At 40.3% G+C, this 111,830-nt stretch overlaps 2 protein-coding genes across 2 annotated transcripts; one reads left to right on the forward strand and one right to left on the reverse strand.

Moving 5' to 3' along the window:
- Positions 1 to 524: 524 nt before the first annotated feature.
- LOC307160940 (NACHT, LRR and PYD domains-containing protein 1 homolog) lies at positions 525 to 63,865 on the forward strand. Its single transcript, XM_079875304.1, has 19 exons — positions 525 to 734; positions 3,155 to 3,214; positions 12,710 to 12,777; positions 14,048 to 14,093; positions 32,861 to 34,484; positions 36,535 to 36,615; positions 38,480 to 38,554; positions 38,681 to 38,818; positions 39,081 to 39,230; positions 39,409 to 39,489; positions 39,648 to 39,736; positions 40,092 to 40,156; positions 40,604 to 40,677; positions 45,980 to 46,197; positions 47,928 to 48,184; positions 52,524 to 52,640; positions 54,659 to 54,806; positions 63,153 to 63,197; positions 63,293 to 63,865. Exons 1-19 carry the CDS (start codon positions 713 to 715, stop codon positions 63,568 to 63,570), a joined length of 3,636 nt encoding a protein of 1,211 aa, XP_079731430.1. The 5' UTR covers positions 525 to 712; the 3' UTR covers positions 63,571 to 63,865.
- Positions 63,866 to 65,726: 1,861 nt separating this feature from the next.
- On the reverse strand, positions 65,727 to 67,077 carry LOC307161002 (kin of IRRE-like protein 1). The gene is made up of 2 exons (XM_079875435.1): positions 66,945 to 67,077; positions 65,727 to 66,350 (listed from the first exon to the last, which is right to left on the reverse strand). The coding sequence occupies exons 1-2, from the start codon at positions 67,008 to 67,010 to the stop codon at positions 65,802 to 65,804; spliced, it is 615 nt and encodes a 204-aa protein (XP_079731561.1). The 5' UTR covers positions 67,011 to 67,077; the 3' UTR covers positions 65,727 to 65,801.
- Between the last annotated feature and the right edge of the window lie 44,753 nt (positions 67,078 to 111,830).

Below are 111,830 nucleotides of genomic sequence, written 5' to 3' on the forward strand. Positions count from 1 at the left end.
ATATGGGCCAGACAGACTCCAGTGATCACAAGTGCTTCTGATTTGGTTGAATTAATTTTGTATCCAGAAATCGATTCACATAGGCTAGGCCTACTTCAAGGCAATCAAGGAGAGCTGGTATTGATGCAATTGGGTTTTCAATAAATAATAGAATGTCATCTGCATATAAGGCAATCTTGTGACTGGAAAACGAATTTTGAAGTCATTTATTCGTTTTTTGCCTGTGAACTAAAAAACGCAAAATCAAGCCGAAATCTTGTTTTTTCGTTTTTTTTGAAAAAAACGAATAAGGGGCCGTTTTCTCGTTTCTGCTTATTTCATTTCAAATTGGAAAACAAACTATCAAAACGTGCACGGACCGACCCCGAACTCCAGAAGACTCGAACTTATCATTTCTGTTTCATATACAGAACCTATGGGATTGTTGCTGGTCAACACAAAATGAACGAATCACCCTCTGAGACAACTCGGTAGGTAGTCCCGAGTCATATTAAAGATTCGTTCAAAATGAACGAATCGTTCTTGAACGACACATCACTAGAATGCTTCCGCAATGTGATAACATCCAGTTCCTACATCCGTTGGCGTTTACAACAATTATTGGCGCCTTCAACCGACGAAATTATTGACAAAACTTTGCTATGTTCTCAATTGATTTTTATATGTACTTTCTGATAATTCAGCTACATTTACTTCAAACAACGACCTAGATATGGAGGTCCCGGTTGCTGACAGTGAGTAAACAAGAGTAAACATTGTTTTGTCGCTCTTTTTCATCGCAGAATCACAGCGCTTCGGCAAGAGTTGTGAGCCTGCAGTCTGAATTGAATGTGATAAATGTAAAAAAAAAATTTGGCTAAATACAAGTTCCTCGACATAATGCCATGAAATCTGTAGGCTAATGTATTTATTACTGTATAAAATAATGCGGATATCATATGATCAGTTTAAAACAAACGTGGAGTTCATGCAGCTTGAGTGCTGCTGTCATTAGCAAAAGTGGAACATAACTGCCAGATTCAAACTGTGCTTTCGCGCGTTGGCTGGCGCTGAGCCTGAGCCAGAGATGGACGCGCTCAGCACTTGTAAATATGCAGTGTTTTCAACCTCATAATGTTTATTTTAGGTTTCAGACATTTAAATACACATAAGCACTAGTAAAACAATACATTTGGAGTTTGTAAAATACACATGTCTGTGGAAGCAGCAATAACAATCTATTCCAATATAATTTGCCGACGTGTGTTATTCATATCAGACAAAAATAGTGGAAGTAACTATAAAGTTTACTCTATTCTTCTCACAGTTCACCGGCCACTTTCTTACATGTATTTCGGGAGAAACTGATGAATTCACGTGCTGTAAATCCGACTGACACAACTCTCTGAACTGCGGCGCAAAGAAACATGGCAGCGCCTATATCTCACGTTATATATGGAAGCAAATGGGTAGCAATATTGAATATGAAATGTCATATTTTTTTTAAAATGTAAAATGCAATAAATGTAATATGACGCAAAGAAACATGGCGGCGCCCACCTCACGTTATAGATCAAGATCAAGATTATTTATAAAGGTTTTTAAACGACCAAACACACTCACTTACACGTATTTGAGAATTGGAATATCAGATACTTGATGACATATTTTGAATAAAAAAGGGAAAAGGAAATACAAGCGATACATCTGTCATATAGTCCAGTCATTTAAAAGCCAATAGGCCTATGTCACACTTCCTGCTTCCGGAACGCGGAGTAGGGATTCAGAACTTCCGGTCAACAGTATTTCTCCATAAGGATTTAGATTATCAGCCATAATGTCTAAACCATCCGAGGTAGAATGACCACGAGCTATGAGGTTGTGAAACGAAGGTTTTTGCTCCTGTAGAAGCTATAAGTTCGTATGAAATCAACATTGTTTTAAGAAAAACATGTTTTATCCGCGATCTTATGAAAAAAAACTACACTACCCACAATCCTAAGCGTAGCAGCAACGTCTGCTGATTGGTCCAACTCGCTGTTACCATAGAAACGTTTACCTAACTGGCGAACGGCCCACCGCTGTTGTTGTAGTGTACCGGGTTGCTCTGCGTCAGGACGTAGACAGCCATAACTCAGCTTTCACGCTTTTCCACTTGAGAGTTTTCATTTACCATCCGAACCACATCGTCATATGTGACTTCAGGCAGGTTGCGGAGAGATTTGGTCCAGCGGAATCTATCGGACTCCGCCATTGTAAAGAGCTAACCGGAAGAGCCGTATCCCTACTAAAAGACGTACTTCCGGTCTTCAATTTTTTCGTGATATATGCCTATGGGGGTCAACCTTGAACAAATTGCAAGAGAAGCAAACTCAACTGATTTTGTATCCTCAATATGTCCTGAGTAAGGAAAAAAAAGCCCCGAAGAATCCTACTAGGGGAAAGTTTCGAAAAAGACCCAAATATAGCCTATTCATACGCCTATTCATCCTTTTTCTTACGTGAATAGGGTAAACATTTTATCCTTTAGATATCACCAGGAAAATTAATTAAAATTGATCACTTACATCAAGACAAACAAAAAATGTATTACAAGTTTTTTGAAATTGTTTGTTAACATGGACAAACGGTGCATAATCTAATTACGTATGTGCTAATTTGCATAAATACCACAACAGGTCTAAACATTGGGTATAGCCAGGTAAAAATGTCTTGTTGAATCTTGTTGACACATAACAGTAAAATACTTAATGTTAAGGTCTGAATGGAACCCATTTAGGCTACACATGAACATTAATACATAGAGGCAGGAACAAACTGTTCCTGTCAGGGCATATTGAGGATACAAAATCAGTTGAGTTTGCTTCTATTGCAATTTGTTCAACCTTTTTTCATAAAATTACTTGACTAATAGTGTTATTACTGTGTTATTGTGGCTGCGGTGTATCACGTGACAAACGTGACGAGTCGCCATGACATAAGACATAACTTATGACATAAAGGGGGAACGTACTAAAATAATGGTCGCCTTCAAAAAACTCAATCTGGGGGGTCAGTTAGAATATTTTAAACTTATGCATGTTTTTTTTTTTTACATTTTTGGATCCTTAATAAAATATAAAAAAATACTTGATGAAATCATGTTCAGATAATGATATTCTGTTGGACCTTTCAGGGGACATTCGGGAGTTTAAGAGAAAGAGAAAACATGAAAAACCTCAGGAGCCAGCAGATGGTATGTGCTTTTTGTTTTTAGTAATAAAATGACATCAGTTGAACAAACTGATTACAAACTGTCATTCTGAGGTCACCCAGCCCCGCACATTCTCTAAATAAAATAGTCTCGTTCGTTTGTGCCGGTTAAAGTTGTGTTTGTGCTGCTTCGGTTTTTAAATTATTAGATCGCATTATAGACAATGACGTCACCAGCCCCCGACCTGCTCCAAATTCACCCAAAATAGGCTCAATCGTTTGTGCCGGTAAACGTTTATTTTGTGCTGCTTTGGTTTCTTAGATATTAAAATAATATTTATTGGTCATTCTGAGGTCACTCAGCCCCCCACATGCTCCAAACTTGACACATTACACAATGCACAATAACCCGCCTATTGCATTTTCTGCCCAAGGAGAATTTGCATTGTTAGCCCAGTTGGGGGGCGCTATATCTCAGCCTCTTTGAGGGTGCGTTAATGGTTGTACTGGGGCCTTATACCCAGTATGCTTGACTGTCATCATGCACAATTTCAGACATTTTTACCGTAGCATTACGAACTTATGGACCCGTGAATTTGACAGATGACAATACAGTTATAAGAGCCATTGCATTGTTACCTTTATTTGTTATTAACCTTTCAAAATAGTTTATTATTCTTTTCTGAAAATAGACACAATAGAAACGGGGTCCTTAAAAAGTGTGAATAAGAGAAAAACCCTAAATTGAGCTGATGACGTACAATAATTAAAGAATACTGTAAATATATAGTCCATTTTCGCTGATATATCAGTATTATTTGCATTTAAACATGGTTAACAATTCTTTTATTCTGAAAATAGACACAATTGTCCACTTTAACGCACCCTCTGAAGCGACAGAGAAACAGCACCGCGAAATTGGCAGAAAATGCAATAGGTGGCTCACTGTGCATTGTGTAATATGCCCAGTTCAAAGCCTCATAAAAAAATAATTCTTGGGTAAAAAGTGCCTCAAATGTGGATTTCGTTAGAGGAGTAGCTCTACTATAATGAGCTTATGTCCACTTTAACGCACCCTCTGAGGCGACAGAGAAACATTGCCGTGAAATGGGCTAAAGGCGCAATAGGTGGCTCTGTATGCATTGTCCCATTTAAAACTTTAAAGGTCACTTAAAAAATATCGGTACAGTAAATTGTGCCAATATTTAGTTTTCCACTAGATCAATATATGCTCTATTAGTTGGATTTAACGCACCCTTACACGTGGCTGAGAAGTGCAGAATTTCTTCATTCAATTCTAACAGAGCTTAGTGCGAGCAATGCCATACACACAGGGTGCTTAAAGGGATACTTCACCGATTAGCATTAAGCTTTGTATCAGTAGAAACCCGGTAGTATTTTCGAATGACCGTGCTTCCCTCCCTCATGTCCCCTTGAGACGAGAGATTTCTGTATTTTTGTCTGAAAAAAAACCTCTGATGATGCAAAAATCGTCATTTTGCGTCATCGGAGGCTTTTTTGGCTAGAGACTACAGCCAGTAGTAGGAGATAGTTCTGCATGTTTTCAACCCGCCCATAGAGGGTGGGATCTCACTCACAGAATGTACAAATCATAGACATAATAGAGAGCTAGATGCCCTATTGGCCGCTGGGTGCAAGAAATGTTGCCGCCATCTTTAACCGGTCATACTCCTAGACCATCGCAAGCAGGGCTCGGGGGATTACTTTTCACAAGTAAGATTTAACATTACCGTACTATTGGTTGTATTTTGTGAATAGAATATTACCAGAGAGTTGAGAAGGAGCAAGGATCATTGATATTACTGTACTGAAATCGTAGCCAGCTAGCTAGGCTATGTTTACTGCACCGGCCGGTGTTCACCCGGCTATGAACTGAGACTTGATAAGTCATATTTCATAACACTTAATACATTTGTAATAAATTAAAATTAAATGACTAAATTAATAACTTAATAAATTGACTTAGATTACAACTGACACAAGAATGTTCAACTTATTAAACTTATTCTTCAACTTATTAAAATATCTGACTTTACTGCCACTATCTGTTTCTGCTTCTCTATCATATTTATAGTGTGTGATTTGCAAAATACCTATCATAGCCTACATCACATATCATAGGGTGACCAGACGTCCCTGGTTTCAGGGGACAGTCCCCGTTTTTGCCTGTCCCTGGCTAAATACAGAAAAAACTATCCCTGTCCCCGTTTTGTTTTTGAAGAGACAGCATTAGGTTTTTCAGTCAGATTGATAGTCAAACTGGACCCAGTTTTTTCCCCCTTTTCGGGGATTATGTTCCCAGTTTTGATCTCGGACGTCTGGTCACTTTATATCATATATCAGAATATTCTATTACTGTTAAGCCCACTATGAATATTAAAATATGCCGAACCATGTGTCCTGTATCATAGCTACATGTATGACCTTTGCAGCAAAAAAACCCCGCGTGAAAATCAGTTCGGTATTCAGTGAGGTAACAGCTCATTGCACCTGCCAAACATATTACACTGAGTGGAGCAGGTGACCAGTCAAAGATGGCGGCCCCACGGCTCGTCAGCGCCAGTAGGCAGTAGAGGCCAATAGCTGGGTTTCAGTCACGTGATTATTATGACGCACGAAGGCGGGGCGATTTCAAATGGAGGGCAGGAAGTAAACATGGAGAATAAAGCCGTTTCTCAATACCAACAGGGTTCACTTTTTCCAAGGTCAAATTCAAGCACTTTTCAAGCACTTTCCAGGTCCATTTTAAAGCTTTTTCCAGCACCTTACACTACCGTAAATTACATACCAATACATAGTTAAAATTATTATTTAGTGCTTTTATCACATCAAAAGAGATAAACAGCCAAATGTTTCATAATAGCAGAGGGCTGCACGATATTGGAGAAAAATGAGATATGCGATAACTCATTAAATAATGCGATATTCAAGATGCGATATGATAATGCTTAAAGTGTGTCAAATTAACTTAAATTATCTTTAAATTATCTTTAAAATGATATAACCTACACATGCGTGTTTCACATTCTTTTTGTGTTAAGAAAATATCCCTACAACTTCTGACAGTGAACATCAGTGTGTTCTGTAGCATAAGAAGTGTTATTTTAACATCACTGGGGTTCAGGTTATCCTACATTAGGGTTATTTAACAACAGAAACTGATTAATCAAATGTAAAAATAAACACTGCTTAGTTTTCACTGCATGAATTAAATATACTGATTCTTATTAAAGCTACAAAAGTTAGCCTTTTCAGCCAAAAGCAGTGAGTGATTTTCTTTGTCTTTTGTTCATGACCCCAGTTATTGCAAGCCGTTGCGATATGCAACTATGCATATTGTAATATATACATTTTCAATATTTCTATATTGTGCAGCCCTAATATTTAAGCCAATCACAAGTTTTATTCTTCAAAATGTATCACTATATTGCCTAAAGCACATGAATAATATGCTTTTCATTATATTAATGTCCAAATATTGCTTACCAGATAATGTGATTTATAGGCTGTAAAACTGAATTAATTTCAAATATGAAGACTTAGGATTTGAACAGAAATATTTGACAGGCCTTCCCGTTTTGGGACACATTCTTGATATAGACAAGGTTTGAACAATATCTGAGTGCACAGGCACCTGCCTGATAAATGTATTTCATTGTCAAGATGTCTTGGGCCAAGAATACATAACGTTAGCTAATACATTTACTGGAATAGAGCAGTGTAAATATTGCATAGGGCCATCCTAAACCTTACAGTAACAGTATACTACTTATGACATTGACTGATTTCAGTTCAGCAATCAACGACTGTTGTTATGCACTGGGCTAACGTTTGCAGGTTAATTTGCACGTTACAGTTCTGTAATTTTGGCGATGTTCACTGCATATTCCACAAATGAACGTGACATAACGGACATGCAATACTTACATTACATTATCACACCAAGTACTCAGTCACTAATGGCCCTTTCAGATAGGACGCGGACCGCGCTGCGCTATGAAATGAAACCGATATATTTCAATGGCTTGCGCCGCGCGACTCGGACCAAAGCGGAGCTCAGGGAGCTCGCGCGCGAACGCCGCGGTCAAAGTTTAAAATAGTTCAACTGTTGCCGCTGCGTGGCCAATAAAAACGATGCATCCAAACAACCGCGGAAATCAAAATGAAAACTCCGCCTACTTTTGCTCTGGCCAGCGTAACGCAAATCAATCTGTATCTGATTCTGAAGGGCTACATTTCTTTTCTCCATTTAATAAAGAACTATTTCGTCAGAAAGATATTTCTTGTGAAAGAAATTACAGTTACAAATTCAAGCATTTTATCCAAAATTCAAGCACTTTTCAAACCTTGAAAACACAACATCAAAATTCAAGCACTTTCAAGGATTTCAAGCACCCGTACGAACCCTGTACCAAGTACGCAAAGTTCGGACTTGAGTCCTTGGTAGTTCGGACTGACAAGTTCGACTCAGGAGAACGAACTCCCGAGGACGGGAGGACACAAGTCCAATAATTCTGCAAATGGAACAGCGGCGTACTTGATAGCGTCACTCATGCAGCTCGCTCTGGCTACTCCGGTTATCTCTTTAGGCTACAAATAAAACGAAATATGTTATAAACCACCACTTTGCCTCTTTTCATTTTCATTTAAAAAAAATCTTTAACATAATGGCCACACAAATGTGGTTCAGGAAACGCAATTGATTATCTTCACTGCATATTTACAACAACACAAAATATAAAGCACAACCCTGACTCTTTTTGTTTTCATTTTAAAAATATGATGAATAAAAAAACATTATAATATTGATCATTAAAACGAATATTTAGCAAAAAGAGACAGGGTTGTGTCATATATGTATATACAGTGAAGAGAATAGGCAACATGCAGACTATAATAAAATATTGTATAGGCTATGTTTTAAATATATAAAATAAAATGACATAACCTTTTTTGTTAAATGTCAGTTTTAATGATCAATAATAGCCATTCTAAAAGTATAAGTAGCCTAAAAGGTATAAGAAGCTATACAACAATAAAAAGCCAACGATTCAGTCAAACATGTCAGCTCTCGCTAAAACGTTAAATTTAAATAGACTAACGTTAAATAAAGCTATGAAACTTCACTTTGCTCTCAGCTAAAACGTTTTGCCAGGGAACAAATTATACATTAATGAGACAAATAAAATAAATAAATCGCCTGTTGGATATACACAAGACGATTTATATCTCATGTTAGTTAAACCACTAGACTAGACATCCGAGCCACCGGCAAGTCAGCAGCACTAGCCGAGAGAGGCTGTTCTCGGCGGGGTACGAGCGCCGAGCGTCCGATTGCCTGGTTCTCAAAACTCCGAAAACGTCAGATCAAATTTTCAAATAGGCGCTATCTTTATAAATAAACCAAAGATTTGAGCTTTTAACAACTACATTCTCGCCTGAAATACTCTTAAAACTACATTTTGTGACACAATTATAGCAGTATTTTTAAATTACGCGGGGTTTCTCCTCTGCTATTGACGCTTGCTGGTTGGTGTGAGATGCATTCTGGGATACCTGGCTGTCTGAAGTCCGCACAAGTCACCTCTCGATGCATCCTCGGTAAAAGGGGCGGATCAAGAACACATCCGGGGATTTGAACTGGACTTGGCTAGATGTGAACTTTGAATTGGAACAGTACTAGGGCAGCGACTGATGACGTTTCACAAGTCCACAAGAACACAAGTACAGACAAGTTCGCATATTGAGAAACGGCTTAAGTCTATGGAGGAAACCGTTGCGGAGTGTCCGTATTGTACATTTATCCGATTTTTTTGACCGTCCGTTTACACATTCTTTAAACTGTGACCTATATCCGATTCATGTGTTTACACTTGCCATACTATCTGAAATATCGCGCATGCTTAAAGGGTTAAATTCTCTTGCACAGATGGATGAACGCGAAATATACTTGATGCTCTGCGATATGCGAAGTTCGCCAAACATCACCATGATTATGAGGCGAAGGAGGACGAAAAGTGCCATCATTGCACATATGCTTCAGTTATTGTGTGTGAGAGAGATCTCAGGACTGGTGGGAGCATAACGTTAGCCTATTGTGTTTAAATATTGGCTTTAACCGCGGAGACGTTGCCTAACATAATGCCTCAGAAAATGCGATCTGCCTGTTTACATGACAGTCGCAGTGGCACATATCCAATTTATTTCCACATATGAATGAGGCCTGAAACCGATCTCGAAATATCTGAATGCATGCGTTTTTTTCCTGTTTACACGGTCATAGAACACATCCGATCTGTGTCACATATGAGTAAAAAATCGGAATTGGATCACGTTTCACTGACAGTGTAAACGAGGTAAATGAGCATTTAACGACAACCTAATGCTATATAAACACAGACACAAAAAACACGTTGTTTAGCTAACATACCTCTGATGAAGTGATCGTTGCAGACTCGGGCATTAACAGACTCTGCTCCTCCCGACCGCAGACGTAACTTACGTTAAAAATCCACTTTTTACGGCATTGTTCTGTGAGCTTTTTACATTTCTCACCTTTATGAGTGACACTCTTAGGTACTCTATAAAAACCCTTTTCCTTTTCTCGATTAGAGTGATTGGAGAAGCCGTAAACTACACAATACATTGGCATTTTTTCAGGCGGCAGATTCAGCTATTTCACTTCCTGCCCTCCATCTGAGTTTCGCGCTCTCGTCATGCAGCAGCGTGACGTCATGTGAAAACAACCTATAGACGAATCCGACGAGCGTTCTGTGTAGGCTGCCATCTTGTGGCGACGCCATTACTGAGCTGTTACTGGTATGTAAACAAACCTCCGTGATAACGCACCCTCGATGACAGCTACAGCCAGGCAGTATGACTTGTTGGGTTGATGATGTTAGACAGTGGCCTCCAGTCACAGATGAAGGTACAAACGATCTTACAGATTATTTATGAAAATAGCTTGGCAATAACTATGCTAGCTAGGCTAGCTAACGAGGAAACTATAAAAAGATCTGTTCATTTGGCAACAAAAAATAAATGAATAAATGATATCAAATAAACGAATTCATGTTTTTCATTTGTGACCATTATTTATCTCATTTTCACATTTAAAAAGGAAAGGGTACAGCTAACTGCTATATACTAGCGTTGTTGGTTCTCAGAGTGAGAGTCACAGTCAAGCAAATCAAACATTAACAACAGACATAACAGTAATGTTACTGCCCCAACGCGCCCCTTCGGTTGTTTTAAAGGTATTCAAGAGTATTTTCTCCTTCGCCTGGCATCCGATGATCAACAAAATGCCAACTACAGGTCACTGATAGAGGGTCAAAATGATCTGAGCTCCGGATGGTTTGGATAATGCACACTCTACCAGATGATAAACACATAACGTTAGTTCTAAAGGGACCTGTCCGATTTTCACAGACCATTAACAACACTCATACTGTACAAATAACTCGGCAGAGGAAGAATAGGAAAGTTGTAGATGTAACGTTAGTGACAGTCGTAAATCGCGGGCTGTTTATTCCAGTGGACGCAACCAAACCAATAGGAGGCAATGGCGCAACGCTACCCAGCAACAGCTCAGTAATGGCGCCCGCTTACTTCCGGTAGTTTCGCCGGATTCGTCTATAGGGCGTCTAGCTCTCTATTATGTCTATGGAACAAATAGTGTCAGCCATCTTTTTTTTTAAAGCTAAGCTAACAGGCTCTTGCTCTGTGGAGTTCCAAAGCAAGATGAACTGGTGTAATCCCACCTACATGTAAAAATGTAGTTTATTTTTATATTGTAATACTGGCTGCCAGTTGATACAATATAAAAATAAACTTATGAAAATTCTATATTATAACGAATGGCTGAAGAGGGCGCCAACAGCCTGGTGCTACCCACTTTACAGCAGATCAAATCCTTGTTTAATAGTAATGGCCAAACGACATATAATTCAAATGATATTTGAATTATATCAAATATATATTTTTCACTGTGTGAGAACATGATGTGGCGTGAGTGCGGCGTAGCTTGTCCGTTACAGCAACAGTAACTAAAGGGGGCGGGTCTTTACGAACGGTCGCGAAAAATGCGAACTCGTATCCCATACCAAAGTCCTTTTAGGCAAGTCGTGCCACTCGGCCGCCATCTTGGCAACGCCTCCGGGCAGCTATTTCGGACTAACAAGACCAGGCTCCTATCTAAATGAATTGGCAGAGAGTCAGAACTGCACTTTCACTGGTCACCGGGACATAAAAACTGCATGTATAGAAACAGCAGTAAAATATGATAAAAATCGCTGAAAAAGTTTGATGACTTTGCCCCAAAATAAGGTTTAAAACGCCTTTCCCCCCACAGGTTATACTTTTACTACGCATGCGCAGGGTTCACGTTCACGTCACCAACTTCATTTACGTCTCTATCCAGAATGCCGGTGTTGTGCCAAGCACTTAAACAATTATGTATTTAAATGTCTGAAACCTTAAATAAACATTATGTGGTTAAAAACACTGAACAGTTGTGATATAGCCTATGACAAGCGCTGAGCGCGTCCGTCTTTGGCTCAGCGCCAGCCGCAGCGCGAAAGCAGTTGAATATGGCAGTTATGTCACGTCACTGTACATTCGCTCCTTAGTGGTCAGCTGCTGACTGTTAAAAGCAGATGATTGGCTTTCCAGCGGGAGGGGCGGGACATGTGCATACAACCGCCATCTTTGCCGTTACGGGTTTTCCTAGTTGTATTGAGGATTGAGGAAGTGGCATGTCTCTTATATAAATTGTCTCTGCCCATACCCTGCACGCTCATGATTGTCTCTGCGAGTGGAACACAAGCAAAGCAAAACAGTAGGACACGATATCGTCATCTTTCCCCAGTTATTCTCAACATTGACTAAGATCAATTCTGGTAAGGACTAATCACCAAGTCACTCCCCCACACATCTCTCTCCATGATGGTGAGAGCCACATTTTTACATAAGGCAGTAAATGAACCAAGCCCACCCGAACTAACTTGAACATAAACACACGTAACTTTGCTAATGCAAAAACCCAACCATCTTGCTTAAATAACTGGTCAATTAACTCCAAACAAACAATTACCCATAATGCACCCGGCTGCTAGCGCTGACTACTGGGTCATTACAATATTATGTATATATTACATTATGTATAAGTGTTGCTTAATAAAACCATATCATTATTTGCTTTTGATAAATTATTTGAACCAATTATTATTGTCATTAAAGTCATTTATTTTCACTTAGGTCTATTTTTATTACCAAAATAATCATTAGTGACAGCCCTAATGATCTGTATTGACAAGAGTAGAGCATTGTGTTCTTAGATTACATTCACACAGTACTACTGTCCGACTGACAGTAAAAGTTGATAGTTGTTTTTCATTATTAGTTGTTATCCACACATACAGTTAACCAAATTAAGTAATTTAATTAAATCAGTATTAGATTGTCTTGTCTTAGATTGCTCTGAGTACATCTGACATGAACTCTAATTCTTTTCAAGTCCGGCATACCAAATCGAGGACAGCTAGCCCTACGCCCACCATGAAAATAAGAAGGGCTGAAATTGAAGTAAGTGTGTTTTTATAATGAGACACTGAGGACTTCAGATGTCTTTATTTTCAACCAATCTGGTGTGTGTGTGTGTACATGCTGTTTTATCCTGGTGGGGACTTCAACCTGAATGCACACAGACTCATGGGGACTCGTGTCATGAAGTCCCCATGAGGAAACAAGCTTATAAATCATACAGAATGAGTTTTTTTGAAAACGTAAAAATGCAGAAAGTTTCTGCGGTAGGTTAAGGGGATAGACTATACAGTTTGTACAGTATAAAAACCATTATGTCTAAGGAGAGTCCCCACAAAGATAGCGAAACAGATGTGTGTGTGTGTGTGTTATAACAATTGACAGTTGGAACATGTGAAAAACAGACAATATACTAAATAAAATTTTATTATAATACTTTATTTTATCTGAATAAGGCTCATGTTTAACAACATTGCCTCTTCCAAAAATGTTAATAGAGGGGGGAAAAATGTAAAGAAAAGAAAAATGAAATAAAACGGCAAATGGAAAGTAGATGCCTACCACATTGTTTTCTCTTCTTTGCCACAATGTTTCTTAATTACAGCGATGTGAACAAGAATTTGTTTTCATTTTAAACATATTTCAACATATAATACTGTATTGTAACTTTATATGGAGAGTGTTGAGTGTAACTTTATATGTAAGTGATTGTCTTCTGTGGAAAAAATAATTACACTGCTACCTTTAGCAGCTGGACTTTGAGCCACTCTTTGTGGATTTGCTTGCATGTTTTTGGGTCATGTTGAAAAGATCACTTACTGTTCAGTAAATTTATTTATTTTTGCATGGTCTCACATTCTCCTCAAGCACTCTATGGTATGTAGAGTTCATACTGACTTTGAGATGGCATGTTTGCTGGGCACTACTGCAGTAACACTGTGCTTCAAAGTTGTGAGGTTCCTTTTGCCAAACATGACATTTATATATGTTGCCAAAGTATCTCCCTCCAGTGTACATTGTTCTAAAAGTTCTGTTCCTCATGTAGATTAGTTTTTTGGAGAAAACATTTCTTTGATGACCTCCCATTTAGAATAGATTTGTGTACTAATTGCATATGATTCTATTAATTGGTACACCTGAATCCAATTATTGACATTTAATGTTAAATTTAGGGGTACAAATTTTTTAGTACACACAAGAAATTCTGTTTAAGCTATAATAACTGTGAATGTACATTCCAGGTGTCATCTGCTAAATCATATTGCCTTCTATCATTGACATTGATAAAAGGTGTTTTTTTTTTTTTTTAAAGCCTTCTGTTGTCTCTACTGAATTGGGAAGTTTACTCAGCCAGACAGGTAGGCGAATTTTTGCATTAATTAAAAATGAGACACTGGCTGTGATTGCCAAAATATGAAAATAAATAGCAATGTTTTAGATGCAAATCACCAGTTTAAAAAATGCAAAACACCCTGGCTTTGTTCAGACTGCATGTAAATCTAATCTTTAGGACTAATTGCTCCCATTTTGATTACGTAAATGATGATATTGGATGCATTCCACATGACAGCAAGATGCTTTATCATACAACATAAAGAACAGTGTCAGTGTCTGAAGTGTACCATGTCTGAAACTGCTGAATTGTTCAATCATTCACTGTTTACTGAATGTCACATATATTGTGTACTTTATGTTGAGTCCTGAATGATGATCGAAATTACTTAAAAACTAATCTATCAGCGATTTTTATAAAATGAGCAACTACATCATGAATCCATCTCCCAAACTGTTTTTGTCTTATCTTGAATCTTTACAGCAACTTTCAACCTGTGGGCTCACGTAGGGGGGCACGAGCATCTGTTAATTCCAAGGCCCGGTCCCAAATGGCACACTTCATATGCACTTTCGGTCTCAAGTCAAAGGCCCTGTCCCAAATGGCACACTTCATATGCACTTTCGGTCTCAAGTCAAAGGCCCTGTCCCAAATGGCGCACTTCGTGTGGACTTTCGGTCTTGTGGACTTAAATTGCGCGTGCTCACTGAATCTACGAGTCCGTAGGCCGTCCCATTCAGCATTTTAACGCTCTGAAGTGTGCTCAGCAGCGCCTTACTCCTTTGGTCTTACGTCATGAAAGTGCGGACTCGTAGAAAGACCGCAAGTGTTTAGGGTGCCATTTGGGACAGGGCCCAAATGTGTGTGACTGTGTCCCGCAATCCACGCAACTTCAAATTACACCCCCTACCTCAAGTTACTCCCACTATAATGAAACAGCCATTCGCAATGTCATCAGAGATTCTGGATTCGCTGATTACATCACTAGTACTGCTCTTCTTCTGCTTCACTTTCCTCGCTTTTAAGCTTTACTGTCGCCACCTAGTGATAAGGCATACAGATCGTATGACATAACATAACCAGACGCCGTATTTAAGGTATTTTAAGTATGAAACTCTACAGTAAATTAAAATTTTATGAAAGGGTAGGTTTAGGGTAAGGTTTGGGTTGGGGAGTAGGTTTTTAGCTTACCATGGGCGTATTAATCTGATTATATAATTTATTTTATGTTTCATGTCATAAGATTCGAAAGCAGAATAAGTTAGCCTTACAAACATTTCATACATAAAACATAAAATAATTTACTTCAAAAGGTTGTTTTTAGTCAATGACATCCATGCTTGTTTCTTCACAGGAGGTGTAACTAGTAGGTGTAACTTGGAGGGGTGTGGTTAGTACTGCGGGATGCAGACAGACCCTTCTCATTAATTCAGAAGCATGCACTCAGTGAAATAGCTGTAGATGTGAGATTTTACTAACAAATCTTTAATCATCCACTAGAGGGGGCAATTTGACTATTCTCCCAGCTAATCGTTGGCTATGGTTACATTTTGGCAACTGAGCAAAATCAAGAATAACAGAGATGATAAAACAGTTAAAGGGGATATAACACTCGCAGTTTCCGCCAATCTCATGTTAATCTTGAGTACCTATTGTTACTATTTTATTCTTAGATCGCAACAAAGTAAGGGAGACGCCACACAACCGCTGCATAAACAATAAGATTTATTTAACTAAAGTAAGAAACATGAAATGTCAAGTGATCAGTGTAAGTGTTAGTTAGCATGTGAGTGTAACTATTAAATTCAAGTGACATCAGTCCAACCAAACATAAACAACGAAAGGTCCAAATCAAAACATCATAATAGGGGAAGATGGATCAAATGAGAACTCCGATGTGGCTGTGGTCTCCCGTAACCCACACATCGTCAGTTTTCCGGTAGCCTCATGAGCAGCAACAACACCAGTGAGCACAATGTTCTCTCTCTCTGTTTGACCCAGTGTCATGATTTCATTCAGGTGTAAAGCCACGCCCTCCAGCAGTCACCTGTAGCTCGAGGACAAACACACAGCTACTCACTGAGCAATCACACCCCCCCGCCCCCTTAATGAGATCATATATCTCATAAGGATCCTCAAAACACATCAAACAATATCAAAAGTGACATTTTAAAATCATACTTTCCTTTTTTCAATTTTTTTTCTTTTTATATAAGATCCGATTCCAGTATAATAGTGTTTTCCACGATCATCTCCATTCTCCTAGACTGCTCAATTTATCCCCAGCAATCTGGATCCTGAAAGCAGAGTAAGGCAACAAAGAGAGCACAGAAACTAGAAACAACTGCCCAAACACTTACAGTACACTATTCGGGTCTGGTCAGGAACACGAGATAACGCAACTGCCACTACGTTATCCGTTCCCTTGATGTGTTTTACAGTTAAACTGTAAGGCTGTAAAAAGAGAATCCAACGCATTAACCGTTGACTCGGGGACTGTAAAGAGTGTAAAAACGTCAGAGAGTTATGATCAGAACAAACCTCCACAGGTAATCCTCCCCCCACGTACACATCAAAGTGCTGAAGAGCCCAAATTAAAGATAATGCACAGAATAGTTATTTTGATAAGTATTAAACTTACGAGAAAAGAAACTTACAGGGTGGTCGAGTCCAGTCTCACAAGTTTGTAATAGAACAGCCCCAGCACCAATCTGGCTTGCATCTACCTGTATTTTAAATAGCTTATTCAGCCTAGGGGCAGCTAGAACAGGAGCAGTAGTTAACAACAGTTTAACATTTTCAAAAGCTTTCTGACAATTTACACCCCAAACAAAATTGACAGCATTCTTAAGCAGATCAGTAAGCAGTAATGCTGGATCAGATGTGTATGGGTGGGCACATCTGCAAACAAACTAGAAAAGTCAAACACCAACTTTGTCAATTGTGACCTTTGTAACTCTGACAAATGTGAAATCAAAGCATCTAGATTCTGAAGGGTCTGTGAATTCTTTAACCGTGGAAGCAAAACACAGTCTTCAGTCTTCTTCTACAGAAAAAGGTTGAGAATTATTAAGAGAGACAGTAGCAACAGTGAGTGTCAGAATTACGAGAATGATAAGGCTTAAGTAAATTTACATGAAAACACTGTTTAGCTTTTCGCCTATCTGGAGTTGCAATTTGATCATTTTGGTCAGTCATTTTACGAAGAACAGTGTATGTACAGTAAATCGTGTGCAAAAAGGAGAGCCAGATGAAGGTAACGAAACCAACACCTGATCACCTGGGGTAAAAACCTTGCATTCTGTATGTTTGTCAAAGTGTTTCTTCATTTTACTCTGCGCTCCAATAAGATTTTTCTGAGCACTTATTCCAGCTAAAAATAAACATCTACGCAAACCATTTTCATATTCTAACAAATTTTGAGGAGGTTCCTCTTGACCCAATCCCTCCCACAAAACAGAAAGAGGACTACGTACACTGAGACCAAAAACAAGATCATTCGGGCTAAAACCCAAACTCTCTTAGCTGCAAGTACCTCTCTAGCTGCAAGTAATAACCAGGGTAAACCTTCCTCCCAGTCGCAGTTCAACTCCACACAGTAAGCACGTAATAACGCTTTCAATGTTTGGTGAAACCGTTCAAGTGCACCTTGGCTTTGAGTGTGATATGCGCTTGATTGATTGTGTTTAACCTAAAGCACTCTCAAAATATCAGCAAGCATGCGTGAAGTGAAATTAGCCCCTTTTATCGCTCTTAATAATGTAATGACTGAGACAATCAGACACATAACTATTTGTTACATTTAACAAATAAGCTTCAAAGCCCACTCTTAGGAATGAAACATCCCCCCAAAAGAGACGAGAGCAGGAAAGGTTTCAGGTGACGATCAGATAGGATGTCTTTAATGCTGTGAAAAATGTGGTCATGTGGTCAAGACCTAGGCCATAGGAAAGACCTACAGACCTTAAAACAGACTTTCCTGCATTAATTTATAGACGAACTGATCTATAATGAGCATGCATCCCAGAACATTTTGTGAATGATTTACTGTCTTCTGTAATCTCTTTTAATACTATTATTTTTTGATACTGTGTATTTTACAATAGAATCAATGGTCAATGTAACCTCACCTATACCATGTTTGGACTCTATAAATTGGTACTTTGAAGATCGAAATGATCGTGTATATGATATGTTGATAGCTGCACAACATATTAGTATTACAAGAATCTTTCATAGTTTCTTCATCAGCAAACAATCCAGCTGCCCATGCAAATGAGCACGCTTGAAACAAAAGATCCATAAATCGCCAACAGAGGAATTTTCCCCGCTTGGAAATTCCACCTCTCTCATTGGTCAAGCAAACCCGGAGAGGTGGGACTTTTCTCAGGCTTTATAAGAGATAAATTCACAGTGATCCTCTCTTCTTTTCCTGGTTTCTACTGCTGGTTCTTCTGGTTGATGTCTGTGGGGACCCCCTCCGGGGCCAATGGGCATCGACAGGCCTTGACCACAGCCTGCTATGCCTTCACTTTCCCAACAGAGTCAGACTGTAATTTCTTCATTCCAGCTCAGAAGAAAACTGCAAATTTACCATCACTGAATGGACAACTATCAACTCTTCCGACTTCCTCCCTTCTCCTGGTTTCTCTGCGTGGCTTCTCTGACCCAGGGCCGGCAGGCCACAATCTGCAATTCAGCCATATGCTCATGGAGAGAGAGAAAACCTTCAACCAGAACAAATATACATTATAATATACATTACCTGATTTAGACGTAGGTAATGGGCCCACGCAGTCAATTATTAAATGCTCAAATGGCTTGCTTGTATCAGCTATATGACACAGAGGCACTGGTTTCAAAGATTGATTCAGTTTCCCTGTTAACTGACATGTATGACATGTTTTAATGAAGGCCGAAATATCCTTTTTCAAGCATGGCCAATAGAACTGTCGCAAAACTCGGTTATTCGTTTTATTCACTCCTAAATGCCCTGAACTTCACCTTGTGCAATTCGCATTACCACCTCTCGAAATTGCTTTGGCACCACTACTTGAACTAGATGTACCGCATGGCGGTACAAAATATGACCGCCGCTCAGGCCTGCACTGGCTTTCCACAAAAATAAATGACGTGGAGCAATTTGGCTGTATTGCGTGTTTATGTATATACCTAAAAAAAGTAGTAGTATGTGCATGTCTGTCTGTATGTGTGTGTGTCTGTGCGTGTGTGTGTCTGTGCGTGTATGTATGCGTGCGTACATGTGTTTGTGTGTGTGTGTCTGTGCATGTGGATTTGTATGTGTGTGTATGGGTGTGTGTCTGTGCGTGTGGATGTCAGTGTGTGTGCATGCTTGCGTTTGTTTGTATTCCTGCATGTGTGTGTGTGACAGTTAGGGTTGCCAACTTCAGAAAAGGAAAATGCGGGACAATCGTGGTTATTTATAGGAAAATGAGGGACACTCAAAATATTTGTACTGTATCACACAGTGTACGTCATTTCAGTCTCTGCAGTTAAGTTTGTGTTTAAAAGGTTATCAGACATAAACACATTTGTATTGCTTAACCTATTTATGTATTTAATTCTAAAAATAATTTTAATGTCATACATGAAAAAAGTCACATTACAAACAAACCATAGTTCAAAATAACAGCATTTATCTAAAATAGAAAGCTTTTTTAACATTATACACTAGGCTTAGAGTTCAAAAGTTTGGGGTTAGTAAGATTATTTTTTGGGAAAAAAAATAAAGTAAGTAATTGCCTACTTTTATTCAGCAAGGATGCATTACATTAATCAAAAGTGACAGTTAAGATAATGTTACAAAAGCTTTCTATGTACTTTCTAAAAGCTTTAAAACATTAATAATAATCAGAAATGTTTTTTGAGCATATTATTCCCTCAGGTAGATTACATGTTTTCTTGCGTGGCTGGATGTTAGACTCATGAACAATAATCACGTTGTTTGCATTCGCCAAAATTGATTAGCCGAAATCAAAACGTGGACAGTGAAAGGAAATTACCGTTAGCGCGAGACGAGTCCGGCTTGAAGCGGAAGCGACCAGACGGCAGAGGATGTTCGCAAATCAAACAATGATTTGTCTCAAAACAGTGATTAAAAAAAGCTGTGATTGGATGATGACAGGTGTCGGTGATCATTCTCAAGTGTCGTGGTCAGCACTGCTGCTGTTGCTGTTGTATCAGTCAGTGGTTTATCAGCTTGTCAAAAAACGGGACACGGGAGGTCACGCACGGGACAAATAAATTAGGCCCAAAATACGGGATGTCCCGCCTAATTCGGGACAGTTGGCAACCTTAGTGACAGTATCATCCTAAACCAGCAACCCTTCGCTCAACACCACCATCTACAGGCCGATGAGTGTACAGTCACTAAATGTGCACATAAATGAATTTATTTTATACCCCCCCATGGATGAAATTCTACGAAACTTAGCATACCCCCAGAGGATGTCAAGTTAATCATACACATGAAATATGGTGCAGTTCTGAACATCTCAACTGAAGATAGGGGCGATTAAAGCAGAATAATATTGCATTTTCATTTTTTATGGGAGGGGCGCAAATCACAAATGAGTGATTATGGGCTAGGTTGATGTGGGCCCTTAAGAGCAACATACCATAAAAATTTCTTCATCCTCGGTGCCACGGTTCAGGTAGTTATTTAGGAAAAACTGCATTTTTGGGGTTTGGGGGGGCCCAGCGCGGGGGGGGAGTGGCCCCCGGGGACCAAACGAAATTTTTCCGTAAAAGTCTAGTGGGGCTACATGGCCACCAAATTTCATGTTCCCCGGTGTTTCGGTGTCCCTGGTATCGTTGACGAAAAAATTCAGTAGATGACGGGAAAAAAACAAAACAAACAACTTTGACAATCCCTATATGACCGCTTTCGCTAGCTACGCTAGCGGCGGTCATAATTATAGATTCTTCCATCAAACCTTTCTTAAAGGGAATATATTTCCTTAAGAGCATCTCATCTTGGATAAACTATCCACTGACAGCACTTCTTACCTCCTGGGATGGAATAACATCTTCAAACAATTGCTGTAACCCAGGATCATTCTGTTGTGCAGTTACCAACTCCCTTCGAGAAATGGGAAAAAGAGTAGACAAACCAGGCACAACACACTTTGACACTTCTTTTTCCTCACAAGATGTCTCACGACTCTTCGAATGAGTTACTGCAAACGCTATAAATACCTCAGGGAATTTTTTGCTTTAGTGCATCAGATTTTTCAATCAATGGAGTGGACACTACCACAGGGGGTGGGATTACATCTCGCTATACCCTACCTCCAGCTAAATTATTCCCAAGTATTACCATGATACCATCCACTGGCAATGATGGACGCACTCCCCGGGTTACTTCTCCACAGACCAACTCTGGTCTAGTCTGTGCAAAGGAACAGAAAGATATTGTAATCCAATTCCTCTGATTAAAACATTCCTCCCTTCACTTGATGCATCAGAAAAAGGCAGGACCGATTCAAGAATAAAGGATTCCGAAGCCCTGGTATCTCTCAAAATCTTTACTGGGACTTTATATTCAGAATTGATCAAAGAAACAAAACCCTGCTTAGTGAAAGGTGCAAAGTGTTTTGTGCTTTCAGTTAAATCAGACACTGTTTTCACTATACTTCCATAAAAGCACTACCCGCAAAATCATTAATTCCTGTAGTCTCCGTCATCAATACAGGACTGACATTTGAATTTGACTTATTCTTTTGACTAGACTTCAACTTTGAGGCCAGAACAGGACACTTATTTTTCCAATCTCCAATATTGAAACAGTAATTGCATACTAAATCTCTGTAATTTTTCCCACAACCAATTTTTTTTTTCTTTTTTTCAAATTTTGAAACATAAGTTTGTTCAAATTTCTTTGATGCCACCCTGTTTTCACTGAAGTTACCATACTGACGCCCTGGTCGGTCTTCTCTGTATGCACTTTTATGCGTCAATATGTAATCATCTGCCAAGACTGCAGCCTCACTCGCGTCATTTGGCTTCTTTTTGTTTATGTTGCAATAAAGTCAGGTACAATGTTCTTAAATTGTTCTAAAATAATTAAGTCACGTAACTTCTCAAAATGATCAACATCGGATGCGATACACCAACGATCAAAGTGTGAACCAAGTTATCTTACCACCTCAGAATGTGTTTGGCGGTCACCTTTTCTCCAGTTCCTAAAACGCTGGCGGTATGCCTCAGGTACTAACTCATAAGCTTTTAGGATAGTCAATTTTACCTTATCATAATCTCTTCTGTCCTCCATCATAAGCGCTGCATATGCCTCCTGTGCTTTGCCTGTAATCACAGTTTGAAGCATAATAGGCTAACTCGGACCGCATTTGGCCAATTCCCCTCTTTAGCTATGGTCTCAAATAAAGAGGAAAAAAACATCAGGGACATGTTTGTTAAATTTAGTCAAAACTGCCAGACAAATTTAACTTTTCGCCACCCTCTGGGGATAATTTACCTTCCTTCACCAGTTTCAAACGTTCTGCCTGCAGCTCAAACTCCCGTTCTGATTTTTCAGACTTTTTTCTGTGAAAATTCAATTTCGCGTTGAGTAAATTATCTGTTCTTAATTTTTCAATCTCAAACTCATACTGTTTAGTTTCCATGACCAATTCTTTATCATGAATCTGTTGCATAACTTGCATTTGCAAAATCTCTTTTCTCTGTTCAAGAGACAACCCTGAGAAAATATCCAATGAAGTTTTTATTTCAACGTCATGTTTTTTCTTTGCGGAAACGATCAAAAGATTATTTTCAATCAACCAATCTCTCACAATAGAACTAAGTTCATTCTTCTTTATTCGTTTATCCACATCATGCATAATGCCAAATGTTTTTGAAACAAAAAATCCTGTTGAATTGCACTACTTGAAACAAATAGGCATTGCATTAACCATGCTTGCATTTAAATGCATTGTATTTTTAGGGCTTGCATTTTTATGTGCTGAAATTCAACATGGTTGAATATTTAAGCTGTGAATATTTTAATTAAAAACATTTCAAACACATTTTCATTATTAAAAATTCAATAATCCATATTCACCTTTCATATTTCACTTCCAAAATATTCAAACTGTTTAAAAAGCATGTTCAACAGGCAATTTCCGGTCCATTTTATTTCGCTTTGCAAATTCGCTTCCACAAATTCAGTGGTTCAAATTCGACAGTAAATTCAACATTGACATCCAGGAACTGCAGGAAAAGCAGTAGACTGCCGAGCATACTCTCCATCTGCTGTTAGTCGATCTCACCAGCAGGTGGTGCAAAAGCGTGTGTTGTTGATGAAGACCAGCAACAGTCAGAACAAGCCATTCATTCATAAAATGAAAATGATTATCTGTGTCAGTAGCCTATATATGCGGAAAAGATGATAAAGACACAAAAGCCGTGTTTGTTTCATTCAATAACTTCATTGTCACTTTCCCTGTGTAGCCTACATGTTATCAGCTTTCTCTACCATGAATGGGATTATAATCGGTTTCCCTTAATACCTCATACTCAAGGATTCCCCTTCCGTCGGGACAAAACGCTTAACGTAGCTTAATAGACAAATACAGTGATATAAAAGACCAAACTCGCACCTTATTGGGGATGTAGGCTGTAGGCTACTATATAGGTTACAGGCAAGCAGATGGACTCAGAATATGAACTTAACGCGCAAAGTTTCATGCTGAGCGTTTCGTGATATAGGCTACTGGCATAAAATCAACACTTGATCAATTAATACTAACACTTTCTCTTTTGTTCTATTCTCTCTCTCTCTTTCTCTCTCTCTCTATATATATCTGTATATCTATCTATCTATCTATCTATCTGTCTATATATATATATATATATATATATATATATATATATATATATATATATATATATACAGTCATGGCCAAAATTGATGGCACCCCTGATAAATATGATAAAAAAATGGCTGTAAAAAATAAATCTGCATTGTTTATCCTTTTGATCTTTCCTTCAAAAAATTCACAAAAATCTAACCTTTCATTGAAGTAAAAGAACTGAAAGTGGGGGGTAAATCACATTATGAAATAAATGTTTTTCTCCAAAACACGCTGGCCATAATTGTTGGCACCCTGTTATTAAACACTTTCTGCAACCTCCTTTTGCCAAGATAACAGCTCTGAGTTTTCTCCTATAATGCCTGATGAGTTTGGAGAACACCTGACAAGAGATCAGAGACCATTCCTCCATTCAGAATCTCTCCAGATCCTTCAGAGTCACAAGTTCATGTTGGTGCTTCTTCTCACCCCACTCATTTTCTATATGGTTCAGTTTAGGGGACTGGGACGGTCATGGCAGAAGCTTCATTTTGTGCTCAGTTGCCTATTTCTGTGTTGATTTTGATGTTTGTTTTGGACCGTTGTCCTGATGGAAGATCCAACCACGGGCCATTATAAGATTTCTAGCAGAGACAGTCAGGTTTTGATTTTTTATCTGTTTGTATTTGCTAGAATCCATAATACCATGTATCTGAACAAGATGTCCAGGACCTCCAGCAAATAAATAGGCCCACAACATATAAGATCCAGCAGTATATTTAACCGTAGGCATGGGGTACTCTTCATCCCTGTTTGCACCAAACACATCTGCTGGGTTTGCTGCCAAAAATCCCTTTTTTTGTTTCATCTGACCATAGAATCCGGTCCCTTTTGAAGATCCATTAGTGTCTGACCACTGAATATGCTAGAGTTTACTTTTGGAGGAGTGAGGATGATTTTTCTTGAAACCCTCCCAAACAACATGTGGGGATGTAGGGGTTGTTTGATAATTTTTTTTTAGGCTTTCTGACCCCCAAGACTCAACTAATCTCTGCAATTCTCCATCTGTGATCCTTGAAGAGTCTTTGGCCACTCAAACTTTCCTCCTCACCGTCCATTAAGACAATATAGACACACGTCCTCTTCCTGGCAGATTCGTAACATCTTTAGTTGATTATAACTTCTTAATTATTGTCCTGATGGTCAAAATGGGGATTTTCAATTCTTTAGATATTTTCTTACAGCCACTTTCTATTTTGTGAAGCTCAACAATCTTTTGCTGCGCATCAGAACTATATTCTTTGGTTTTACTCATTGTGATGGATGATTAAGGGAATTTGGCCTTTGTGTTTCCTCATATTTAAACTCCTGTGAAACAAGAAGTCATAGCTGGACAATTTCATGTTCCTAGTCACCCTGGTGTGCTGAAAAATGTAAATATTAATGGGAATGTACTTCAGAGATATTTTTCTCATAAAAAATTCTAAGGGTGCCAACAATTATGGCCAGCGTGTTTTGGAGAAAAACATTTATTTCATAATGTGATTTACCCCCCAATTTCAATTCTTTTACTTCAATGAAAGGTTAGATTTTTGCGATTTTTTTGAAGGAAAGATCAAAAGGATAAACAATGCAGATTTATTTTTTACAGCCATTTTTTATCATATTTATCAGGGGTGCCATAAATTTTGACCATGACTGTATATATATATATATATATATATATATATATATATATATATATATATATATATACTATGCCTACGTGTACTGCATTAGCTTAAACTGGGAAGAGTCATAGCACTTGCATATTGTTGTCCTCCTATTGTTAGTTTAACTGTAAATCGCTTTGGATAAAAGCGTCTGCTAAATGTAGCCTAAATATAAAATTGGCTTGACATTGGACATTCGCACATTTAGGGACCGTCTCTAAAAGTTGCATACAACATTGGTACACGTTTCTAACTTCAATAGCAAACTTCAATTTATTTGAATAAATATTAAAAATCCAAAGGGTGCGCATTATGCCTGACACTACATGAACACTTTACAGTTGGTTTTATGACTAAGTCGTTCTATTCAAATGCTATTGAAGTTAGAAACGTGTATAACAATGTCGTATACACTTTAGAGACGGTCCCTAAATGTGTGAATGTCCAATGTCAAGCCAACTTTATGCCAGTCTATCACTGGGAAACGCTCAGCATTAAGCTTTGCGCGTTATTCTGAGTCCATCCGCTTGCCTGCGAATTTGGTCTTTTATATCACTGTAATTAGTCCATTAAGCTACGTTAAGCGTTTTATATGTCCAGCAGGGGAATCCTGAAGTATTGAGGGAAACAATAGCCTGCATGCAGCACATCGCTACAATATAAAGTTAAGGCAACTAAACAACCAAGAGAAATATATGTCAACCTCAAAAATTTAACATTGTATCTGTATATCCGCATCAGGGAATAACATTATAATCTCGTTCACGGTAGATAAATGCATGTAGGCTACACAGGAAAAGTAACCGTGAAGACACTGAATTTAACATAAAACAGCCGTCATAATAATCACAAATACACTTACATTGCTGTAAATGAGTTTTATGAATGAATGGCTTGCTCTAACTGTTGCTGGTCTTCGTCAACAACACGCGCTTTTGCACCACCTGCTGGTGAGATCGACTAACAGCAGATGGAGAGTATGCTCGGTAATTTACTGCTTTTCCTGCAGTTCCTGGATGTCAACGTAGTATTTTCTGTCGAATTTGAACCACTGAATTTGTGGAAGTGAATTTGCAAAGCGAAATAAAATGGACCGGAAATTGCCTGTTGAATATTTTAGGTTGTATTTTTAAACAGTTATTTATTCCAATATTTTGGAAGTGAAATATGAAAGGTGAATATGGATTATTGAATTTTTAATAATCAAAATGTGTTTGAAATGTTTTTAATTGAAATATTCACAGCTTAAATATTCAACCATGCTGAATTTCAGCCCATAAAAATGCAAGCCCTAAAAATACAATGCATTAAAATGCAAGCATGGTTAATGCAATGCATATTTTTACAAGTAGTGCAATTCAACAGGCTTTTTTTGTTTCAAGAACATTTGGCATTATTTTACTTCCATATACAAGTTGTGACGAGTCTCCGGTTGTTCCTGCTGTTGTCGACTGGTAGGTCTGGCTGGGAGACTCATCAGGAGAATGATGTACACCTGTATATAAGCTTAGGCTTTGAGAATGTTGGGTTTGCTTCAGAGAGGTCCAGAGCTGAGAGACGTTGTGAGACTTGTTTGCTCCCGTTTGTTTTGTGTTTGGTTTCTGTTTTGTTTGTTTATGTTCTCCTTTGTATTAACTTTGAGCTTGGTTCTGTCTGACACTTTAACATAGTTTGTCAGAGAGAAATTGTTAGTTATTTTGTAATTGATTTCTCGTTTTACATATTTTCTTACTTAAGTTAATAAATACTTGTTGCAACTTTACCAACCTTTACTAAGTCCTCCACTTATCTGTCACGGCTTTGAGCCGGTCGTGACAAAGTCCCCACAATTGTTTCTTCACAAACAAATTTAACACGTCCTCCGACAGAGCTTTAACAAATTCTTCAACGTATGTAATTTTAACCTTTTAAACGTGTTGGTTATTCTCTCGACTTAAAGTGCATTTAAAAACATAGTAAGCCACTGGCAAAACACTAATTCACCTTCTCCCCTTCTCCCCTGTCCCTGCCTATAAACCCACTAAACTGTACTATGCCTAATCTTCATACAGATTTCAAGAGTAAAGCGACATTAAACACCAGATACCGATGGTTTCGAAACTGAGGTATACAGCTCAATCCGTAGCCACGGCGAAGAAAACAAGTCAGTCAATCTCCAATAATGCCACTTGTTCCTTAACCTGTAAACAAGAATACTAACACGCATACACAGACACACAGCTTTTTCAAGGTTGGATTTTTTAATAATGAGCTCCGAATTCCAAAAACTGCACCCGAGTAAAGTCCTGTTCATACCAAGAACGATAACTATTAGCGTCCTCACCAGCGGATGTCCGTACAGTATTGTTCTGTTTATTCTACGCGCACGCTGCAGTTCTGTTGGCTGCTGCTTTAAATGCTTGAGCTCTTTAAAGCAGGATGGATTCTGATTGGCTGTGATTTTGATTTTATCAGATTTTTTTTATTTTATCGGATTTATTTATATTGGATGATTTTATCATCCATTAGCTGGAAAAAATTGTTATGAAACTGATTACAACGATATCCTTTCTCTGTTTTTAAGATTTGCGGTTTAAGAACAAGTTAATATAAAGGGGTCATGAACTGCATTGTTTTATATTGTTTCCTGGGGTGCACTTAATCTTATAATGTTAGTATACGATTTTTACATTAAAAAATAAAAGGTGTTTTTCCTACCCCGATTTTAGCCCTCTGATTTAAACGCTCTGTTTGAAGGGTCGTGTCTACTGTGAGACTTCAGTGTAAACGCCCATTGCTATGATTGTCTAACATCTTTGCATATGAAATAAGGATTACATGTGGAACTCCCTCTAAATCTTTTAGCATGTTTTTACTATTACAGCTCTCAAGATTAACTAATCGTGAAAAGTGTTGATTATAGCATTATGTTTAGATCTATAGCATTATATTTAGATTGTGGCATGAAAGGTTGCAATGATGAGCACTGTAGCCGATCACAGAAAAGTTAAGCGCATGAATGTAGTGATCTTGTCATTGCAACTCGATTTCTGCACGAATGCTTTCATCATAACTAACAATGCAAACACAATGTAAATAAGAGATTTGTTGATTATAACCAAAGACTATAGAAATGGGACTTTGTTATAACGGGAGTCCAGAACTCAGTCACTGATAAACTTGTGCTGTTTGATTGACAGCTCCAGTGATTGTAAAGAGAGCATTCTTTGATTGCTTTATATATGGTCCCACTTTATATTAAGTGGCTTCAAGTACTATGTACTTACATCGAAAAATAAGTACAATGTACTTTTTGTGTTGATGTTGTATTGTAAAACACTTGTGCTGCTATTGAGGTGTGATACAGGTAAGGTTAGGGGCAGGTGTGGTGGCATGGGTAGGTTTAAGGGTGGGTTAAGGTATAAGGGAAGGTCAACAGTGTAATTACAAATGTAATTACATACATGAATTACAGCTGTAATTGCATGCAGGTATTTTCAAAATATATGTACAATGTAAAAACATGTATGTACACAATACATCCATTGTATCAAATTATTAATTTCAATGTAAGTACATAGTACGTAAAGCCACTTAATATAAAGTGGGACCTATAATTTAATCACAGTTTAAATAACAGATTATTTTCATGCTACTAAGAGAAACAATGTGAAGTTGACTGTTTAGTCATTGATTTAATTAACTGACACATAGACAAAGAATATATCTGACTGTTCATGAATTATTACATATCAGAAATCACTGGTCACAAATAAGGCAATAGAATTAAAACAGTTACTTACATGTTGTGGTATTACTGTCGAGTCCATATTGTAAAAGTCTGTCTGCAAAGCTTGCACTGAAAACTGCTTATTTACCAAATAATCCACACTGTAATGTACCAAATAGAAATAAATAATGCTCAATTGAGACATTCACATTGTTGAAAATAAATAACCACATTCCTAGTATGCTGGGTGGTATACCGGTCCATACCGAATACCGGTGTTTATTTTTGTTATGATATGAATTTTTAATATACCACAATACCGGTGTATGTCGCTTTAACAATGATTGGAACGCGGCACGACAATGTTTGAGAGGGATCCCTTTTCACCGTTGCACTGTGGTGAGGGCACAGCTGTATGTGTTTCTAAGCATGGTAGGTTATAGGATAGGTTAAACTATAATTGATAGCTGTCAAATTATGTTAGTGTTTCCCATACATTGGTTCACAATATCAACACAGCCTTTTGGAAAATCTTTTTGTGGTTGGCATTGACATCGTTGAATAAGCATGAGCACTGCATGTTTCAAAGTCAAAACGGGACGCGGGTGTTTTTATATGAATGTATCTGAAGTGAACTGATGGTCTTTAGAAAAGTTTTGATGTTATTTCAATTGAATCTTTCTTTATCTTTCCTGATAAAGCAGTGTTTATGAGTGCTGCACTGCTTTGTGTACAGCCGTTACCGGGGAAACCGTTCTTTCTGCCACTCCTAAAGCGCCTCCTGCTGGCACCTTTTTGTAAACAACCTGTATTAAAGGAACACGCCGACTTTTTGGGACTTTAGCTTATTCACCCAAGCGTGCCGCACAAGCCCTGAAAAGTGAAGCCAAAACGTCTCGATCGCCCCCCGGTGACTGGTCCTAGTATAGGTCATAAGCCCCGCCTCCCCGTGTTATTCAACGGGACGTGAAACCAACTAAACAATTAAATACACTTCAAATATCTTTTTTTCCAAAGGTGGTTTCTTTCATTTGCTGTCGTTTTTATCACGCTGATGTAAGTTCAAGTGTCTGTTTTAAAAATAAGTTGGTTTTTAGTTAGTTACGTGATGCGGTGGTGTAACGTCATTGATTGACAGCTGTGATTGACAGGTTCTCTGAGCAAAGTAGTCACTGAAGCACCAACGGACATTTTTTTCGGGATCTTCGGAGGACTGAGGAGATTGTATTTACTTTATTTTAACAAGCCTCTTGTCATACTGCAATCAATTTTTAAAAAACTGTGCAGAATGCACTCTCCCTGAGTGCATTCTGCGAGAGTGAGGGCGGAGCGTTGATTTCGCGGCTTTACTTCCTGCTCACTACTGCGCAGGTCTGGTCCCGAGATCGCTACTGCGCAGACTCAAGTTCCAAGATGTCAGCGCCATATCGGGACTCTGGCGGCTTCAGTTCTCATCAATGGAAGAGAGCGAAGGGGCGTCGTCGATCTTTTTTTACAGTCTATGTATTCACCGTATCCCCCAGAGTTAGATAAGTCCATACATACCCTTTTCATCTCCGTGCGTTCCAAAATAACGCCAACATTTTCCTATTTACCTCTGGTGATTTGTATAGTCACAGCGTGTACAAATAACAAGGTCACATGAGACACAGCCATCTTCTAACCATATACATACTGGGAACTAAATTCTCAAAAGGTGACCTTGTTATTTTTACACGCTGTGACTATACAAATCACAACATGTAAATAGGAAAATGTTGGCGTTATTTTGTCACTTAATTAGGAGCAGTATGCTAGCTGGAGCTGTTTACCTCCAGTCTTTGTGCTAAGCTAGGCTAGTGGTGGGTGCGTCAGACAGAGTTACGGCACGCACAAAGATAAAAAGGATATGTATGGACTTACCTAACTCTGGGGGATACGGTGAATAAGCTAAAGTCCCAAAAAGTCGGCATGTTCCTTTAATACTAGTGTGGAATTTTTCTACAATATTCACTCATGACAGTAAAATAGGGCATTCTAAGATGATATACTGCAGTGTTTCCTCTCTCACTCAGTAGAAAATGTGGTTAACACCCAGTCATGCTTGAAGAAAAATAAAATTACCGTCATATACCGTGAAACCAGTATCATTTTGAAAAATACCGGGATATGGATTTTTGGTCATACTGCCCAGCACTAATTCCTAGCATTGGGATCCTCTGGAATGTTATTTTTAGTCCAGTGATCCTGTATTGCTCTTCTCTCCTCGTCATCTCACTAACACACCAGTGGGTAGGGCCAAAGTTGCACTGATGTTGTAGGCGTTGATTTTCTTCCAATCAGTATAATCAAACATAGCTGGACTCAAATGAAGGTGTAGAACCATCTCAAGGATGATCAGAAGAAATGGACAGCAACTGAGTTAAATATATGAGTGTCACAGCAAAGGGTCTGAATACTTAGGATCATGTGATATTTCAGTTTTTCTTTTTTAATAAATGTGCAAAAATAAATAAATGTGGCCACCAACGTTTACCATCCAACCTGGCAGAACTGGAGAGGAGGAATGGCAGAGGATAGCCAAATCCAGGTGTGAAAAACTTGTTGCATCTTTCCCAAAAAGACTCATGGCTGTATTAGATCAAAAGGGTGCTTCTACTAAATACTGAGCAAAGGGTCTGAATACTTAGGACCATGTGATATTTCAGTTTTTCTTTTTTAATAAATGTGCAAAAATGTCAACAATTCTGTGTTTTTCTGTCAATATGGGGTGCTGTGTGTACAATAATGAGGAAAAAAATAAACTTAAATGATTTTAGCAAATGGCTGCAATATAACAAAGAGTGAAACATTTAAGGGGGTCTGAATACTTTCCAAACCCACAGTATATAACAATGATTAGTTTTCTGTCGATAAAGGATCCAAACATTTTCTCACCTGTCTGATAAAACACAAAAAAATAAAATATTAAAGGGATCATGAACTGAGAAATAAAATTTTTCTTGAGCTTTTGACATTATAGGTCATCATATAATAAAAATATACTCTAAATTTCAGAACTGAAAACTTTCTTGTTAGTCCAAAAACAGCTTTTATTATGACCAAGCCCAGCGAACGACTCATTGTGAAATGTGCCTATCTACAGAAAATCTACAAAATTTTTTTTACTACATTAGCTCATCCACGAACATGCTTTTTGCCTGAGTCCTGTCTCATGCTCATTCATGGCGTCATCAAGCTACTCCTTTGTAATTGTTTTGAATAAGCGACCTCTATTGGTGAGGCTTACATACTGTGACTTTATTAGGTGCTATTGTGTGAATTTGCTCCAGTATGTTTTCAGGTAGTGGTATAATTTGGATTGTGAGTTGTCAATTTGGTGATCTACATTATAGACCAAAGTGATGATGTTTATATTTGAACCAAAAGAAATCGAATTATTTCAGTTTATATATATAGGCTGTAACTGTAATATGCAATATTTCTGAAAAGCAGTATCTATAATGAAATATTAGCATATTTTCTGTTGATTCAATGCAATAAACTATTTTTTTCAGCTAATCAACTGGTTTTCTTGTAGGATTTCGGGAGTTTGTACATCAGTACAAGTTGTCAGTCAAACAGAAGCATGAGAATGAGTGGAGCTTCCTGTCTGGTGAACAACAGTCATTGTCTACCCTGTATACTGAACCAGTGATCATTCAGAAAAACATAAATGGCAGTTTTGATAACACCCATGTGTATGAGTTTTTCGAGTTGTGCGGGGCAGTGAGTGTCATTCTCCAAGGTGACTCTGGCAGTGGCAAATCCTTCATAGCACAAAAGATCATGTTGGACTGGGCGTCTGAAATGTTTTCTACTAGTCGTTTCGATCTAGTTTTCTATCTGAGGTGTGAAGAACTCATGTGTATTTCTGAAGAGATGAACTTAATTGAGCTCTTGAGCTACAGCTGCAGTTTAACATCTGATCAGATCTCACAGATGTTACAGCAGTCACCAGAGAAGGTGCTTTTCATCATTGATGGATTTGATGAGCTGAGACTCACACGGGACATTTATGAAATGTCAGCACACACTCATCCACTTCAGAAAGCCCCACCTGAGGTCATTCTTTGTGGCCTAATGAGAAGGTACCTCATCCCTGAGTCCATACTGCTGGTCACCACCAGAACTAAGAACACTGTGAACAAGATGCTGAAAGGACGACTAAGTTTCTCTGAGATCATGGGCTTTTCTGCAAGTCAGGTGGACGGGTACTTCCAGAAGTTCTTCAGAAAAGAGTTTGACTGCGTGAGAGCAAATGAAACCCTCCTCACTACCTGTTCCAAACCTGATATCTGCTGGATCATCAGTGAGATGTTCAGAGTTGGTGCAAATGTAACAAGTGGACTGGAAACTACCACCTCCATATACGTTGACTTTGTGTCTACTCTACTGGAGCATCACTGCCAGGGTTTGAGTCAGTCCGTCCTGACCCTGCTGAGGAGTCTGGGTCAGCTGGCAGAGAGAGGAATGCTGGAACATCAGGTCTTGTTTGATGAGAAAAGTGTGAATGAAATGGTTTCAGACCCTGATTGCAATCCATTCCTGTGCAAGATTCTCTCTAGGAGAAGAATCCACCAGGAGACGATGTTTAGTTTCATGCATCTCAGCTTTCAGGAGTTCTTCACTGCTCTGTACTATGTCCTTCTGGATGAAGAAGAGTCCCAGAGGAAAGTGAGAGAGCTGCTTCACACTGTAGAGAGAGGATGGACTCTGTCCTGTTGGTCTGATAGAGACTTTTCGATGGCAGATGTAAAAATAAAACATTCAAAGCTTCTGCAGCCTGTGATTCTGTTCCTCTGTGGTCTCTGTAAGAAAGACTGGATCGGCACATTCATTGAAAAGTACAACATGGCAGTCTCTAGCAACATAGGAACCCATCTTAAGGAATGGATCAATCAGTGCTCACAGAGATTTCAAAATGAACACATGTTGTTCATTCTCCATTGTCTCTATGAGATTCATGAGAAGAGCTTTGTTGTGAAAGTTTTGGAAGGTTTGATTTTGATAGATCTGTCAAATATTCCACTGAAAAGGACAGACTGTTGGGTGTTGAAGTACTGTTTACAGTGCTGTGAACACATCGAAAACCTGAAACTCCATGTAACATCTGAAAATCTGAAGATGCTCCAGCCTGAACTGTACCGCTGTGAAGAGTTATGGTGAGTGAAAGTTCAGATTCTTACCTGTTCTGATACATTGACACATTACACATTTATTACGTCACATTTGAATTTTTTGCAATCACAATATTTTCTCTAATTTTGAAGCTCTATCTGTTGTCAAATTGTAATACATAATAAAAAATATGCAAGAGTGATGTATATGAGCCCAGCTGTGATTCAATCTCAAAGATAATCTGATATTAAAGGGATAGTTCACCCAAAAATGAAAATTAGCCCATGATTTACTCACCCTGAAGCAGGTGTATATGACATTCTTCTTTCAGACGAATACAATTGGAGTTATATTTAAAACTGTCCTGGCTCTTCCAAACTTTATAATGGGAGTCAATGGGTATATTTTTTGGAAGTCCATCAAAGCGCATCCAACCATGATAAAAGTGCTTGAAACGGCTCTGGGGGGTTAATAAAGGTCTTCTGAAGTGAAGTGGAGCGATGCGTTCGTGTAAGAAAAATATCCATATTTAAATTTTTATCAAATAAAATAATTAGCTTATGGCAGACAGCCTACACAAGTCGACTTGCGCCTAAAGAGTAACCCTTGAACTTGACGCACAACGTAATGACGAACGCGGTTGCCCAGTCCTGTTTGTTTGAACTGTGAGAGGCGTCAAAGCTTACACTACTCCTACATCCTACGTCATACGTCGTCAAGTGTTAATCTTTTGGTGTAAGTAAAACATTGCGTAGGTAAGACTTGCGTAGGCCGTCTGCTGGAAGCTAGTTATTTTAGTCGATAAAGTTTTAAATATGGATATTTTTCTTACACGAACGCATCGCTTCACTTCAGAAGACCTTTATTACCCAGAGCCACTTCGAGCACTTTTATCATGGTTGGATGCCTTTGATGGACTTCCAGAAAAATATACCCATTGACTCCCATTATTTGCTTGGAAGAGCCAGGACATTTTTTAATATAACTCTGATTGTATTCCTATGAAAGAAGAATGTCATATATACCTAGGATGGCTTCAGGGTGAGTAAATCATGGGCTAATTTTTATTTTTGGCTGAACTATCCATTTAAGTGCTACTGGCACAGCAGTCTATCATGGGATATTGCTTTTAAAATGAACATTTACACTACCAGTCAAAAGTTTGATGCTTATTTCAGGATTCTTTGATTAATAGAAAGTTCTAAATAACATTTATCTGTAATAGAAAGCTTTATAACATTAAACACTACTGTTCAAAAGTCTGGGGTCAGTAAGAATTTTAATCAAATTTTTGGGGGGAAAGAAATAAAAGAAATTGTACACAACTGTTTTCAACATTGATAATAATGAATGTTTTTTTAGCATCAAATCTGCATATTAGAATGATATCTGAAGGATCATGTGACTGGAGTAATGATGCTGAAAATTCAGCTTTGATCACAGGAATAAATATTTTATAATTATAATAATATTTTAAAATATATTAAAATAGAAAACAGTTATTTTAAATTGTCATTATTTGTAACAATATCACTGTTTATTTAATTTAATTTTCTATCAAATAAATGCAGTCTTGTTGAGCAGAAGATACTTTTTAAAAATCTTACCAATCCAAAACTTTTGAATGGTAGTGTATATATTAATAAAATTTGATTAGTTTAGTGAACAATAAATTACCAGTGGAAATTTGGCCAGTTTTGCATATATTTTTCTCAGCCTTCTTTTGCAAGTATTTCTGTTGGCATAGTATCAAACATTTTGTGTGTCGCCAGGCAACACACAAACTGAAAGCTGGTCTGAGACAGAGCCTGTGTATAGGGAGAAGTGACAGCTATTTTCTCTCCATGCTTTTTGGGCTCCACTCAACTTTTTTTGCACCCTGCTTGCTTCATAGGCACTGAGAATCTTTGTTTTGAGCCTTTCTGGACTGAGAGAAAATGCTGACTCTCTAATTTTCAAAAAACAGGCTCCTTACTCTGTTCAGAACTGCTCACATACTTAGGTCTGAAACACTGCAAATGCAGACAAGTACAGATTTAAGAGTTGTAATTATTAAAATCTGTTTCCTGAAATACTGTCTTTTTACTTTCAAAGGTTGACGATGAATCGCATTCCAGACAATGATGTTGGTTTGATTTCATCTGCTGGTAAAGGAAAGATTCTGAATAAAATGATGTAATTCTTAAATTACATATGCATTACATTACAAAGACACATTCAGCATTATACACATTAAAAACCAGTTATGGCAAGCTGTTTTGACTTTTATTCATGCCCAGGATATCAGCAACTCACTTTCTACTAGTTAAAATGCTAATTCTTGATATCAGAAATGATAACGTTGGGATCACGTTCAAACAGAAGTTATTCTTTATTGAGCGCGGCTGCAATTCGTCCAACATAATCTGACTAAGGGAACTTTACATGGTATCTTATAGGCAATTCAGTGGGCTGTCCTTAAAGGTGCTGAACTTACACACAGCCTTTAGGGATGACTACTGAATCTAATCATCTAAAGACAATAGAGGCAATTACCCCCAACTGAGATAATGGTACCCCCCAAATTGTATAAACAACACATGGTCACGAGAACTAAGACTTTGTAACATTCACGCATAGTTCATCTCTTAGTAGGAAGATTAAAGACTAACAAAACCCCTTCAAAGGAAACTGTTAAATCTAATCAGTAAATGGATGCCCTCATGTTCACCTTGAATGCCCAATATAGTTCACCTTAATTTTTTTATGTGATGTTATGTAAGGAAGTAGGATCAGCAGATCTAAAACATATTCTTAAATTTGTAATCCTACAAATGTCTATTCTTGATATCAACAATTTAATTGCTACTAGTAAAAATTTTAATTTTTGATATCTGAAAATGTATTTCTGATATCAATATAATTTCAGATATCTAAAATGGCTTTCTTACTGGTAACAATCACATTCATGATATCAGAAATTAACATTGTCACTAGTGAAAATGGAATTATTGATCTCAAAAATGAACATTGTTACTAGTAGCAATTCAATTGTTGATATCAAGAATAGACATTTCAACTAGTGACAATTGAATTCTTGATATCAAAAATAAATGTTTTTACTAGTAATAATTGTATTTCTGATATGTGAAACTGGAATTTCAACTAGTAAGAAATCAATTCTTGATATCAACAATTGATTTTGAATGGCAGCCTATGGTGACATTTCACTTGTGAAAATACAATTACAGATATCAAGAATTATAGTTTTTACTAGTTGAAATTCAGTTATGGATATCAAGAATTAGCATTGTTACTAGTGGAAATGTAATTTCTGATATCAAAAATAGCCATTTTTATAGTAGAAATGTAATTCCTGATATCAATAACTATCATTTTAACTAGTGAAAATTGAATTGTTGATATCAAGGATTCATATCCTGGAAATGAATAAAAGTTAAAACGGCTTGCCATATTCAATCACATTCATGATATCTGAAATTAACATTTTCACTAGTGAAAATCTAATAATTGATAATAAAAAATGAACATTGTTACTAGTAGCAATTAAATTTTTGATTGCACTAGTACATTCTTGATATCAAAAATAAAGGTTTTTGCTAGTAAGAATTGTATTTCTGATATGTGAAATTAGAATTTCAACTAGTAAGAAATCATTTCTTGATATCAACAATTGAATTTGAATGGCAGCCTATGGTGACATTTCACTAGTGAAAACACAATTACAGATATTAAGAATGATAGTTTTAACTAGTGAAAATGTAATTGTTGATATCAAGAATTAGCATTGTTACTTGTGGAAATGTAATTTCTGATATCAAAAATGGCCATTGTTAATTCCTGTTATCATGAATTAGCATATTAACTAGTGAAAATTGAATTGTTGATATCAAGAATTCATATCCTGGGAATGAATAAAAGTTAAAACGGCTTGCCATAGTTATCTTTAACTCAGTATATTTCACGACTTTTATGTAATATCTAATTCTTCAATTACTAATTGCACTACTGCACTTACTACCTTTACTTTATTTTCTAGTATAAAGGAGCTTGAAAACCGTGCAAGTGTTTTCTGCCCAGAGATCACTCTGTCAGTCAGAGATGATGACATCACGTAAGAAACTCTTTTATATCTTTTATATCACTTGTCACATACAAAAGTGCAGTCTCATCCTAACACTTGATTTTTATATTAAACATGTACTAAAATTATGTCTGGCTTTATCTCTGGCTGCTTTAGGTTGTCTTTTAGCACATCAGAGATCATAGAAAAATCATTAAAGACGGAATTAACTCTAACCCGTCCAAGCTCAGTGGTTTCCACCATCAACTGGGTGAAATCACAGAACGAGTCAGCATTGTACATGTTTAATCTTTCGTGAGTGGAAGGTTCATTCTCTCTATTTTCAGATATAATCTATATAATGGAATTGTCTTTTAAGCTGCTGTCATTTGCCATCATGCCAAGCTTTTTAGAAGGCAGTTAAGTTTTTACCAAAAAGTTTTAGTTTTTACAACTTGAGTTTATGGTAATTACAGAAAATCAGTTAATGTATTTATTTTTTTATTCTTAAAAATTAAATCATGTAGATGAGATCCAGCATGTTACAAATAAAAATAAATCTGGATTTTTTTTTTAGTGGTCTTGAGGAAAAGGGACTTCGTCTGTTGACGTTCCTGCAATCAGTGTTTGATTTAAAGAAAGTCTGTCTGCAGGCTTCAGATCTGACTACATTTGGCCCTATAATCCTGTCCCTCATTCAGGCCTGTCCCAGCCTGATTGAACTCAGGTAACATTTGTAGCATTTACAGTATAGGCTTTATTCAGTTTTCTAATGAAAATTTGACTTTTCCATTTGCTAATATTATTATAATAACCTTAGGTTTTCCCTAACCATTGAACATAGTAAACCAGTAGCTCTTACATTTTCATAATGAATGTAGTTCATTTTTTAAAATCTTTTTCAGTATAAATTTTAGATATCCATTCATGGTCCAAATCATATCCCTGAAGGAGTCACTGAAGCAGATGGGTTGGACTCTGACCGTGTAAGGGTTATTTATTAGATATTTAGTATTTTATTTCAGTTCATTGTGGAGATTATTTCTATAGACAAACAGTAATCAACAGGCAATTTTATTGCTTTAATGATATTTAATATTTTTGTAGTATGTTCATAATCTGTGTTAAATGTTATTCTCATTAGCTGGGGGGAATCAGTATTGATTCAACTAGACGGGGAGAGATTCACAGAGGAGGAGCTGAAGGTGAATAGAGAAAAGAGTGAGAGCAGAAGTAAGCAAAAGTATTTACTGTTTGTCTTTTAGTATATAATCCCAGAACCATTGTTCCTTTTGCAACTCATTCTACTGAAAAAATATAAAATTATCCCGAAAACTGACATCACAATAATGTCATGGAGAGAAAAAAAATGTTAGAATCCTAGATAAATCTCTATTATTTACTCTGATTTATTCATTTTTAACTCACCAAAGTCAGTTTTTACTCTTAATTGGTGCTTTGGTGTGTGACAATTTTGGACACTGTTGTCTGTTTGTTTGAAAACTTTAGGTGCCAGTAAGATCATATCAATGCAATGTCTAGTTTAGAGTTAAACATTTTTAAACGCAGGATTGTGTTTGTCTGATAGTAGGAGGGAGTTCAGATTCTGTGACTTTTTCATCATTAAGAGCTGAATCATCATCAGCACAATCAGTGAGTAGCAGCTATGTCTTACTTTGACAGTACATTAATTTATTTTTTATTTTTTTTGACATATAATTTTACCAAAACCTTTGGTAACCTTTGCCTTGCCAACACTGGTATTTTATTTCCGGAAATGCAAGTCTACTTCTAAAGTGAATAATATTTATTATAAACAATTATATTTCCGTGTGATCAATTATTGTGAATTTGGAGATGGTTTGGAAGCTATAAAACAAGAACATTCTACTAATAACATTAAAACAGTATTCAAATGCATTTAATGCCTATGGACCCACAATGCTTCAGTGTTTTCTTGACAATATTTTGTTATCACATACATAACCCTTCAATGTCTGATAAATTCTTAAAAATTCCAGTATTCAGAATGTTTGCAGAAATGTAACATTTAATCCTTTAAATAATAATAATTTGGAGGATAACATTTCTTTACTTCAGTCCTCAGAAGATGCAGAAGTGTTCACACCTGAACTACTTCAGGGAGATGATGACAAACACAAGAAAATATACAGGTATTGAACTTTTTTTTAAAATTTTGACAAGATAATCTTACATTTCTAAACGTAAAATTAGGGATGGCTCCAATCTTTTTCATGTCCAATACAGATTTCATGTCTTTTGTCTTACTATTTACTCTACTTTCTATGAAGTCTTGTGTGTGTTTCATCGAGGGAACGATCCCCCTGTGAGAGGAGGATTTGTGTTGCTGCTAGATCCATTCAAAGGTTCAGTTCTTCTGTCACAAATGGTTAAAGCAAGGATGGAAAAAGAGCAGGATCTAGAAGCAGCAGTTATTTTATTAAATACAAACTAAAAGTAACAAATCACTCAAAATACGCAAAAATAGCAAAACACAAATGGACGAGATCTGAACAAAGACTAACAGAAGGCAAGCTCAATATATACTAACCTAAACCAATCAAAGAAAGAGAAACAGGTGTGGCAACTTATTTAAACAAAGGCAAGTTTATTTATATAGCACATTTCATACACAATGGTTATTCAAAGTGCTGTACATAGAAGGAAACAAATACATAGGAATAAAAATGGAATCCATAAGAAATAAAAATAACAATAAAAGCCCTATCTTGGATGGAAGAGAGTTTACAGCTGCTTGTTTTACTTTGATATTTTCCCATGTTGATTGAACTGTGCCTGTGATGTTTTCTCTGCGCCTAAATAATCTATTGGATGTCTCCAATGCTGTTGTCATGGTCACCTGCTAGTCACCACCTCCTCACTACATTTCCCATCATCCTCCTTGGCCCTCACCTGCATGCACTTTCCAATCACAGAGATCGCTGTCACCTGCACCTGCACATCATCTCCTCATCACTGGCAGCATATAAGCTCTCACCTCACACAGTCACATTATCTGCTCTCGTTTTGAGTAGGATTCACTTACACGTTTACACTTACCTTCGACAAGTGAGTGTTACGTGCATGGTTCGAATTACGTGGGAGCCAGTGGGAGCTGAGCTCCCATAGAGAGAGGATGAGCTCCCATGAAAGCAGTAAAATCATACACCTGTGGGGGTCTCTAAAAATCATCAGCACCATTATTTTAAATTACAAATAAAGCACTTTTTCCTTCAGACTACTGTAGCATGACTTAAAAGATAGGGCAAGATGCCAAACACATGGATCTCACGGGATCTCGGATCCAGGGGCGTGTCTAGAGGGGGGGCACGGGGTGGCACCGGCCCCCCCTGGAATATGATTGGCCCCCCCTGGTGCCCCCCCAACATCATTGGGCTAGATTTACTGTCAACATGACAATGCCCAACGCCATTGGATCAGAGCGCTGTCAATCACTGCTTGATTTGCGATTCGCAAAGCAGAATCTCTGGTCCGCGTTTTTCAAACAGGAGTCAGGAGAGAGACACCTCGACATGTCACTGTTTATGGTATGCACACTCAATTACAGTATATTATATTTTTAATTTCGTTGACGAAAAATGTTCGCCATTATTTTCGTCAACGACATTTTTCACAGACGAACACGAGACGATAACTATATCAAAAACAGTTTTAAATGACGACAACTATGACGAAAATGTATTGACATTTTCGTCAACGAATAAAAAATAGACTAAAATGTTAGGGAGGGACGATTGGGGAAGAGATCCAGTCAGAACTGATTTGCGTTTGTGGTAGATGCGCACATTTGAATTGTAACGTGCTCGTCGTGCTGATCTACCCAGCGGCACACGAGTTGGAATGCGCTTGATGCTGCATGTCTCACAAATCGTTCAAAAATGTAAACGTCTGGGAGAAAGAGAAGGGCAGACATATGGACAGATCTGAATAAGAGTGACGACGCGAAAGAGAGCTTTATTCGGTATGTTTTTCTGTGCGAACACACACACACGCGACCCGAAGAGTGCAGCCCTGCATAACGTTAGACAGCTAAGCGCGCTGCGCGCAAAGGACTGAATTGAGCTCTCTTTCGCGTCTGAATGGACAAATACACACAACATGTCCGTTTTTGAGAGTATTCACGTAAACACAGTCGGCTATGTCTTTACAGAACGTACAGTTGTGAGAATATCGGATGTGCATTAGCAGCGCAATTGGATCTGCACACTCGGTCTTAAAGTGACAGTGCGTAATAAACCTAATGCCTTCTGTACACTTAATATTGTTCAAACAACAAAATAAAAAGAGAAAAGCATTCACTGCTCTTTAATAATAGCTTTAATAAAGATTAATTATATTTAATTCATACAAATATATATATCTGCTTGAAAGAATAAACAATGATGTATGTAAGACTGCATAATCATTAATTGAAAAAAAAAAGACTGTTCTACTGGAGAAGTTTTTCCAGTTGAATTTTTTGATTTCCCATGGGCCCCCCCTCACTGGTTCTTGGTCCCCCCTGTGCCCCCCCATTTATAAAATCCTGGAATCGCCCCTGCTCGGATCGTCATCCAGGCCCGGCGCCACGAGGGGGCAAAAGGGGGCATTGCCCCCTCAGATCTGATTTGTGCCCCCTCAGTTTCATTTTTGTATTCATGGTTACAAATGAAATGTTTAACCTTTTGAGCGGTACAGTCCCATATATGGGATTTTTAGTTCTGTGCCCCTGAGAGTACGGTCCCACATATGGGATTAGATTGTTCAGTGACGACATAACTGCCAGATTCAAACTGTGCTTTCGCGCGTTGGTTGGCGCTGAGCCAGAGTCGGACGCGTTCAGCGCTGTCATATATCACAACTAAGCAGTGTTTTCAACCTGACAATGTTTATTTTAGGTTTCAGATATTTAAATACACATAAGCACGAGTAAAACAATACATTTGGAGTTTGTAAAATACACACTGATGTCTGTGGAAGCAGCAACAATCTATTCAAATATAATTTGCCGACGTGTGTTATTCATATCAGCCAAACACAGTGGAAGTAACTATAAAGTTTACTCTATTCTTCTCAGTTCACCGGCCACTTTCTTGCATGTATTTCGGGAGAAACTGATGACTCACAGGATTCTCTGAACTGCGGCGCAAAGAAACATTGTGGCGCCCATCTCACGTTATAGATCAAGATTATTTGGTTTTTAAATGACCAAACACACTCACATACACATTTTTGAGAATCGGGTATATGAGATAGTTGATGACATGGTAAGCACGTTTGTGAATATTTTGAATAAAAAAGGGAAAAGTAAATAAAAGCGATACATCTGTCAAACAGTTTTATTGTGACTGTGGTGTGTCACGTGACAAATATGACGCGTCGCCATGGAAACATTAAGGGGGAACGTTCTGAAATAACAGTCGCCTTGAAAAAACTCACTATGGGGAGTCAGTTAGAATATTAAAATTAAGCGTGAAAGTGTTAATATATGCATAATAAATGACGCTGGTTTATCTTTTTTACTAAGCAATTTATCAGTGTGTATTGTTCATTGATGGTATAAAGTTAAGCCCCCTTAACAATTTCACATGCCCCCTCAGTCATTTCATCCTGCAGCCGGGCCTGTCGTCATCACACTACATCCTTATGCTTAAATCAAGTGATCAAAGTGCTCGTTGCCGCTGCGATCAGTGGCGCGGATACTGTGTTTGTTTGTGGCTCGCGCAGTCTTCACTCGGACGCGCGCTTCAATCCGTTGTGGAGACTCTCTATTCGTTCCAGTGAAATTACAAAACAAAATGCACACAAACGTGTCTCTGCCTGATATACAACCACTGATAAACATAATCGGATTTGATTAAAAAAAAAAAAAAAAAAACCTATATGAGTATGGATTCGAACCCAGAACCTCTGACACGCTTGGCAAAAGTTTTACCACTGGACCACTTAACACAACTAACAACATATTAGATCTCATTAAACGACAAATTAAACCAAATGTACTATTTAAATTGAATTGTGTTACCAACGCTTTTTTTTTAATTAAATTTGTATTATATTTACAATTTTTAATATTTTTATATAACATTATTAAGATACGCCGCGCCTGCTCATAGGCTACTTTTTTTTTTTTAAAGAGACCCCCACAAAGATGAAATCATAATTCGAACCCTGGTTACGTGCCTCCGTCTTTGATCCTGTTCCTCCTAGTCTTCATCGTCTTCCATGTCTGGTGGAGAGACTCACCACTCTGCCTGTCCCGGTGTGTGCTCCCGCTGCTAACCATCCTGTTATCCACGACCTCCATAACTATCTGCAACGCAATAAGACTGTCAGTATTCCTATTCTCCATTCCTCAAAGACTTTATCAGTGATCCGCAATTCATAGTTCCTCTTACCTTCAATAAACCTGTTTCTCCTCATTACCATCCTTGTTGTGAGTCTCAGTTCCGTAATTGCTGTTTCCCAATTCGCCTATTTATGCTACGCCCTAAAAGTATGTACACTTTTTTTAAAAGAAAAAGTACATACATTTGAGTGTGTAGCAAAAAATCCTCCATTCAATCTAATTTAATTTCCTACCGTTTCGGAGAGAAATGTTGTAGCACGTTGATCTGCCAGTCATCAGATCGTTGCAATTTGAATATAATGATGCATTTAAAAGTTAATGGCTAAACGTATCTTTACAAAAGTTCACAATGCTGCTGTAGATGAAATATAATGTGGACAACATTGAATAAATACATTTTCGTCAGGTTAGATACTGATAATTAATCACTCAAACCCCTTTAACTAAGCCTTTCTACATAACCGCCGCACTCGCACATCCTCCATGTCTGTAGTTTTTAACACTTTTTACTCTTGTTTGTAGTTCAAGAGTAAAAAGTGACTAATCGGGAAAAAAAAAAGACTAATCGAATCCTTGTCCAACTCGCAATGGGTTGTGTGCAATATTAGCCGTTAGAGTGTGCATCGATCTGCACTTCGGATTCTGACCGGAAATAGTAGACCATCTGGGTATCTTTGGAATACTCATTTCAACATACTACGATTTGGGATGTACTAATTCTATTTTCGAATACTATTTAGGACGGATAGTATGCGAATTGGGACGCACCGATCAGATTCTTTAGGACTGACCCTCCAGTCCGCAACCCAAAGATTTGGTCCTCGACCACGATTTTCTTTAACTCACAGACTCTACTACAGACTCAGGTCATCAACATGGTGTTATCTCTCAATTTCTTACCCAATTCTCAGTGCCACAGAGTGGATCTACTATGTCTCGCATACATATTTTTCATAGCTGCTTGTTTTACTTTGTGTAACCAAGGAAACAAATGCAAACAAAGGAAACAGAACAGGAGACATTGAAAAAACAACTTGAAGTCCAACAGAAACACAGACCAAATGTGACATTATGATTTAATAATGTGAATATGTCCTGTCCTCCAGGTTTGTGTGTCCACATGCTGGTCAGTTTCAGTGCAGTCTGACCAACCTTGTGTTTGTTATGGAGGGTGAAGGAGAGGTGCTGTATAAAACTGTCTCATGGGATCCTCGTGTGTTAGTTGGTTTGGGTCAGATGCAGCCTGCAGGACCCTTGTACAACATTGACTGTTTTCATGGTTCAATCTCAAGACTGCACCTTCCACACTGTGAAATATTCTCAGGTATGTTTATTTCTGCATCCTAAATATTATGGATGCATACAGAGCCTGACCTCCCTGGAGCCCTAAGCAAAATTCTGTTAAGGGCCACTCCTACCTGACCCATGTAAAACCATTTGCCATTGCCAGCAGAGGTGGACAAAGTACACAACTTCCTTACTTGAGTGAAAGTACAGATACTACTGGTCAAATATTACTCTGTTACAAGTAAAAGTTGTAAAGACAGATTTTTACTTAAGTAAAAGTACAGAAGTACTTGTTTTTAAAAGTACTTAAGTGTCAAAAGTAAATGTCAATGCATTGTTTTATTATTGTTGCATTGTTGTATGTAACACTTACAGTACCTTATGCCTCTGAATCTATGCCTGCCTACCTACCCTCATATCAATATCAAATTTATTTCTAGAACACCGTTCCAGTATTGGGATTGAATGTGAGATTGAATAAGTGCACTCAATAACGTCCACAATGGTTTCGGACACCCAAATGGCTGTTCCCTTAAAAAGTACCCTATTTAAAGTTTTTTAGCTTTTAGTATGAATATGTTAGCCTTACTGTTATCTATAAGCTAGTGTGCTCCAAAACAATGAAAAAATTCGCATTTAGAAGACCAAACCCAACATTGAAAATGAAAATCAGGTGGATGTCGGGTTCTGACGTCAATCTGATATCAGGTTCTGACGTCAACCCGACTTTCATTTCCAACCAAAATGCAACCCCTGCAACCAAAATCATCCCCTGACTGATGTTACTACTTTCTACTCAAGGACCTTGACAGAGTTGTAGTGGAGTAAAAAGTACGATATTTGTCTTTCAAAAATAGTGAGGTTAAAGTAAAACGTTTCCAGAAAAAATAATACTCAAGTAAAGTACTAGGCTACTAATAGAATATAGCCTATAAATCAATAGTCAATGTCAATACATGCTTTCCATCTTGCTTTATTGCAGAGTTGTAACTAAACTGACTTGGAGACTAATCATTGTCTTGTTTTAAAAGTATGTGTACTGGTCCCCACAGATGTTTCTGCTGGAAAGTTGGAAACATACGAATGCATGTTAACGCGCGACGCGGTTATCTCTTCCGAGCTGCAGTTTATAAACAAACACTGTTGCCCTTTGTAGTTTATCAAACGTTACGTAATAAATAAATGTATTTCACTCTTACTTTTTTTTGTCAGGCACAAAGTCACAGAGAACAGGCCTGGAAGTGGCCGGCATTAGCAAGCAAGACACAAAAAGACCAAAAGATGCACTGCCCAGCTGGGTTAGACAGACAGACAGACTAGAGAGAGATGCACATCAACTTAACTTTACTGTTCTTTGCTGACATCAAACTTGGAGAGGAGAGAACACAAGTCTACCTGATTGCTGTTCCTGAAATTTACTCTCATGGTGTTTTTTTTCCTCTCTTTTCGTGACCAGAAGGATAGTTCCGCTTAATATTCTCTTTTTTTTCCTCTCTTTTCGTGACCAGAAGGATAGTTCCGCTTAATATTCTCATCGATGTTGTAAACTTTGATTGACGCGCTTTGACACGAGGGGGAGGCGGGGTCTTGAGTAATTTGCGGGGCCCAACGCAACTTGCGTATAGTGTGCGTACTGGGCTGATCGGCTCTGGATGCATATAGTGATAATTCTCTGTTTTTTGTTGGTATATAATCATCTTTGTTGGGAAACCATTTTTATATGATATAATATTAAAAACAAATCTATTATTCTTATGTGTTTGACAGAGGAAAACAAGGATGGTTTGGCTGTAGCACATTTAACTGGCGGTAATGTAGCAATAATGCAGCCTCTCCAAGTAACTGAAACTCATGTGATGATTGACATCAGAGATCTCTCCATCTTTGGGGTCATAAAAAGGATATTCTTTCCTCCTTCCCCTGTTGCTGCCCAAGTGCTTGTCTTTCTGCGTCCGATAAGTTTGAGACGAAGAGAAAACATACTGGATGTCCATTTGCTCCCGTGGAATGTCCCACTGTCAGAGGTATCGTTGTTTTTATTTTTTTCCTGATTGAAAGCAAATGTTTATATACTACTCATAAAAACTGTTCTTATGAAAATGGTTCTTGATATTTGGGCAGGTTTGTATTAAAACACTTTGAACAATATCAAATATAGTTTCTCTGAGGGACATTACTCAGATACGTTGCTTTTGAACAGATAGAATATAAATGAGTTCTACACTTTTGCGATTCTGTCAGTATAGCCAACAAAGTGTACATGCAAATTAGAGATTCACTGCAGTGTATTCAACTTCTTTGAGTTTTCTTGACATTGCAGAACTCATGCGCTTATGGTGAAAAGGTTGACAGCTTAAGTGATTATACAAGAAGCATTCTTTGGTCGCTTTCTCAATATAATCATTTCACACGGCTTTATTTTTAATAAATATAATAAAGGCTGCAAATTTTCCGGAGTGACAACTGTTTTTAAAGTAACATGAAATCAAAATGGACACGTTTAATTTTTTTTAAGGAATATATAACATTATTATATTACACAATAATATTACATTATTATAAATAATTTATCGTGCACATAATTTTTTTTTAAACTCATGTACCCTGGTAATTTTAAAGGTGGGATCAGTAGTTTTTGAAATATGCTGTTTTGATGTTAGTCGGTCTGACACCAAGCATTGACAACAACCAACTCTTGTTTGTAATTACTATTGTGTACTGTACGTAACATTTTTGTGCTTCCTTGTCATTCGTTCATCATCTGGGCTTTATTATTCTGTTGCGCTTCTGTAAACAGACATCCACTCTTGGAACGAGTATTGCGTAGCTATATGCTATGGGGAAAACTCCTTTTCTCAGAAATACTGAAGCCTTTTATAAAATAACACAGTGCTACTGCACAGCCATAACAGTGCTGAGGCTTACTCACACGCTATTGGCTGGTCAGTGGGAACTGCGCGAACCAATGGCAGAGCGGTGTAACTGTGCGAACCAATTTTGCCATGGATTCAGGTTTAATCGACTGAGGCGACGAATCGCCAAGTCGTGTATGCCATAGCACGGCTGTATACGCAATACTTGTTCACTTATCTCAGGGAACCGAGGTTACGTTAGTAACCGAGACGTTCCCTTTCGAACGGTCAGTCGTATTGCGTAGCTATACACTATGGGGAACCAATACAATCACGCCGTGCTATGATAAGCCCTTTTGTGCAGCCACTGAAGCTCACAAAGAGCTGCTCCGACTGTCTGTACTGGGCGGAGCGCTCCACATACGTTCTCAGAGCCCGAACTGGGCAGAGTAAGTGTAACTGCTGCTCGTCTTCCGATGCGGAAAGAGCAGAGAGCGTGATTACTTGTGCTTTGAACGGGGTTGAAAGCACTTTGGGCACATAGCCGTGTCTTGGTTTGAGGATGACTTTAGAGTCAGCCGGGCTAAACTCCAGACAGGAAGCGCTGACAGAGAGCGCTTGCAGGTCCCCCACTCGCTTAACTGATGCTAAAGCTAGCAGTAGTACAGTTTTGAGCGAGAGCGGTTTCAATTCAGCCATCAGTAGTGGCTTGAATGGAGGTCCCTTAAGGGCCCGAAGGACCATAGATAGATCCCATGAGGGCACCGTAGGAGGGTCGTGGAGGGTTGAGCCTTCTAGCTCTCCTCAGGAAGACAATCGTGGCCAGCCACCGGCGCATGAAAGACTGCGATGGCTGCCACATAAACCTTGAGCGTGGATGGAGTACGGCCTGCATCCAGCAGCTGCTGGAGAAAAGAAAGTATCAGTGATACTTCACACGAGACTGGGTCCTGGTTCCTGGTTGAGCACCAGTCAGACAACACAGACCACTTCAGAGCGTAGAGGCGTCTCTTAGACGGAGCTCTTGCCTCGCTGATTGTGTTTAGGACACTCGCCGTGAGGTCCGTAAACTCCCGTCGAGGGGCCATACATGGAGGGCCCACAGTTTGGGACTGGGGTGCCAAATCGTCCTGGTCGCCTGGGAAAGGAGGTCTTTCCTCAGGGGTATCGGCCATGGGGCTGCTGTGAGCAGCTGAATCAACTCGGAGAACCATGGTTGGGTCCGCCAGAGAGGGGCCACTAGTAGGACTGAATGTCTGCCCTCCCTGATCCTTTTTATGATCTGAGGGAGGAGCGAGACCGGAGGCCACAGTTGTGGCGTGGCATTTGAATCAATCACCTTTAATCAATTTGAAGCCACTGCTCTTTTAGAAATGAGTTTGTGAAGTGAAAAGGATATGCCGGAGCTCGCCGGATAGCACAGGGGAAGCAACGCGACAGCTGGCTTAGAGATCGCTGGCGCGAGAGTGCGCTGGATCAGACTGGCCGCTGGCTCGCTCGCTGTTCTGCTGCAGGCTCCTCTGGTCACGCCGAAGAAGGCGCAGGCTTCGTAAGTCATCAGTGAAGAATAGCATTCGTCGCTGATGGAGATTTAATCTGAATCCAGGGCAAAAAAATGCTCTGCACTCAGCTCGGCGGGCTTCGCACCGATTGGTTCGCACAGTTATGCCGCTCTGCCATTGGTTCGAGCAGTTCCCACTGACCAGCCTATAGCGTGTGAGTAAGCCTCAGTACTGTTATGGCTGTGCAGTAGCACTGCATTATTTTATAAAAGGCTTCAGTATTTTGGAGAAAAGGAGTTTTCCCCATAGCATATAGCTACGCAATACAACTGACCGTTCGAAAGGGAACTACTGATCCCACATTTAATCAAAATAACTTCCCGTCTCTATTGCAGCAACATCTCTTCTGATGATGTGTTTACTAGAGGGAGGGTGGGAAAACCTGTCACTCACATGAGATAGCATGTCACAGCAATAGCAAACTACAACCATCCAATCAATTCCTGATAGACAAAATTAAGTCCCGCCCTAAATTTTTCACTCTGATATGCACTGATGAGCCAAAACATTATGACCACCTGCCTAAAACAGTGCCGGCCGGCCGAGGCATGGCCTCTACAAGACCCCTGAAGGTGTCCTGTGGCACCAAGATGTCAGCAGCAGATCACTCAAGTCCTGTGGGTTGTGAGGTGGAGCCGCCGTGGATCGAATTTGTTAGTCTAGCACATCCCACAGATGCTCAATTGGATTGAGATTGGGAGAATGTTTAGGTAGGTGGCATGTGTCAAATTTATGTCCACATAATTGGCCAGACCCAGGGTTTTCCAGCAGAACATTGCCCAGAGCATTTCTCTTGCATCCAACACAATGATTACGAGAACTGATTGTTTGCTTGCCAACTAATCTACCCAGACCTTAATATGTGGCCTTGTGAGGAGATGATCAATGATATTCGCTTCACCTGTGATTGGTCATAATGTTTTGGCTCATCAGTGAATGTCACAATAGGAAAGAAAAAGACTATTTCATACGTTTCATACCAACTTTAAATGTGAGAGTAAATCCAGATATTTATTGTTCACTAGTCATTAGTCAATAGCTATTTTTCCATCCAAAGTTGCGAATTAAACTTGTATGCAAAATTGGAATATCGCATAAAACATTTGTGAATAAATCAGTTTCCATCCCCATTTCTATTCAAGAGAACAAAATACTTCCTGGGAAATTGGCACAAAATATCTATAATAAAGATGGAAGTTGTTGCAATCAGGGAACCCACTGTGGCTCTTTTTCCGTACATCATAAATTACTTGTGTCTCGTACACAGATAAAACTAAATAAATATTGCGTTCAGATGCGGATGTTTGGAAACGCAATCGTGTGAGAGATTCTGCAAGGTTAATATACGCAACCATTTTTGATTGTCAAACCAATTTACCAATTTAACCAACTGGTTATTCTAGTTATGCTGTTTCACAGGATCTGTTGAGGCAGTTTTTTTGCGCAACAAGTGATTTTATTTGCTAAATGTGTTTCCATCTTGTCGGATAAAAAAAATTGTCCATCTCAATTAAGCACATACTTTTTTTTATGGGCATTTTTAGAATGTATGCGCATCTTGGCGTTTCCATCCTGTTTTATGCAATATTCCAAAATTCGCATAAAAATAGTGAGATGGAAACATAGCTACTGACAGATGTGTTAAGCAAATTATACACAGAAAGCGGAATATACAGATTAAAACGCGAGCCTGAACACTTACAGTTCTCTTTTAAGAAATATTTAATCTTCACAATCTTTGGTAATTCCTGCAAAGACTTTTATCTTAGACTGACTTATTGTAACAGCATGAAGTTTAAACTTAGTTTAAAAAAACAGTTTGGTGAATTGGCTCCATTTGCATCCACGGAAGTCTGGGCTAAAGCCCCGAATATCCACTGACCCTAAAACAGCACATGGTTATTGCTATGCCATTAACACTGGCTTTCACAGCTTCTTCCTCCCTTAAGGTCAAGGACCAGCATGGAGAGAATACACACATTAAAACCAGTTCAAAGTGTTCTCTTACTTCGGGAATAGAATACAGTCTGTGTTGTCAACCAGAGGAATCTACAGTGCAGCCAGAGGTAACATCATATTTAAACATTATTCTTTATGGAGACCCTTTATGCTTTTTTTTTTAACCTTTCCTTTAGTGTGTAATATAGCTGTTTGGGCATGTAATCAGTCTGTAAAGGAACAAAGCACAGAGCCCAAAGAGAGTAACTTCACATTACCACATTAGCTAAGCATTCCTATAGCTTACATTAACTTACAGTGGGGTAAAAATAAAATAATTATTAGATCCCCTGCCGATTTTGTAAGTTTGCCCACTTACAAAAAAAGAAGGGTCTATAATTTTTATGGTAGGTTTATTTTAATGGATAGAGACAGAATATCAACCAAAAAATCTAGAAAAAACACAGTATATAAAGGTTATAAATTTATTTGGATTTCAGTAAGTGAAATAAGTATTTGATCCCCAAGCAAAACATGCCTTAGTACTTGGTGGAGAAACCTTTGTTGGCAAGCACAGAGGTAAGACGTTTCTTGTAGTTGGTCACCAGGTTTGTACACATCTCAGGAGGGATTTTGGTCCACTTCTCTTTACAGATACTCAAAATCCTTAAGATTTCTTGGCTGTCACTTGGCAACTTAAAGTTTCAGCTTCCTCCTAGGGCTGGGCGATATGACCAAAAAAAATCATATATCTGACTTTGATTAAATGGCGATATACAATCTATATCTCGGTACTTTCTACGTTTTTCTATTTGGATAAAGAAAATCTGTATTTATTTTTAAAAAAAATATTTCACATCCTGCCCAATGATATCCTTACAAACAATGTTGATATTGAAGTATATGGAAACAAATAGCCTATAGTGAATGTAATGTAGGCTATGCAATATATTATTTGCAAAAAGGTGGTTAAAATCACATTGCATTACAATCTAAAAACAAAAATAATGCTTTTTTTAAATTGACTAAAGGCTAAACTAAAAATTAAAATAACAACAAAAGCACAAACTAATTATATTAGCCTGCATTTGATTGTCCCATTATTATGGTCACTTTCATAAAAATATACATACTTGTAGGTTTAAAATTCCACATATGGCACATTTATTTTCTCCAACAACAAATATTTTAGCAATATGTATATTTTAGTCAGAATTATTGCACTACTATTCTATTCTGCTCCGTCTGTTTGGCGCGCATGCAACACAATAAGGTTCTGAAAGTACTGTAATTGTTTGTGTGATCACTTTGCTTTAAGAAGGTTGTGACAGAACCAAATCATCCCTGCTGCATAGTTGCTTTTTCCAGTTGCCAAATATGTTAATGTAGTGATTACTTCCATTTCTGGCGCTATGGCATTTCTGCGCTGTGTCGGAGATGTTAGGTGTTTCTAATAAGATCGGTCACAAACATGATTCCTGCACGATCTTATGTTTAGCATCTCATTAACTCACTGTCATGCATTGTGTGCAACACATTTCTTTTTCCTCTTCACGTTTCGTCCATTTTCTCCGCTACTAAAGAAACTCTAAAGCCTCTTAAAAGTCCTCGTCCGTACTCCTAACAATTTTGTACCTTAAGACCTCCTTTAAGGGTTAAGATGCCTTCTGAATTACTTTTCTTTACTAGGATCTTTTCTTTAATTTTAAGAGGAAACACCCACATTTCTAAGAATATTCTTAGAAGTTTGTCACTAGGAGCAACTCTTTGCATTAAGATTTTTCATGAATACGGGCCCAGGTCTTTAACTGAAGAGGATGAAGTTACAGTACATCCTTCTAAATGCAAATTGTATTCTAAGAGATGGAGCAACAGCTCATCTCGGTTACGGTAAGGGGCATTACATTTCTAACACACGCTCTAAGCGGGAGATCAATCACAACAGACTCGAGCTGACTGATTAATCAGAGCAGACTGGGATTTTCAGAAGGTGGGTTTTAAAGAAACCAAAACTAAAACAGAACGTTCAGACAATGTGAAAACAGGTGCTACAACAAAATATAAGATAGATTCTTGATAGATTTTTAATTTTGTTTGTTTTAGTTTATTCGGTCTCTTGCCTTCATTTTGCTGTTCTTTTTTCCAGACTGAGATGTTTGAGTGTAATTTTGGTCCAAACTATCATCCTACATTTGAAGTGTTTGTGAATGTCAACACTGAGGAGGTCAAGCTGAGTCTTTTGGATAAAACAAATGGAAAGGAAGTGTGGGTTCCACGACGAATCCTTCTCACCGGTAATGAATGACAGATGTTGCTAATAACTATCATGCCAGAATTTATCATGATGTGTGTGAACACTCGTAATGAACTGAAAATCAAATGAGATTGAATCTTTAAAATAGACTTACCAGCTGATCAATATATTTTATAAAAATTTAACCCATATCACATAATTATATATAGGATCCACATCATTCCTAAAAACTAAAAGAATTAGTGCCATATAAAGGCAAAAGACCTATAGTGTTCAGTAATGTTATATTAATTAAAGCAATAATATCTTTCCTCTAACATTAAGGAAATTGGAGTTGTCTCTGGTTTCCCTTTTGATGCAGTTTCTAGTTTTTATGATTTTTCCATTTTATTAGGAACATCAGGTCAAGATGTAGAACCCCCAATTCACAGAAGGCTTACTGCAGCATTTTGGAGATATGTCACATTAATCAAACTTATAGGCCTATAAAGACCTAATTTTTCATAAGTAGAAAAAACTAATGGCCAGTTCCTATAGGGGACATCCCATACAGTATGCACGCCTCATATCAAACCATTTTACTGCAGCATTTTGGAGATGAGGCGTGCATACTGTATGGGACGTCCCCTATAAGAACTCACCATTCGTTTTTTTCTACTTATAAGAAATTAGGTCTTTATAGGCCTTTCAGTTTGATTAATGTGACATATCTCCAAAATGCTGCAGTAAAATGGTTTCAAATGAGGTGTGCATACTGTATGGGACATTGAATTCCACAAACTTTTAATATTGAAAAACCAAAAGAGGTTTAGAATGTGTTTACTTAATTTTACTGCTTTTTGCAAAAAAAAATTATGCTGTAAACCTCTACATAAAAAATTCTTGAGATGTGACCTATAAAGAAAAAAAGAACATTAGTCAAAGTAATACACAACTTGCAAAGACAATGTGAGTGTAAATTAAAAGGATAACAGAGTAAAGTACAAAATGCACTTTTTGTATGAATGGAGTGTAGTGTAGTGGAGTGTTTTTGAAGCTGCTGCCAGCGATCTGGACGAGCTCACAGAGACTGTAACATCATACATCAGTTTCTGTGAGGATTTATGCATCCCTACCAGGACTTACTTATCATTCAACAATGATAAACCATGGTTCACACCAAAACTCAGACAGCTTCGTCAGGTCAAAGAAGATGCCTACAGGAGTGGGGATAGGATCTTGTTTAATCAGGCCAGGAACACATTGACAAAGGAGATTGAAGTGGCTAAGAAGAGCTATGCCAAAAAGCTGGAAAACCAGTTTTCCTCCAACGACCCTGCATCAGTGTGGAAAGGCCTGAAAGACATTACCAACTACAAGACATCATCCCCCAGCACCGACAGCAACAAGCATCTTGCGAACGAGCTGAATGTCTTTTACTGTAGATTTGAGACCCCCGATCAGACACCCCACACCCGCCCTGACCATCTCTCTACACAGCCATCAACACCTCCAGCCATCCCCCTCCCCTCCCCTCCCCCCCTGCACTTCAGATCAGTGAGGATAATGTGCGTCAGATCTTCAGGAAACAGAAGAGAAGGAAAGCACCAGGCCCAGACGGTGTTTCACCAGCCTGTCTGAAAACCTGCGCTGACCAGCTGGCCTCTATCTTCTCACTGATCTTCAACAGATCACTGGAGCAGTGCAAAGTCCCTTTCTGCTTTAAACGCTCCACCATCATCCCAATCCCGAAGAAACCAAAGATCACAGGACTCAATGACTACAGACCTGTTGCCTTAACATCTGTGGCCATGAAGTCATTCGAAAGACTGGTGTTAGCATATCTGAAGGACATCACTGGACCCTTGCTGGACCCCCTGCAGTTTGCCTACAGAGCAAACCGGTCTGTGGATGATGCGGTCAGTATAGGACTGCATTACACCCTGCAACATCTGGACAAACCAGGGACCTATGCAAGGATTCTGTTCGTGGACTTTAGTTCTGCCTTCAACACCATTGTCCCATCACTGCTCCAGACCAAACTGACCCAGCTCTCTGTCCCTAGCTCCGTCTGTCAATGGATCACCAGCTTTCTGACAGACAGACAACAGCTAGTCAGAATGGGCAAAATCACGTCCGACAGCCGCATCATCAGCACCGGTGCTCCACAGGGATGTGTTCTCTCACCACTGCTCTTCTCCCTGTACACAAATGACTGCACCTCTAAAGACCCCTCTGTCAAGCTCCTGAAGTTTGCGGACGACACTACTGTTATCGGACTCATCCGGAACGGTGACGAGTCTGCGTACAGACAGGAGGTGGAGCAGCTGGCTCTTTGGTGCAGTTATAACAACCTGGAGCTGAACACGCTCAAAACAGTGGAGATGATCGTGGACTTCAGGAGAAACCCCCCTGCACTCCCTTCACTCACCATCATGGACAGCACTGTGACTGCAGTAGAGTCATTCAGGTTCCTGGGCACCACCATCTCTCAGGATCTGAAGTGGGACACTCACATAGACTCTATTGTGAAGAAAGGCCAACAGAGACTGTACTTCCTGCGTCAGCTGAGGAAATTCAACCTGCCACAGGAGCTGCTCGTACAGTTCTACTCAGCTGTCATCCAGTCCATCCTCTGCACTTCCATCACCGTCTGGTTCGGCTCTGCTACCAAAACCGACCTCCGTAGACTACAGCGGATAGTTCGGACTGCTGAGCGAATCACTGGCACTACCCTTCCCACACTCAAAGAACTGTACTCATCCAGAGTGAGTAAAAGGGCTCGCAAAATCACTCTGGACCCGTCACACCCAGCACACTTTCTGTTTGAACTGTTACCGTCTGGTCGACGCTACAGAGCACCGAGCACAAAAACAACCAGACACAGGAAAAGTTTCTTTCCCCAGGCCATCTACCTCATGAACACTTAAATGTTCCCCTACTGTGGAACAAACATGTGCAATACTTCCCTCCGACATTTCATTATAGCACCTTATAACTTTACTTTATATATATTTATAATTTATAATCTTTTATTTTAATTTTTTTATTTATACCTATGTTACTTGTCACTTGTCTTGTCACTTTATATTGTATGTGTACTGGAAGCTACTGTCACCAAGACAAATTCCTTGTATGCGCAAGCATACTTGGCAATAAAGCTCTTTCTGATTCTGATTCTGATTCTGAAAAACTCTGTGATCGTCTCTCATAGATAGATAGAAAGAAAGAAAAATTAGAAAGAAAGAAAGAAAAATTAGAAAGGAAGAAAAATTAGATGAAAAATAAAGATATTAGATAGATAGATAGATACATAGATAGATCTGGGCAACTCATAAGCGCTCTGAAAGCGCGTTCTCTTGCTGTTCCTGAAATTATCGTAATCAGTAATAGGCGCACACACAATTTTTTTTTGCCGGCTGGCTTGACCGTGTATTTTCAAACCGCGGCTGGCTTGACCGAAGTCCGTTTACGGTGCATGTTCTCTAGACTCCATCGCAATCGAAACAAAGGCGCTAACATGCAAACACCCGCAAATTAATGTGTGGGCCTATGTAAAATACGGGACAAATTGCGTCCCGTGACGCATCATTTCACCTTTAAATAAGGGACGATTCTGTATTTTATGGGACGGGTGGCAACCCTGTACTGAGGCAAGCCATTCTTTGTGATTTCTTTGGTGAGCAAATAATCATCAAAATTAGCGTGGTCCTTATTTTTGGACTTTTGAAATTGTCTGCTCTCACCCACCCAGTCATCTCCCCTTCATGAGAAATAAAAACCAAATTTCACTGAGATTGGACTACGTTTGGGGTGTGCTCAACAAAATTTTAATTCCGTCTTAATAACCATAACAGCACGTAATTAATAATTATACAAGACCCTAAGTAAATGGTGAATTAGGTTAAAAACTAGAACACAGAACCAGTGTTGTTAATCTTAAAATGTTACATTACAATGCTGCTGATAAGAACTGATCTTTGAAAAATTGCAATCTGATCTAGTTTGTGATGACTGTCTGACATATTCTCCGTGGTAGTTGCGTTGCTGTCTATGGAGGGACAGAAATCGTCTCTGGTTACTCAACGTAACTGTAGTTCCCTGAGAGGAGGGAACAAGACATTACGTATGGGGAAATCCATTTTCCTCAAAATGCTGAAGCCTGATTTGAATAACTCTTTTGCTTGCAAATAGCCAATGGCGCCCGTGCCCTCGCCTGATTGGCTGACAGCCTCCAATATAGGTGACGTCGGGCACCAAAAACCTCAGAATCTTTCGACTGAACGAGAGCTATTGAGGCTGAAAAGGCTTTTCACACGGCAGTTTACGTAATGTCTCGTTCCCTCCTCTCAGGGAACTACGGTTACGTTGAGATACCAGAGACGTTCCCTTATCGAGTCGGTCCCTCAACATTATGTATGAGGAACGTATAAAACCCCCGCCATGTGGAAAATTGGCCGGCCTAGCTCGCATCGAGCCCCTGTAGAGCACAAGTGCTAATCACCAAGCCCTCAGACTATAGTGCACTAGCCCTCAGGTCAGGTACCAGACCTGGTTGAAACACCCAGATGTACTCTGGCACAGAGCCAACTCGGCCCCGACACCATCAGTATCTCCACATACCCCAGTTAAGCAACACTGAACTGGTGTGATATGGGGGGAAATGCAGCAAACATGTTGGTGCTTGAGAATACTGCCGGCTTATGAACGCGGGCATAATAAAGGGGGCCACATTATAGTCAATGTGATTATTATCAACCACAGCTATTACTGTAGTAACTCGCGCTGCCTATACAACCTGGTTGAAACCATGGTTAGAAACACACGCCGGTCGGGGCATGTCCTCAGGCGACTTAGTCGCCCAATTGCTGCTCAGCTCTCTCCTCCTGCACTGACAGAACGTGTGGTGTGAACGAGGGAATGTCCAAGTTATAAAATCTCGCGAACGTGTTGTGAGATGACCAGCCCGCTGTGAGACAAATGTCCTGAATAGACATGCCCTTTGCCCAAGCCCATGATGATGCCAAACTCCTCGTGGAGTGGGCGCACACCCCCATTGGGCAATCAGTTCCTCGGGAAGCATAAGCTAGTCGCACAGCTTCCACGCACGTGCACGGGGCACAAAGCGCACTTCTGTGACACTGCACTTCTAGTTCAGCGGGGCAAAACGCTTGAATTGTAATCACCTGAGCTCTGAACGGAGTTGAGAGCACCTTCGGTGTGTAGCCGTGTTTGGGTATGAGTCTGCCCCTGCAATCGTCCGGTCCAAACTGCATACACGGACTGTTCACTGACAGGGCATGCAAGTCTCCCACTCGTTTCCCGCAGGCTAGCGCGATCACTAGCGCCGTCTTAACTGAGAGCACTTTAAGGTCGCTAGATTCGGCTGGTTCGAAAGGTGGGTCGGACAGCGCACTGAGCACTAATGATAGGTCCCAAACTGGCATCTGACGAAGGCGGGGAGGATTTATCTGCCTCACCCCCCGGAGAAAGCTCGTTATCAGGGGGTGCTTCCCCACCAAATGGCCATCTAGCATGTCACGAGAGGCGGCGATAGCGGCCACGTATACTTTCGCTGCAGCATCCAGACGTTCCTGCAGGAAGGTCAGAATAGTGGAAATATCACAACCCTTTGGATTTTCCCATCTGTCAATGCACCAGTTAGCAAACACCTTCCATTTCAGAACGTATAAGTGCCTCGTCGAAGGGGCTCTAGCCTCTGCTATCGTTTGCAGCACTCGCTGCGACACTCCGCATTGATCTGCCACATATGCAGGTCCCACAGCTCCAGGCTGGGGTGCCATATGGTGCCCCTCGCCTGGGATAAAAGGTCCTTTCTCAGCGGGACTCGCCACTGGGGGAGCTGCGACATGTTCACTAGTTCCGGGAACCACGGCTGGTTGGGCCACTTGGGCGCTACCAGAATCAACGCACATCTCTCTTCCCTGATCTTTTGCAGCACTAGCGCCATTATTTTGACTGGGGGAAATGCATACTTCCGCCCCTTGGGCCAGTGGCTCGACAGCACGTCCCCTCCCAGAGGAGCCATTATCAGTGAGAAGTACAGCGGGCAGTGGGCATTCTCCTCTGAAGCAAAGAGGTTGATCTCTGCCTCGCCAAAGACATTCAAGATCATATTTATAGTTTGAGGGTGTAGTCTCCACTCTCCGTGCACAATGCCATCCCTGGACAGCATGTCCGCGCCGCAATTCAAACTGCCCGGTACATGTACTGCTCGGATCGAAAGAAGTACCTAATCCGTCCATAAGAGCAGCTGCCTCGCTAAGCCCTGCAGGGAACGCGAACGCAACCCTCTCTGGCGATTGATGTACGCCACCACCGCCGTGTTGTCCGTTCTGATGAGAACATGACGGTCTTTCACGAATGGAAGGAAGCTCTGCAGAGCCAGATCAACCGCTTCCATCTCCAAGCAGTTTATATGCCAGCGCTTCTGGTCCCCCGCCCACGTACCGAATGCTGGTCTGCCATCGCAGAGGGCTCCCCAGCCTGATAGTGATGCATCTGTAGTGATCACTACCTGCCTGACCACTCTGTCCATAGCAGCACCCTGTTCGTACATGGTCGTGTCGGACCAAGGTGCCAAAGTCTCGAGACATGATCGCGTTATGACAAGGCGCTCTGTCCCTGCTCTCCACGCCTGCGGCTGCGCTCGTTTCTGCAACCAGTGCTGCAGCGGTCTCATATGCAGCAAGACCAGTCTGCAGACAGAGGCTGTGGCTGCCATCAGACCCAGTAGCCTCTGAAATGTTTTCAAGGGGACAGCTCTGCCTTGAACGAAGAGGGCTAGTGTATTGCGAATGGACTGGATCCTCGGCTCTGATAAGCACGCGATCATCGTGCGCAAGTCCAGAACCATACCCAGGAAGGTAATCGACTGACACGGCTGAAGCGTGCTCTTCTGCATGTTCACAGACAGTCCCAGACATGCCAAATGGGCATGCTCTTTTCCTCCTGGCACGAACATCAGGAACACTGCTCTTTCTTGTCCGTCGGTCGCCCTTGGCTGCTAGAAGCTGGTTTTGCGCCGAAACAGGGCTTCCTGTATTGCCTCTGACGAAGCGGCTCTGAGACGCGCGCCTAGCGTATCCAGCCGGACGCTGAGCCGAGGACGATCTGGACCTCGTTCTAGGGGGGGTGTTAGACTGTTTTTGCAGGAGATGCGGCATCACTGCTTCAGTGTCTCGTACTTTTCAGAAAAAGCCTCGACCGCGACGCCGAAAAGATCCTCGTGGAGCTCAAGGAAAAAAGGCACGGGTCTCTGCGGGGCGTCCGACTGGCGGCCTGTGCCGAGGAAGGACCCATCCACCCACTTCCTTGACAGCTGTTCTTTGGGGGCTGCCCAGTCCAGCTCCAGATCCGCTACTGCCTCCTTGAGGATAGCCATGAGCTCCGCGTCCAGCGAGGCCGGGGTGGCTTCTGAAGGAGCCTCAGACCAAGCTCCCGGGTCGGAGGCACTCGTGGACATGGTGTCGTCCTCACCATATCCGAAAGAGACCATTTCCCACGCTTTTTTCGGAGGGTGGTAACTATCCTCAGTGAAGGTGAGAGGGGATTCTGACACGTGAGGGTGGCGTGGGCGTTGGGGCGACGTTAACTCCTTGACAGAGTCCATTGACGGAGCTTTCTGCAGTCTTCCGGCTCGCGGCTCGACGGCGGCAGGCGGAGGAGAGGCAGGAGTCGTAAGGCCACCGTTACGAGTAACGGCCACCCTTGCACAAAGGATCTTGATGGGAAGTTCCTCACAGGCTCGACAACCTGATCCTTCAAGTGCCGCTTCCGCGTGGCCCAGACACAGCACACACTGCTCGTGTGCGTCCAGGAAGTCAATAGGTCCACCACATATGCGGCAAAGAGACATTTTCTTAGTTAGTTTTCCTAGCAAAAAATCCGCCGGAACACGAGAGGGGATAATTCCACGTTGTCCACTCTGTTTGCGTGAGTCTACGGCGAAACCAGGCTCCAGGTGAAGAAAGATTCTGAGGTTTTTGGCGCCCGACGTCGCCTATATTGGAGGCTGTCAGCCAATCAGGCGAGGGCGTGGGCGCCATTGGCTATTTGCAAGCAAAGAAAAAGAGTTATTCAAATAAGGCTTCAGCATTTCGAGGAAAATGGATTTCCCCATACGTAATGTCGAGGGACCGACTCGATAAGGGAACTGTCAGATTTCAGCAAGAATATCGAAAGTCTTACAGGTTCGGAATGACATGAAGGGTGTGTAAATGATTTTACAGATGACAGAATTTTCGTTTTTGGGTGAGATATCCCTACTCAGAAGGACAGTGGTTCATTCCCTGCAAGGAATGAGACCTCAAAAGATTGTGATAACAGATTTCTCAGTGATCTTAAATGTCTTTTTTTATTTTTTATTTATTTAAATTATCAATAGAACCAAGTAAAGATGTAGAACCGCCTGAACACAGAAGGATCCCAGGTCTGATTTTAATGCTGAACATTTCAATTACATATTCTTATACATTTTGTACACTCTTCTGAAGACTAACTTAAATCATCTTTTGTTTTAATCAGAAGAATTTGTGAACACACACAAAGATAAACTCATTCAGAGAGTTTCATCAGTGATGGCGATTGCTGACAGTTTGGAGAGCAAAAAGATGATTACTGGTGAAATGTGGAGAAAGATTAAAGCTGTAGAACCACAAGTGGAGAAAATGAGACTCTTGTGGGATGCTCTCGACTCTGGAGGAGATTCTGTAAAAGCAGAATTCTACAAACTGCTGAAAGAGAACCAACCTTTTCTAGTAGAGGATCTGGAGTCTGGACCCAGTGGACCTTCACCACAGTAATGCTGAGAGTGAGTTTGAGGCGTAAAAAGCAGCTCTGCCGTTATTATACTGTAAAATTTTTTAGATGTATAAATAATTTTCTGTTTTCCAAATTTTTAACTCTATATCCCCATCTCCCCATTTTTTTGTCCCCACTGTATTTATACCTGTTGATGTAATACACTTGTTTTAGCATGTATGATGCTGTAACTGTATGACAACATGAGTTACTGCGAAATGTTTTTATTTGACATTACTGTGGAAAAATAACCACATACAATAATAAAAAAAACAATTGTCAAAAAGTTGCTGTGGGAAAACATATGGGTCATTTTTCTTTTTTCTTGATGAACGCCTGATTTACAAAAAGATGAATAAGACATTAATGAAAAATAGAGTTGTTAAACAATATGAAGTACAGTTTTTTTAACAGGAGCATGAGGAAATGGATCTCAAGTCACACATGAAACATGCTCTCATATTCACACACTTTAAACACAGTATTGCACATTCATTCCCTTTCCATCGCTATGTGAATTTGATCATCAAATTCTTCTCCTCATACATAAAGGTGCCAAATAAGCCTCAAAATTACCAAGAGACCTAACATGGTTAATGTAAAGCCATTTCTTAACTGTGCACCTGCAAACTTAAACAGACCAGCTCACTGTAAAATGATTAGACAAAATTGATTAGAGTTTTGAATTTGTTGGACCGAACTGTATTGATCATTGCATATTTTGAACGTTCAAAAATGTTTAATATACACCAAGGGTCAAGTCTTGTAAATTTCGTTAGAGTAAGCCTAAATCAAGCCAGATTTAAACATATTCTGCACAAACTGAGCCTTTCTGCAGAGCAAAAGTTGCCATGGTTTTTGAGCTTAAATAATTAAAGCCCTTTATTTTGCATAAAAAACGATTTTACAGAAACTCAGGATTTGAATGCCAAAATCTCCTCAATTTTAATACTATTTTAAACTTTGCTCTGATGATCTGATTCAATATCCCTTTCCAGAATTTAAACAAATGTACAAATCATGATCATAAACGTTTTGTTTAAAAAAAAACAATTTTCTCGTTTACATTGCTTAATACCAAAAGCCATTCAATCTCTGACCCCTTGCCACCATCTTAGAAAAATACTATAAAAGCGCTTTCAAATGCAATTTAGTTCAGATACAAATATGAAAAAGCACTCTACTCTACTTTGAAAGTGTGACAGACAAATACACAGACACTTCAGAGAAAGAGATTCATCACATTCAGTTTTTTCCTTCACATCACATGAGCAAACACACTCTCTCACATATAGAAACACAAGGCGTCAAATACTCGTGAGGTTTTCTTGGAAGGAGGCAGAGCGTGTGTTCAGAGAAGAGTCTGTAAGCTCACTTTGACACTCTGTGAGTAGCATCCTAAAATGTTACATAAACTCGAGCTTTCAGAGTTAAAAGCACTGGTGGCGTTTACCCAGATACTCGCGTCTCCGTCCTATCAGAAGAGTTCAAACTGGCAGCGGACAGCTATTCCTACGAGGAGCTCGGGCAGTGTGAGCAGTGGTGAGTTATTATTACACAAGCGACTGATGACACCTGCGGTATTCTTCAACTGAGTGACTTGTTCTGCGAAATCACATTGTAGATTTTACAATCAGTGTGAGCATACCCACAACTCCCATAATTTATTACACGTCATATTTTATTAGGTTGAGTGATGGGACAGATCTAAACGAGTCCATTATCAACTACAATGCATAGCGATCAGGCTTTCACTGGGCTTTACACCCAATAGTCGATGGCTTCTGGGGCCCTAGCCTTTTATTGGCTATTCTTTTAATAATAAAAAAAACAGCCAATACTGATTCACATGGAAAAAAACATCCAATGGCTGCTTTGCAGTGTCTCGTTATGGTGTGGACATCAGTTGAGATTTCAGAGGATTGGTTTTGCCGCATCAACCCTCTTCAAAGAAATTTTGGAAAGAAGAGGGAAAGATGACACAGTTGACATGCTTTCTCTCCGCTCAATACTGTGACCTCTTGTGTTTTCCTCTTATGCTGCAGTCATTTAGTAATTTGGCACTTTTTTCTCAATCATGTTGTTGTAAAGGTAGAAAACGCAGTGTGTGTGTGTTTGCATATAGTTATCTTGGAGAGAGAGTTTTGGACTGTAAGACTGTGTAAAAATGAGAGTGTGTACCATGTATTTGCGTCAAAGGAAGTGCTTTTTTGTGGGGAAAAGCGTGTTTGTTTCACACATGAGTCTGCATTCTTTGCGTGTGTCTCTGAGAGTATTCTGTGGGCGGGGTTGAATATGGAAATTGGGCGGAGCTGGGGTATTTTCCCACTTTAGCGTCTTGGCTCGTCCCCGCCCCCTGTCCTGTAGGATACATTTCATAGGCTGGTCCTGCCTCCAAAGGCGGAGCAAAGCCTAACCTGTATTGAGGTGTCGTTGAATAAGCGTAGCTGTCAAAAGCCAACGGATTGGTTGATTCCAGCAGGCCACGGTCTCCAGAATAGTCTGTAGTTTTGGAGACTGGGTTGGGCGGGGCTTGGATTTGTGACGCCCTGGCCATGGTGTTAAAATGGGCGTATGTGTTGTGAGCCATTCGGGAAGTGGGGCGGGGCTCGTAGCGGCCCGGGGGCGCGGGATGAATGTTGGCCACTGGGCCGGCGGCTGCTGCCGAAACTGAAGCGGGATTTGGTGGCCGGAATTCCTGGTAAAGCAGGGAACGGGTAGAGGAACGGACCTCATCATGCGTCGTAGTAGCTCGAACATTGTAATAGCCATTAGTGGGATCCTGAAATGACAAACACATAATATTTCACTGTGATGCACTAGTTAGGGTATGTGTCTGGTTTATATACACTGTATAGGTGTGTGGAAACCTCTATATATCTAGACACTACCATTGCTAAACAAATCTTATTAACACCAAACCTTTGAGCAGTAGTGTGTCCATTGGAATATAATACAAAAATAGTTTCTTGTCTGGTAAAAAAAAATGTTGGACAGAAGCTAAAATACTCCCTCTGTGTGTGTTTAACATTAAAGGTAAAGTGCGTTATTTCTGCACCACTAGCATCAGTAAACGGAATTGGAAAAATAACAACACTTTTCAAGAAAACATTTGCTATTGGTCAGGCAAAAAGATAGCCCCGCCCTAATCTCACAGTATTGGTTGAGCCAATATTGCTGTGTTGAGCTGCTTAAACAGTGAAACTTGAGAGCTTTGATAGCGCCACAGTATTTACAATTTTAGAGGCAATCAACCTACTTCACATTATCTTTGCATATTAAACTGGCACAATAAACAGTAAACTGGAATTTTAAAAAATTGCACACTTCACCTTTAAGTAGCATTATGTCCATATGCACCTGCGCTGTTTCTTACCTTGGGCTCATACTCCTCCACCTTGGGTTCCTGTGTGTCGCTCTGGAGGTCTTGCTTCAGGTCCATGTCATCTTTGAAGGGCTGGGTGGAGGGAGAGAGGGAGACAGAGGGAAGAAACTAAACCATCAAACGACAAAACACACACACGGAGAGAGGGAGGAAGAGAAGGAGAGAGAGAGGGAGGAAAACAGGATATCAGCTTTATCAGAGTTGGTGAAGAACAGATGTTCTTTAGTTTGTGATGGCAAGAAAAAGTCTTTCACCATCAGTCATTTTCTCTTTTACAGTTGTGGATAAAATTAAGCAGAAATGGCCCAACAGACCTGACACTTTACAAAGCTCTAAAAGAGGCTGTCGTTACTCTATAGAGATTCTTCCTATAGCGCCTCCTAAACTCACTAGTACATTTATGCACTTTAATAGCTGGATTTTAGTCAGACTGAAAGGTCATCTGAAATTGCACCAGACCAGTTTTTGCCAAAGTCTGACTAAAAAATGTGATTGTAGAGATTTTTACAGGCAGTTACACCATATTCTAATAAACACTGGAAGCTTCCAGTAACTGTAATTTTTACACAGTGAAGTCCACACTGAAAGCAAAAATGCTGCATGAAGAAATATAATCACAACAATTGCAACATATTTGATATTTCATATGCTGCTACCATTCAAAAGTTTGAGGTCAGTAAGATTTTTTTTAAATAGAAATTAATACTTTCATTCAGCAAACAATGCATTAAATTGATCAATTTATAATAAAACACTTATAATGTTACAAAAGATTTCTATTTCAAATAAATGCTGTTCTTTTGAACTTTATATTAATCAAAGAATCCTGACTAAATGTATCAGTTTCCAGAAAAATATTAAGCAGCACAACCATTTTCAACATTGATAATAATAATATATTTTGAGTCAGCATATTAGAATGATTTCTGAAGGATCATGTGACTCTGAAGACTGGAGTAATGATGCTGAACATTCAGCTTTGCATCACAGGAATAAAATGCATTTAAAAATACATCAAAATAGGAAACAGTTGTTTTAAATTGTAATAATATTTCACAAGATATTTTACTGTATTTTTGATTGAATAATTGACCTGTTTTAATTTGCTTATTTCATTAACCTTCTGAAGGTTATTATGGAAGCCCTCATAGGAGAAAAAAACAATTACACAATTGCAACTTTATCTTACAATGTAACTTTAATTATTTATTTTATACCGATGTGCAAACAAGCTTCCTTTTTTTCCGTTTCTGAAATATACCAAAAATCTGTCTCTTAAAAGATGTTTCCCTCAGATGTTGAAACTAAACAGTGTGAAAATGTCTGCGACTGTACAAAGATCAGAAATATTAAATTAGGCACTTGTCGTTTTTCATAATTGGCGGTCAATTCTCTATAACAATCATTTACTGTATAACATTTGCTAATACGTTAACCCTTCTCTGGAACAGGGTTTCATAGTCTAGGGTCAAAACTGGTTTTAATCCTAATGTTGATTTTAAAAGTGGGTGGGTTTAATCTGGATCTACAAAGACATTAACTAGGGTTATATCAGAATCATTTCTGTACTTAAGTTGTGCCGTGGCTGGCAACTGACCGCTGTGAATGCGCAGGTGCTCCTTCAGGTGATGTTTGTATTTGAAGGCCTTGGAGCATTCTGTACACTTAAACTTTCTGTTTCCGCCCGACTGAGAAATAGTCCCCTGAGAAAAGAGACAGGAAAACTTTTGTTCCTTCAAAGTAGTTTGAGTCAACATATGACTGTGAACAAGAGCTCAGTGTCATTTCCTCTGCAGAGGTGTGAACATCACGAAGGTGTGAGTGCTGCTTGTACCTGCTCTCGGACGTGTCTGTGTGCGGTCATGTGACGGACGAGCTGCGTTCGGTAGGTGAAGGTGTAGCTACAGAGGGAACAGCAGTAGTTGTCATCGCCCTTTTCATGCCGTAGTTTAATGTGTTCTTTCAGCGACGTATAACGCTTGTAACCGCGGGAACAGTGAGGACAGGTGTGCAGTTGGGAGAATGCATCAGGAGTACCTGACAGAGAGAGAGAGTCGTAATCAGTCTATGCATTCAACTGTAGAGGAAAAGCTGATGGCAATTGAAGGAAAGACAAAAACAAACAAACAAACAAAAAAAAACTAGTTTGGTACCGTTCTCATCGTGGACCCCTCGTTCTGGCGTTCTCTGATGCTCCTCCTGGGCATCTGAGTAAATAGCTCAGTTTCCGTCTGCTTTTCCTCACCGGCCACTTCATTATCAGCACAGTCTTCCTCATCAGTGACACACTCCTCTTTCAAACACACACAGGCAGATTAGATCAACTAAAATGCACACAAATACCCTCTTCTCAGCTTCTGTTTCAGCATCAAATATATGTGGATTTTTATTTGAAACACACATATTGTGGTACACAAAAACGTACTTGGTTACTTACGTAACCTCGGTTCCCTTAGAGATAAGGGAACGAGTACTGCGTTGCAAACGCTGTGGGAAAACTCCTTTTCTCGAGAATATTGAAGCCTTTATTTTAAAACGCATTGCTGCAGCACTGGCGAGAGCACCAGGCTCGCACGAGCGAGCTGATAGGCTGTGCTGTGGGCAACTGCACGAACCAATGGCGGATCGGCAGAGGCACGCGAACCAATCAGGGCGCTTGGCACACTGCCAGTGTCAAGCGCGCGAAACTGCACGTGACCGTAGAATATAAATATAGAGAATAATCCGCCATTTGACAGGTATAATCGACTGAAGCGAAAAACACCTGACATAAGAGAAATAGCACGGCAAGGCAACGCAGTACTCGTTCCCTTATCTCTAAGGGAACCGAGGTTACGTAAGTAACCAAGTACGTTCCCTTACGAGAACGTTCTCTCGTACTGCGTTGCAAATGCTGTGGGAACGCTATTTAAAACGCTGTGCTATTAATCTTTTGGCCGCTCTGACTCACCAGAAGTTCCTGGAAGTTACAGAATAGCCAGGATAAACGAGACCGAACATTGGGCCCAGAGATTATCCAATAATTAAGATCTGGGCCGAGGGCCAGATTAACTTAACCACAATTCAAAGTGACAGCCGTGTGTCCAATTTCAAAACTAGTCTGGGTCCACAGAGCCAGGGTCTAGATGGAAAAAACTTGTGTCTGCAAAGCAGAGTCATTTAAGTTGTAAAAACTCACAAATGTGGACGGAGCGGACCAACCGGCCGCCACACAATTGTCCTGGATAGGAACACTCACGTGTTCAGGTTTAAAGTCAGACTGGCTCCGCAGAGCCAGGGTCTAAACAGAAAGAACTCGTGCCTGCAGAGCAGGAATATCTAAGCTGTAGAATCTAACAAATGTGGACGGAACGGACCAACCGGCCGCCACACAAATGTCTTAGATAGGAAAACTCATGTGTCCGAGTCCTACAGTCAGTCTGGGTCCGCAAAGCCAGGGTCTAGACAGAAAGAACTCGTGCCTGCAGGGCAGGAACATCTAGGTTGTAGAATCTCACAAATGTGGACGGAACAGACCAGCCGGCCGCCGCACAAATGTCCTCAATAGGAACACCACTCGACCAAGCCCACGAAGAGGCGACACCTCTCGTGGAGTGAGCTCTAACACCTATGGGACAAGAGAGGCCCAGTGAGGTGTAAGCCAGAGCAATGGCGTCAACTATCCATCTGGACAGCGTGAGCTTAGTAACAGGAAGGCCCTTGGTTCGGCCCCCGAAACAAACGAAGAGCTGTTCAGACTGTCTGAAAGAGGCCGAACGCTCCAGATAAATTCTCAAAGCTCTGACGGGGCAAAGCGTGAGAGAATCACTGTCCTCTTCAGAGGAGGGAAGAGCTGACAGAGAGATAACCTGGGCTCTGAACGGAGTTAAGAGCACCTTAGGCACATATCCATGTCTTGGCCTAAGAATGACCTTGGAGTCATTAGGGCCAAACTCCAGACAGGAAGCGCTAGTAGAAAGCGCCTGCAAGTCCCCTACTCTTTTAACTGACACCAGTGCTAGAAGCAGGGCGGGTTTCAGAGAGAGGGGCTTGAGATCTGCCGACTGAAGTGGTTCAAAGGGAGGTCCCCTAAGAGCCCGCAGGACCAGAGAAAGGTCCCAGGCCGGTACAGACGGTGGCCGAGGCGGGTTAAGCCTTCTGGCGCCCTTAAGGAAACGAACTATAAGGTCGCTTTTACCAAAGGAGGCTCCGGCTTCCAATACGTGAAAAGCAGCAATGGCTGCCACGTACACTTTGAGAGTGGAGGGGGAGCGACCCGCATCCAACATCTCTTGCAGAAAAGAAAGCACTTTTGGCACTTCACAAGTGTGTGGGTCGAGGTTTCGAGCTAAACACCAGCTGGAGAACACTGACCATTTAAGGTGATAGAGGCGTCTAGTAGACGGAGATCTAGCCTCCATAATAGTGTTCAGGACACCCTCTGGGAGATCCTGGGGTACCCGTTGAGTGGCCATACATGTAGGGCCCACAAGTCGGGACGGGGATGCCAGATTGTCCTGTTGGCCTGAGCCAGAAGGTCGCACCTCAGTGGAATTGGCCACGGGTCTGTCACAGACAGTTGCATCAACTCTGGGAACCAAATCTGGGTCCGCCAGAGAGGAGCCACCAAGAGAACCGCACTTTTGGTGTTCCTGATCCGTTCGATGACCTGAGGGAGCATCGAGACCGGAGGAAACGCATAGAGAAGAAGGTTGGGCCAGTCGTGGGCCAACGCATCCCTGTTCTTTGAAAAGAAGATTGGGCAGTGACAGTTGTCTTCTGAGGCAAAAAGATCTACTTCTGCCTTCCAGAAGACCTCCCAAAGCAGGAGAACTGTCTGAGGGTGGAGAGACCATTCCTCTGGGGGAACTCTGCCCCGAGAGAGCATGTCTGCTCCTGTGTTCAACGTGCCTGGCACGTGAGCTGCCCTGAGCGAGCGCAGGTTGGTGTGAGCCCATAGTAGGAGCTGCGTGGCTATGGCAAACAGGTTGCGGGACCTGAGGCTGCCCTGGCGATTTATGTAAGAGACCACCGACATATTGTCCGTTCGGACCAGCACGTGGTGTCCAGCCAGGTGTGGGAGGAAGGTTTTTAGGGCTAGAAAAACTGCTCTCATTTCGAGGCAGTTGATGTGTAGGCGTTTCTCCGAGCTCGACCAGAGGCCGGAGGCAGGCCTGCCCTCGTACAGAGCTCCCCAACACGAGTTGGAAGCGTCTGTTGAAATCACCCTCCTCTCTGAGACCACCCCCATGCTTACGCCCTGCTGGTACCAGCTGGCGTCTTTCCAAGGGGCCAGGGCTTGAACACAGCGCTGGTCCACCTTGATAATCAAGTGGAGCACGGGCCGGTGTGGGCCATGCTCTCATAAGTACGGAGTCGAGAACTGTTCCCAGGAACGTGATACATTGGCTGGGCAACAGAATACTCTTGGCAAAATTGACCCTGAGCCCTAGACATTCCAGATGTCTGAGGAGCCAGGCTCTGTGAGTATGTGACTCCGCCTCTGACTGAGTCAATATGAGCCAGTCGTCGAGGTAGTTCAGGATGCGCATGCCCCGCTGTCTCAGGGGGGAGAGAGCTGCATCCATGCACTTCGTGAATGTACGAGGTGCCAGTGCCAGTCCAAATGGTAGGACTGTGTACTGGTATGTCTGCCCCTCGAAGGCGAATCTCAAGAATGGCCTGTGGTGGGGGTTCACTTGAATGTGAAAGTAAGCGTCTTTTAGATCTATTGAGAAAAACCAGTCGCCTGGGCGAATTTGCGCCAGGATGTGTCTGGTCGTGAGCATTCTGAACGGCCGTGACATGAGAGCCTTGTTCAGATGTCTGAGATCTAAAATGGGTCTCAGGCCGCCGTCTTTCTTTGGAACAAGAAAGTAACGGCTGTAAAAACCTGACTCGCTCTGAGAAGGGGGGATCTTCTCGATGGCCCCTTTGGCCAGCAGACTTAACACTTCAGTGCGGAGGACATGACTCAGTGTGCTCCTTACCGTGGTTTGTATAACCGCGCGAAAACGCGGTGGTCTGCGGGCGAACTGAAGCGAGTAACCGCGCTTTATGATGTTCATTACCCATTCTGAAACTCCGGGGATAGCTTGCCAAGCTAGAGCCCGCAGAGCCAGAGGCATTATCATATCTGGAACGCCCGGAGTTGGGGGTTCGAACTGACATGTATGTGAGGGAGAAATTTTGCTCGATTTGTGCTTTTTGTGGGTCACTGTTAAAACAGCGTTTGTGTGCAGGGGTGCGTGACAGGTGACGGGCCCATGTACTGCATTTAAAACTGCTCCAACCGCCTGAACTGAAGAGGGGGCTGAGAGTAGCACTCGAGCGATCTTCGGGGCTGGTCCGGCCGCGGCGGGACAATGACCCCTCTTTATGCCGGTTAGGACGGCTTCTTGGGCTCGTGATCGAGCGTGAGCTTCGGCCGCGGGCCCTGGCGCTTAGGGAACGGGAACCGCTTTGCATGCTTTGCATGCTGGCTGGTCTCAGCCACTGGGCGGGGCTGGAGGACCTGTGAAGCTACCCTCTCAGGTCGCGGCGTGCTCTTGGGGCGCCGTTGGACCGAACTGGAGCGTTTTGGTAGAAAATGCTTCATAGCGCTGGAAGCTTTCTGAGCCTCAGTGAAGCGTTCTGCGAAGCCGCTGACAGATGGGCCGAAGAGACCAGATGCTGTGACTGGAGAATCGAGGAAGGCGGTTCTGTCCGCGTCCCTGATTTCAGTCAAAGTCAGCCACAGGTGGCGCTCTAAAACAACCAGGCTGGCCATGTTGCGGCCCAGGGCTTGAGCGGTGGTCTTTGTGGCCCGTAGCGCCAAATCCGTCGCACTTCTGAGGTCCTTAAAAGTGTCTGGGTCAGGGCCTGACTCGTCCATGGAGCGGAGGAGCTTCGCCTGAAACACTTGAAGGGTCGCCATGGCGTGAAGAGCAGAGGCGGCTTGACCGGCGGCAGCATAAGCGCGGCTGGCAATGGCCGAAGTGGTTCTGCACGGCTTGGATGGGTGCACAGTCTTAGACCTCCAACTTCCTGCAGTGGGAGGGCATAAGTGTGCAGCGACCGCTTCCTCCAGTGGGGGGAGACACACATAACCTTTTTCGTCAGCGCCGTCAACAGTGGAGAGCGTTGAAGAAGCAGATGAGCACGTTCACGCTGAAAAGGGCGCGCGCCAGCTTTTAGTGAGCTCCTCGTGGACCTCAGGCAGAAATGGAGCGGCGCGCTGACGAGGGGCCTGTTGGCGCCCCGGCAGAACCACTCGTCGAGGCGGCTTCTGGCAGGCTCGGCTGGGGAAAGCCAGTCGAGTCCCAACTCGTTGACAGCGCGAGACATGACACGGAAGAGTTCGGCGTCGATGTTCGCTCGAGTGTCAGAAGGATCTAACTGAGAGGGGGGGGCGGGGTCCGCGGAGCCCGACCAATCCTCACTCTCAGATGCCGCCACAGAAACTGCGTCGTCCATATCTTCAGCAGATCCGCCAAAAGAGACGAGTCCCGCCGCTTCAGACGAGGGGCGTTGGTCGCTCTGAGAGAACAGAACTGGAGAAGAGGGCGTGGGCGAAGCACGTGGAGAAAGGCCCGGCGTGCATTCGCTAAACTCACCGCGTTCAGGACGCCTCTGATCGCGCCGCTTCTTCCTACGGGGCTCGCGGGGCGCCGAAGATGGAAGATGGGCGGAATCACTCACCGACGAAGCGAGAGCGAGTCTCGAGCGGAGAGTAGAAACAGGCATCCCGTCGCAGAGAAGGCAGCCGCCTTTAGTGAGCGCTGACTCGGCGTGCTCAGGGCCGAGACAGGCAGCACACTGTGTGTGTCTGTCAGACACATGCAGGGGAACCCCGCAGGATTCGCAGATAGAGAGCGGCATTTGCAACAACGCCGCGCGCTGTGAAAACAGCGATTTTGCTCTTTTAGAAAGAGAGAGAAAAAGGATACTCGTCGGATGCCACAGGGAAACGCTCAGCTGGCAGATGCCGGGATGCGAAGCTGTTCCGCTGGACGGCTGTTCGACGACGAGCGGCTTCTTTATCCGGAGAAGATCAGCGACGAGGTGAGTCGAGAGCTGAAGGAGATTAAATCTGTCAAATGGCGGATTATTCTCTATATTTATATTCTACGGTCACGTGCAGTTTCGCGCGCTTGACACTGGCAGTGTGCCAAGCGCCCTGATTGGTTCGCGCGCCTCTGCCGATCCGCCATTGGTTCGTGCAGTTGCCCACAGCACAGCCTATCAGCTCGCTCGTGCGAGCCTGGTGCTCTCGCCTGTGCTGCAGCAATGCGTTTTAAAATAAAGGCTTCAATATTCTCGAGAAAAGGAGTTTTCCCATAGCGTTTGCAACGCAGTACGAGAGAACGTTCTCGTAAGGGAACAAGGTATCTGAAGGGTTTTTTAAGAGGTGCACAAATAAAATGAATGCCATATGTGATTTATGTGCGGGGTAGAGTAACCAAACCATAAAATGACTGTAAAAACAACTCTTATCTTATTCTCCTAATTGTTTAGATTTTTATAATGCACATTAGCTTATTTTAGATCCACTGGCTGAATGAAAATGAAAATTCACTCTCTGACAGTAGGTGGTGCTTTATAGGGGTACAGCAGAAACACAGAGGATACCTTGGTAACCCTGTATACAACAGCTGTATTTTTTAGAAACGCGATGATTTTGCAGGTATGATATAATCACCATTAGGTAAACATTGTCATAATTTATAAACAGTAGATCATAAGCAGTAGCTTGGCATAAATGTTTTGAAGTCAATTCACTGAAACCGCAAGCCTGTATAATGCACAACAGTTTTACTTTGAAACATGCAGTGCTCACAAATAAATCAAAGCCATTTGAGGTTTAATATTCACATTAAGCCATATCGTGATCCTCATGAAATGATAATTAAGACCGTTCTAATACCGTTTAAGATATTTAAGACCTTTTTTATTGCCTTAAACTTTTAAGGACCCGTGGGACACCGAAAAAAAACAACCTGACTGAGGCCTTAAGTGAAACACACATTGGTTTAAATGGAAACGGTGTGACATAAACTGACACAGAATTTGGATGTTGGATGGTAACATAGCAGTTTTTTAATACAACAACATATTAATATTTGACCGTGAAATGGGCCAGTAAGGCGTAATAACGACCTGAGAGAGAGAAATGAGCTCACACACCTGATCCAGTCATCCTAGCCCTAACACTCTCACAGATATGTAAGCCAAAATAATTTCAAGATCTTTCCATGACAAGAAGGCCCAAGTGCCCAAATAAGCCTTAAGAATAGATGGCAACCCGAATATGAAACTAAAAACTTGTTTGATATATCCTGATCCCATCACTCCTGTTTCTCCCTGTTGTGTCTGTTATGTCTTGCTGTCTTTTCTTAGGGCTGTAATACACTCTTCTGGCTTTATAAATGGTAACAGAGAAAAACTGGGCATCATACACTAAACGACTGAGGATCGCACACCAGACTTTCAAGTTGTTCCGAACACAACAAACTCATGCAGAAAAGCTCCTTGTTTCTAGAAGACGTGTGACAAATGAAAACAATATGTTCTAAAATCAACTCAAAATATCTAACCTGTTTGGTTATCCTCTGATTGGATGGGATCATAGTCTGAAGCTAAAAACCTGAGCCTGTGCCCATGTGCCCATCATACACTACACGATTTTGTGTGAAATCTGTCAACTCCACCTGCCCAAAATTTGACTGGCTCAATAGTGTCAACTCATCCATACTGAAAGTTGGGGCAAAAGTTCCGTAGTGTAATCCAGCCTTTATACTGGTAAAAGCCTATGAAATTAACTGAAAAATAAAAGTGTGTTGCACTAAACTGACATTTGATCCTTATTTCTTGTATTAAAGCATCTGGCCCCAGACTGCCATCTGTTGAAAAAAAAATTATTATTACTTCATTGTTTTGATGAAATCAATGTAGCCTACTATTAAAACAGCAGCTTTCGTTTCTGCTCTGATAGCCGCAAGATCACGGTAAACACGGTGAGTGTGTGTTAGAAATCAGGAATGGTGAGAGAACATTGTGTTTGGTACGTTCTTCGTCTTCAAACCAAATTTGGGTCTAGTGAATGAAGTTTAAATTCAACCTGGAACAAAGCGTAAACAAAGCAGCGGTTGCTTATCATTTTGAAATCAATCATGCTGAACGCTTTCTTCATTCTAGATTCTGGAATGCTTAAGATACTTAAACTTAGAACAGCCTTCTGTCTGTGCCGCTCGCTAATCTGAACAGCCAATCAGAGTGATCTCTCTCACCGATGGCACCGATACCAATTCAACAAGCTGAATTGGGGGAACTCCCGCCGATGTGAGAAACACACCGCAAAAACTAGCTCTTCAGACACTCACCGATGGCCGATCGTCGGCCATGCTGTGATAAGATGTTATCTCTCAAACATCAATCATCCTTATTCTTGCAACTTTGTCTATTCCATAAATACTTAAAGGGACTATGTGTAGGAATTTCTCCCATCTAGTGGTGAAATTGTATTTTGCATTCAAACATATAATGCTCTCTAGCGCCTCACTTTTTCAAATGCGCGTTGCATCTACGGTAGCCCTTATGTACCAAAAAGCTATGACAGGATGTCTTCTAATAGCACTTCTGAGTTTTTCTTTGGGTGAACAGGTTTGTTATTTAAAACAAACTGAAACTTGAAACAATGAAAAAAATTACTGACTGTGAAAAACTTTAACTATGAAATCTGATTTTAAAATCTGGTTTTAACAGAAAAGAATTGTATTTGAAAATTACAGTGATAATTCATTCTCTCTCTTCCAGCACGTGCGCGCCTTTCTCTCTCTCTCTTGCTCTGCATCTCGCGCACGCACCTCTCTGTGTCTCTCTCTCTCTTGCTCTGCGTCTCGCGCGCACCTCTCTCTCTCTCTCTCTCTCTCTCTCTCTCTCTCTCTCTCTCTCTCTCTCTTCAATTCAATTCAATTCAAAATTGCTTTATTGGCATGACTGTACATGTTACAATATTGCCAAAGCTTGGAACACATAGAATAATTATACAGTATAAAATTATAAAGTACAAAAAAAATAAAATATTATAACATAACTTAAATCTAAATGAACAACTTAAATTAATTGTACAAATTAACAGTGTAACAAATTATAATATCTGTGAACGTTTTACACCACAGTGTTTTAACATATACACACACACACGTCACTGTGGTGGACAGTGGGGAAACACACTGAGGTCAGACACACACATCACACACACATTCACCTGCTGTCTCTCAGGCTGTGGCACACACACACGTATCTGGCAGCCAGTGCTGCTGTCTGGCCCTCTCCTAGCAGGATCTTCATCTGATCTACTTCAGTCATGGCTGTAAAGTTCTGTATTAGGTTAGTGAGTTTGCTAAAGTAGAGTTCTCTGACTGAACTGTATTTGTGACAGTGAAATGTCTCAAATTTCTCTCTCTCTCTGCGTCTCGCTCGCGCACCTCTCTCTCTCTCTCTCTCTCTCTCTCTCTCTGTGTCTCGCGCGCGCACCTCTCTCTCTCTTTCTCTCTCTCTCTGTCTCGCGCGCGCACCTCTCTCTCTTTCTCTCTCTCTCGCTTGCTCGCTCTGCGTCTCGCATGGCAGAGAGGAGCAGCGTTTTAATTCAGTTAAACACAGATATTATGTTGCTTCTCTAATTTTACATGCAAGTATAGGCGAAATCATTTGTCTTAATGGGTCGCGTTTCAGTCACTATTTCATATTAATTCCGTTGTTCTTTCTCCCTTTCCCCCCGTGATTTTGTCTATATCGCGAATATAAGACGACCCCCCATTTTTCAGCCTATTTTTAGGACAAAACCCTCGTCTAATATTCGGGTATATACGGTAATAAAGTACACAACCAAGCAATGAAAAAAAAGCTTGTAATTAAGACCGTAACATTGACTTACCTGTCGAGAAGAAAGCAGGAAACTTCAGCGTCTCTTTTGAAAGCTTTCTCCTGCATTAGCTATCCCGACATTAACCCTTGTTTTTGTAATCTCCGGTCACGTTTCCTTTTACGGTCTATTTTGGACTTTTTCGAGACGAGGACTTCTTATCCTGTGACTCAGCATATGTATGAATGAACGGTGTATAACTGTGCAGTGCAGCCTTTTAAACTTGCCGCGGCAGTGACAAGCGCCTCTCTCTGCTCCTCCACTTCTGCTGGCTTCAGTCACGTGACGCTGGCTCTGAACGAAAACGCGTTGTGGAAACGCGTTGGCCTAGTACTTTTTGTCCCTCTCTCAGGGGCGTAGCCAGGACATTATTTCTGGGGGGGCCAGCTTGGGCCAGTCTTTTATTTGGGGTGGCACTTGATTGTCAAAAACTACTATTTTAAAACTCACTCAGAGTAGCGGTTTTCCCGCGGCTCGTCAGGCCATAAACAATGGATTGAACTTCCTTATGGACACTAATAATGTCTTATTGATAATCCATGTTATTGGGATGGGTGCTTAGATCAGTGGTTCTCACACTTTTTACACCAAGTAGACTACCACCTCAGAAAATATTTGGCTCTCCAAGTACCACCATAATGATCAATATTAAAATACAGTAGCGTAGTAGGCCTAACTATTCAGCTACAGTTATGCACAGCTAAAAAAAACAGGCAGTTTTATTTATAATAAGAATATGTATTGTTGTCAGCCACTTTAAACATTGTAACAACACAGTTTTAACATCAACACTGCACTGTGTGCACTGTTACACAGGTAATTTTTTTAAAAATGTATAAAATCTCATCATAATTTCTCACTGTAGCGTTTGCTGCTGCTGCCTTCACCGGCGCTTTCAAAGTTGCCACTGTTGTGTTGTTAGCAGCACTAGTGCTTGGTTCACTCTCATCCTCTTCAGTTCTTGTATTTGAAACATTCTCCTCCTGATCCAAACTTTTCTTGCCAGATTGAAGCCACAATACATACAACCGGCGTAGCGTCATAGAACGTCTCTGAAAAGGTTCACGCCCACTTTTAGGGGAAAACAATCTGGCGAGCGCCATACACAGAAACGGATTGAGGACGTGTACTAACCCTTACAAACATGTAATTTGTATTTAAACATTTTTTTTTTCACACAGTAGGCTACCCCTATTATGTATTTGTATTTAATTATTTTTTTTCCACACAGTATTTTGTATTTTTTATTTTATTTTAAATACATTTCCATGTATTTATGCCCATCTCTGCCTGCCATCATCATCAATATCTTGCTGTTATGGAAATATCATGAATTACGGATGATGCTATCGAAAGCTAAATCAGGCTAACGTTAGTTGTATAGCTGGACAGAAAAGTGCACTCAGTAGCTACTCAAAATATAAAGACACAATATTATACATTTAAAGATGTTTACTTCTTAAAACCGTAGTAAAATCATTCACTGGCTACCTGGTGACTCGATGAGGTACGAGTAAATGTCCGGGTAAACCACTGGGTGGGGTTGTTAGACCATTTTGACGCTGGTAGAATGAAACGGGATATGTTTTTAAGTTGCCCAAATTAAGTTTATAAATGTATCGTTCACGCTCTATGGAAGGCAGGGTGGACATATAATTACTCGACATATTTCATCTAAGTGATTTCTGAAGTTATACACGTCTGCCGGCTGTGTACGGACGTTGTTTTGTGCCGCTATTTTGTATTGAAGTCTATGGGAAGTCTGGCTTGTTTTCCCCTAAAAAGGGGCGGTTACGAAATTGACAGTTAAGTTCCCGGATGTGCCGGTTGTATGTATAGCAGTTTTGAACTTTTCATAATTTAATAATCCACCTAACATTCATTTATATTTAACCTTTTCACACACTTAGTTAAGTTAAAAAAAAAATCAGCTGCTCCCAAGCGTAAGCTTTTCAAGGCGACCGTTATAGATCGTATCACTTTGTTTCCATGGTGACGTGTCATCACACGACCACAACCACTCAATACATACTGATGTAAATAAACAAAATATTCACAAATTTGTTAGCTAAAGCATTGAATCGCCTTTATAATGATCACATTAGTTGGGAAAAAAAAGCACAGTTTGAATTTAGCAGTTGATCACGTTCTACTCACACCGGTGAGATCGAAATTCAGTGTTTCCTCTGCGTAGGGACCTTAACATGAGACGGGGATTTTTTTAGTGCAAATGACAGAAAGACACAATATGAATTGTCATTTTTAGGCGATAATTTATTTATGTAAACCATGGCATTTTAAGTGCAATATTCAATTTATTTTTCATAATTGTCTTTTTGTTTGTTTGCTGAGTGAGTTTTCAAATCTGCGTCACTCATCGGCGAAAGGTGGAAATAGAGTGTTTTAATCTGTTATAAACAAAGCATGCACACCTACAAATAAACGCCGACACAAAGTATGACGCTCTCTTCTATACTCACTCTAACAATATAACTATGTATTTTCCCCTGTGGCTCAGTGGTGAAATCTAAGCTTTTTAGCGCCAGAGACCCGTGTTCGAATCCCGGCTCTGGCGGCAGATGAGCTTTCTTACGTACAGAAAGCGAATCCGCCCCTCGCGCCCTCCTGTTCACTCGGCGGGGGTCGAGTATTTATTTCTGAGTATTTATTTAAACTCAGGAGGGTTTTTTTCTTTAAATTAAATTTATTTTCCCCCTCCTCAGACTGGGGGTGGGGCCGTGAGTTTGGGGGGGCCGGCAGGGGGGCCGAGCCTTGACCAGTGGTGGCCGTGGCCCCCCCTGGCCACCACGTAGCTCCGCCCTTCTGAGGGCCTCTCTGCTATTATAGTTTTTCAAGATGGCGGAACTACATGGAAGCCTCCGTGGACTTACCCATCTCATGTATATAAAGATAATAAATTCTTCGTTTACGAGGATTAGTCTGATCATTGGCATAGGTATTTGTACACCATTGAGGGCATATTTATGAATAAAAATATTGATTTTAGATATAATAAAATACCTAAAAAGCTACACATAGTCCCTTTAAAGCTGCAGTCCGCAATTTTTCCTCTTTGTCGTCATCTCTGTTCGAAATCGTTATTCGCGGAATTATCAACTTTACGTGTGTTGTGCCTCGGCATGGCACAGTGCGTGTTGTGCCGAATTCGGACTCCACGTCAATTCGTGCCGCCAGCTGCGAAAACAGACGGCGTAAGAAAATTATTTGATAGCAATTTGTGTGTTGATCTTTGATCATGTATTTATTAGTTATATGTCTTTGATCATGTATTTGACCAAACTCGTATGGTTTACAACTTGGACTGTCTAGCTGTGATTTTTCGCTTATATTTTGTTTTTACTACAGTATTAAAACAGTGTTTTTTGAAACACTACAGTGTTTTTTGTAGTAAAACAATGGTTTAGTTTCGTGTTGCCTACATCTAAACATGAACATCATTACTAAAGGGATGCAGACAAATTTGTCATTTGACTTTACTGCCTGCACATTTTCTTTATGAAAACAACAGCAGTGCTGCCAAAATCATACTCCCTTATGTAAAATACTTATTATTGAATATGAACACTTGTGCTGTTTTCTAGGTACTCTACAAGATGAGTAGCCTGGGTTTCCCCATGCTGCCTTGTGCGCAGCGCGATTTTATTCACGCTGCTAGGCAGTCTGGCTACCATGGACCAGATTTTCGCCTCAGTTAGGGAACCAATCACAGAACGGGGAGGGAGCAGCAAGACGATGACGACATCTATGCGACACACCGAAGCAGTTTGTTTATATCTATGGCTCTAACATGAGACGTAAAAATATATGCATATTTTTAGGAACACATCTACAAAAATATGCCTGTATTTCAAGTTGATAAAATAATTTAAAATCATCATCAGTTTATTTGTGCCGACGCGCCACGCCCTCCCAGGATCTATAACGTTACCTAGGCTACTTTCATTTTTAAAAAATTCTTCACAACCGCGCGCGCGCGATCTGCTTGCAGTCGTCGAGATAGATAGATGCTGAGGAGTTGAAGAAAAGCTAGTGGAGATTGTAAAGTTGTCGACAATACGTCATCAAAAATCAAGTCCAGTGTGTGGGAGAAATTTGGAGTTATCTGAAGAAAATATTGTGAAAGGCTTTGCTGCAAATATTTTCGTGTTGGATAGCCGCAAATGTGGAACTTCATCCATGAGGAAGCACGCAGAAACTGTGGTAAGAAAGCAGTTCTATTGAACGGTATTTTTCATATTTAACACTGTTAAGTATGTGTGGTGTGCAGGGCGTGTTTGAACCCAAAATGGTCAGATGTAGGCTAGACGAAATTGCGTGGCATATAGCAGGGTTGCCAACTTTTCAGTTTAGCTATAGGTGTATTTAACAGTTGAATTGAAGAAAATAATTAAATGGACAAATTTGAAAATAAAACACAACAGACTTAAAGTTCTCAGTCAAGAGCAGTGAATGATTTCCTCTGTGTGTTTTGTTGTTTTATTAATATTAAAGGGACAGTTCTCCCCCCAAAAAGTCATAATTTACTCTCTTAAGTTGTTTTAAACCTGAATAAGTTTCTTTCTTCTGTTGAAAATAAACGTTATTTGAAAGAATGTCAGTAACCAAACAGTTGATGTACCCCTGTGACTTCCATAGTATATTTTTTTCCTACTATGTATGTCAATGGGGACCAGCAACTGTTTGGTTTTGGGTGAACTATCTCTTTAAGATCAAGCGGCAGCATGTTTATTATTAGGGCTACTGTCTCTTTAAGAACTGCACGCGACGCGTCTAATATACACGCATATATGACAAGCAGATTTTAATTAATTTTCTCTGTTTGCTTTCACTTTAGACATAACCAACTTTGTTTATGTAAACATTGTTTGTATTTGACAGTATTAGCGCAATATAAGACTCAAAAGATAACTTTTAGTCCAGTAACAGGCTTTTAGTGCATGTGCGCGTCGAGTGTACGCGCTCAGTAAAGCGCATATACAGCGCATCAGCAGCGAATGACATGTTTAACCGGCAAGGCTTTAAAGCACATGCAAATAATGAACTTTTGTGAACTGCAGTGTCCCGTTCCTCTGCGTTAACATTTGATGTGAATATACGTCGTGCTGCAGTGTAGCCTAGAATAGATGAAGGCGCCGCAACTGATAAAATTCCGTGCCTCTCTGCCGTGCGTGCGCGCGCTATCGGTTGGTTTGGAGTGGACGACAGTCTCTGTCTCGCATGCGTGCTCGCTCTAGGTTCTGGGAGATTTTTAACTAATTTGCGCCATAACTAGTGGTCCATCCAGTAGTTAAGAGCCTGAATTGTTTATAGTAATTCTGAAATTTAGTGCACATGAGTGAAAAAAAAAAAAAAAAAATACAGCACAGAAGAATGTCTATTTTTGCGTGAGATTTCTTTGTTGAGCGTGAGATTGAGGCTGAATGCGTGACTGTCACGCGAGATGCGTGAGAGTTGGCAACCCTGATATAGTGTTGTAGCCGCGTCTGTTCGATTGGTAAAATGATTTACAAAATCGGACCCGTGCAGGACTCTGGTGTACATATAAATCTTCTTCTTCTTCTTTATTGTTTATTGGCGGTTGGCAAACCAGCTTTTGGTGCATTTCCGCCACCTACTGGGATGGAGTGTGAATACCTAGGATGATGGAATGGAAAACTACTATCTAGTAACAAAAAAAAAAAAAAAAAACAAAAAAAAAAAAAAAAAATTAAAAAAAAATTATTTGTTTAAACTTATATTCTGTGTATCAACCGTGTATCTCTCAAATATTTAAATAAAATAGGGTACACTTTTGGTTGTATCTGTGCACTTTGAAATAAATCTTTTATTGCTAGCTGAACTTTCAGTTCCTTTAGATCTTCCACAAGTTGAACTCGTTCATCATTATATGCTTGACACTGAACAATCACATGCTCCACTGTTTCTGCCACCCCACAATGGATGCACCCATCTGTCTCACTTTTACCTAACAAGTGTAAATAATAATTTAATCTGGTGTGCCCAATGCGTATCCTCGAAATAATTGTATCATCTCTTCTGGATCCATATTTTCTCCTTTCACTCCCCACTGTATCCTGAATATTATATAGATGTCTTCCTTTTAACTCCTTATTCCAGTTGTCTTGCCAGATATTTATAACAGCTTTTCTTACAATGCACTTAGCTTCAGCTTTGCTTAATGGAATCTCTATGTCGACTTCATCCTTTTTTAATCCCGTCTTTGCCAGTTTGTCCACTATCTCATTTCCCTCAACTCCAACATGAGCTGGTACCCATAAAAATGATATATTTTTGTCTAGTGGATTTATTCTGTACAAAATCTGTAATATATCGTATAATATATCTTGTCTAGCATCTGACATTCCACTTTTTAAGCTGCACAAAGCTGAGAATGAATCAGAGCATATGACTGTATCCTTAATATTAGATTCTTCTACCCATATCATTGCTATGTATATTGCCATGAGTTCTGTTGTAAATACTGATATATCATTAGACAGCCTTTTAACAGTACTATGTTCAATATGAGGTTACATATAAATCTCTGACCCATCGTCGTCGTCTTTGTTGAATATCTGTCGCTCTACATACGTCATCTGGTATAATTGAAACGATTGGCTATGATGAGCTACGTACAGGCGCATTTGATAGACATTTGTAGCGCCCAATAAACGGCTCTGGGCATTCGTAAACCACGCCTCAAATACGAGAAAATGCACATGTGGTTCCCAGACCACGTCTCAAAGAGAAAGTGGTCTGACGTTAGCCAGGCTACAAGATGAGATGTGTCTCCAGAATGAGTTTTATGAGTCTCTGACCCAGCTAAGGTGATATCAGTGAGGGGGATGTGAATTCGGCAGCGCTGCCAAAATCATATTCCCTTATGTAAAATACTTATTATTGAATATGAACACTTGTGCTGTTTTCTAGGTACTCTACAGGGTGAGATGTGTCTCCAGAATGAGTTTTATGAGTCTCTGACCCAGCTAAGGTGATATCAGTGAGGGGGGTGTGAATTCGGCAGCGCTGCCAAAATCATATTCCCTTATGTAAAATACTTATTATTGAATATGAACACTTGTGCTTCTTTGCAAATACTCTACAGGATGAGATGTGTCTCCAGAATGAGTTTTATGAGTCTCTGACCCAGCTAAGGTGATATCATTGAGGGGGGTGTGAATTCGGCAGCGCTGCCAAAATCATATTCCCTTATGTAAAATACTTATTATTGAATATGAACACTTGTGCTGTTTTCTAGGTAAAAACAAAATTTTATATATATATATATATATATATATATATATATATATATATATATATATATATATATATATATATATATATATATATATACACACACACATATAAAGGCAGGATCACTTACTGGTGGAACCCAAATGAAAGTTCAGTCCTGGCTGTATAATCAAACAATAAAAAACGAGAAACAATGCATGCCTTCAAGAACATTCATTGATTCCACAGGAACTTGATCCAGTTTCCCCCATTAGTCTTTTATTGGCCTGTTTAGCTGAGCACTTCATGGAAAAAACTAAACAAAATTACTAAAAGAACACATTGTAACACTTTATATTTAATCTTATCAGATGATTAGTTAATTGCATTTGATAGATTTTTACTTTCAGTAAAAAAATGCACGTTTGGCCTAAGTTTTTGTTGCGTTTCCACTGTTCATGTTTTTAGTCTATGGTTCTGACCAGAGCCGTTGAAAAACAAGTTAAGATTTTTCTAATATAAAGATTTTTTTCTTATTTTTCCTGATGGAAAGGCCCCCAACAGTGAAAGCCAGAAAATAACCAATTGCAGGCTTTCCTACAGCGGATGGAGCTGAGACGAGAGGAAAAGAAACAAGGATGCAGAAATTAGAAATGAAAAGCACCCCAGTTATCAGTTATCTATACAAAACGCCTTATTTCTGCATTGATAAGACCAAAACAATAAACAAAATGCTATTTTGTTAATATCAAAATTGCATCTAAGGAAAAAATTATACCACCATGTTGATACCTCTTTGTTTATCTAATTTAGTCCTTTTGACATGGTATTTGGCTTTTAAACATAACCTCTCCTCACTCATTTTTTTATTTGGAATAAAAAGTATATTACACACAAAAGAAAAACTTTATTTCTTAGACATTGGTTTGAGTCTGATATATTATTAGTTGGTCAGTTGAATGGTCAGTTTTAAGTGTTACTGAACTATGTCTTACATTTAGGCCTAAGTGTCATATTTCTGTTAAAGAATATTGTATTGTCATGAATTCTATTTCTGGCAAAATTGTATCTCTATTCAGAAATCAGGGCACTTGGTTTAACACTATAGGAAGTAAAGTCTCCAAACATTTGTTTTTAGATGAACTTGATTTAATTAATTAATGATAAATGCAGTAACCAATCGATTAGATCTCTTTTTGTTAATATCTCTCCTCCTCCGTCTAAATTTGTTTAGGTTAATATGTTTCCCTCATTTGAGTGGGACATTTTTGGGGAGTTCTTAGTCGGTATTGTATAACAAATAAAACCAAAGAAGTGTAATTTAAAATTTCTCACACCATATATCCTGTGAAAGACACATTAGAGCGTTTTCATCTGGATATTGATTACAATGGCTGTTTTTGTAATTGTGAAAGAGAGTCTATATTGTGCACTTATTTTTTTACAGGCCATGTTCATTTTTCTTTTGGTATCTGTGTTAAAATGAACTGCAATCTAGTCTTAAATTTGCCATGTTTTACTTCATTCAAATGAATATGGCTTTTTAAAAAAAAAAAAAAAAAAAAAAAATCTATTATCGATTTGTTTTTGTTATTAGGATTTTTTTTAATTATCAAACTAAATGGAGTAACTCAAAACCCAATTTTACTCATTTTAAAACAGCCTTTAAAATGTATTTAGAATCTGTAAAGTTGTGTAAATGTGTAAAATAAATGGACGACGCACCTTCACTCGTTTCCTGTACAGAACATAAAGATGTTGCGCATGCGCGGTCAACACAGAATGAAGAAATAGCCTACTCTCGGAGACCAGACAACTCGGTGTTCCCGAGTAAAGATTTTTTCAAAATGAACGAACCGTTCATGACAGACCCATCACTAAAGTGTCTGAGCATTAAGGAGCTCCTGTGTCATATTTTTGATGATCTTGGGATAGAAAACTAAAAGAAGTTAAAAGCAAATTGTGCGATCGGAAGACAAAACCGCACGTCGACATATTCACACAGTCGACAAAGTTATAGACTCTGCAGATCTCGCCGATTTAATGGTGAAAACTTTCACATTGAAAGACGCGGTTCCTGTAACACTCGAAATATTAGAGGCTATTGGCTGTGATCAACAAGCAATGGAGCTCAGACAACGCACAAGAGACGGTAAGTAAAACTATTGTAAATCATAAATGCGAAACTAAATTTAGATGTTTCGTTTCAGACTTTCTATCTGATGTTAATTCAGGATTTTCACAAATTCGTATTTCAGAACCAAATCTCAAATAGATTTAGTTTTCTAATCCTATCTTACAAAATCTCATCTTTTCTGCAGTTATGAAATCTTAAACCGTTCCATCGAGTTTAACTGCAGAAACGCAGAACGTCTTGACAGTCTGAGGACAACACCGCCACGCTAAAAGTACACCTGGCTGCAGCCTGCAGATCGGGGCGGCGCTGCACCGCCCATAACGCTTCTCATTGGTTAGTGGTAAAGTGATGACGTCGATCGAGGCGGGGCTGCACGCCCATAACGCTTCTCATTGGTTAGTGGCACAGTAATGACGTCGACGCCACGGTAAACAGGAAATGCGGTTGAAAACTTTTTTTTTTTTTTTATTGAAAATATCAATAAATATCAATATCAAGATTTACAAACAAACATGGCTGCATAAAATCCGTTTCTTCAGAATAGGATAAAGAGAAGATATAGCCAGAGGGAGCAGCTCTTAATACAAACAGGAAATATAGATGTAGTTTTAGTAACGAAAATAAGGATGATTTATAAAAGGAAAAATAAACATTCAAATAAACAAATTCAAATAGATAAACGGTAAGAAATTATAACATAACATAAGGGGAGAATTCAGTCATTGTTCAGCTATTTACCTCAGTTGGTAAGTGTTTTAGGGTATCATATATGTTTTGTGCTTTAGGACCTTTCAGAGTTTTTAAGGATTTTATACAGTTTAAATCCGTTTAAAAAGCAACAAATTTGGGAGATGATTTCACAATTCTACATTTGTGGATGAAAAATTTAGCTAGACATACAAGTATTAATAGAGAGCTCATCACCCTTGCTTTGCAATATCAATCCAAATGTTATGTCGTCACTGGAGATAGAGGTTGGGAATGAAGACATCTGTTGCTTAACCCATTTATGTATATCACACCAAAATATCTGTATCACATTACATGAGAAAAACACATGGTCCGTAGTTTCAACATCATTTTTACAGAATGTACATGTATTATCTATACCAAAGCGAAGTCTCAGTAATTCTTTAGAGTGGTAAATGTGGCTCATTACTTTGAAGTGTGTTTCTTTCACTTTGGGAGGTATCGGGAGTGTTAGATACATTGTTCTTAGTTTAGTAATTGAATCTTTATCAAATTTTTGTAGGATGTTATTTTTATTTTGCCTTTTAGGGTAAAGATATTCAGTAAAACAATTTCTAATAAAGTGGTTAGTGCATTTTTTATCCAGAACAAAGATCCCTTGAATTGATAGTGGGGCCAATTGTGGTTGTATTGGATAATATGTCAAAATGTTTCTTGTTAGAAGGACAAATTCTTGGGGTAGTGGTCTATGTAATTTAGTAAAGTCTGATTTTAAGGGTTTGAAATTATGTTTGATGCAAAATTGCTCATAATTTAAAAAATGTCCGTTGGTATCCATTAAGTCGGCTATAGACCATATATTTCTCCCATACCAATCTTCAAAGAACAGAGATCTGTTGTGGTGCAACCGTGCAAAACATATCTGTTGTTCCAAAGTATAGATGTGTGGGGTGAGAAGTTATGTACATATAACATTTTCCAATACAAGAGTATTTGTCTGTGAAATTCTGACAATGATATAGGTCATTTGTTAACATTAAAGTCCACTCTAAGAAGAAATTCTAATCCTCCAATTTTCTTGAATAAGGTCTTTGGAATACAATACCAAAAGGAGTTGCTGTGTTTGATCCAAGATTTTAACCAATATATTTTTAAGGTTCCATTAAGGCAGTCAAAATCAATAACTTTAGTCCTCCATCCTTTGTGTCTTTAAAGGGACACTCCACCCATTTGCATTAAGCTTTGCATTGTTAGAAACCCAGTCATACTATTGAATGGTCGTGCAACACTCTCTCATTTTCCCCTGAGACGGGAGAAATCCGTTATTTACCTTTTACACTTCCTCCTACAATGACGCAAAAATCGTCATTTTGCGTCATTGTAGGTGGAAGTGTAAGAGGGGGGGATTTCTGTAGAGATTACAAGCACTAGTTCCTCATCTTTCCCAGGGGGCGGGACCCGCTCACGCTACAGACCTATTACAGATCAGTGGGTGGGACTTTAACTCTCTGAAACTGAAAGCAATATCCTCCATCTTGTTTGAAGCTAAGCTAACAGGCGCTGTGGAGACAGATGTAAAGTAATGACAATAGCGGAGGAGAGTGCTCAATATGATATAGAAGAAGAGGATTTCGGAAGTCTGATGCTTGAATCAGGTGTTTGTGGCTACTTTTACAAGCCGCATTATAGTGAAGAGCAGCCGAGGCAGAAGACCTGCCTGCCGCGGACTAGGAGCCCGGACTGGCTCGAGTTAGGGCGGACTGGTGGCGCCGGTGATCTCACTATGCAACTCATAGACTGTAAGATGCAACTACGAACACAGAGATAGAGTCCGTCTGCGGCAAAGAATTTTAACGATGACAATTTCTCCTGGACGAAATCTCTGAATCAGACGAGGACACGGACGTTTGTGTTGTGAACTAGTTTCCTAGTTTCGCACCTGCATATGGGTGATTCTTTAATTGGAGATACATCTGAAGTCCGAAGCCATTTATTTTTAACAGCTTTACCAAAATTTTACTCCAAAAACACATTTTAATTTTTTTTAATTCTTTTTAAGAGTCACAAAATGTTAGAGTGTAAAACTAGAAAATATTTTATTTTAAAAGCTATTTCATGATGCTGAAAGTCATGATATCATACTGTCCTTAGTGGGTGGTACTTTTTTCAAACAAGGGTAAAATATGCATTAAACATGTTTAAAATTACAAATTTCAGGTTGGGGTTTTAATTATTTTGTTTATAAATTATTATTGGTGACAGTTTCCAAATTATGTAAAATTAATTAGTTTAAAAGTAACTTTTATTGTTGAAAAATACCAATCCATAAATCCTGTGTCAATTCTGTTACTACATGTTATTGTCTCTTTAAATTATGCTTATCTGTCGCATCAGTATCCTAAGCAATGCAAGATGATGTAACTTCCCTTTTGGTATTAAACTCTGAAGAACTAGGAGGTATGTGTTTTGTTCTCTCTGAAGCCATGTAATCTTACAGGCACTTGCACCAAGAGTTCTTATATAACATGTCAAAACTGTTTCAACAATCTCATAGGGAAAGCAAAGTACAAAGATATTAACAAAAGGAGGTATTAAAAGTTTTTAAAATCATCTTTAGTATCAGGCCATGTGCTCTTAGCCTTTATGCTAGCATGTGGTGTTATTAGTTAAAAATGCTAAAAATGTCAACTCTGTTACTGTCAATTCTGTTACCAAGGTACGGTAACAGAATTGACCAATGTCCATGCCTTGGTTTTCACACTGCCCCTGCCTTGGTTACAATCACACAATGATGCAAACACACACAAAAATGCATAATGTGTGTTTATTGCCACACACACACACACACACACACACACACACACACACACACACACACACACAGTTCCCTGCTGTTCCTCTCACATTGAATGGAAAGCAGAGAGTTGGACAAGAGAGAGCTGTTGGAGAAGAGAGAGCTGTTGGAGAAGAGAGCCGTTGGAGAAGAGAGAGCCGTTGGAGAAGAGAGAGCCGTTGGAGAAGAGAGAGCCGTTGGAGAAGAGAGAGCCGTTGGAGAAGAGAGAACCGTTGGAGAAGAGAGAGCCGTTGGAGAAGAGAGAACCGTTGGAGAAGAGAGAGCCCGTTGGAGAAGAGAACCGTTGGAGAAGAGAGAGCCGTTGGAGAAGAGAACCGTTGGAGAAGAGAGAGCCGTTGGAGAAGAGAGAGCCCGTTGGAGAAGAGAACCGTTGGAGAAGAGAGCCGTTGGAGAAGAGAGAGCCGTTGGAGAAGAGAGAGCCCGTTGGAGAAGAGAACCGTTGGAGAAGAGAGCCGTTGGAGAAGAGAGAGCCCGTTGGAGAAGAGAACCGTTGGAGAAGAGAGAGCCGTTGGAGAAGAGAGAACCGTTGGAGAAGAGAGAGCCGTTGGAGAAGAGAGAGCAGTTGGAGAAGAGAGAGCCGTTGGAGAAGAGAGAGCCGTTGGAGAAGAGAGCCGTTGGAGAAGAGAACCGTTGGAGAAGAGAGAGCCGTTGGAGAAGAGAACCGTTGGAGAAGAGAGAGCCGTTGGAGAAGAGAGAGCCGTTGGAGAAGAGAACCGTTGGAGAAGAGAGAGCCGTTGAAGAAGAGAGAACCGTTGGAGAAGAGAACCGTTGGAGAAGAGAGAGCCGTTGGAGAAGAGAACCGTTGGAGAAGAGAACCGTTGGAGAAGAGAGAGCCGTTGGAGAAGAGAGAACCGTTGGAGAAGAGAACCGTTGGAGAAGAGAACCGTTGGAGAAGAGAACCGTTGGAGAAGAGAGAGCCGTTGGAGAAGAGAGAACCGTTGGAGAAGAGAACCGTTGGAGAAGAGAGAGCCGTTGGAGAAGAGAACCGTTGGAGAAGAGAACCGTTGGAGAAGAGAGAGCCGTTGGAGAAGAGAGAACCGTTGGAGAAGAGAACCGTTGGAGAAGAGAGAGCCGTTGGAGAAGAGAGAACCGTTGGAGAAGAGAGAGCCGTTGGAGAAGAGAGAGCCGTTGGAGAAGAGAACCGTTGGAGAAGAGAACCGTTGGAGAAGAGAACCGTTGGAGAAGAGAGAGCCGTTGGAGAAGAGAACCGTTGGAGAAGAGAACCGTTGGAGAAGAGAACCGTTGGAGAAGAGAACCGTTGGAGAAGAGAGAACCGTTGGAGAAGAGAACCGTTGGAGAAGAGAACCGTTGGAGAAGAGAACCGTTGGAGAAGAGAACCGTTGGAGAAGAGAGAACCGTTGGAGAAGAGAACCGTTGGAGAAGAGAACCGTTGGAGAAGAGAACCGTTGGAGAAGAGAACCGTTGGAGAAGAGAGAACCGTTGGAGAAGAGAACCGTTGGAGAAGAGAACCGTTGGAGAAGAGAGAGCCGTTGGAGAAGAGAACCGTTGGAGAAGAGAGAGCCGTTGGAGAAGAGAGAGCCGTTGGAGAAGAGAGAGCCGTTGGAGAAGAGAGAACCGTTGGAGAAGAGAGAGCCGTTGGAGAAGAGAGAACCGTTGGAGAAGAGAGAGCCCGTTGGAGAAGAGAACCGTTGGAGAAGAGAGAGCCGTTGGAGAAGAGAACCGTTGGAGAAGAGAGAGCCGTTGGAGAAGAGAACCGTTGGAGAAGAGAGCCGTTGGAGAAGAGAGAGCCGTTGGAGAAGAGAGAGCCCGTTGGAGAAGAGAACCGTTGGAGAAGAGAGCCGTTGGAGAAGAGAGAGCCCGTTGGAGAAGAGAACCGTTGGAGAAGAGAGAGCCGTTGGAGAAGAGAGAACCGTTGGAGAAGAGAGAGCCGTTGGAGAAGAGAGAGCAGTTGGAGAAGAGAGAGCCGTTGGAGAAGAGAGAGCCGTTGGAGAAGAGAACCGTTGGAGAAGAGAGAGCCGTTGGAGAAGAGAACCGTTGGAGAAGAGAGAGCCGTTGGAGAAGAGAGAGCCGTTGGAGAAGAGAACCGTTGGAGAAGAGAACCGTTGGAGAAGAGAGAGCCGTTGAAGAAGAGAGAACCGTTGGAGAAGAGAACCGTTGGAGAAGAGAGAGCCGTTGGAGAAGAGAACCGTTGGAGAAGAGAACCGTTGGAGAAGAGAGAGCCGTTGGAGAAGAGAGAACCGTTGGAGAAGAGAACCGTTGGAGAAGAGAACCGTTGGAGAAGAGAACCGTTGGAGAAGAGAACCGTTGGAGAAGAGAGAGCCGTTGGAGAAGAGAGAACCGTTGGAGAAGAGAACCGTTGGAGAAGAGAGAGCCGTTGGAGAAGAGAACCGTTGGAGAAGAGAACCGTTGGAGAAGAGAGAGCCGTTGGAGAAGAGAGAACCGTTGGAGAAGAGAACCGTTGGAGAAGAGAGAGCCGTTGGAGAAGAGAGAACCGTTGGAGAAGAGAGAGCCGTTGGAGAAGAGAGAGCCGTTGGAGAAGAGAACCGTTGGAGAAGAGAACCGTTGGAGAAGAGAACCGTTGGAGAAGAGAACCGTTGGAGAAGAGAGAGCCGTTGGAGAAGAGAACCGTTGGAGAAGAGAACCGTTGGAGAAGAGAACCGTTGGAGAAGAGAACCGTTGGAGAAGAGAGAACCGTTGGAGAAGAGAGAACCGTTGGAGAAGAGAACCGTTGGAGAAGAGAACCGTTGGAGAAGAGAAAACCGTTGGAGAAGAGAACCGTTGGAGAAGAGAACCGTTGGAGAAGAGAACCGTTGGAGAAGAGAGAACCGTTGGAGAAGAGAACCGTTGGAGAAGAGAACCGTTGGAGAAGAGAGAGCCGTTGGAGAAGAGAACCGTTGGAGAAGAGAGCCGTTGGAGAAGAGAGCCGTTGGAGAAGAGAACCGTTGGAGAAGAGAACCATTGGAGAAGAGAGAGCCGTTGGAGAAGAGAACCGTTGGAGAAGAGAGCCGTTGGAGAAGAGAGCCGTTGGAGAAGAGAACCGTTGGAGAAGAGAACCGTTGGAGAAGAGAACCGTTGGAGAAGAGAACCGTTGGAGAAGAGAGAACCGTTGGAGAAGAGAACCGTTGGAGAAGAGAACCGTTGGAGAAGAGAGAGCCGTTGGAGAAGAGAACCGTTGGAGAAGAGAGCCGTTGGAGAAGAGAGCCGTTGGAGAAGAGAACCGTTGGAGAAGAGAACCGTTGGAGAAGAGAACCGTTGGAGAAGAGAACCGTTGGAGAAGAGAGAGCCGTTGGAGAAGAGAACCGTTGGAGAAGAGAACCGTTGGAGAAGAGAGAACCGTTGGAGAAGAGAGAACCGTTGGAGAAGAGAGAGCCGTTGGAGAAGAGAACCGTTGGAGAAGAGAACCGTTGGAGAAGAGAACCGTTGGAGAAGAGAACCGTTGGAGAAGAGAACCGTTGGAGAAGAGAGAACCGTTGGAGAAGAGAACCGTTGGAGAAGAGAGAGCCGTTGGAGAAGAGAGAACCGTTGGAGAAGAGAGAGCCGTTGGAGAAGAGAACCGTTGGAGAAGAGAGAGCCGTTGGAGAAGAGAACCGTTGGAGAAGAGAGAGCCGTTGGAGAAGAGAACCGTTGGAGAAGAGAACCGTTGGAGAAGAGAGAACCGTTGGAGAAGAGAGAACCGTTGGAGAAGAGAGAGCCCGTTGGAGAAGAGAGAGCCGTTGGAGAAGAGAACCGTTGGAGAAGAGAACCGTTGGAGAAGAGAACCGTTGGAGAAGAGAGAACCGTTGGAGAAGAGAACCGTTGGAGAAGAGAGAGCCGTTGGAGAAGAGAGAACCGTTGGAGAAGAGAGAGCCGTTGGAGAAGAGAACCGTTGGAGAAGAGAGAGCCGTTGGAGAAGAGAACCGTTGGAGAAGAGAGAGCCGTTGGAGAAGAGAACCGTTGGAGAAGAGAACCGTTGGAGAAGAGAACCGTTGGAGAAGAGAGAACCGTTGGAGAAGAGAGAACCGTTGGAGAAGAGAGAGCTGTTGAAGAGAGAGATGAAGACCAACAGACAGACATACACTGGGAGAGCCAGGATGTGGTTGGACAATGGTGTGTCCTCACATATGACCATGATATCTATCCTGGTACCATCCTGGAGATCATTGAGACTCATGTGAGGGTTCCACCCGCGACCAAGGTTGCGTCACGGCATGTAGAGATCCAGAGGGATATCTGGTCGAGTATTTCTCAATAACTCAGCCGTTATTTTCTTGTTATAGTGGAGCGGCTAAGTGATATAATCGTTCAGTTTATGATACAAGCGTGAAAATTGGCATGAGCAGTCTCCATGGGTCACTTGACAAGAAAATTGTCCGAGCCACTTGAAATTTCAAGATTTTTCATTTTTCAAGATGGCCGACACCTTAGTGGAGCAGTTAAGTGATATAGTGGTTAATTTGGTGATACAAGCATGAAAATTGGCATGAGCAGTCTCTGATGGTCACTAGACAATAAGCCACCCACAGCTACTTGAAATTTCAAGATGGCGGCCATTTTTCAAGACGGCCGACACCTTAGTGGAGCAGTTAAGTGATATAGTGGTTTATTTGGTGATACAAGCATGAAAATTGGCATGAGCAGTCTCTGATGGTCACTAGACAATAAGCCACCCACAGCTACTTGAAATTTCAAGATGGCGGCCATTTTTCAAGACGGCCGACACCTTAGTGGAGCAGTTAAGTGATATAGTGGTTTATTTGGTGATACAAACATGAAAATTGGCATGAGCAGTCTCTGATGGTCACTAGACAATAAGCCACCTACAGCTACTTGAAATTTCAAGATGGTGGCCATTTTTCAAGATGGCCACCACCTTAGTGGAGCAATTAGGCTCATGGCAATTTTCATGCTTGTATCACCAACTAAATGATTTCTTAATCCTAATTGCTCAACTAAGGTGGTGGCCATCTTGAAAAATGGCCGCCATCTTGAAATTTTAAAGTAGCTGTAGGTGGCTTATTGTCAAGTGACCCACAGAGACTGCTCATGCCAATTTCCATGCTTGTATCACCAAATAAATCACTATATCACTTAACTGCTCCACTAAGGTGTAGGCCATCTTGAAATTTCAAGTGGCTCGGACAATTTTCTTGTCAAGTGACCCATGGAGACTGCTCATGCCAATTTTCACGCTTGTATCATAAACTGAACGATTCTGCCAAACATAAGCACTTAGCCGCTCCACTATTATAGGCATGTTCTGGTTGGTTTGGGTCAATTCTGTTACCCCCGTCAATTCTGTTGCCAGATGTGTCAATTCTGTTTTTAGTCTTTCATCTTGAATATTAATGAGATAATACATTGAAATATCAAACTACTTAATATTGTTATTTTTATATTGTGCAAGAGTAAGATATATGTTATAGTTTTATCTCTACCCTGTAATGTTCAAGTAATTTGATAAAAAAACAAGTGCACCCTTTGGATAATCCACTATTGCCTGGGGGTGAATCTAATTTTGAAGTTGTATAAATATAACATTTAATATCTGTTTTAAAGGCCTGAATAAAAGGACTACATGACAAATGAAACTAAAAAGATTTATAATTTTTTGATGTACTGTTACTTCTATATATTTGGTTGTTCGTCCGTAACAGAATTGACGAGAAAAACTATGAACAGGTGATATTTTGATAAAATAGAGAAAATAATAAACTATCTGTATTTGTATAGCACTGAATATATCAACTTTAAAGTGTTTTCAAGGTAATTCTTAAACAATGGTTCTGTATGACAACCTTTTTTTTAAAAAAAAATTGAAATGCAAAATGTATCTCCAATTATAGAATCACCCATATGTTCTGAATGAACATCCAGGTACCATGCAATAATTCACCTTTTCGAAAGAAATACAAACGAGGAGTAATGCACTAATGAGTTCGCCAACTAACTAGACATTTTGTGTGAATGTGAAATGAATTTCAAGCTCTGGTGGTAGCTAGCCTTGTAGACGGAAGAGTGATTTCTCTTATAGGCAGATATGCGCTTTCTGGATTAGTGGGAGTGGCTTGCGGAGCTGTGCAATGTGGTGCATTGTGGGAGTTGTTGTCTTTCATACAAATGCGTCCTGAAGTTATTTTTTGTCTTTCCTCGGTCACGAAGGCACCAAATTCAAAATTTATTTTACATTTCGACTACATATATGACCCACTTTAAATAAAAAACAATGTTCAAATGGGTGGAATGCCCCTTTAACATGAAAAATGACACACTTCATCTGAAAGTGTAATGTGTTGTCAAGTCTGATCAGGACTGTTGGATCATCTTTGCAGCTTTGAGTACCAGCAGCAGATGCTTTAGTTACGCAGTGGCTGTTAGGCAGTAAGGAATGACTTCTTCACAAGATCTGACTGTCGTCTTGTAGGCTTGTAGGTCATGCTTAAAAGTCTGACTGTCATCTTGTAAGGCTTGTTGGTAAAATATACATTTTATCCCCCTGAGGACTAAGTTCTGTGATTGTTATTTGATTATCACATGTTTGTTTGAGGCCAGCCTCTATTTTGGGAATATGTTTTGCTATATCCTGGAAAAAAAAATTGACATTCCACATTAGAAAATTTAGAGCTATAGAGCTGGCTATAGAATTTCCAGATTTCTGAAGAGATACATTTTTCATCTGTGACTTCATTATTATCAACCATCAGGGATCTGATGCTATTTTTTTTCCTGTCTTCTTTTTTCAAGACCACAGAAATACGCTGAATTTTTCCCCCCTCCTCTATCCACTTAGCTCTGGATCTAATAAAGGCCCCTTGGGCCTTACATCTGTAACTGTATTTGGGTTTTGCCTATTGCAGTACATATTTAACTGATTAATAATGTCTACTTCTTGTTTTTCACCATCTTTTCTAAATTATTTTACTGAATGAGATGGTAAACTGGCGTATTTTTTATTTTAGGAACTCCCACTTTTTGGTAGCAGTTGTTAGCTCCTCAGAATGGTAATTTTCTTTAATTAATAATTTGACTTTTTGGCAGTAGTCATTATTTTTGAGCAGACTGGAATTGAACTTCCAATATGTGTGTGAGAGTGGACATTGTTGTCATTGGGTTTTATCTGTAGTAAAATAACACTATGATCTGTTAGTGGTGTGGCAGAAATATCAGAGCTAATATTATAAAATAGTAAATGATTTGCAATTAACCAGTGATCAATTCTGGATTTATAATTGTGGCTTGAGCTAAACCAGGAGTATTTAGATATTTCTGGATTTAAAGGGCACCTATTTATGACTCTTTTCACAAGATGTAAAATAAGTCTCTGATGTCCCCAGAGTATGTATGTCAATTCAATTCAATTCAAATTTATTAAGCCATTTCAACTGAGTTGATAGGAATTTGTCTTGGTATGCTCACATCTTAATTGACATAATACACTGACATTACAACATGTTCCACACATACTTCACAACAACAACAAATACACAGACATGAAAGCCTCATATTGCACATGAGATGAGTTAGCAGAATGACCAGATGAAGGGTGCTTGAAAACAGAACCTCATAAAAAACATTCTGGGAGTAAACTGATATAAAAGCATTCGGTATCCTAGCCTCAGACCATGTTTAGGTGACGTATGGCCTCAGGATAGGTACTGTCTCTGAAGCGTGATGTTCTACTGGTAATGCTTCTATACCTCTTGCCTGATGGCAAAATATTAAATAAATAATTTGCTGGGTGGGAGGAGTCAATGGTGATGTTTCTTGCCTTCTTAATGATTCTAGTGTTGAAATGTGAAGCTATGGAGGGCATACTACAGCCTATGATCTTAGATGCTCTGCTCACTACTTTCTCAAGCTGTTGCTTGCCTTGACTGGTTGCATTACCATACCAGGACAGGATAGAGAATGTTAGCACGCCTTCTATGGCGGCTCGGTAGAAGTGAGTCATGCATTTCTGGCTGACCCCGAATTTCCGTAACTGACGGAGGAAATAAAGTCTCTGATGGGCTTTGTTTACAATGAGACTGATGTTCAGGTCCCATGAGAGCGACTGGTGAATGGTGGTGCCCAAGAAACGGAAGGACGGGACTCTCTCAACAACCTGATCATTGATAGAGAGGGAAAGGTGTTGAACAGTCTTCCTTCTAAAATCTACAGTCATTTCTTTTGTTTTAGTTGTATTGCGGATTAAGTTATTGGCCTCGCACCACTTCACCAGCCGCTCAACCTCTGCCCGATAGTCAGTCTCATCACCATCAGAGATAAGGCCTAATATGGTGGTATCGTCTGCAAATTTTAACAGTTTGACTGATGTTTGATTGGATGTGCAATTATTAGTGTAAAGTGAAAATAAAAGCGGGGACAGGACACACCCTTGTGGGGCGCCGGTATTAAGAGTCCTCGTTGATGACACATGATATTAATTTATATTAATTTTAACAAATTGTTTCCTACAGGATAAAAAGTTCAAAATCCATTGACAGAGAACAACATCGACACCCATCGCTAAAAGAGAGTTATACAGCCTGATAGGGATAATTGTGTTGAAGGCTGAACAAAAATCAAGGAACAGGATGCGAGCATATGTATTTTTTGACTCAAGATGTTGGAGAATAAAATGAACGCTCAATGACACTGCGTCATCTACACCCCTATTTGCCCTATAGGCAAACTGATGACAATCCAGTGTGATATGCGCTAGATTTCTGCAGACCAAGCGCTCAAATACCTTCATTACAGTCGATGTGAGCGCAATTGGCCTGTAGTCATTTAGGCAGGTGATGTTATTCTTCTTAGGCACTGGAATAACCATAGCTGATTTAAAACAGATAGGTACAGTTGAGGAGGAGAGAGACCAGTTAAAGATGTAAGTGAATATTGGAGTAAGCTGGTCTGCGCAGTTCCTCAGCGTAGCTGGTGTTATACCATCAGGCCCCGCAGCTTTCCTGATATTTTGATGGTGCAGCAGCCTCCTAACATCATGCTCTGAGATTGTAAAGGGGGGAGGGGTGATCGACCATACCCGTTAGAGGAAGGCTCAGAGAATTAATCTGGGTTACTCTGGGCTCAAATCTGCAGTAAAAATCATTTAGCTTCTCAGGGAGGGAGGGGTCGCAGTCTGAGACGTGATGCTTGATCTTATAGTTGGTAATTGTCTGCAGACCCTGCCAGACACCCTTAATGTCATGGACTTGGAGCTTATTTTCAAGTTTCACTCTGTAAGTGGCTTTAGCTGTTTTAATAGCCTTTTTGAGTTGGTATTTGAGGAGTCTGTATAGTGCTTTATCATCACATCTGAATGCAGCGTTTTTTTCCCTACATAAACGCCATACATCCTTGTTAAGCCAAGGCTTGTTGTTACTGTAACTGATGACAGTTTTGATGGGAATACACACAGACTCACAAAAGTTTATATAAGACATTACAGTATCAGTGAAAGTGTCAATATCATCATGCACAAAAACACTCCAGTCTGTGACATCAAAACAGTCTTGTAACATGTCTATGGCCGGAGGAGAGTACCACCTGACCCTCTTTTTCACTGGTTTAGTTGTTTTTAGTTTCTGGCGGTATTTAGGGACAAGTAATACAGTGTTGTGATCAGACTCACCAATCGGGGCTCTGATTAGAGCTTGATATGCTTCTGGAATGGGAGAGTAACACTGGTCCAAAGTTTTATCCAGCCTGGTAGGAGTATGAATCTGAGGCTTGTATCTTGGAAGAGCTTTCTCCATAGATACATGGTTAAAGTCACCCAGCAACAGGATTACAGAATCCGGGTTGGAGTTTTCCATGGCGAAGATGTGATCAGCCAGTTCCTGTGTCGCTGACGTCATCGCAGCGCTCGGTGGAATGTAAACAACACACAGTATGACGGAGGAGATTTCTCTCGGTGAGTAAAAGGGGATGCATTTAACTGTGAGATATTCCAAGTCCGGCGAACAGTTGTGTGATAGAGTTTTGGTATACACACACCAGTTTCGGTTAATATAAATACAAACACCGCCGCCACGCTGCTTAAGGGATTCGCTGGTGCGATCTGCCCGATGAAAGGTGAAGCCATCCAGTTGTAACGCAGAGTCAGGGATATATTCGGCCCCCGGTATCTTAGCCGAACCAATGCTCCTCCACGCTTACCTCTCTTCCTCAGCCGGTGTTTTGGGTGTTTCCAAGGGAAACCAGAGAATGGATCCGGCACAAATGACTGTGAAACCGGCAAGTTGTCCCGAATGTGGATGAGTTCGGCTCTGTCATATTGAATGAGACCGTCGCAAGATTTCATTAACAAACAAAACAACAAATAGACCAAACAAACAGAGAGCAAAACTGAGTCGCCATAGTGCGGCGCCATCTTGGATCATCTTGGATTTCCCATGTGAAGTTTTAGCTCAAAATACCCAACAGATCATTTTTTTACAGCATGTTTAAATTGTCATTTTTTGGTGCTCAGAAAAACGCGCTGTTTTAGTGTGTGCCCTTTAAATGCAAATTAACTGCTGCTGCACGGCCCAGGGCGCGGAGCCTCACGAGCTTGCGCTTCAGTCAGGACAATCTCATCTGATAATATCAGAACAGAAACTCTCAGTTGCGGTGTTCATTTCGACTCGGAGTCGGACAATAATGCCCACAGAGCCAGAGGATATATGCTGTATGGACATAGAACAGGTATAGTTTAGTTTAATTATGGTTATAACTTATTTGTCATCTGCTTTTATCCACTAATACAAGCCTGCTGTAGCAAAACCCGTCCGAATGATGACCAAAATATACTGACGAGTTCAGTGAAGTTTATTGTACATCACACAAAAGATGAGCGTTAATTTTACTCCAGAGAATCTCTGTAAGAGCTGAATAAACATAGTAGCTGCTATAAGAAGTGCGCATTAAAGTCTTATCCATAAACTCTCTCTCTCTCTCCCTTTCATTATCAACAACATACACAGCGAAGTACACAAAACACTCGTTACAACTAACAGTAAACAAATATACACACCTTTTCAGTGGGTGCTAAATAAACTGGTAAACCTTATATCCGACTCGATGAGCTGTGATAAAGAGCGCGCTCTCACTTTCATCTCTGCTGTGGTCAGGAACGTTAGGCCTGTCGCTCCGGCGAGTGTAAGCTTGATCACAAACAGTACAGATCCATCCTTGAGTAACAACGGGAGTAAATGAAGACTGCTATGTTCATTCTTACATCCATCAACAACACACCTCAATCGCTTAGGAGACATTCTTGTCTACAGCTGCTCAAGCGTCGAACAATGGCGGACTCTGTGTCCAGCTCACTCAGGGCGGGTCTATGCTCAAACTGAAGTGTCACTCAACAGTCGTGGGAGGGGCCTGCTCAATTGCGCCGAATCTGAGAACAGCTCATTCTGAGACAGTGCTTATGATTTATTGAGATTGTAAAAAAACCACTGGGTTTATTTTTAGCGCAATTTTCCACCGGACAAAATTGCGCTTGTTAACTCATGATTTCTGTTCTGTGCGTCTGTGCGCACCAATCTTGCACTTCTATCTACTCCTCAACCAGACCACCTAGAGACTTCGGGTTTTCGGCATTATGTTAAGGAAGGTCTAATCTCGGGAACACACAAAAAAAATCCAGGAAAAGATTTACTATCTCTTAGTGTTGTGATCCCATGAGGTGAGAAAATTGCGCTAAAACACTCACCGAGTTTTTATTACTTGTTTCATTCTAGGGTGGTTTTGCTCACACACTGCCAACACACATTTATGTTCAAACACCATGTAAAAGTGAATTTTGCACTTGTCTCCAAGTATCAACCAAATTATGTTTTTCGCAAAAGTTAGTGAATATGGTGTTTGGATTACTTGCAGAGTATCTGCAAGGATATTTATCAAAAAATTCATCATGAACTAGGTTTAGATCGCCTCCAATGACGATGTTATCAGTTGAGTGTGTTAATTTGAGATTGTCTAAATGTAAACCAATTTGTTCAAGTAGGTTTCGGTTTTCTCTGCTGATGTTATAGCCATAAATGTTGACTAAGATGAATTTCAGACCATCAATGTTTATGATAAGAATCAGCCAGTGACCAAACTCATCTGCCATATGGGACTCAATATGACCTTTGAAGTTATTTAGGAGGATGGCGACTCCTGCTGACCTTGGAGTGCTGTAACAAATTGGCTCAAAGGGGAAATATTAATAATAACTCATAATTATCAGTTATGATTAATTATTAGGGGCCAAGCACCGAAGGTGCGGAGGCACCTATTGTATCTGTTCCCGTTCTTATTATTCTTCTTTTTCTTTTTCTTCTTCCGACTGGGAGTCTAAGGCAGCCCATAGAACCGCTTGCGGGAAAGTTATGAAATTTGGCACACTGATAAAGGACAGTCTGAACTATGAGCATAGCAAATTTGGAGTCTCCATCTCATTCCCTCTAGCGCCACCAACTGTCCAAATCTGCAGTCATGTTTATGCTAATAACTTTTGAACCACAAAGGCTAGAAACAAAATTCTTTTTTCCTCTGATTCCCTAGCTCAAGACGATTCGATTGTACCCTATGATTTCATTTTTTGTCATGGAAATTTTTCGAACTCCTCCTAGACCGATTCGTCAAACCGTTTTCGATAAACCCAAGAACAAATTTTACGTAGTGCCTGCAAAAACAGCCGTAAGGCTGTATCTCCGCAACGGTTTATCGTATTCAGACCAAACTTGGTACATGTCATCACAAGCATGACCTGAGGCTACATGGTGTGTTTAGGCGCAGCGCCACCTACTGGTCCGGATATATGAAAAATGGCTAATTTTGCTTATAACTTCTGAACAGTTTGTCCAAAAATCATAAAATTGGTCTCATTAGATTCAGGGCAACATGCCGAGTCGACTGATATCCAATTTTACCATATCGGCCATTTTGACTGTCGGCCATTTTGAATTTTGTGCTAAAATGCTGTATTTTAAGAACGCATGAACGGATTGTTACGAAACTTGGTATGGGTCATCAACACGATGTCCTGAAGGAGCCTGAGAAGTTTTGAAACAGCGCCACCTAGTGGTTAATTTTTTTTCCCAAATGCTTATAACTTTGGGTGTGGTCGACTTATTTTCACGAAAGTCATCTCATTATACTCCCGAATCCTTGCCGAGTCCAACGATACCAAACATGCTAGGTTTCGCCTTATGGTTTGTGTAGCGTTGTGATTTAGCGCTTAAAAAAACATTTGCCGATATCTTCGAAACCGCTAGTCCGATCGAGACGAAACCACTGTCAGAAATTTGGAAACATAGGTCGATAGCAATAATAATGCCCAAATGTGAAAATATTGATAGTAAGGGGTAGTAAAATCCAATCAAAGTCATGTGTCAGTCATTTTTTACGTGTTTTTTCAAATAAATGTCTATAACTCCAAAGCGAATTGAGATATTTTCACCAAAATTGATACACATATGTATGGGCTCACTCTGAGGACACATAAAAAAAATGGTGGGACTGAGCCTCTTGGTGGCGCTATAATAGAACAAAACATGAAATTCCCATTGACTTCAATACAGTTTTGTGAAATAAAATGCTATACTAAACAAATGCATTGGTGTAATATTACGAAACTCATAATGTGCCATCTGCACCATCCCCTGAAGGTACTCATAATATTTCGAGATAGCGTCACCTAGTGGTCAAAAGTTATAACAAAATTTCCAAAAAGGCTAATAACTTTTGAATACATCTGGCTATTGAAATGCCACTGGTCTTAATAGATTCCTTGGGTCAAGCCGAGAACATAGATACCAAGTTTACCTTATTTGGCCGAACTTCCTGTCCACCATCTTGATTTTCATTCAAAACCTACTTTTTCGAACTCCTCCTACACCGTTTGTCCGATTTTCACCAAAATCTAATCGTATCATCTCCAGACGGTGCCAACTAAAAGTTATGGATTTTGTGTCGATTGACGAAACCGTTTTCATATACCGCAGCAGCAAAGTTGAGGCATGATGCCAAAAGGACTATTCAGGCTTTATCTCTGCAATACCTTGACATATAGACACCAAACTCTGTATGTGTCATTGGTATGTGTCATTGTCACTTCACTCTGACCACATCACATCAGTTTTGTGACTGCACCACCTATTGGTCGAAAGTGATAATCCATTAAATCATATTTTTACTTACTGTTTATATTATTTTTCAGCCATTTCGCCTAAAATACTCTTTAAATGGCTTTAATTGCTCATTGTTGCAGTTGGTCCACACTTTCAGAAATGTTGGCATGTCTTGTTGTCTTATTCTGCTTGGCCCCGATAATTGCTGCATGCAGCTATATTTAATATTTGGGTCAGTTAATTGGATTAACTTGAGGTAGCTAAATTAATATTACAATCAATTAATCAGTTCCAACGAACACTTTTGATTATTCATTTATTCTAAGAAACGCGTATCTTTCATGGCCGCCGAAAAATAATTATTTCTTAGCATGTATCTTAGCATGTAACAAGATCAAGATCGTAAAATGGACTTTGTTGCAAGACCAAATACATATTGTGCACAAGTTTTATTAACTAAATCACAAACATAACTAAACTAAACAAACATACATACATGCATAGGTAAAATGGTGAGTGATAGAATGGAACTGGAAGCAGGAAAGGGAACTATGGAAAAGATCCATTTAACTATGAAAAGAACCATCAGCTTATCATTTTCAGAGCACCTCATTAAATACTCAACTTGAAGAAGCAGCAGTTGAGGCCAGAAGAGAAGAGAGCGAAGGGCTAGCGAAGAGGCCCTTTAAAGCTTGACAAAGCTCACACCTTGCAACCAATAAGAAAGGGGGAATTTCTGAGTGGGGGTTTCCTCTGTGGGGAGGATTTATGACGCTATCTCAAGTGTGGTTAGACATCTGCCTTACCTTTTTTCTGTTCATTAATGCTCAGATAGATATAACAAACCCACACTGCATTCTAAGAGAAGGTGATGTACATCAATGTGTGAGTCATTAAATGAGGATTAATTAGATAGGAGACATGGTACAGGTGAGGTTACATTGACCGTTGGTTGGTTGTATAATAAAATACATACCATAGTATATACATAATAGTACACAAGACAGTAAATCATTCACATAGTTTCTGGGATGCATGGTCATTTATAGATCAGTTCGTCTATGATTAATGCAGCGCAGTCTGTATTAAAAATTGTTTCTGTCTTCCCATTGTCTCTCTCTTGAGCACGTGGCCACATTCTTTTAACACCAATAAAACCAACTTATCTGATCGTGGTCATGGTAACTAGGACCTTCTTGCCCTGTTTGGGGGGATGGGACCACAGATCCCAGAGTGAAGTTTAAAGATTTTTTGGTACATATACCAAATAATTGTGTCTGATTTGTCTCAGTCGTTACAGTGCCGTGGCTAACAGAAATTACAGAAATGTTACTCTTTAAACTGAACATAGAGCAAAAACAAATTAACAAACAATCAACAACAATGGATTGCTGAACTTACAACAGTAGAAGTTTCCTATCAGTAATATTATAGTAGTAGCAAAACCCTGAGAATACGTTTTCATTCAAACTCACTTGTTTTCGGGATTCAAAAACCCTGGATAGTCGTGTCTATGGTGAGATTCTTTGTCCATTAATGAAAGCATGGGGGCCCCGGAACACTGTCTTAAGTCCTGCCTTCTTTGCTTGTTCAACTTTCAACTTTCGGCCACACAGCCCTCCTTGCCTCTCTGTCTTCTTTGGTGAGGTCTTCTGCGAAGCGGATGTTGAGATCCTTGCAGACGGGGTGAAGTTTGGTGATCCGCCAGAGTTTGTCCCTGAAGTGGCATCCTGGAACTGCATGATGATCTGACGAGGGCAGTTGGCGTTACTCGGCCCCAGTCGGTGCACCGAATCCAGAATGAAATCCATCTTCTCCCTAGCCTAGAAATCTAGACACACCCTAGCGGCAGCAAAATTTATTTTGCAGCCAGGGTAGTCTAGCAACTCTCCGTTGACTTTCGAGCTGTAAAAACCTAAATTGGGTCAGGCCAATCACATCGTGTATAGAGTAGGCGGGGCGGGCTTAACATAATGACGACAGAGTTGCGACGGTTCCCTGCTACTTGAAAACAAAGAATGGCTGCTGCTGGAGAACAGTCTTTAGCCCTCTGAGGTCGACAAACGCGCGGGCGCGTTTTGCTGGATTTTCTCCACATTGTAGCACTATAAACTTCAATTACCCCGTCATTTATGGTCATACAGAAAAAAGAAATATAAAAAAAGAATCTGTGATATTTCTCCTTTTGTATGTGTCCACTTACAATCAAATCAAAACATTGTGCTTTTGTAAAATAAAGAAAATAAACAGGGTGTGCGTTCTGCCTCTCCGTCGCGGTGAACTTTTTTTTCTTGAGCACGTCTATAAACTGAAACAAAACTCAGCGAATACTTGTCACACATTTATGAGCCATATACCTTTATAAACATTTAAGTGTGTACTTTTAAATGATCAGATTCAAAACGAAAACAAATATTCTCTGTTTAAGTAATTTGTATAAAACCAACAAGATGTCCAGCTTCTCAAACGCTTGCTCATTACAGTTAATTTGGCCACGCCCACTCGCGCAAAAGATATTCACATGCAAATCTCCACATGGAACGTGAACTCACTCATTACCTCAACAACAAAACACTTCACTTCACTTTTCGTCGAGTTTGAAAGACGTGCCTGAGCTTACATTGGATTTAGGCTACCTCAGAAGAAGAAGAACGCGATTTGAAGACAAGAAAGATGTAAGGTAAGAAATTCTTACATATTAGTTTGTTATTGTTGCATAAATGTCACGTTGCAGTTGAACTGTTGCTAGATATATGGGGAATATTATAATATTTAGACCCGTGTTTACTGTTACTGTGTTTGTGGATATCTGCTCAAACGTAGATATGTATATGGTAACCATGTTTTATATTTGAGCGCGATCGCGTTTGAATGTATCATATTTTGCAGCGCGATCGCGTTTGAATGTATCATATTTTGCAGCGCGATCGCGTTTGAATGTACTGTATCATATTTTGGATGAAAGCAAAACGCACCAAACGGCTTCATGTTTTTATTATTATCTCATTTCATATCATCATAACGGATGGAAACATTTGAAGTAACATGATAATCAATATATTTTTCTCTAGCTTAGTTGTTACTGAAATCTTTTGGAAGATTTATACTGCTATAGGATATTTATTGTTATTATTATTTTCTCCGGCACTGCGCATATACCTTATGCCTACAAGGCACAACAAACCTGGTGTTCATTATATAATATATTGTTGGAAACATTGTGTGTGTGTGTGTGTGTGTGTGTGTGTGTATTCTGTGAATTTTAAAAAGGAATTTTAAAAAGCAATTTTAACCAGAAAAATCTAATATTTATTTCCAAAATCGTGCAGGCCTTTCTCTTGATATCAGTATGTTCACTTTTTTTTTTTCAGGGCCCAGATGCCACTGAGGACTTCAATATTCACATGAGTCTCTGTACGTGAACATGGTAAAGTGAAAATCTTGGAAATGAAAGGTATGTACAATGTTTTTAGGAATGGCACAAAGGTCTCTGCCTTTGAAGTGCTTTTTTGGCATTTGTTGTGTATCTTTGGATTATGTTGTGTTGTAAATAAATCCAAACAATTTAAAAGCCATTCTTTTTTAAATCTCCTCATTTACAGTATTGTGCAAGGTTGCTCAGAATGACAGGGCCTGATAGCTCCTAATAGGGCCGTTAGGGGAGGTTCTTTGTCTTTCTCAGGTGTGAAAAGCTTACATATTAATGAGCTCCCGCATAAAGCTTTTTCACACAAAACACGTCGTAAAATTTTTAAATCAATATATTGTCTTATCTGAATGAGCAGTCAGGGTGATTTTCACATAGTTTTGCAGCAAATATTCTAGGCTACGTCATACAATTTTCAAAAGTCTTGTGAAGAAATAATCAGTATGGGTTTCATGGCCTTATTTCAGTGAGATTTTTTTTTTGTATTTTCACAAACCACGCATAAATGTCATTATCTCAAAACTACAAACTTTTACATACATGCTGCTGATATATTATTGTAGCAGAGTTTGTGCTGAATACAGTGTAATTAGACTTTAGCCATGAAAATGTCACAAGTAACAGAAATAACCAGAAATGTCAGAGCATGTCAGAACACCTCCAGGGCCCAGAAAACAGCTCAGACCTCAGAGGGTTAGAATCGGCTTTGGTAATTCCGGCTTTCGAAATAATTTGGTAATTGGTAATTCTTTTATAGTCTGAAAAGTCCATTCAGGACATAGACGATAAAACAAGGATAAACTTGATAGTGAAGTTGGCTATATGTAATATAAGGAAGTTTAATGTTTGAGCAGTTATGTAAACATATTGTTAGCTGTGTTCGTCAGTGACACTGACACCACAAATATGCAAATAAGGACGTTATCCCATGGTTTTGAAAAACTGGAAGAGAGGGCAACTCTCTGAGGGAACAAAGGAAATTAACATTTGAACTCACTCTTGTGCACGCACCATTCGAGACGCAAGTCTCACCTCAGAATCATCCTAATCTAAATCTCTTTCCCTCTTCCCACATTCCTTCTCTCTCATGCTGAGATCACCAAAATTCAACCAAGAATCTATATGGTTTAATGTGAATAATTATTGTTGCGGCAAAAACAATAACTAACAAAAACAGCATCACAGCATAAGAGACATCAGAATTCAAAGCCTTTGGAATTAAAATAGCCCCACATCATCACATAGCCTTCACCATACCTAGAGATTGGCATGGGGTACTTTCCATAAGATCATCTCTCAATGCAAATAAAACTAGCTATTAGGCTAACTGAAATAAAACCATGCCAATCTCTAGGTATGGTGAAGGTTATGTGATGATGTGGGGCTATTTTAATTCCAAAGGCCAAGGGAACTTTATCAGGATGCATAGTATCCTAAAAAAAAATACTTAAAAATAAAAATCTGCCTGCCTCTATGGGAATTTAACATAGGGGTGTCCAAACTTATGCACCCTGTATTTTAAGGAAGAACATTTATTTATTTACGATACATTATTCATTCACAAAGAAAATTGGTGTCCTTAAAGGTTGGAGTTTTCCAAATTTTTTAAATTAAGGCATTAAGTTCAGTTTCCAAAAGATGATTTTTTATTCCTCTTTTTAGTCAACTTTAGTATGGGTGTCTAAACTTATGCATAGCACTGTATATATATATATATATTTTACAAACAGACTTCCAGCATTTCTTTTCTTTTATTCCATAGCTGGTGTGTGCAGTTTATTTAGCTTGCTTAAAAATAATTTACTCTTGTTTAGTAAAAAATTTTTTAAATTGCAGTCTTTTTCTGATTCCATTGTTTCCTTGGATTTGCTTCTCAGTTCCATGCAATTTTAAGCTTTTCTTGGTTCATTCCATGTTTTATAGGCAACCTCTATCATGCTAATTCAGATTAGCACAGTTGGTTTTAAATTAATCTGGTTTATTTTAGTTCAGGACTCCATAGTCCAGGTGTAACTAATCCGTACTTAATCTGTGTTACAGAAATCCATTTTTTAAGACACGATTAACTATTCTAGATTAAGGCCTACACCTGGCTTAATTTAAACCCTGTCCGGGAAACCGCCTCAGTATGTGTTCTTTTAAGCATTCTGAAAGCTTTGTTTCTGTCTCTTACAGCCTGATAACACTCTTCATTCCATTCATTACTGAAGTTATCTGGTTGTTAACATCATCTATGCTTCCAGAAACCTCAATTCTAGTCATTGCATCATCACTCAATTTCTGAAACTTATCCCAATCAGCTTTCCCAAAATTCCACTTAGGAATTCTATCATCTGGTCCTACTTCCAATCTTCCGCACTGAGATCGGAGGAGTTTGGTATTCAAAGGTCTTTTACCAAGCAGCCAACGACGTACAAGCAGCTGCTGTGAAGTAAATGCTAGATTTAAATGAAGAAACAGAATATACTTTTAAAAATGTTTTTTAAAATACTTTTAATTAAATGCTGCAGAAAGAGAATTTTTTATAAACTTCATAGAAAAGGCAAAGGCTATCACTTTTAATGGGAGTCTTTTAAATGTTATTATTTGTTATTATTATTCACTTTTAAA

The sequence above is a fragment of the Squalius cephalus genome (assembly GCF_949319135.1).
Source record: "Squalius cephalus genome assembly, chromosome: 7".
Taxonomy (NCBI): domain Eukaryota; kingdom Metazoa; phylum Chordata; class Actinopteri; order Cypriniformes; family Leuciscidae; genus Squalius; species Squalius cephalus.

Bases quoted from the DNA above. Each gene is read 5' to 3' on its own strand.
- LOC307161002 (XM_079875435.1), bottom strand. From the start codon at position 67,010: ATGGACCTGAAGCAAGACCTCCAGAGCGACACACAGGAACCCAAGGTG. The intron at 66,351-66,944 runs GTAAGAAACAGC...TTGTCATTTCAG, and splicing joins TGGAGGAGTATGAGCCCAAG to GATCCCACTAATGGCTATTA.
- LOC307160940 (XM_079875304.1), top strand. From the start codon at position 713: ATGGAGGTCCCGGTTGCTGACA. The intron at 38,819-39,080 runs GTGAGTGGAAGG...TTTTTTTTTTAG, and splicing joins TTGTACATGTTTAATCTTTC to TGGTCTTGAGGAAAAGGGAC. The intron at 63,198-63,292 runs GTCTGATTTTAA...TGTTTTAATCAG, and splicing joins TGAACACAGAAGGATCCCAG to AAGAATTTGTGAACACACAC.